Source organism: Ranitomeya imitator, chromosome 5 (genome assembly GCF_032444005.1).
Source record: "Ranitomeya imitator isolate aRanImi1 chromosome 5, aRanImi1.pri, whole genome shotgun sequence".
In the NCBI taxonomy this organism is placed as follows: domain Eukaryota; kingdom Metazoa; phylum Chordata; class Amphibia; order Anura; family Dendrobatidae; genus Ranitomeya; species Ranitomeya imitator.
Window position 1 is genome coordinate 573233012 of NC_091286.1, and position 144179 is coordinate 573377190.

General features: G+C 44.7%; 1 protein-coding gene across 1 annotated transcript; it reads left to right on the top strand.

The window, feature by feature from the left end:
- Positions 1-25049: 25049 nt before the first annotated feature.
- On the top strand, positions 25050-88198 carry LOC138638477 (G-protein coupled receptor 35-like). The gene is made up of 4 exons (XM_069727808.1): positions 25050-25132; positions 25240-25316; positions 25402-25469; positions 85614-88198. Exons 2-4 carry the CDS (start codon positions 25306-25308, stop codon positions 86561-86563), a joined length of 1029 nt encoding a protein of 342 aa, XP_069583909.1. The 5' UTR covers positions 25050-25132; positions 25240-25305; the 3' UTR covers positions 86564-88198.
- Positions 88199-144179: the final 55981 nt, after the last annotated feature.

The window sequence follows — 144179 nt, forward strand, 5'->3', positions numbered from 1 at the left end:
AATGTGCCTTCTTTTCTAGAAAATTCTCGCCTGCTGAGCGCAATTATGATGTTGGCAATCGAGAGTTGTTGTCCATGAAGTGGGCATTCGAGGAGTGGCGACATTGGCTTGAAGGAGCCAAGCATCGCGTGGTGTTCTTGACGGATCACAAGAATTTGACTTATCTCGAGTCTGCTAAACGGTTGAATCCTAGACAGGCTCGATGGTCGCTGTTTTTCTCCCGTTTTGATTTTGTGGTTTCGTACCTTCCGGGCTCTAAGAATGTGAAGGCTGATGCCCTGTCAAGGAGTTTTGTGCCTGACTCTCCGGGTGTTCCTGAGCCGGCGTGTATTCTCAAAGAGGAGGAGTTGGAGTATGTGGTGGAGAAGATATTGGATTCTCGTATTTCGAGACGGAAACTCCAGTACCTGGTCAAGTGGAAGGGTTATGGTCAGGAAGATAATTCCTGGGTTTTTGCCTCTGATGTTCATGCTGCCGATCTGGTTCGTGCCTTTCATTTGGCTCGTCCTGATCGGCCTGGGGGCTCTGGTGAGGGTTCGGTGACCCCTCCTCAAGGGGGGGTACTGTTGTGAATTCTGTTATCGAACTCCCTCCTGTGGTCGTGATTGGTACTTCGGCGAGTTCTGTCCATGGACTCCCTCTGGTGGCTGTGAGTGGAGCTGCTGCTTCTGAGGTTCCTTCCACAGGTGACATAGTTTATTCTTTGGCTGGCTGTTCTATTTAACTCCACTCAGATCGTTACTCCATGCCAGCTGTCAATGTTCTTGTACTGGTTCGGTTCGCTCTTGGATCTTTCTGGTGACCTGTCTACTCCAGCAGAAGCTAAGTTCCTGCTAGTTAATTATTTGTTCATTGTTTCCTTGTCCAGCTGGCTATCATGACCTTGCCCTGCTAGCTGGAAGCTCTGGGATGCAGAGTGGCACCTCCGCACCGTGAGTCGGTGCGGAGGTCTTTTTGCACACTCTGCGTTGTCTTTTTGTAGGGTTTTGTGCTGACCGCAAAGATTCCTTTCCTATCCTCAGTCTGTTTAGTAAGTCTGGCCTTCCTTTGCTAAAACCTGTTTCATTTCTGTGTTTGTGACTTTCATCTTAACTCACAGTCAATATATGTGGGGGGCTGCCTTTTTCTTTGGGGAATTTCTCTGAGGCAAGGTAGGCTTTATTTTCTATCTCTAGGGCTAGTTAGCTCTTAGGCTGTGAAGAGGCGTTTGGTCGTGTTAGGTACGCTCCACGGCTATTTCTAGTTGTGTGATAGGATTAGGGGTTGGAGTCAACAGAGCTCCCACTTCCCAGAGCTTGTCCTGTGTGAGGTTAACCATCAAGTCGTTCCGGGTGCTCCTAACCACCAGGTCCATAACAGAAGACTGCCCCGGCGACATTCCAGAGGCTGGCTGACCGGCTTCTGGATGGTCTTCAGGACTATGCGTGTGCCTACCTGGATGACATCGCCATCTACAGCGCGACATGGGAAGAGCATCTAAATCACCTAGAGACAGTATTAGACAGGATCCACAAGGCCGGAATCACTCATTAACCCAAACAAGTGTCTCGTGGGCAAAGCAGAGGTTCAGTATTTAGGGCATTGGGTGGGAAGTGGGAAACAGAGACCAGAGCCAGCCAAGATTGAGGCCATAGCCAAATGGCCTACCCCACACACTAAAACCCAGGTCATGGCGTTTCTAGGGACAGCGGGGTATTATAGGAAATTCATTCCCAATTACAGCAGCGTGGCCATGCCCCTCACTGATCTGACCCGTAAGAACCAACCCCGCCAGGTAACCTGGACCCCAGAGTGTGAGGAAGCCTTCACCAATACCCCTGTATTGGCCGCACCCGATCCAACTAAACGTTTCCTTGTTCACACAGACGCTTCTATGTTTGGATTGAGGGCAGTACTAAGCCAAGTCAGGCCGGACGGCCAAGAACACCTGGTAGCTTACCTGAGTCGGAAACTACTGCCCCGTGAAGTGAGCTATGCGGCCATCGAGAAGGAGTGCCTGGCAATAGTATGGGCACTCAAAAAGTTACAACCATATTTGTATGGACGACAGTTTTCCCTCCTAACGGACCATAATCCCCTAGTCTGGCTTAATCGGGTCTCCGGAGACAACGCCAGATTACTGCGGTGGAGTTTAGCCCTACACCCTCTGGAATTCACCATCCACTACAGACCCGGCAAACAAAACGGTAATGCCGATGGACTAAGTCGATAAACGGAACTTGTGCCAACCCTATAAACTTCGGTCATCCCCTAATCGATCCGTTAAGGATCAGACTGTGTATGCCAATCGCGTCGCTGAAAAGGGGAGCCGTGTTACAGAACCCCCAGCACCAAGAATATGTTATGCAGTATATATTATGTATAATAGGTTCCATGTGAAATGCATCAGTCCACAGGCTGAGCCCCTGGTCAGAGGGGACAAGATATTCTCCTTCTGACCTCCCCCACCTTTGTAATTCCCACAGTAAATATCAGCAGGCTCCGGCCCCCTGCGGCTATTGTAATGTATGTCTGGCCTGCTTTTTCTATTTGCCTGACCTGTGTACCTGTGTTATTTATTCTGTGTGCTGTGAATAAAGTGTGTTCTTTTAGACTGGAAATACATGGAGTAGCAGTCAGCTTTTATATGCTCTCACGTAATCTAGGAATTCCAGCCAGCGTCCTTCATTCAGAATCCATCAAAAGCAGAGTGGACCTCCTGAAACACGGGGGGTGCTGAAAGAAGTACTACAGCTAAGTAGACCCCGTTACAACATCTATGGGACCATAATGAACGGTGCAGAGCACTATATGACAGAGCTTTCTATGGCACATCTATGGGGTAATAATAAACGGTGCAGAGCACTATATGGCAGAGCTTTCTATGGCACATCTATGGGGCAATAATGAACGGTGCAGAGCACTATATGGCAGAGCATTCTATGGCACATCTATGGGACCATAATGAACGGTGCAGAGCACTATATGGCAGAGCTTTCTATGGCACATCTATGGGACCATAATGAACGGTGCAGAGCACTATATGGCAGAGCTTTCTATGGCACATCTATGGGGCAATAATGAACGGTGCAGAGCACTATATGGCAGAGCTTTCTATGGCACATCTATGGGGCAATAATGAACGGTGCAAAGCACTATATGGCAGAGCTTTCTATAGCACATCTATGGGGCAATAATGAACGGTGCAGAGCACTATATGGCAGAGCTTTCTATGGCACATCTATAGGGCAATAATGAACGGTGCAGAGCACTATATGGTAGAGCTTTCTATGGCACATCTATGGGACCATAATGAACAGTGCAGAGCACTATATGGCAGAGCTTTCTATGGCACATCTATGGGGCAATAATGAACAGTATGGAGCATTATATATGGCACAACTTTATATGGAGCATCTATGGGGCAATAATGAACAATATGGAGCATTATATGTGGCACAGCTTTATATGGAGCATCTATGGGGCAATAATGAACAGTATGGAGCATTATATGTGGCACAGCTTTATACAGAGCATCTATGGGGCAATAATGAATGGTATGCAGCATTATATGTGGCACAGCTTTATATGGAGCATCTTATGGGGCAATAATGAATGGTATGGAGCATCTATTTTTATTTTTGAAATTCACCGGTAGCTGCTGCATTTCCTACCCTAGGCTTATGCATGTAAAGAAGCTGCGGAGACACCATCACGTGTTTCTCGACACAAGCAGTGAATAGCCAGGCCTTTCCCCGGGAAGGAACAACCAGGGGAAGGGCAACATCCTATGAAGGAAAGCCACCTATGCCAAGCATGGTATCCATCCACAGACAGCTATTTCAGGGTTTTTGCCCCTCATCAGTGTGGAGTAGGAATCTGGCTATTAGGAGCAGTGCCTAGTAAAAAGGCTATAAAGGCACAGATGATTGGCCTCGGGGAGACCAAAACATCCAACACTGCGGAGACACCATCACGTGTTTCTCAACGCAGTGATTCCAGAACACTGCCCCCATCCCTTATGGGAAATATGCAGATGCATGTAAAGAAGCTGCGAAGACACCATCACGTGTTTCTCGACGCAAGCAGTGAATAGCCAGGCCTTTCCCCGGGAAGGAACAACCACGGGAAGGGCAGCATCCTATGAAGGAAAGCCACCTATGCCAAGCATGGTATCCATCCACAGACAGCTGTTTCAGGGTTTTTGCCCCTCATCAGTGTGGAGTAGAAATCTGGCTATTAGGAGCAGTGCCTAGTAAAAAGGCTATAAAGGCACAGATGATTGGCCTCGGGGAGACCAAAACATCCAACACTGCGGAGACACCATCACGTGTTTCTCAACGCAGTGATTCCAGAACACTGCCCCCATCCCTTATGCATCTGCATATTTCCCATAAGGGATGGGGGCTCGCCAGAGGTAGCCTGACTGCCATTAGGTACCGAGATGATATCCCCATACCCATTGTGAGACCATATGCTGGTGCAGTTGGCCCTGGGTTCCTCCTAATGCAGGACAATGCCAGACCTCGTGTGGCTGGAGTATGTCAGCAGTTCATGCAAGATGAAGACATTGAAGTTATGGACTAGCCCGACCGTTCCCCAGACCTGAATCTGATTGAATACATCTGGGACATTATGTCTCGCACCATCCACCAACGTCACGTTGTACCACAGACTGTCCAAAAGTTGGCGGATGCTTCAGGCCAAGTCTTGGGGGGGATACCTCAGGAAACCATCTGCCGCCTCATCAGGAGCATGCCGAGGCGTTTTAGGGAAATCATACAGTCATGAGGAGGCCACACACACTACTTGTCTTGAGTCATTTTCACTGAAGTTGGATCAGCCTGTAACTTAATTTTCCACTTTGATTTTGAGCAGCATTCCAACTCCAGACCTCCGTAGGAAATTAGTTGTGATTTGCATTGATCATTTTTAGGTCTATTGTTCTCAAAACATTCTACTATGTAATGAATAAAGATTTACAACTAGAATATTTCATTCAGTGATATCTAGGATGTGGGATTTTAGTGTTCCCTCTATTTTTTGAGCAATATATATATATATATATATATATATATATATATATATATATAGCTCCACACACATGCATGTATATATATATATATATATATATATATAAAACATAGTCTACTTTATTATGTATATTGCTGTCCCTTATACAGTGCCCTCTCTTGCTTTGTACAGTACCGTCCCTTACATATTGGATTTTATAGAGCCCTGTTTTTTATTACATACCGTCCTCTCTTGTTAGATATATAATGCAATGATGGCCGATGGAGCATGGGAAAGCTTCTTTTCTAATGGAGGAGATGATGGACTGGTAGTCTGGTCACCGGCTCCTCCATCAGCAGTCGTTTTATATCTAACAAGAGAGTGGACTATGTAACAAAAGAGGGCATTGTGAATAATAAGAATATACTATGTAAGAGACAACACCGTACATAACAGCGGAGGAAGTTATACAATAAGAGACAGCACCACATATAACTAGAGAGGATGGTATGTAATAAGGAACAGTGTCATACATGATAAAAGAGGAAACTATGTAACTAAGGATGGTGTTATACATAATAAGTGAGTACACTATATACTAAGGGACTGTGTGTTAGGTGTCGAGTTCCCGCCGCTGCACAGGGGGAATATCGAACCATGTCTTCTGTGGTCTCCCATTCCCCTCCAGCTGCAGTGGAGCCTGCTCAGCGGAGACGTCAGTCTCAGCTGTTATGGCCGGCAATCAGGCAACACAGTGTGCAGTAATCAGCGCACATACAGAGATCTGGCAATAACCAAAAACAATAGGACGAGCTCTGAGACGTGGAATCTCTGTAGACTGCAGTACCTGATCTATCCTCACACAACTATAAGCAGCAGTGGATTGCGCCTATCACTACCTATGCAACTCGGCACTGCCTGAGGAGCTGACTAGCCTGAAGATAGAAATACAAGCCTGACTTACCTCAGAGAAATACCCCAAAGGAATAGGCAGCCCCCCACATATAATGACTGTTAGCAAGATGAAAAGACAAACGTAGGAATGAAATAGATTCAGCAAAGTGAGGCCCGATATTCTAGACAGAGCGAGGATAGCAAAGAGAACTATGCAGTCTACAAAAAACCCTAAAACGAAAACCACGCAAAGGGGCAAAATGACCCACCGTGCCGAACTAACAGCACGGCGGTGCACCCCTTTGCTTCTCAGAGCTTCCAGCAAAAGTTAATAGCAAGCTGGACAGAAAGAACAGAAAACAAACTAGAAGCACTTATCTAGCAGAGCAGCAGGCCCAAGGAAAGATGCAGTAGCTCAGATCCAACACTGGAACATTGACAAGGAGCAAGGAAGACAGACTCAGGTGGAGCTAAATAGCAAGGCAGCCAACGAGCTCACCAAAACACCTGAGGGAGGAAGCCCAGAGACTGCAATACCACTTGTGACCACAGAAGTGAACTCAGCCACAGAATTCACAACAGTACCCCCCCCTTGAGGAGGGGTCACCGAACCCTCACCAGAACCCCCAGGCCGACCAGGATGAGCCACATGAAAGGCACGAACAAGATCTGGGGCATGGACATCAGAGGCAAAAACCCAGGAATTATCTTCCTGAGCATAACCCTTCCATTTGACCAGATACTGGAGTTTCCGTCTAGAGACACGAGAATCCAAAATCTTCTCCACAATATACTCCAATTCCCCCTCCACCAAAACAGGGGCAGGAGGCTCCACAGATGGAACCATAGGTGCCACGTATCTCCTCAACAACGACCTATGGAATACATTATGTATGGAAAAGGAGTCTGGGAGGGTCAGACGAAAAGACACCGGATTGAGAATCTCAGAAATCCTATACGGACCAATAAAACGAGGTTTAAATTTAGGAGAGGAAACCTTCATAGGAATATGACGAGAAGATAACCAAACCAGATCCCCAACACGAAGTCGGGGTCCCACACGGCGTCTGCGATTAGCGAAAAGCTGAGCCTTCTCCTGGGACAAGGTCAAATTGTCCACTACCTGAGTCCAGATCTGCTGCAACCTGTCCACCACAGAATCCACACCAGGACAGTCCGAAGACTCAACCTGTCCTGAAGAGAAACGAGGATGGAACCCAGAATTGCAGAAAAATGGAGAGACCAAGGTAGCCGAGCTGGCCCGATTATTAAGGGCGAACTCAGCCAACGGCAAAAATGACACCCAATCATCCTGGTCAGCGGAAACAAAACATCTCAGATATGTTTCCAAGGTCTGATTGGTTCGTTCGGTCTGGCCATTAGTCTGAGGATGGAAGGCCGAGGAGAAAGATAGGTCAATGCCCATCCTACCACAAAAGGCTCGCCAGAACCTCGAGACAAACTGGGAACCTCTGTCAGAAACAATATTCTCAGGAATGCCATGTAAACGAACCACATGCTGGAAGAACAAAGGCACCAAATCAGAGGAGGAAGGCAATTTAACCAAGGGCACCAGATGGACCATTTTAGAAAAGCGATCACAGACCACCCAAATGACCGACATTTTTTGAGAAACGGGAAGGTCAGAAATGAAATCCATCGAAATATGTGTCCAAGGCCTCTTCGGGACCGGCAAGGGCAAAAGCAACCCACTGGCACGTGAACAGCAGGGCTTAGCCCTAGCACAAATTCCACAGGACTGCACAAAAGCACGCACATCCCGTGACAGAGATGGCCACCAGAAGGATCTAGCAACCAACTCCCTGGTACCAAAGATTCCTGGATGACCGGCCAGCACCGAACAATGAAGTTCAGAGATAACTTTACTAGTCCACCTATCAGGGACGAACAGTTTCTCGGCCGGACAACGATCAGGTTTATTAGCCTGAAATTTCTGCAACACTCTCCGCAAATCAGGGGAGATGGCAGACACAATGACTCCTTCCTTGAGGATACTCGCCGGGTCAGATAACCCCGGAGAGTCGGGCACAAAACTCCTAGACAGAGCATCCGCCTTCACATTTTTAGAGCCCGGAAGGTATGAAATCACAAAATCAAAACGAGCAAAAAATAACGACCAACGGGCCTGTCTAGGATTCAAGCGCTTGGCAGACTCAAGATAAGTAAGGTTCTTATGATCAGTCAATACCACCACGCGATGCTTAGCACCCTCAAGCCAATGACGCCACTCCTCGAATGCCCACTTCATGGCCAGCAACTCTCGGTTGCCCACATCATAATTACGCTCAGCAGCAGAAAATTTCCTGGAAAAGAAAGCACATGGTTTGAACACTGAGCAACCAGAACCTCTCTGTGACAAAACCGCCCCTGCACCAATCTCAGAAGCATCAACCTCGACCTGGAACGGAAGAGAACCATCAGGTTGACACAACACAGGGGCACAGCAAAAACGACGCTTCAACTCCTGAAAAGCTTCCACGGCAGCAGAAGACCAATTAACCAAATCAGCACCCTTCTTGGTCAAATCGGTCAATGGTCTGGCAATGCTAGAAAAATTACAGATGAAGCGACGATAAAAATTAGCAAAGCCCAGGAATTTCTGCAGACTTTTTAGAGATGTCGGCTGAGTCCAATCCTGGATGGCCTGAACCTTAACCGGATCCATCTCGATAGTAGAAGGGGAAAAGATGAACCCCAAAAATGAAACTTTCTGCACACCGAAGAGACACTTTGATCCCTTCACGAACAAGGAATTAGCACGCAGTACCTGGAAAACCATTCAGACTTGCTTCACATGAGGCTCCCAATCATCTGAGAAGATCAAAATGTCATCCAAGTAAACAATCAAGAATTTATCCAGATACTCACGGAAAATGTCATGCATAAAAGACTGAAAAACAGATGGAGCATTGGCAAGTCCGAACGGCATCACCAGATACTCAAAATGACCCTCGGGCGTATTAAATGCCGTTTTCCATTCATCTCCCTGCCTGATTCTCACCAGATTATACGCACCACGAAGATCAATCTTAGTAAACCAACTAGCCCCCTTAATCCGAGCAAACAAGTCAGAAATCAATGGCAAGGGATACTGAAACTTAACAGTGATCTTATTAAGAAGGCGGTAATCAATACACGGTCTTAGCGAACTATCCTTCTTGGCTACAAAAAAGAACCCTGCTCCAAATGGTGACGACGATGGGCGAATATGTCCCTTCTCCAGGGACTCCTTCACATAACTGCGCATAGCGGTGTGTTCAGGTACGGACAAATTAAATAAACGACCCTTAGGGAATTTACTACCAGGAATCAAATCGATAGCACAATCACAATTCCTATGCGGAGGTAGGGCATCAGACTTGGACTCTTCAAATACATCCTGAAAGTCCGACAAGAACTCTGGGATGTCAGAAGGAATGGATGACGAAATAGACAAAAATGGAACATCACCATGTACTCCCTGACAACCCCAGCTGGTTACCGACATAGAGTTCCAATCCAATACTGGATTATGGATTTGTAGCCATGGCAACCCCAACACGACCACATCATGCAAATTATGCAGTACCAGAAAGCGAATAACTTCCTGATGTGCAGGAGCCATGCACATGGTCAGCTGGGCCCAGTACTGAGGCTTATTCTTGGCCAAAGGTGTAGCATCAATTCCTCTCAACGGAATAGGACACCGCAAAGGCTCCAAGAAAAATCCACAACGTTTAGCATAATCCAAATCCATCAGATTCAGGGCAGCGCCTGAATCCACAAACGCCATGACAGAATACGATGACAAAGAGCACATTAAGGTAATGGACAAAAGGAATTTGGACTGTACAGTACCAATAACGGCAGAGCTATCGAACCGCCTAGTGCGTTTAGGACAATTAGAAATAGCATGAGTAGAATCACCACAATAGAAACACAGTCTGTTCAGACATCTGTGTTCTTGCCGTTCTACTTTAGTCATAGTCCTGTCGCACTGCATAGGCTCAGGTTTACTCTCAGACAATACCGCCAGATGGTGCACAGATTTACGCTCGCGCAAGCGACGACCGATCTGAATGGCCAAGGACATAGACTCATTCAAACCAGCAGGCATAGGAAATCCCACCATTACATCCTTAAGAGCTTCAGAGAGACCCTTTCTGAACAAAGCCGCTAGTGCAGATTCATTCCACAGAGTGAGTACTGACCACTTCCTAAATTTCTGACAATATACTTCTACATCATCCTGACCCTGGCATAAAGCCAGCAGATTTTTCTCAGCCTGATCCACTGAATTAGGCTCATCGTAAAGCAATCCCAGCGCCTGGAAAAATGCATCAACATTACTCAATGCAGAATCTCCTGGTGCAAGAGAAAACGCCCAGTCCTGTGGGTCGCCGCGCAAAAAAGAAATAATAATCAAAACCTGTTGAATAGGATTACCAGAAGAATGAGGTTTCAAGGCCAAAAATAGCTTACAATTATTTCTGAAGCTCAGGAACTTAGTTCTGTCACCAAAAAACAAATCAGGAATCGGAATTCTTGGTTCTAGCATCGATTTCTGATCAATAGTATCTTGAATCTTTTGTACATTTACAACGAGATTATCCATTGAGGAGCACAGAGCCTGAATATCCATGTCCACAGCTGTGTCCTGAAGCACTCTAATGTCTAGGGGAAAAAAAAGACTGAAGACAGAGCTAAGAAAAAAAAATGATGTCAGGATTTCTTTTTTCCCTCTATTGGGAATCATTGGTGTGGCTCCTTGTACTGTTATGGCCGGCAATCAGGCAACACAGTGTGCAGTAATCAGCGCACATACAGAGATCTGGCAATAACCAAAAACAATAGGACGAGCTCTGAGACGTGGAATCTCTGTAGACTGCAGTACCTGATCTATCCTCACACAACTATAAGCAGCAGTGGATTGCGCCTATCACTACCTATGCAACTCGGCACTGCCTGAGGAGCTGACTAGCCTGAAGATAGAAATACAAGCCTGACTTACCTCAGAGAAATACCCCAAAGGAATAGGCAGCCCCCCACATATAATGACTGTTAGCAAGATGAAAAGACAAACGTAGGAATGAAATAGATTCAGCAAAGTGAGGCCCGATATTCTAGACAGAGCGAGGATAGCAAAGAGAACTATGCAGTCTACAAAAAACCCTAAAACGAAAACCACGCAAAGGGGCAAAAAGACCCACCGTGCCGAACTAACAGCACGGCGGTGCACCCCTTTGCTTCTCAGAGCTTCCAGCAAAAGTTAATAGCAAGCTGGACAGAAAGAACAGAAAACAAACTAGAAGCACTTATCTAGCAGAGCAGCAGGCCCAAGGAAAGATGCAGTAGCTCAGATCCAACACTGGAACATTGACAAGGAGCAAGGAAGACAGACTCAGGTGGAGCTAAATAGCAAGGCAGCCAACGAGCTCACCAAAACACCTGAGGGAGGAAGCCCAGAGACTGCAATACCACTTGTGACCACAGAAGTGAACTCAGCCACAGAATTCACAACACTCAGCATCTGGTTTAGGATTATACTGGATGACTGGTTACTACTGCCCTTCCAGGCTCTACCTTTATAGCCAGCAATGTTCAGCAGCAAGCAGGTCTTTCTGGGACTAAGTCCTGCTTTTCCCATACTGAGCATGCCCATGGGACAACCTCCCATTGGAGGTCGGGGATCACATGCTTAGGTCCTGTTGCGGTTCCTATTGGACCACTAGGAAGGTACTTGTCTGCTGCAGCTATAAAAGGTTTACATGGCCGCACGGCCATGCACTAGTATCAACCTATGTCATGAGCTTTGCTGCTTTAGTGGTCATGTCTGCATGAGGTCAGGATTGGCTGAAATAAGCCCCTAGAATACCGGCACTTCCGATGAGGAGTTTTGTGTGCTTTGCTGACTGCGTGACCACTGGTTGCTCTCTGCTCAGTTAGGTAGCTGTGATCCTTTGTGAGGTTAACAGGGCACAGCGCTTTCCTATCTATGTGATTCTGTGAAGTAACAGGGTTCGCTTATACCGCCATACAGTGCCGCTAATTCTAGCAGCAGGTTACTCTCCTGCACGGTGGACCCTGGGTTGCGAACTCACCTATTATTACTTATATATATATATATATACTATGTGTCCCGCATATCATCAGGTTTTCTATACCGAACTTGGCAGTTCCTTTATTTTCTCAATCTTTTAGCTCCTTTCTCCCTTTTTTTTTCCAGACCTATTTTCACCCTTTAGACCAGGGGTCCCCAACTCCAGGCCTCGAGGGCCGCCAACAGTGCAGGTTTTCAGGATTTCTTTAGTATTGCATCGGTGGTAATGTGATCATCTGCATAGGTGATGATTCCAACCCCTGTGCAATACTAAGGAAATCCTGAAAACCTGCACTGTTGGCGGCCCTCAAGGCCAGGAGTTGGGGACCACTGCTTTAGAGCCTAGTCTACTGACTTTCGTCTCATTGTTTCAAATCACTTTTTTCCTATAGTCTACTGTTCACTTTTTGTACTATTTGCAAACTCGAGCCTATGCTTCTAATGACGATATTGAAGTTGAGACGTCTTCTCCTTTTCTATGGCCACCATTCCAGACTTGTGTAACGTGCACATGCTTGTACAGACGTCTGTGATCTCATTATTGTGAAGCAAATGCACCACCTCCACTACTGTGTTTGTCCCGCCAGAACTGATAGACCTTGGGATGAGCCAACTTGTTGACTCAGATATTTTGACTGGACTTCCGCCTCTTGGCATTTGAATGGATGGATATACTTCATTTCGTATTCTTCTGTCATGCCATTCACATGATGCAGTGTGGCAATATTCTTTGCCGAAAGACTGCTACTGATGAGTTGGATGCTGTGTCTCTTTTCTTGTGAAATTTACATGACTGCTCCTCGATTCGAACCAGTGACCTTTCGCTTGGGAATCAACCTGATAATACATGAGCTAATAGGGAATGTGAGAACAGATACTATCTTGTAGTACAGGAAGAAAAAGATTTTTCCACCACCATGAGCAAAAGAGTAACAATGCAGTGACATGACCAGATTCTGCATAACCTGCATAATCATATGCTAAATAGTGGCAAGTCAAATTTATGTATGAGATAGCCAAGATGATTGTCTATAAAATGACAGCAGTCTCATGTTAGAAGCTTTAATGGATCATGAGATAGGGAGCCTGAAATTCAAAAGTTAAAAACATTGCTACCCCTTATTCTCATCACAGTATAGTTATAAAAACATTTATAAAGCAAAACAGCTATGATAACCCACCGGGTGTGTCCATGTTAGGACTCCTAGCATCCAATGTCCACAAGATAAACCACTGAAAAATGTTGATTATAACCACAGTTTAAAGATATTATTGACCAAAAAATATATCTATAGTAAACCTGACAGTGCAAAATATTCTTCCATAATATTAGCAAAAATTAAACTATAGAAGTAAAAAAGGATTTAAGCAATGTATAAATGACGAAAGAAGCCTGCACAAGAAAAATCCCTTATATGCAGTGAAATCAATTGCTAGAAATAATAAAAAAATACAGCCAAAATGAAAGTTTAAAGGGCTATAGCCTGTTAACAAAATATCTGATAAACAAAAGACAGACATGCTATGTAAAGCTGAAAGCCAAAATAACTGCGGAAGTAAATAAAGATGATATAACAATAAATCTGTGGAACCTGTAAGCAGGGACAAAAAATGTCAGGGAAGCGGAGACCCCACACATATCACCACCCAAAGTGTGGCTTCCTCTGGTGTAATGGTGGATGAGAGAGCCAAAGTTTGTTCTGATGCTGGACTTTGGAGGAGAGGTGTAAGTTCTAACATGGACAGAGTTGTTGGATTATCATAGCTGTTTTGCTTTTTAAATGTTTTTATAACTATATGTCATTGTTTGTTCATGTTTTTCAAGGGGATGCTTCAGCAAGGCTGGAATTGGGCAGGTTAATCTTTGCAAAGGACGTATGAATCAAGCCGCATACAAGGTTATCCTGGAAAATCAGTTGATTCCTTCTGCTTAGGGCTTGTTTTCACTTGCGAGGAACACATCCGTGTCTCGCATGTGGAAACGAAGGTCTGGTGCCGGCACCCCGGAGCGGAGCGTGCGGCTGCATGTGTTGCTACGCGGCCGCACGCTCCGCTCCACAGTGCCGGCGCCAGAGCTTCGTTTCCACATGCGAGACACGGACGTGTTCCTTGCAAGTGAAAACAAGCCCTTAGGCAATGTTCCCCAACTCTGAGGACTGTTTTTTTTCCAGTAGGACAATGCACCATGCCCCACAGCTAGGTCAATCAAGGTGTGGATGAAGGACCACCACATCAAAACCCTGTCATGGCCAGCCCGATCTTCAGACCTGAATCCAAGTGAAAACCTCTGGAATGTAATCAAGAGGAAGATGGATAGTCACATGCCATCAAACAAAGAAGAACTGTTTACATTTTTGTACCAGGAGTGGCATAAGGTCACCCAAAAGCAGCGTGAAAGACTGGCATGAAAGCTGTGATTAAAAATCATGGTTATTCCACAAAATATTGATTTCTGAACTCTTCCTGAGTTAAAACATTAGTATTGTTGTTTCTAAATGATTATGAGCTTGTTTTTTTTGCAGTATTTGAGGTCTGCAAGCAATGCATTTTTTCGTTATTTTGACCTTTTCTCATTTTCAGAAGATAAATAGAAAAATGTATTGCTTGAAACTTCAGAGACATGTTGTCAGTAGTTTATATCATAGAATAAAAGAACAATTTTCATTTTACTCAAAAATATACCTATACAGAGAAAAATCAGACAAACTGAAAATTTTGCAGTGGTCTCTTAATTTTTGACAGAGCTGTATGTGTATGTATCAAGCAAGGCCCACTCCTGGGGGGCGTGGCCTAGCACGCGATGTGAACGGACATGCAGCAGAGCTCTCCCGCTACATTCTCCTCCAATTAATCCTTCGGAGGCGCCGCCAAACGCTGAATTCACTCCCAGGAGTGCACGGAGACTCGGAGAGCGGTGTGAGAGGGGGGTGGCCCAGTGGAATGGAGTCTCACCTGAGGATGATGTGCAGGAGGCAGAAGGAGCCGGCAGCGGTGGGAAGCTCACAGGCCCAAGATGGCGCCGAGGCTGCAGAGGAGGCGGCAAAGGCGAGCGCTGCTTACCAGAGGAAGATGGAAGTGATCGCTAAGCTGGAGCAGTTTGCCTGTTCAGAGGAGGCTGTAAATGTGTGGTCAGAGGCTGAAGGTGTGGGGTCTGGAGCATTATGTGTCCCTAGGGATCAGCAGGAAGGAGGGGCCCAGCTGCAGTGCAGTGGGGTCGATCAGGGATCCCATAACAAGGCAGCAGGAGCTGACCTGTCTGGGCAGCCCGACATTTCAGAAATGGAGGAGCCGACGCTAAAGGACATATTTTCAGTGGTGGTGTACTGTAAGTCTGCCCTGGCGACTCTAAACCTGCGAGTGGATGATTTAAAGGGAGAGATGGTTGCTCTAAACTCTGCTATGCGTAAAGTTGAAAAAAGAGGTGGTGGAAGAACGCGTTGGGAGCTCTGAAGACCAGATTAATAAACTGTTAATAAGGGGGGGAGAAGTATATTCAACGCATTGCTGAACTGGAGTTTAAGACTGATGATCTTGAAAACCGTTCCCGCGGGAACAATTTAAGGGTTGTTGGGGTGCCAGAAAAGGTGGAAGGGAGTAACCCCACGGCCTACATTGAGTCATGGCTGAAAAACATTGTGGGAGGTGATGGTCTCACCAAAATATTTGCCGTTGAAAGGGCACATTGTGTTCCCACTAGACCACATCCCCCGGGTGCTGCTGCAAGAGTTATTTTAGCTAAAATCCTGAACTATCAGGACCGAGATATTTTGCTGAGGAAAGCCAGGAATTGTGATGTGCTAACCATTGATGGTAACCGGATCTCCATTTATCCAGACTATTCTGCAGCAGTCCAAAAACTTTGGATGAAGTTTGGAAAATTCAAGAGGAGACTGCGGGAACTGGACGTGCGTTACTCAATGATTTACCCAGCTAAATTGAGAGTGGTGGCTATGGATCGGGTGCACTTTTTTCAAAATCCAGACGAGGCGACACACTGGCTTGATCTCAACACTAAACATATCAGAGCGGAACAGACCCATTGAAGCTGATCTGAGTGCTACTGGGACAACTGTTAAACCTTAACTGTTAAGTTTGTCTGAATTTGATAGTCAATTGGCACTTTTACTGTGACTTGATGTTATCTTGATATAATCAGGTTGTGTTCGGCAGCGCAATGGATATTGCATTTTGATAAAGGTGGGCGGGAAAGTTGTAGGAGCATAGAGTTTGTACTGTTAGGCTGTAAAACAGCACTCCCAGATCTCAAATAGAGAGGGTGAGTTGATTCTGATACTCCAAGAGTTGACAGGGGTTAAACCAAACTCTTTTGTTAGGGGGGTGGGGAGTTAGAGAGTTATTTCAGTTGGGAATTAGAGATGGGGGGAAAAGGGTGAAGGGGGGAGGGAAGGGCTAAAAGACCTTAGGGAGCCTGAACTTATTTATTGTTTCTATAAGTCACAATGGGTGGTGATATCAGAGGCGTAGCTAGAGCTTTTGCCGCCCGGGGCTGTTCCCGAGTTTGGCGCCCCCCCCCCCCCCCCGCTCAATACGCACAAAGGTTACCAAAAATGGTTTCCCTGTTTTGTAGAACTTAAACTGGGCCTAATTGTGTCACCCCCACATGCCACACCTGTGACTTAATACCACCACACCATGACCAGGCCACATAGTGACCGAATAATACTACATACAAGGGACAAATACCACCGCACCATTTCTAGACCACATATTACCACCACATAGTCACTGAATACTACAATACTGATCAGTAATAAAAAAAAAAACCACAATACTATCACCATAAGTGCCAGTATTCACAGGAGATCTGTACTTAGTATGCAGTGTCTGTGTAGAGGTAATACAGAGATCACTGGTGACATTATACACAGGACCTCTATATAGTATACAGTGTATAGTGTCAGTGTATAGGTAACACTGACTAACCAGTGACGTTTCTAGATGAAGTCCTTCATCTTTCATCCAGCACAGACCGCCATCATTCCTTCCAGCCAGGACTCGTTTCTGCAGGAAATAACACAGTTATCTCGAGCTCCGCTTGCAGAACACATTACTTAATTTTTCACAACTTCTACATTACATCACTTGAAGAAAAAAAAGGCGATATAGTGTCACTCTGCACAGTAACAGGCCTGCCCCCCATTTAATACAGTATACTCAAAAAATAAAATAAATACATCACTGCAGTAATAATATCCCTTAATTATCCCCTATGGTAACACTATTCCCCACCCTGGCCCCGTTTATCTCATTCCTGGCTCCAGCCATATGTTCTCGCATCCTGCCCTCATGAGTATCCATTCTACCCCATATGATCTCCCCATCCTGCCCCACCAGCCTCCATCGTATCCGTCCTGCCCCATGATCCAATCCTGCCCCGTGTCTCCAATCATGCCCCGTATCTACATTCTGCCCATGCCTCAAGTCCTGCCCCCAGTGTGTCCAGCATATTACCCCCATGTTGTCCAGCAATCTGCCCCAGTGTGTCCAGCATATTACCCCCATGTTGTCCAGCAATCTGCCCCAGTGTGTCCAGCATATTACCCCCAGTGTGTCCAGCAATCTGCCCCAGTATGTCCAGCACTGCCCCCAGTGTGTCCAGCAATCTGCCCCAGTGTCCAGCCTTTCCCCAGTGTGTCCAGCAGTCTGCCCCAGTGTGTCCAGCATATTACCCCCAGTGTGTCCAGCAATCTGCCCCAGTGTGTCCAGCCTTTCCCCAGTGTGTCCAGCTTTGCCCCAGTGTGTCCAGCATATTACCCCCAGCGTGTCCAGCAATCTGCCCCAGTGTCCTGCATTGCCCCAGTGTGTCCAGAAGTCTGCCTCAGGGTCTCCAGCATTGCCTCAATGTGTCCAGAAATCTGCCCCAGGGTCTCCAGTATTGCCCCAGTGTGTCCAGCAATATGCCCCATGGTCTCCTGTATTGCCCCAGTGTGTCCAGCATTCTGCCCCATGGTCTCCAGTATTGCCCCGGTGTGTCCAGCAATCTGCCCCATGGTCTCCAGTATTGCCCCAGTATGTCCAGAAGTCTGCCCCAGGGTCTCCAGCATTGCCTCAATGTGTCCTGAAATCTGCCCCATGGTCTCCAGTATTCAGTGTGTCCAGCAATCTGCCCCATAGTCTCCTGTACTGCCCCAGTGTGTCCAGCATTCTGCCCCATGGTCTCCAGTATTGCCCAGCAATCTGCCCCATAGTCTCAAGTATTGCCCCAGTGTGTCCAGCAATCTGCCCCATGGTCTCCTGTATTGCCCCAGTGTGTCCAGCAATCTGCCCCATGGTCTCCTGTATTGCCCCAGTGTGTCCAGCATTCTGCCACATGGTCTCCTGTATTGCTCCAGTGTGTCCAGCATTCTGCCCCATGGTCTCCAGTATTGCCCCAGTGTGTCCAGCAATCTGCCCCATAGTCTCCTGTATTGCCCCAGTGTGTCCAGCAATCTGCCCCATGGTCTCCTGTATTGCCCCAGTGTGTCCAGCAATCTGCCCCATAGTCTCCTGTACTGCCCCAGTGTGTCCAGCATTCTGCCCCATGGTCTCCAGTACTGCCCCAGTGTGTCCAGCAATCTGCCCCATGGTCTCCAGTATTGCCCCAGTGTGTCCAGCATTGCCCCAGCCCCAGACAGTCAGACATAAAGAAAAAAAAAAAAAAGTAAAATCCTCACCTCTCCCGTTCCTAGCGCAGGTCCGTTGCAGTCAGCGTCTCTCCGGCTCTGCGACGCTCAGGACAGAGAGGCAGAGCGGCGCGCACAGTAGTGACGTCATCGCGCCCTCTGCCCTGAGGCGTCGCAGAGTCAGAGGACGCTGAAGCCGCAGGAACCAGGAGAGGTGAGTATTAGAGCGGGGGGCGGGGGCGGGGCCCGGTGGTGGGGGGAGCTGGCCCTGGTCGTGGCGGCGGACAGCGCCGCCCGAAGATTTAAAGGGGCGTCTTTTTTTTTTTTTTTTCTTCTTCTCCTGCAGCGCCGGCCGCCCCCCGCATTGTGCCACCCGGGGCGGACCGCCCCCCCCCCGCTCCCCCCTTTCCTACGCCACTGGGTGATATTAAAATTTTAAGTTGGAATGTTAGGGGCCTTGCAAATGCTACTAAGCGTACAGCTATTTTCCAATATGTACTGAAACAGAGACCCTCAGTGATATGCCTACAGGAAAGCCACCTGGTGGAGGAAAAAGTAGCTATACAGCAAAAGAGATGGGTGAGAAAGGCGTATCACTCGACATTCTCAACTTGTGCCAGAGGAGTGTCCATACTGATACACATTAGTGTCCCGTTCGAAGAGATTGAGGTTATTATTGATAAAGATGGCCAATATGTGTTTCTAGTATGTTAGATATTTAATAGACTAATTTGTATTGTGTCGATTTATATTCCACCACCTTACTCCAAGAAAAAGCTACAGGAGATTCTGGAAATTACGGGTAGGTGGGATGGGGTACCTCTCCTTATAGTGGGCGATGTAAACAATATAGCCAATGATCATTGGGACAAGAGAAGGCATGCTGTGTTGAGAGGGGAGGGGAATGCTACTCCTTTTGGAAATTATTTAAGGGAAATAGGATGGATACATCTATGGCGGGTACGTAATGTTGATAAATATACCTACTTTTGCTATTCGATAACATATAGCTCTTTGTCTCGTATTGACGTTGCTTTGGGAAACGAAGGAATGAATAACTTAATACACGAGTTGGAGTATAGGCCTAGAGGACTATCGGATCATAGCCCAGTATTGGTATCGCTACAATCGGCAGATCAGGGTAAATTAGGGGGGGATGGGATGGAAGATTCACCCCTCCTGGTTACAGCTTTTTGATATGGAACAGGTGGGTGCAGAACTTGTGGAGTTTTTTAGGATTAATGAAGGGAGCGCAGGGGTTCACGTAGTGTGGGACACTATGAAGGCGTACCTAAGAGGAATTTTATTCCGGGACATCTCAAGACACAAAACCTGGTCTAAAATCCAGGACAAGGCAGTGATGGATGAACTGAAGGCAGCAGAGGAGGCATTGGGCAATCAGTGTACTAGGGACACGCAAATTCGTATGAGGGCGGCTCAGGCAGCGGTCGATCAACCGCATAAGCGCAAGGCAGACAGGTTGAGAGTATTTCAAAAGGAAACATTTTGTTCGGAGTGAGAAAAGGTGGGTCATTTGCTTTCAGTGGTGGCCTCTGCGCAGCGGGACTCTTCTCACGTATACTCCATAAGAACAGAGGAGGGAAAAGTGGTTACTCAGGGGGAGCAAATTTTAGAAGTCCTTTGGAAATTTTACAGTAAATTATATTCCTCAAGGGTGGAAAAAGGAACTGAGGAGTTGAACAGATATTCGAAAGAGGTTGACTTGCCCAGACTAAGTAGAGAAGACCATGAGTGGATGGATAAACTGCTTGGGGAGGAAGAACTGATGGCGGCTCTGGTGGGTGTGGAGGGGGGCAAAGCTCCAGGGACGGACGGCATCCCAGCCGAGGTCTATAGATTTCTTAATGCCGAGTTAATGACCAAATTGGAACAGATGTTCACTGAGCCTCCATCAATGAGAGAAGCCATTGTTGTGGTCATCCCTAAAGCTGACAAAGACCCTCAGCAGCCGGAGTCTTACAGACCAATTTCACTCCTAACGGCAGATATAAAGATTTTGGCAAAGGCCCTAGCGAACAGGCTGTCCCAAGTGATTGATAAATTGATTCATCCGGACCAGTCTGGCTTTATGCCCAATAAATCCACGGCAATTAATCTAAGGAGGCTATTTTTAAATCTGCAAATTCCTGCTGATATTGCCGGAAAGAGAGTAGTGGTGTCTTTGGATGCCCATAAGGCCTTTGACTGTGTGGAGTGGAGTTACTTGTGGTTGGTTCTGGATTGCCTGGGATTTGGCCCCAAATTCATCTCTTGGGTGAAGTTGCTGTACTCTGCCCTGACGGCAAAAATTAGAGTTAATAATAAACTGTCAGAGACTTTCCCATTGTTTAGAAATACCAGACAGGGATGTCTGCTGTCCCCGTTGCTCTTCGCTTTGGCTGTGGAGCCGTTAGTTGCTAAACTAAGAGGTGCACAGGGGGTGAGAAGCTTTATTTACGGTATAAAGGAGGATAAAATCCCCTTATATGCCGACGATATTTTGCTGTTCCTTGAGGACTCGGAGAGGTCCCTGTGCAATGCGGTGGCTATAATTGAAGAATTTGTTCGGTTTTCTGGACTCACAATAAATTGGGACAAATCTTGCAGGTTGTTGATTAAGGAGGACGATATGGGCAATGGAGAGAGGATGATAACTACAAAACTGAATATAGTCCAAAAATTCAAATACTTGGGGATTCAGATTGCCCTCCTTTTGACTAATTTTGAGGAATTGAATTTAAGCCCGCTACTGCAGAAAATACGTACACAAATTTCGGCGTGGAATAAATTACATTTGTCGGTAGTTGGTAGGGTGAATCTTTTAAAGATTATTGTATTGCCACAATTACTCTACATGCTACACTACTCTCCCATATGGATTACACCGTGTAGATTCCATAGGATTAAATCCCTGTTCGGTGAACTAATATGGGGGGAAAGAGTCCTAGGCTTAAACAGGAAATACTCCAAAGGCCCAAAACAGAGGGGGGTTTGGCACTCCCTAATCCCTGGCTATATTTCTTAGCGGCACAGTGTCAACATCTCAAAGGGTGGGGGAAGGAGTCAGGGAGGGTACAAATACCTAATAGCCTGAGGTTCTTACTAAAGGCGGAGGTATTGAGCGATAGTCAGGAAGGCGGACAGTTCAAGAAGATGGGTTCAAAGGGTTGTACTATTAGATTAATTCACAGAGTGTGGGAAAAAGTAAAGCTCATCAGGGGGGTGAACGGTTTCACTAGATTCTCGCCTATATGGGACTACATTTATCTACAAGAATTCAGGCAAAGGGAGGGATTTCGTACTTGGACAGCAGCAGGTATTGAACGGCTGGGGCAGCTGATCAGTCAGGGTAGACTTCAAATATTTGAGGAGCTGCAGGAAGAATTTCAGTTATCACAGCCTGAACTGTACCAATATAGTCGTATCTCCCATGCTTATCAAGCACAAAATAAAAGGAGACCCATAAAGGTGCAAGTAGATCTCGTGTTAGATTTTGTCCTTAAGAACAGTTGCACGAAGGGGGTGATATCGGAAGTATATGGGTTTCTTCTTTTCTCTTTTCTTGATAAACACCCTATCAGGGCTAGAGGGAAATGGGAAGCGGAATTGGGTACGATTGATAAGGATAGATGGGACTCTATCCTAGAATATGTGCCCAAGATTTCAATGAGTGAACCTGGGAGGTTATCGCAGTTATTCATAATTCACAGGGCCTATAGAACCCCTAATAGGTTATTCAAAGCTGGATTGAGGCCTAATTCGGAGTGCCCTAGGTGCTCATAATCTCAAGCGGGTATACTGCATATGTTGTGGCATTACCCCAGATTGTCCTCCTTTTGGATAGCAGTAATAAACCGTATGGAATTGGTGTATAGTTGTATTATCCCTGGGAACCCATTGGTTTGCATATTGTGATACGTGGAAGAAATTGTAAAGGATAACATGACCAAAATAGTCATTGCAAGACTGTTATTTATTGCAAGAAAGTTGATCGCTAAATTGTGGATCAGAGAGGAACCTCCGACAAGGAGAGATTTCCTTATGCAAACGGACCATATACTTTCATTGGTAAGAAGTATCTACACCAAAAGAAATAAGCTGGACCTCTTCCACAAGTTATGGCAACCGTGGTTTGATTCGAGCTAATGTGTTGAATGAGACTATGTGGAGTTCGGAGTCTTTTAGGAAATACAAAGGACTGTTACCTAACTATTTGCATGATGTTAGGAACTATGGAGGTTTTTGCTAGGGTCTCTAAGGGTTGGGCGGGGAGGGAGGGTATGTTAGGGGGGGAGTATGTTATATTTAAAAGTTTTATGCAACAATGTAACGAGAATTATTTGTAATATCTTGTCATGGTTAATAAAAATCTATCTGAATAAAAAAAGGCAAGGCCCACTCCGAATAGCAGGCACAGGCCACATCTAGCTCCGTCATGTCTAGAATGGAGTTGCTCCTGTGAGGCATGATGTCAAGGGAAAGGGAGGAGCCTCATGGATAGAGATGTAAGGGGAATATAGGAGATGTCAGGGGGGAAATTAGAGAAGTGAGGTGCTGCTGCAGTATGAGGCTGCGTATAGAGAAGAGTGAGGCACTGCAGGTGGAGGCTGTGTGTAAGGCCACATTCACGCGTTCAGTATTTGGTCAGTTTTTTAACTCTCTATTTATAAGCCAAAGACACGAGTGGGAGAAAAATACCGAAGTGGTGGCGTGTCTAATATACTTTTCCTCTGATTTTTTTACTCCAAGTTTTAGCTTACAAATACTGAGGTACAAATACTGACCAAATACCGTGTGAACGAGGTCTAAAGGAGAAAAGTGTGGTGCTGCAGAAGAAGTAGGCTGTGTATACAATATGCTTTATTGCAATTAGTGCAATTTTTCTCGGGATCAAGTGTTTCCAATTGTATACGGAAGAGGAGTCTGAGGTGCTGCCGGGAGGAGGCGACTATAAAAGAGAAAAGCTGTGCTGCAGAGAAATGTTGTGTATACAGGAGGAGCGTGAGGTGCAGGAGCAATAAGGCCCCTTAACTGCCGCCATTAAAAGTCATATCAGCAGTTGTTAAGGGGTTAATATAGTGTTAAAATAACAACCTTTTTTTCAACAAAATGGCAAAGGTTTTGTTCTGTGTACCAGAGCGGGAGCGTTGCTATGTTCAACAGCGACAATTTCTTTTCCTTCATTATAATTTGTTATTAGTAACCACAGTAGGTTACTATGCCCGGTCAATGACTGGCTCATCAGCTAGTATAATATATAGTCTTAGGCTGCCGTCACACTAACAGTATTTGGTCAATATTTTACATCAGTATTTGTAAGCCAAAAACACGAGTGGAACAATTAGGTCGGGATTACACATGCGAGCTCTGGCGCCAGCACTTCGGAGCGGAGCGTGCGGCAGCAAAACAACACATGGAGCCGCACGCTCCGCTCTGGAGTGCCGGCGCCAGAGCTTGGATTTCACATGCGAGACACAGACGTGTTTCTCGCATGTGTGATCCTGGCCTTAGAGGAAAAGTATAATAGAAATACGTCACCCCTTCTGCATTTATCACCCACTCCTGGTTTTGGCTTATAAATACTGATACAAAATACTGACCAAATACTGCCAGTGTGACGGCAGCCTTACCCTTCCCTCAGACACTACCATGTCTAATGGCTGGACCATTTTTTGATGTTGTTTTTCATATTTTAAGAAATGTTAACGTTTTCTTTAGACTTCTTGTTTCACTTTAAGTAAGTTTACCCATCTCTGCATTAAAGTTAAGAAACAATTAACACAAGTAGTTTTATTTTGCTTATTAATGGATTTATAAAGATATTTCTGGGTTTCTTGTCTGCAAAAAATCTGACCATTTTTCTCCCATGTGACATCTGCTGTGTTTCTGTTTTGCATCTGTCTTTTACTTTGAAAAAAAAAATTGAAAAAGGAATACGGTGAAAAAGCACAAAAAAGCAAATGGAAAATGGATGGAATGTAGTTTTCAGCTATTTTAACAGATCACTATCTGGTTTGTATGCTGTAGGTTTAAAAAAAAATAAGCAGATGCATAACAAAGGATGATTTTGGAATATGCAGTAAAATAGATGTAATTAACAGTACCTCAATGGAAATATTTTGTGCCATCTTCCCAAAAACAAATAACTTTTATGTCATCCATCAGATACTAAGAAAAATGGGTCCATAAATATGACATGATTTTGCCAAATAAGCAAGGTTATGACCACTGAAAAGCAATAGTACTGCACCAGTACTTCGATGTTGGGTCATTAAGTATTATATACTGTAAAATTAATTTTTGCACTTCCACAGCCTCTTCGTATTCTCGTAAGCATATAAAATAAAGTCACTGATATGTTTCCAGCTTCCAATCCCGCCTCTATCCCTTGCGTATGTGATTCATGGGCGAGTCACAAGTCAGTTGTGCAATAACATTGGTAGAGCTTACAGCCCACAAGTCTTTTCATGAATTCAGTTTAGAAGGAAAGAAAAAAATACGTGCCGAGCTGTTTGCACAGGGGGTAGGTTTAAGAAATGCTTCAGACAGGAAAAAATGTGATCACTGAACTTTGTGCACTTCTGCAGATTTCAGTGTCATACAACTGTTCAGAATTTTCCTTCCACACAGACTCAAGTTGGTTGCTCACGCACACGGCTGAGATCTTCCTGGCCATTGCTGGATGTCGGAACCGACATGGACCAAAGGTGTGTAGACCGTACATAAAGCTCAAGTTCTCTGCTTCTGATATGTTTCCGAATGCTGTGGATAACTTTTTGCAAATCTTTACAGAAACATCCAAGTCAGTAATTCTATGGCCGTGACCTCACAAATGCTGTCTCATGTCTCAACTAGCCCTGGTAAGAGAAATTGTGGTATATTACATGAAAAGAAAATACCCGAATGTCACTAATTTCTTCACAAATGTCTTACAAATTAATAGATTGCAAAATAATGCAGTAGAGCACATGTTAAAAATACTGACAAATCCTAAGGAGCAGCTATGTAAACTTTATTCCCAATGGTCCTTCTATCTTTTGCGACTGAGCCTAACAATTACTTTTCGAAATTATTGATTCTGAAAGTTGATTTTTTTTTTCCAATGCCAAAAATAATACAATTGATTCTCCATCGTATGACTAAGTTCAGATGAGCACTGAACTTTTTGGACCAGTTACCGCATAGTACACAGATGTAAGAACTGCCTACTATTTACATGCATTAGTACGGCTCGTAACGAAGAATTATTGCACATAGTCTGTTATGCACACAGAGAAGACATGGATGGAAATGTCGGTAGTGTGAACTTAGCCTAAAGCTCATATGGCTCTGGCTTACGTGTGATATATACAGGGAGAGCAGACACTAAGAAAGCGCACTAACGCTCCATTTTTCCGGAGATACAAATTCCACATTCTGCTGATCTGCGTGTTTCTCACCTTTGTATAGGAGAATGACAACTCCTTTGAATTGAAGAATGATGTGCAGGCCTGAATATTTTATAGACAACTTTTCGTACATACTGAATATTACTGACATTTCTGGGAATATCCATAATATCACTTTGAGGAATAAAAAAATCATGAAAGATGGCTGGTAAAGGATAATATAAGATATGATACTTTCACTTTGCTATTATGTCAGCATTCTTTGATTTACAGTATTTGTTAAGTATTCTTCTTTCGATTTCATTAGCTTTCAAATTATCTTGCAGTTGTGAGTCAGAGCTATAAAACACTGTACTGATTAAGGCTAAGTTCACACTAGGTGGTTTTTCAGCATTTTTTTTCTGCAGCAAAACTTGATCTATTAGCAGGGAAGAAGATACGTTTTTTGTTTTGTTTTTTTTTCTGCGGTTTTAGCACGCTAGATTTGTCTTAATAAGTTAGGCCACAAATTAACCCCTTCACGCTATGGCCATTTTCACTTTTTTTTTTCGTTTTTGTATTTTCTTCCCCGACTTCCCAGAGCCATAACTCAATAAAGCTGTTTCAGGTCTTGTTTTTTACGGGACCAGTTATACTTTTGAATGGCATCATTGATTTTACCTTATAGTGTACTGGAAAAACAGGAAAAAAAAATCCAAGTGCGATGAAATCGCAAAAAAAAGAGCAATTCTACAATTGTTTTTTTTTCTCTACCATGTTCACTATATGGTAAAAGTGAACAGACAATATGATTCCCCAGGCCAATACAAGTACGCATATACCAAAAATGTACAGTTTATTTTCTATTTAACTGCTGAAAACAAAATTCTGAAATTTGGATAGAAAAGGTTCTGCGTTTGTCGCCATTTTCTGAGACTGGTAACGTTTCCATTTTTGGGGATCTGGAGATGGGTTATTTTTTGTGCCCTAATCTTACGCTTTTATTGATACCATTTTGGGGTAGATATGCAATGTGACTCTTGGCAGTAGCAGTGGGTGAGGCACTCATCTTCAGCGCCCCGCTTACATGAATGTGTGGGTCCTGGATGGGTGTGTGGACTTTGGTAGTGGGGGCTGTATTTTCGCGCAGACCATATTCTGCCTCTGGCCAGGACTGTAAGACTGTAAGACAAATCGAGAGACTGATCAAGGAGTTTGTATGTTCTCCCCGTGTTTGCGTGGGTTTCCTCCCATATTCCAAAGACATACTGATAAAGAATTTAGATTGTGAGCCCCATCGGGGACAGCAATGATAATGTGTGCAAAAACTGTAAAGCGCTGCAGAATATGTTGGCGCTATATAAATAGATTATTATTATTATTATTATTATTATTATCTTAAACATTAGTGCTTAACAGTTCCAACAATTTCTCAGTTACAGCTTCACACACAAAATAACAGGCACATAATTTCAAATATGTTCCAGTTTCACAGCACATAATCAGACATAGGTTCTGTTCCCGCTGGGTTGTTCGCAATGTTACTGGTCCTATGAGTTCCTGCATAACCCAGCCTAACACAATAGAGCAGTTTGTGATGGTCACCTTCCCTTCGAGCGCTTCCATGTCTAGTCTCCTTAACAGTCCCATCATAACCAAATTAAAACCTTGTACTCTCAGATGCTTGGGGACAACCCACTAGGGAAGTTGACGACACTTGCATGCCAGTGAAGATAGCTGGGTACTTTGATGGTTAAGAAGCCTGGCCACTAGAATCCTGCACCAGTAGAAGTCACTCAGTACCTTGACCTTGACCTGCTAGGGTTCCATCCTCCGGCTGCTTTAGTCTAGGGCCATTCCATTCGAGGATTGATCTCTAGTTACAACGCTGTTCACACTCTTTGTCTACATCCACACTCGAGGTTCATGCTATCTCCCATCAGGTCTCTTTCTCCTCATGCAACAAATCATTCAATGCACACAACCTCGACAATCTGCAGACTAATTGTCCATTTTTACTGCACACAAAGTCTTAACTGAAGTCTCTAGAAAGAACTGTGTATGTCCCTAGCAGATGATCCCTCCCACTGTGGGCTAGTCCAACATAAACTGTCTCTGACCCTACAGTCTGTTGCTGGGCAGACTTAACCTTTCACACAGTTCTATGCAAACAAACATTATGAGACCTATGTCCATCTTACATTATATTATCACATCCTACATTATACACTATAAACTTGTTTCTTCAAGGTGGAAATGAATGGGAGCAGCATGTCCATTCCCTTACAGATACAATGTTTTGATTGCCTCTTAATGCATTTTATTGCATTGTTGTGGCGGCCAAATGTAATTCTGGTATTTTTATGCTTTTTTTCTCAATAGACTATTTAATTATTGGAATAATTTATTTCATATTTTGATATTTAGGCCATTTGTGAATGCGACGATACCAAATATGTGTATTTTTTGTTTTATTTTCAATGGAGCAAAAGGGGGTAATTTTAACTTTTTTTTTCATTGTTTCACATCTTTTAAAAAACTTTTTCTCCCTTTTTACTGTATTTAATAATCTCTTTAGGAACTTAAAACTGCAATCATCTGATCACCTGTGCTATATATAGCAGTGCTTCAGCGCTTCTGCCCTACTATGTATAGCAGAATTCACAACCTCCTTTGAACGCCAGCCACGAGCCGACTTTCACAGAAGTATCATAAGGAAAGGTACGGAGGTCTTTTGCAGACCCCCAGGTGTCATGGCAACTAGTGATGAGCGAACGTGCTTGGATAACGTCTTACCCGAGCACGCTTGGGTAAGACATTATCCAAGCACGTTCAGTCATGACTAATGACAATCCATAGGTAACTCATTATTATGTGACAGGTTAGCTGATGGGAGGAGTTTATAACACCCTTTCGACCAGTGCATGCTAAATCCCACTGCCAGAGATTGACAGTGCGATTTAGTGTGACGCCCAGGAGACCAGGGTACCCAGCACCGAACCAATGGGGTCTGTCTCTTGAGGGGGATGTCACGGGTGGCTTGACCCGGTGCTGTGGTCTCAGGCAATGCACAGTGTAAGGGGTATCGTGAGGGAACAGGCACTTACTTGATCAGTAGCAGGTTCTCCCAGCGGTGATGATCCCGATCCTGGATAGATGGCTATTGTCCAAATGAAAGACTGAGGCACTGAAACGTTTAACCAGTTTACTTCAACATAAAGGGATTTACAACCAGTCCTGTCACCGGAGTCTGTATGGGAACTCTGAGTTACTTTGACCCTGCCGGGGTCTTCGCCTCTTATTGTACGCAGTTTCTGTGTGGCCCTACTGCTGTATGTGAACTGGCTGCCGGCCCAATCTGTCCCCTCCGGGTCCTGGTTCGACGGGCAACCCGAGTCCTTTTATCGGCTTACCCCCTCCAGGAGTACCGCTGAACTCTGTGTCTGTTGCTGCGTCCGGCCCTAGTGAAGCTGATATCACCTCACGTTTTTCCGGTTGCTGTATTATATATAATGAATACAGCCACGGATCCGGTATCCGTCTTTGCGCCTGTTCTGGGTAGTGATTAATGCTACCCGGTTCTCATAATGTCCTTTTTCTCTGTCCCTTTTCTCCTCAGGCCGGTGATTTGGGCCTGGAAACCATCATAGGGCTGTTAGAAATTCAGCTGTATGACCTCTCACTTTCAGCTCCTTAGCCCAACTGCCAGTTTTTCTCTCAGACCAGAATGGATCAAGGGGAGTCTCTGGAGCTCCCCCTTCTGGCCGGAGGTGGTAGTGCAGTTTTGCTATCTTAGTACTTGTATTTAGTGTCAGTAACTATTTTTGTGGCAAATACCCCTAGGGGTGCCACATTCCCCCTTAGTTAAGAACAGTACTCCGGGATTGTGGGACGATAACATTTTGAAATAACAATTAATATGTACAGAGTCTTAAAAATGAAAAGTTACAAAAACCACTCAAGGAAACAAAAATAGAGTTCTGTAAAAAGTCACTTCAAATAGCGTCCATTAATGCAGTTCTATCCTTGAAGGTACTAGGAAAGGCACTGCACTTTGTGTCCAGGAATTTAGTTCCATTTTTCCAACAGAGTTGTCAATATAAAGTCTAAAGAAAGTTCAAAAAGAGCAAAAAGCAAAGTTCAAAAAGCAGTCTTTCCGGAGCTTTGATTTAGTGCCTCCGGGTTGATAACAAGTTCAAGAATATGCAAGAAGTTCATACAGACAAGTCTCTGTAGGCACTGGGCTTAAACGTTGCAGACTGATAACAATGACTATACTACATTTTCTGTTTAATTATATACGGCATAACATATATACAATTCACATTATGAGCTTTATAGTTGGTAATCTGCATACCTGGCCGGTAATTGACCCTGGGTACTACGCTGTGATCTACGTAATAGCGGTGTCTCTTCATGTGGTGTACTACTGTCTACTGCGGATGTAGTATCTGCCCGCTCTGCTAAAGATAATTCCACGACTATGGAGTTGGCAAGTCCACCGTGAATGGGATTACTCTGAACAGGAATCTGTTCTTCCTGGCCTGGAACCTCCCGTAGTACGGGGTCAGCCTCTTCCTGTCTTGGGACTTCTGGTATTGGGTTCGGTGTTGGGTAAAAGGCCACCATGGGAACCACTACTGCACCATGGTATGTTAGTAGGGTTTTGGGAAAGTCTCCTATACAGGTGTGATACATTTCCTTTTCTTTTTCCTTTACTGGTTGGACCTGCATGGGTTGAATAACTTCTGGTTCTGGCTGGACAACTTCTGGCTCTTTCAATGCTTCCGGACATAATTTAAGATTGTCTCTTGACACTAGTACAGATGTTAAGCCTCCGTTTTTGCTAATGAGACACATTTTAGGATTATCCATTCTTGTTGGTAAAACTGTGTAGGGTACGGCTTCCCACTGATTGTCTAGTTTATTGGTTCGACGATTTCTCTTGAGCACTTGGTCACCCGGTCTTAATGGGGTCGCTAGGGCATTCTGGTTGAAAGTTCGCTCTTGTCTTTCTCTAGTTTGCTGAAGGCTTCTTTCCACACTCTCTTGCACTTGGCGATACTGCTTTTGCCGTATGATATCCCAATTGGAGTCTTGAACTTTTGCGTCTGGTTTCAGAATTCCCATTTCTAGATCGATTGGTAATTGGCCGGGTCTTGCACGCATAAGGTAAGCTGGGGTGCAGTTGGTGGAGCTCACCGGGACATGATTATACAGATCCACCAAGTCAGGCAATTTCTCTGGCCATTGATTCCTTTCTGTCTCAGGTAAAGTCTTTAGTAGGTCTATTACAATATGGTTCATCTTCTCGCATAAGCCGTTTGTTTGTGGATGATAGGCCGTCGTCCGGATCTTTTTGCAACCATACATATTACAGAATTCTCTGAAGATCTCTGATTCAAAGGCTGTACCTTGGTCGGTGAGAACCTGTTCCGGATATCCATGGGGTCTACAAAAGTACGCTTGGAACGCTTTGGCTGCTGTTTTTGCTGTCAGATCTTTTACGGGTACTACTACCAAGAAGCGTGAATAATGGTCCACGATGGTCAAGGCATAGACATAGCCGGACCGGCTTGGTGTCAACTTCACGTGGTCCATGGCTACAAGTTCAAGTGGTTGTTTGGTGATTATGGGCTGCAGTGGTGCTCTTTGGTTCTTTTGATCGTTTCTTCTGAGGTTGCACGGGCCACAATTTCTGCACCACTGTTCGATTGATTTTCTCATCCCGACCCAATAAAATCTTTCTCTTAGAAGTACTTCTAACTTTTTCCAACCGAAGTGACCAGCACCATTATGGTAAGCTTCGAGGACCATCTTGACATCTTGTTTAGGCACGATAATCTGCCAAACCAATTCATGTGTTTTCGGATTGGTGTACCTTCTACAGAGCTTCCCTTGATACAGGAACATTTTGCCTCTCTCTTTCCAGAGTTGATGCGTCTCTTCTGGGGCACCCTCATCGGGATATGCACTTTGCTCAGTCAGCAGTTCCTTCACCATCTTCACAGCCGGATTGCTGTCTTGGGTGTCAGCCCATCTATGGTGTGCTAACGGATTAAAATTCACCTCTTGTTGTTTCTGATAGGTACTTGACTGATGATGTTTTGCCTTGGGATGATGGAAGGCTGGTAGTTCAATTTCTTCAAGCTCCCCCGTTTCTTCCTCTACATCTCTCAAGTGTGGCATCCGGGATAGGGCATCGGCATTTCCATTCTTGCGACCTGCTCGATACTTGATTATGAAGTTGTAATTAGATAACCGGGCTATCCATCGCTGTTCTAACGCACCTAATTTGACTGTGTCCAGATGGGTCAACGGATTGTTGTCAGTATAGACAATAAATTCTACAGCGGCCAGATAGTGTTTGAAACGTTCAGTCACAGCCCAAACTACTGCCAGTAGTTCCAATTTGAAGGAGCTGTAATTTTCTGAATTTCTTTCAGTTGGCCGCAGCTTTCTACTTGCAAAGGCGATGACTTTCTCCCGACCTTCTTGCTTTTGTGACAGCACCGCTCCTAGTCCCACATTACTGGCATCGGTGTAGAGGATGAAAGGTTGATGGTAATCTGGGTATGCCAGAACCTCTTCTCCGGTTAGTGCCTTCTTTAGTTGTTCAAAGGAGTCTTCCCTTTCGTCGTTCCACTGAAAAGGAGGGTTTCGGTTTGAAGGTTTCTTCGTCTGCCCTACCAAGGCGTCTTGCAAGGGTGCTGCCAATTTGGTAAATCCTTTTATAAATCTGCGATAGTAACCCACCAATCCCAGGAATTGCCTCACTTCTTTTGCGTTGGTAGGTCTTGGCCGATCCCTTATGGCGCTTATTTTCCCGGGATCCGGTGCTACTCCCTCCGAACTCACGATGTGTCCCAGGTACTGTACCTTTGGCTTGAGAAGGTGACATTTGGATGGCTTGATTTTCATGCCATACCTGGATAAGGCTTCGAACACTTCTGCCAGGTCTATTAAGTGTTGTTCGTAAGTCTTTGAGTAGACGATCACATCATCTAGGTACAGGAGGACGGTCTCGAAGTTCTTGTGTCCGAGGCAGCATTCCATGAGCCGCTGGAAGGTACCGGATGCGTTGCAGAGTCCGAATGGCATGCGATTAAATTCACATAGACCCATTGGTGTGGTGAATGCCGTCTTTTCCTTATCTCTCTCAGCCACAGGGACTTGCCAATACCCGCTTGTTAAGTCTAAGGTGGAAAAATAATTAGCAGATTTCAAAGCAGTCAAGGACTCTTCTATCCTAGGCAAGGGGTAGGCGTCTTTATGGGTGATGTTAATAATCCGCCGGTAGTCTACGCACATTCTCATGGTTCCGTCCTTTTTTTTGACAAGCTCCAGAGGGGCCGCCCAGGGGCTACAGCTGTCTCTTATTACCCCGGCCTGTTTCATCTCCCTCAGCATATCTTTTGCACATTGATAGTGAGCGGGCGGTATGGGTCTATATCTTTCTTTTATTGGGGGATGGTCACTGGTGGGGATTGTGTGTTCTACCCCTTCTATCCGTCCGAAGTCCAATGGGTGTTTACTGAAGACTTGTTCATATTCCGTCACTAGCCTATACACCCCTTGTTTTTGATGGGTAGGTGTTGAATTTATGCCCACGTGTAGCTGTTGACACCAATCCTCCAATTCTCCGTCTGAGCCATTGCCTTCCACCTGACAGGTTGGTTCTAAGGGCTCAATGGTTGTGATGGCATTGTTGTCAACAGTATATAGCTTTGCCACTGTAGCATACCTTGCAAAGTGACCTCTTCCTCTCCACAGTTCAAAAGTCGTACCGGCACTCGTCCCCGGTGTACCTCGACTACCCCTCGTGCTGTGAGTATAGTGGGCCTGCTGTCGGTGTACACTGGTTCTGTTAAGGCTTGATAATCTCGTCCCTTAGTACCAATGGCTGCTCTACACCATACCAGCATTTCTGTTTTTGGTGGGATTACAATAGATGTTGGATCACTTACCCTCACACTGCCGATTTCTCCACCTGCAACTTCTACCTGTTGCCTTAACATCAATACTTTTATTTCCCTTTGGAGAACTCTCTGCTGGCAGGATTGGGCAGTTTCAGCAATTTGCTGTAAGACAGAAATAACTTCGGAAAAGCAGTTCTCTAATACATTCATTCCAATCAATACAGTTGGTTCACAGTTCCGCCGGTCAACATCAACAACAATTATACCCTGTTTCTTCAATTCTACTTTACCAATCTTTATGGTCATCTCCCTGAATCCTAGTTTCGGTACCAACTTACCATTACTGGCCCATATATCTAGTTCAACATCAGAGGGCCCTTTATCAATATCTGCATCAGCCCAGTACCTCTTATAAAGGATATACGGTATAGATGAAATCTGGGAACCTGTGTCCAGCAAAGCGTTGAGGGGAATTCCGTCCAGCATGATAGGGATAATGGGTCGTCCTCCGATGTACCTGTCGTGCCAGGGTGTTGGGCCTTGAAAGTTCATTCCTGCGAAGCGGCCCGCATTCACAGGGGATTCCCGTTTAAATCACAATCTCGTGCAAAGTGGCCTGGCTGCTGGCAACGGCGGCAAATGGGCTGTCCATCCGGTTGGTAGCGGTCGCGGGGTCGTCCTCTCCATGTCGGGTATCTCCGGGGTCTCATCCATGGAACATCCGCTCTACGGTTTGCGAACTCTATCTTGGGTCCTCTCATCTCCTGCATGGTTTTAGCCATTGAAGCAAAAACATCAGTTAAAGAGTCAAGCTTTTGTTGAAGAGCCTCATTAGTACTGGGCCCCAGGGGCTTAGCAATGGCCCCGGACATAGCTGATGTCACTGGCTCTCCCTGTTGTTCAGGTGCCTCTGCCATAGGTTGCGCAGGATCCTGATCCCGAGGTGCCTCTGCCAGCTGGAGACGTATAGCGCTCTCCTTTAATTGAGCAAATGTCAATTCAGGGTTCTTAAAAACAAGCATGCTCACATGCCCCCGGTGAGAAGGGGTGTAGAGTCCCTCCATAAATTGATCTCTTAGCAGTTTATCCGCTCCGGTGTTAAAAATGGGTTCAGCCAGTGTAAGTGATTTAAGGGCTTCCTGCAGGTTTAAAGCAAAGTCTCTCACGCCCTCATTAGCTTTTTGTTTGCAATTAAAGAATCGTACTTTAGCTTTGCTGCCGGCAGTGGTTTCAAATGTAGCTTTTAATCCAGCAAATATGCGTTCAACAGTGCCTTTTAGATCAGCTGCCCATGCTGTGACTTCTCGCTTAGCATGGCCACTTAACTGCATCATCAGGAGACTAACACGCTGAACTTCACCCACGGGGAACATGTCAAAATGGGCCAGCATCTTTTCTCTGAAATCGTCAATGGTATTAGGCTCACCTTCATACATTGGAAGCCACGGCCCACCTGGGGTATATGGCATCAGCACTGGCATGATGGGCGCCATTCCTTGCACCGCTGCACTACCGGACTCTCTATCGACACTCTGTCTTTCAGCTGCATTAGCGTCGCCGGGTGCTGCGGCGTCTCCGTGCTGCGACATACTGTGCCCCCTTAGTTAATCCGGACCCTTCTGGTCCTCCGCTTCCGTCGGGATAGTGTAGATTCGTTCCGCTGTGCAGCAGGATTGGTTTTCCCCTTGCTCTGACGTCAGAGCGCTCAGCTTGGTGCCGCCCACAATGACACGCCCCCTGCTGCTCCCGCCCGCCGCGTGCTCTGTAATGGCGGATTCTGAAGTTTTTCAGTCAGACTGGGGCTCAGGTAATGGCGTAGCTCAATTAACAGTCTCGTGCCTAACGGTTATGAGGTGATGGCGGCCATCTTTACTCCATTATAACCAATGGGGAAAAGTCACTTTCAATAGTTTTTAATGGGAAATGGAATTTTCTTTAATAAAGTCAATTTTCAAGATTTTTCATCCAAGTTTTCACAGTTTTGGGCTCCAATCACGGCACACAATACCCGGTATACGGGCTGGCTGGATCCTGTTCGTGACGCCAATTGTGACGCCCAGGAGACTGGGGTACCCAGCACCGAACCAATGGGGTTTTTCTCTTGACGGGGATGTCACGGGTGGCTTGACCCAGTGCTGTGGTCTCAGGCAATGCACAGTGTAAGGGGTATCGTGAGGGAACAGGCACTTACTTGATCAGCAGCAGGTTCTCCCAGCGGTGATGATCCCGATCCTGAATAGATGGCTATTGTCCAAATGAAAGACTGAGGCACTGAAACGTTTAACCAGTTTACTTCAACATAAAGGGATTTACAACCAGTCCTGTCACCGGAGTCTGTATGGGAACTCTGAGTTACTTTGACCCTGCCGGGGTCTTCGCCTCTTAATGTACGCAGTTTCTGTGTGGCCCTACTGCTGTATGTGAACTGGCTGCCGGCCCAATCTGTCCCCTCCGGCTCCTGGTTTGACGGGCAACCCGAGTCCTTTTATCGGCTTACCCCCTCCAGGAGTACCGCTGAACTCTGTGTCTGTTGCTGCGTCCGGCCCTAGTGAAGCTGATATCACCTCACGTTTTTCCGGTTGCTGTATTATATATAATGAATACAGCCAACGGATCCGGTATCCATCTTTGCGCCTGTTCTGGGTAGTGATTAATGCTACCCGGTTCTCATAATGTCCTTTTTCTCTGTCCCTTTTCTCCTCAGGCCGGTGATTTGGGCCTGGAAACCGTCATAGGGCTGTTAGAAATTCAGCTGTATGACCTCTCACTTTCAGCTCCTTAGCCCAACTGCCAGTTTTTCTCTCAGACCAGAATGGATCAAGGGGAGTCTCTGGAGCTCCCCCTTCTGGCCGGAGGTGGTAGTGCAGTTTTGCTATCTTAGTACTTGTATTTAGTGTCAGTAACTATTTTTGTGGCAAATACCCCTAGGGGTGCCACATTAGCTAGTTAACAACCGTGGGTGGAGCCTCGATCCTCACACAGAGGTTAAAAGTACATGACGGCTGATTAAATCAGCTGTCATGTGCGGGGAAAGAAGTGGGCTCAGCGTGTGAGCCTGAATTTATGCCAGAGACAAGTAAATAAATGTCAGATGTTGTGAAGGGGTTTACACTGCAGTGTGCATTTACCAGAAATTTTGCTCCAGGTAGGGGCTTTCGTACATTTCTGGCTTAATTTACAGAACCAAAGTGACAAAAATTTGGATAAATATGAAGGGTGGGCTTTGCCACATGCTGTCCTGTCCCAGTTTTGCCTACTTTGACGAAGCCAGCTCATCATGGACAATATTTGCAAGGAGTTTGTATTTTCTCCCTGTGTTTGCATAAGTTTCCTCTGGGTTATCTGGTTTCCTTCCACACTCCAAAGACATACTGATATGGAATCTAGATTGCGAACACTAGTAAAGGTACCTTCACACTAAACGATATCGCTAGCGATCCGTGACGTTGCAGCGTCCTGGCTAGCGATATCGTTCAGTGTGACATGCAGCAGCGATCAGAATCCTGCTGTAATGTCGTTGGTCGGGGCTAGAGGGCCAGCACTTTCTTTGGTCGCTGGCTCTCCCGCTGACATCGCTGAATCGGCGTCTGTGACACCGATTCAGTGATGTCTTCGCTGGTAACCAGGGTAAACATCGGGTTACTAAGCGCAGGGCCGCGCTTAGTAACCCGATGTTTACCCTGGATACCATCCTAAAAGTAAAAAAAACAAACGCTTCATACTTACCTTCGGCTGTCTGTCCCGGCGCTCTGCTTCTCTGTACTGGCTGTGAGCACAGCGGCCGGAAAGCAGAGCGGTGACGTCACCGCTCTGCTTTCCGGCCGCTGTGCTCACAGCCAGTACAGAGATGCAGAGCGCCGGGGACAGACAGCCGAAGGTAAGTATGAAGCGTTTGTTTTTTTTACTTTTAGGATGGTATCCAGGGTAAACATCGGGTTACTAAGCGCGGCCCTGCGCTTAGTAACCCGATGTTTACCCTGGTTACCGGCATCGTTGGTCGCTGGAGAGCTGTCTGTGTGACAGCTCTCCAGCGACCAAACAGCGACGCTGCAGCGATCCGGATCGTTGTCTGGATCGCTGCAGCGTCGTTTAGTGTGAAGGTACCTTTAGGACAGTGTCAATAATGTCTGTAAAAGCACTGTGATTTTCTATCATTTTTGTAAACACCTAAATAGTTTAGGCTCCGATACATGCTAACGTTTTTTGAACCTGCCAATATGAGCGAGATCTGGCAATAATTATGTATGGTGACCTCTTGACTCTCACACAGATGAAATGTGATTTCTAATGCCTAGTCGTTTGTTGCACAATCTTTTATCTGAGGTAAGCTGTCACAAATGGAGTCTAGCAGTATATTACCCTGCTCTCCCCATATAGAGAACACATGAATGCTCTGCTAAGCTGAGCTCTCATGTCCATGGGTTAGTTGAGAAAGAAATCTATATAAGGTGCATGGACACTATAGGTGATGCAAATTGATTCTCAGGACCCATTTGAAAGTCCACTTCAGTAATCTGATACTGCTTGATGGGAGCCCAGTGAGCCTCCTTCAGCCTGTCAGCATCTGTCGCTCTAGTTTTGATTAGCTGCATGATGTGACATCACATGTGCATCACAAAAATCCAGCTAATCAATAGAGGAGCCAGTAATGTTATCAGGTAAAAGGCGGATTGCTAGACTCCTGTCCAATAGCTGCAGATTAATGGCATGGCCGCTGAACCAGGTCCTGTGAATTAATTTGCACCACCTCTAATGGGCACCTTTTAAAAGTAAGGCCACGTGCACACATTCAGAATTTGGTCAATATGTTACCTTAGTATTTGTAAGCCAAAACCAGAAGTGGAACAATCAGAGGAAAATTATAATAGAAATACATCACCACTTCTGCATTTTCCACCCACTCCTGGTTTTGGATTACAAATGCTGAGGTAAAGCATTCATTAAATACTCAATGTGTGTGACCTAAGGGTTATTTTTTGTTCCCTGTGACACAAGTATTTCCAAACGTATTCAAAAGATAAAGAGGTTTGGATCCTGTTTGGTCTATTGGTCTCAAAGCATTAGAAATTTTTATTTTTTATCAAGTACAGTACAGACCAAAAGTTTGGACACACCTTCTCATTTAAAGATTTTTCTGTATTTTCATGACTATGAAAATTGTACATTCACACTGAAGGCATCAAAACTATGAATTAACACATGTGGAATTATATACTTAACAAAAAAAGTGACACAACTGAAATTATGTCTTATATTCTAGGTTCTTCAAAGTAGCCACCTGTTGCTATGATGACTGCTTTGCACAGTCTTGGCATTCTCTTGATGAGCTTCAAGAGGCAGTCACCGGGAATGGTTTTCACTTCACAGGTATGCCCTGTCAGGTTTAATAAGTGGGATTTCTTGCCTTTTAAATGGGGTTGGGACCATCAGTTGTGTTGTGCAGAAGTCTGGTGGATACACAGCTGATAGTCCTACTGAATAGACTGTTAGAATTTGTATTATGGCAAGAAAAAGCAGCTAAGTCAAGAAAAACAAGTTGCCATCATTACTTTAAGAAATGAAGGTCAGTCAGTCAGAAAATTTGGGAAAACTTTGAAAGTGTCCCCAAGTGCAGTTGCAAAAACAATGAAACGCTACAACGAAACTGGCTCACATGAGGACCGCCCCAGGAAAGGAAGACCAAGAGTCACCTCTGTGTCTGAGGATACATTTATCCGAGTCACCAGCCTCAGAAATCGCAGGTTAACAGCAGCTCAGATTAGAGACCAGGTCAATGCCACACAGAGTTCTAGCAGCAGACACATCTTTACAACAACTGTTCAGAGGAGACTTTGTGCAGCAGGCCTTCGTGGTAAAATAGCTGCTAGGAAACCACTGCTAAGGACAGGCAACAAGCAGAAGAGACTTGTTTGGGCTAAACAACACAAGGATTGTACATTAGACCAGTGGAAATCTGTGCTTTGGTCTGATGAGTCCAAATTTGAGATCTTTGGTTCCAACCACCGTGTATTTGTGCAACGCAGAAAAGGTGAACGGATGGACTCTACATGCCTGGTTCCCACCGTGAAGCATGGAGGTGGAGGTGTGATGGTGTGGGGGTGTTTTTCTGGTGACAGTGTTGGGGATTTATTCAAAATTGAAGGCATACTGAACCAGCATGGCTACCAGAGCAGCTTGCAGCGGCATGCTATTCCATCCGGTTTCTGTTTAGTTGGACCATCATTTATTTTTCAACAGACAATGACCCCAAAACACCTCCAGGCTGTGTAAGGGCTATTTGACCAAGAAGGAGAGTGATGGGGTGCTACGCCAGATGACCTGGCCTCCACAGTCACCAGACCTGAACCCAATCGAGATGATTTGGGGTGAGCTGGACCACAGAGTGAAGGCAAAAGGGCTAATAAGTGCTAAACATCTCTGGGAACTCCTTCAAGATTGTTGTAAGACCATTTCCGGTGACTACCTCTTGAATCTCATCAAGAGAATGCCAAGAGTGTGCAAAGCAGTCATCAAGTGGCTATTTTGAAGAACCTAGAATACAAGACATATTTTCAGTTGTTTCACACTTTTTTGTTAAGTATATAATTCCACATGTGTTAATTCATAGTTTTGATGCCTTCAGTGTGAATTTACAATTTTCATGGTCATGAAAATACAGAAAAATCTTTAAATGAGAAGGTGTGTCCAAACTTTAGGTCTGTACTGTATATATTGAGATTTTTTCTAAGTCTAATGATTTTCACATAGCATTTTATCATGTCTTGTACCAGCAATTGAAAAGACTTTATCAGGAACAATCCTCAACTCTGGATGTTATCTAACTCCAATCCCTTAACCATGACTGAGTGATGGATGTAGATATGTTTCCTAACTTCTAAAGTGTCTTCTGGTATTTACAAAGCTCATTAATTTAGGCTCATCAGTCCTAAAACCCTTGCTCCTCAGTGAAGTTGTGCAATTTCTGTGTTACATGGAGTAACATTTCTCCTTATGGAGAGTGACATACCAGCTGGCTTGTCAAGGTAAGGAGGCTTATTCGCCGTGCAATGCTCCTCTGGGAAATTAAATATGCAAATTGCCTCTTCTACAGTGGCGCTATAGAGTTTAAGTCCTATTTTTCTCAGAAGAGGCAATTTGCATATTTAATTTCCCAGAGGAGCATTGCACGGCGAATAAGCCTCCTTACCTTGACAAGCCAGCTGGTATATCACTCTCCATAAGGAGAAACGTTACCCCTTAGACCCCAGTCCAGAGCCTCCCACCTAACCAAATCAGTTCTCATGCTTTGCACTGACGAGGGCCAACAGCCTGAAACACCATGTCTGAGAATTGAGATACTGATTTGGCTTTTATCCTAAGTCATATTGCACGACTCGTTGGAGGGTTGATTGTGACTTGTAGGATCGCTGCTTCCAACAGGTGGCGCTATAGAGTTTAAGTCCTCTTTTTCTCAGAAGAGGCAATTTGCACATGTGTTACATGGAAACATTTATTTTTAAATAAGAGGCAAGGCAACCTAGGCTTTCAGATTTATAGCATTGACTTCTTGTGGGCTGCATATAAAACATGTTTAGGTCAGGTCTTCATGATGTTTTAAATGCAATTGAGTCCTAAACACGTAGAGGTCAGATGTTTGCTAACAGTCAATGGGAGAATATAAAGTTACATAGATTTATGACTGCATTGGTTTCCTTTATGAATCAGTTACAACATACATTACTACTTCAAACTTTTACATTGACTAAAATGACAACACTTTTTTGACACCACCATCCGTTTTGAGTAGATATATTACTTTTTCCTCATTGTGTAACATTTTAAGAAAATTGCATTTCACATTTCCACTTTTCACTCCTGAGGTGTATAAAGCAAATGGCCCTAAATTCTGGTGGAAATAGTTAATTTACAAATAGGAGGCTATTATAATGTAAAACTTGTCTAAATGATGCAAACACATTGATAAATGTGGGCATGGTATACACAATTTAATAATGCTCTGGCTGCGACTGTTTTCTGTTTGTAGACCTACATTTTTTTTCAGTTCAGTTCAATTTGTTTTTCTTTGGTGCGTTATTTTGAGCACACCAAAATATGTGTTGATCTGGCCTCATTAGTTTATGGAGAGGGGTGGAAAAAGAAGGCGAGAGAAACAGAAACAGAGGACTACACAAAATGAAACAGCTCAAGCTTCCAGTGCAGTTCAATAATTGCTAAAATGTAGTATACAAGTCAGAAATAGTGTTATTTCTCACACGTATCACAACTTATTCAGGAAAATTACTTGAAAGTACTGTTACACTTCAAATAAACATAAATAATGCCCCCAAGAGAGCATATAATTTAAGTGAAAAAATATACTGTATACATTGCCATGAACAAACTGCGCAAAATTGGATTTCATTCCAAAAGCATTCTTTCCTAGCTGTGTTTTTGGAAACTCTAAGTACCGTAAGTTAAAATTTATAACATTGAATTAACAAACCAGATGTTGGCAGTGAACCCACTTATGATCCAAATGTACAAGGTTTATAGTTCAAGCCAAAATGCACAAAGAAACATTTAGCAAGTACTAACACATGTCAACTGTTACCTTGGAAGCTGCAAGGGGAATAAACAAAAAAATACTCCAGAGGTTAAAGTTAGGAACAAGTGACATACAGAGGTGCCTGAAAGTTTGTAAACCTTTTAGAATGTTTCCATATTATGAATAAATTTGACGTAAAACCACATTAGATTTTCTAAAATTAGATATCTAGAACAATTCAAACAAATGATTCATAAATCATAAATGGTAGACTTCATCATTTTTTATTGAGGAAAATAATACAATATAATTTTGCCACTCATGTACATGCTGTATGTGAACTTTTAAGATTAGCAGATAATTTAATGGTAAAACTAGAGTCTATGATATATAAATTAGCGGCTTGTATGGCCACATGTATTCTGTGCTCAGAAGGAAAATTGTACGAGTCCTCAATAAGTATAAACATTCGGCACAATATTTAGACAAGAGTTTGTATTCTTTTCCAAATTAATTTATTTGAGAGACCAGTGAAGAAAGATATAGTGACTAACCTTTCGGCGTTTTAGGCCTTCATCAAAGTAATTTGCAAGTAATATGTAAGATGCAAGCAGGAATGCGAGATGCAGTGATGGACGAGAGGCAGAGGAAGGGTTAACAGGTTTATTAACAATAAATACACTCCACACAGGGAGTAGTGAGAAGCCAGGTGATGGGAAGAAATGGGGCAGAACTGGGAGAGTGGCAGGGTAGGACAGGGACAAACGATAGTTCAGAATTAACCCCTTTACCCCCAAGGGTGGTTTGCACGTTAATGACCAGGCCAATTTTTACAATTCTGACCACTGTCCCTTTATGAGGTTATAACTCCGAAACGCTTCAACGGATCCTGGTGATTCTGACATTGTTTTCTCGTGACATATTGTACTTCATGATAGTGGTAAAATTTCTTTGATAGTACCTGCGTTTATTTGTGAAAAAAATGGAAATTTGGCGAAAATTTTGAAAATTTCGCAATTTTCAAACTTTGAATTTTTATGCAATTAAATCACAGAGATATGTCACACAAAATACTTAATAAGTAACATTTCCCACATGTCTCCTTTACATCAGCATAATTTTGGAACCAATTTTTTTGTTTGTTAGGGAGTTATAAGGGTTAAAAGTTGACCAGCAATTTCTCATTTTTACAACACCATTTTTTTTTAGGGACCACGTCTCATTTGAAGTCATTTTGAGGGGTCTATATGATAGAAAATGCCCAAGTGTGACACCATTCTAAAAACTGCACCCCTCAAGGTGCTCAAAACCACATTCAAGAAGTTTATTAACCCTTCAGGTGTTTAATAGGAATTTTTGGAATGTTTAAATAAAAATGAACATTTAACTTTTTTACACAAAAAATTTACTTCAGCTCCAATTTGTTTTATTTTACCAAGGGTAACAGGAGAAATTGGACCCAAAAAGTTGTTGTCCAATTTGTCCTGAGTACGCTGATACCCCATATGTGGCAGTAAACCACTGTTTGGGCGCATGGGAGAGCTCGGAAGGGAAGGAGCGCTATTTGACTTTTCAATGCAAAATTGACAGGAATCGAGATGGGACGCCATGTTGCGTTTGGAGAGCCACTGATGTGCCTAAACATTGAAACCCCCCACAAGTGACACCATTTTGGAAAGTAGACCCCCTAAGGAACTTATCTGGATGTGTGGTGAGCACTTTGACCCACCAAGTGCTTCACAGAAGTTTATAATGCAGAACCGTAAAAATAAAAAATCATATTTTTTCACAAAAATTATATTTTTGCCCCCAATTTTTTATTTTTCCAAGGGTAAGAGAAGAAATTGGACCTCAAAAGTTGTTGTCCAATTTGGCCTGAGTACGCTGATACCCCATATGTGGCAGTAAACCACTGTTTGGGCGCATGGGAGAGCTCGGAAGGGAAGGAGCGCTATTTGACTTTTCAATGCAAAATTGACAGGAATTGAGATGGGACGCCATGTTGCGTTTGGAGAGCCACTGATGTGCCTAAACATTGAAACCCCCCACAAGTGACACCATTTTGGAAAGTAGACCCCCTAAGGAACTTATCTAGAGGTGTGGTGAGCACTTTGACCCACCAAGTGCTTCACAGAAGTTTATAATGCAGAACCGTAAAAATAAAAAATCATATTTTTTCACAAAAATTATATTTTTGCCCCCAATTTTTTATTTTTCCAAGGGTAAGAGAAGAAATTGGACCTCAAAAGTTGTTGTCCAATTTGTCCCGAGTACGCTGATACCCCATATGTGGCAGTAAACCACTGTTTGGGCGCATGGGAGAGCTCGGAAGGGAAGGAGCGCCGTTTGACTTTTCAATGCAAAATTGACAGGAATTGAGATGGGACGCCATGTTGCGTTTGGAGAGCCACTGATGTGCCTAAACATTGAAACCCCCCACAAGTGACACCATTTTGGAAAGTAGACCCCCTAAGGAACTTATCTAGATGTGTGGTGAGCACTTTGACCCACCAAGGGCTTCACAGAAGTTTATAATGCAGAGCCATAAAAATAAAACAAAATTTTTTTCCCACAAAAATTATTTTTTAGCCCCCAGTTTTGTATTTTCCCTAGGGTAACAGGAGAAATTGGACCCCAAAAGTTGTTGTCCAATTTGTCCTGAGTACGCTGATACCCCATATGTGGGGGGGAACCACCGTTTGGGCGCATGGGAGGGTTCGGAAGGGAAGGAGCGCCATTTGGAATGCAGACTTAGATGGAATGGTCTGCAGGCGTCACATTGCGTTTGCAGAGCCCCTAATGTACCTAAACAGTAGAAACCCCCCACAAGTGACACCATTTTGGAAAGTAGACCCCCTAAGGAACTCATCTTGATGTGTTGTGAGAGCTTTGAACCCCCAAGTATTTCACTACAGTTTATAACGCAGAGCCATGCAAATAAAAAATATTTTTTTTTCCACAAAAATTATATTTTAGCCCCCAGTTTTGTATTTTTCCAAGGTTAGCAGGAGAAATTGGACCCTAAATGTTGTTGTCCAATTTGTCCTGAGTACGCTGATACCCGATATGTGGGGGGGAACCACCGTTTGGGCGCATGGGAGGGCTCGGAAGGGAAGGAGCATCATTTGGAATGCAGACTTAGATGGATTGGTCTGCAGGCGTCACATTGCGTTTGCAGAGCCCCTAATGTACCTAAACAGTAGAAACCCCCCACAAGTGACCCCATATTGGAAACTAGACCCCTCAATGAACTTATCTAGATGTGTTGTGAGAACTTTGAACCCCCAAGTGTTTCACTACAGTTTATAACGCAGAGCCGTGAAAATAAAAAATCTTTTTGTTTTCCCACAAAAATTATTTTTTAGCCCCCAGTTTTGTATTTTCCCAAGGGTAACAGGAGAAATTGGTCCACAAAAGTTGTTGTCCAATTTGTCCTGAGTACGCTGATACCCCATATGTTGGGGTAAACCCCTGTTTGGGCACACAGGAGAGCTCGGAAGGGAAGGAGCATTGTTTTACTTTTTCAACGCAGAATTGGCTGGAATTGGGATCGGACGCCATGTCGTGTTTGGAGAGCCCCTGATGTGCCGAAACAGTGGAAACCCCCCAATTATAACTGAAACCCTAATCTAAACACACCCCTAACCCTAATTCCAACGGTAACCCTAACCACACCTCTAACCCTGACACACCCCTAACCCTAATCCCAACCCTATTCCCAACTGTAAATGTAATCTAAACCCTAACCCTAACTTTAGCCCCAACCCTAACTGTAGCCCCAACCCTAGCCCTAACCCTAGCCCTAACCCTAGCCCTAACCCTAACCCTAACCCTAGCCCTAACCCTAACCCTAGCCCTAGCCCTAACCCTAGCCCTAACCCTAGCCCTAACCCTAGCCCTAACCCTAGCCCTAGCCCTAACCCTAGCCCTAACCCTAACCTTAACCCTAGCCCTAACCCTAACCCTAGCCCTAACCCTAACCCTAGCCCTAGCCCTAACCCTAGCCCTAACCCTAGCCCTAGCCCTAGCCCTAACCCTAACCCTAATCCTAGCCCTAACCCTAGCCCTAATGGGAAAATGGAAATAAATACATTTTTTTTTATTTTTCCCTAACTAAGGGGGTGATGAAGGGGGGTTTGATTTACTTTTATAGCGAGTTTTTTAGCGGATTTTTATGATTGGCAGCCGTCACACACTGAAAGACCCTTTTTATTGCAAAAAATATTTTTTGCAATACCACATTTTGAGAGCTATAATTTTTCCATATTTTGGTCCACAGAGTCATGTGAGGTCTTGTTTTTTGCGGGACGAGTTGACGTTTTTATTGAAAACATTTTTGGGCACGTGACATTTTTTAACGCTTTTTATTCCGATTTTTGTGAGGAAGAATGACCAAAAGCCAGCTATTCATGAATTTCTATTGGGGGAGGCGTTTATAACGTTCCGCGTTTGGTAAAATTGATAAATCAGTTTTATTCTTCGGGTCAGTACGATTACAGCGATACCTCATTTATATCATTTTTTTATGGTTTGGTGCTTTTATACGATAAAAACTATTTTACAGAAAAAATAATTATTTTTGCATCGCTTTATTCTCAGGACTATAACTTTTTTATTTTTTTGCTGATGATGCTGTATGGTGGCTCTTTTTTGCGGGACAATATGACGCTTTCAGCGGTACCATGGTTATTTATATCTGTCCTTTTGATCGCGTGTTATTCCACTTTTTGTTCGGCGGTATGATAATAAAGCGTTGTTTTTTGCCTCGTTTTTTTTTTTTTTTTCTTACGGTGTTTACTGAAGGGGTTAACTAGTGGGACAGTTTTATAGGTCGGGTCGTTACGGACGCGGCGATACTAAATATGTGTACTTTTATTGGTTTTTTTTTTTTATTTAGATGAAGAAATGTATTTATGGGAATAATATTTTTTTTTTTTTTTCATTATTTTGGAATATTTTTTTTTATTTTTTTTACACATTTGGAAAAATTTTTTTTTACTTTTTTACTTTGTCCCAGGGGGGGACATCACAGATCAGTGATCTGACAGTTTGCACAGCACTCTGTCAGATCACTGATCTGACATGCAGCGCTGCAGTCTTCACAGTGCCTGCTCTAAGCAGGCTCTGTGAAGCCACCTCCCTCCCTGCAGGACCCGGATCCGTGGCCATCTTGGATCCGGGGCTCGAGCAGGGAGGGAGGTGAGGAGACCCTCGCAGCAACGCGATCACATCGCGTTGCTGCGGGGGGCTCAGGGAAGCCCGCAGGGAGCCCCCTCCCTGCGCGGTGCTTCCCTGCACCGCCGGCACATCGCGATCATCTTTGATCGCGGTGTGCCAGGGGTTAATGTGCCGGGGGCGGTCCGTGACCGCTCCTGGCACATAGTGCCGGATGTCAGCTGCGATAAGCAGCTGACACCCGGCCGCGATCGGCCGCGCTCCCCCCGTGAGCGCGGCCGATCGGCTATGACGTACTATCCCGTCCAGGGTCAGATAAGCCCAGGGCACCTCGACGGGATAGTACGTCTAAGGTCACAGAGGGGTTAAAGGGGTGAAACTTATCAGACTGTAGTCTTCTTGTGTACAGCTCTTCAGGGTTCCAACGGTGGCACTGACAACAGCAGCACGTGACATCTCAGCAAAGTCTGTAGCAGGTGGGAATCCAACGGTGGCACCGACCACAGAGGAGCATGACTTCTCAACACAGTCTCTGGGTGTGGGTAGATTTCCCATACTTAAAGGTGTCTAGAACAGTACTGAGTCCAATTAGGGGGGAATCGCCGGCACATAGCTCTGCTCTGTGGCGTGAGCAGGTATCTGGACCAGAAGCTCTAAAACTACAACCCCTGGTGAAGTCAGGTCACGCTTGTCTGGGCCTCTATTAACTAACACAGTGAGGGGTAGCTGAAGGTCACGCTCCTGGTCTCCTTTCAAGCAGCATGTGCACGGTACTCACTTTCCTGGAACATCTGGCACCTGACTTTATGGCGGTCACTGGGCATGCACTGTACGTCTCCTTTGCTCTTGTCCCCACTGATGGCGGTTGGCGACGGCGGTTACTGGTCTGTGTGGTGCAGGTGCTTCCCAGTTGGAGCACTCTTCTCTTTGTCTGCTGCAGCACCCGACTTGGCTCTGCTCTGGTGGCATGGCTCTGCATGGCTCTGCACTGCATGGCTCAGCTCTGCTCGGCTCAGCGCTGCATGGCTCTGCTCTGCTGGCAGGGGTCCTGCTCTCCATATTGCTGCTGAGCACACCAAGTCTCTCAACGCAGCAGCTCCTATGTTCCTGGTCCGCTGGAACATGGTCTGTTAATGGCGCTGTACTCTCTGTCTGGAAGGGGAGCGGAGCAAACCGTCTGCCTGACTGCACGCTGCTCAGCCCTGGCGCCAAACTGCCTTCCTTCGCATGCTTACTGCCTTTTCTCTTCCGCCCCTCTCACAGCAGGAAGCCCCTCCTCTCTAGAGCTTCCCTCAGGCCTCTGGGGGAGGTCTGTCTCAACCAGGCTTCCCCCCGGGAACAGTGTATGCAGCCTCTCTAGTTCCGGACCCAGCATGGAAGTACCCGCTGTCTCGTACACCCCCTACATAATACACTCAAAAGAGCAAATTAAAATGTAAAAAATCCCATCACTGGGTCAGTTAATCAAAGTTATTCCAACAAAGTAAAACACTGAAGATCATACATAGTAATAAATGATTATACAGTATCCAAGTAAATGAATAAAATATTCAAGTGGCTGTTGCTTCAATCCAGTAAGGTTCTGTAATGCAAAGGAAAAGAGCTGATCAAACAGCCTAATGCTATAATAATGACTAAACAGGGAAACCACTGGTATTTGAGAAAGGAAAACATAGACAGATGTATTCTAAGTGCCATTACGGAAAGTCTCTAAAGAATGAAGACCCACAAGGGCGTTCTAAGTGCTGTTAAGAAAAGCCTCTAAATAGTGTATTCCGACAGTGAATATTCACTGTGTCCCTCGGTGCTCATCAGTGATTCTAGGTGCCATGTGAGTCATGTGCATGGCACACTGGTGTATCTAATGCCTGGCAGAAGTGACAGCTTAAGAGTGAGAGATAGGCGAGGAAAGTACTGTAAACCTCCAGGGTCTGATCGGAGTATGTGACGTTGCGCTTCGGTAATTGCACCTGTGCCGTATAGTAGGTGGCCAGAGATCGTTGAAAAGACCAGAGCATAAAAAGAGGACATATGCAGTAACATATACATTAGTAAGTCGGGAAGTCAAGTAAGACGAACAGAATAAGGAGACATCCATAGAAAGAACACAAGATTAGATTATGCAAAGTGGATGAATGTAAAAATAAACAGGGATAATGTACCGTATTTTTCGGACTATAAGAGGCACCGGACTATAAGGCGCACCCAGGTTTTAGAGGTGGAAAATAGGGGAAAAAAAATTTGAAGCAAAAAAATGTGGTAAAATATTTAATAACATAAATAACATACTATTATATGTGATTTTATTATATATAATAGTATGTTATTATGTTGGAAGCTGCGGGACCAGTGTGGTGTCTGTACAGTACTATATGAAGATGTTGGAGGGTAAGTATAAGAATGGGGGCACAGGGCTTATATTGAAAGCACCACTCCAGCACTGCAAAATAACACTGGAGTGCTGCTTTAAAATCCCATGGGAGAACTATAACTCCCAGTATGTCCTGCAGATCCTATGACATGCTGGGAGTTATAGTTCACCAAAGGAGTGGCAGAGTGCTTTATTGTGTTTTGTAAAGACTAACCTCTTAAATGTGGCAGCCAGCCACACTGTGGTGAGGTAAAGGCATCCCATGACTGCACACAGAGCCTTCCCTCGTTTCCTTTCCACAGCACAGGTTATGAGGAAGCTGCAGATTCTAGTGGAGAGCCTGAAGGACCTGTGATGATGTCAAGAAGAGGGAGGGCTCTGAGCTGCCATGTGATGCTCCAGCCCGCCCACTTCTGACATCAAACAGGTCCTGTTTGTGCACAGCACTTGGCGTCCAGCCCAGGCATGGCAGGCAGGTATGCAGCGATCTCCTCTCTCCTCTGGCCCCTGCTGCTGCTGCCTCCTCTCCCCCGGACACACAGACCTCCCCAGCTGCTGCAGGAATCAGTGCTGGGGAAGCCATGTGTGTCCCTGCTTAAGTGCAGTATTCATTTGCTGCTCCTGGCTCACCGCTCAGCTGATAGGTGGGCGGGGAGCCGCTAATGAATATTCACTGCACTTAATCATCGGGATCACATGGTTTCCCCAGAGGTGATTCTGGGCAGCGGGGACATCCTGAAGTGGGATAACAGTGCGATCCCACTCACTGCTGCCCCCCTCCCCACATGCTACATCCGTACCATAAGATGCACCCACACTTTCCTCCCAAATTTGGAGGAAAAGAAGTGCGTCTTATGGTCAGAAAAATACGGTAAATAAGGGAAAAAAAGGTGGAGGAAAAGGAGATTAAACATTGAAGATATGGGAAAATGAACAAGTACCTGGTGGAACCCTATGAAACCTGAAATAAAACAGAAGATATTAAATATTTAGTGTTAAAAATGGTAAGAATATTAATAATAATAACACAAGCGCAGTGGAAACCCAAGCAAATGTCAATATTTTAAAATGTGACAGTCAGTAAAAAATCTCATATTCCCTATTGAGACCTCGGGGTTCTAATGTTTGTAATTTGTGAATGCAATAAGCTTCTCTTTCTTTTAATTTTTGGATTATATTTCCCACTTGTCTAGGCATTGGTACAGCTTCTAAAATCTAAAACTGGAGATGAGCCACATTGTGTCCAACAGAGATAAAGTGTGAAGGTATTGGTTGTCTTTTTGCACCCAATGGTGGACATATGCTGACATATGCAGTCTTGGATATGTCCACATGGACATTGAATAAGATAGACAAAGATGGTATAAGTATGGTTGAGCGAAACGGGTCGTTCATTTTCAAAAGTCGCCGACTTTTGGCAAAGTCGGGTTTCATGAAACCCGATCTGACCCCTGTGCGGGGTCGGCCATGCGGTACGCGACTTTCGCGCCAAAGTCGCGTTTCAATGACGCAAAAAGCGCCATTTCTCAGCCAATGAAGGTAAACGCAGAGTGTGGGCAGCGTGATGACATAGGTCCTGGTCCCCACCATCTTAGAGAAGGGCATTGCAATGATTGGCTTGCTGTCTGCGGCGTCACAGGGGCTATAAAGGGGAGTTCCCGCCGACCGCCATGTTACTGCTGCTGATCTGAGCTTAGGGAGAGGTTGCTGCCGCTTCGTCAGAAGCAGGGATAGCGTTAGGCAGGGTCCATTAACCACCAAACCGCTTGTGCTGTAGTGATTTCCACTGCCCAACACCACCTTCGGTGTGCAGGGACAGTGGAAGCTACATTTTTTTTTTTCCCCCTCAGCGCTGTAGCTCATTGGGCTGCCCTAGAAGGCTCCCTGATAGCTGCATTGCTGTGTGTACGCCGCTGTGCAAACCAACTGCTTTTTTCAAAGCACAAATCCTCTTGTTCCTTCCTTTCTGCACAGCTATCTTTTTGGTTTGTACACACTTTTTATTTAATTTGTGCATCAGCCCACTCCTTATTGCTGCCTGCCATACCTTGCTGAGATTACTGCAGGGAGATAGTAATTGAAGGACACTCCCTGTTTTTTTTTTTTTTTTTTGTGGGAGATTAAGATTGACATTTCTGCTAGAGTGCCATCCCTGTCTGTGTCATCTCTCACTCAGTGGGCCATAGAAAGCCTATTTATTTTTTTGCTTGATTTTGGTTCTAAAATCTACCTGAAAAAATCACTACATCAATCAGTGGGAGAAAAATATTGTCCTCAGGGCTTGTGTGCCACTCCTGACTCCTGTGTGCATCATCACTCACTCAGTGGGCCATAGAAAGCCCTTTTTTTTTTTTTTTGCTTTATTTGGGTTCTAAATTCTACCTGAAAAAATCAATAAATCAATCAGTGGGAGATTAATATTGGCCTTTGGGCTTGTGTGCCAGTCCTAAGCGTGCCATCTCTCTCTCTCAGATAGTGGGCCATAGAAAGCCTATTTATTTATTTTTTTTTATTGGGTTTATAAATTTTCCCTGGAAAAAAAAAAAAAAGTGGGAGATTAATATTGGCCTCTGGGCTTGTGTGCCAGTCATGAGTGTGCCATCTCTCTCACAAATAGTGGGCCATAGAAAGCCTATTTATTTTTTTTTTTTTGGTTTTATAAATTCTCCCTTAAAAAAAAAAGGGAGATTAATATTGGCCTTTGGGCTTGTGTGCCAGTCCTAAGCGTGCCATCTCTCTCTGTCTCTCAGATAGTGGGCCATAGAAAGCCTATTTATTATTTTTTTTATTGGGTTTCTAAATTTTCCCTGGAACAAAAAAAAAGAAGTGGGAGATAAATATTGGCCTCTGGGCTTGTGTGCCACTCCTGACTCCTGTGTGCGTCATCTCTCACTCAGTGGGCCATGTTTTATTTGTTTTCTAAATTCTCCCTGAAAAAATCATTTTATTTTCTTTGGTTTCTAAATTCTTCCTGAAAAAATCATTTTATTCTATTTTTTTTTCCTAAAGTCTCCCTGAAAAAACAAAAAAAAAAACAAATCAGTGGGAGATTAATATTGCCCTTTCTGCTTGTGTGCCAGTCTTGACTCCTGGGTGTGCCATCTCTCTCTCTCTCTCCAATTGTGGGCCATAGAAAGCCTATTATTTTTTTTAGCTTGATTTGGGTTCCAAAATCTACCTGAAAAAATCACTACATCAATCAGTGGGAGATAAATATTGGCCTCTGGGCTTGTGTGCCACTCCTGACTCCTGTGTGCGTCATCTCTCACTCAGTGGGCCATAGAAAGCCTTTTTTTGTTTTATTTGTTTTCTAAATTCTCCCTGAAAAAATCATTTTATTTTATTTGGTTTCTAAATTCTTCCTGAAAAAATCATTTTATTCTATTATTTTTTTTTCCTAAAGTCTCCCTTAAAAAAAAAAAAATCAAATCAGTGGGAGATTAATATTTACATTTGTGCTTCAGTGACAGTCCTGCATGTGTGGCATCTCTCTCATTTGTTGCCACCAACAACAGAGTGTGTAACATTGTGCCTGATTTTCGTTGTGGTCTCACTCACCTGTAAAGGGGTAGCTAAATCATACTGAAGTTATAGCTCACCGTGTAATTTGTGTGACAGCAACAAATACCGTTAGTTTGTTTACGTTTTTAAAACAATGAGGAAGTATGGTGGAAGAGGTCGTGGCCGGGGGCGTTCATTGTCAGCTGGTAATGAGGGTAGTGGTAGTGGTGGAGCATCAGCTGGTCGTGGGAAAAAAAATATTGCACCTAAGTCTGGAGCTGTGGAGCCAGGTTCGTCGTCTGGCTACACAAGGCCTCGAACGCTCCCTTTTCTGGGAGTAGGAAAACCGCTTTTAAAGCCGGAGCAGCAAGAGCAAGTTTTGGCTTATCTTGCTGACTCAGCCTCTAGCTCTTTTGCCTCCTCTCGTGAAACTGGTAAATGTCAAAGCAGCGCGTCGTTAGTGGATGTTCACGGTCAGGGACAAGTCGCTTCCTTGTCCTCTTCAGCAAAAACAACAACAGAGAAGAATGCAGCAGGCGACACAACGGGTTACTCCATGGAGCTCTTTACACATACCGTCCCTGGCTTAGAAAGTGAAGCAGTTAACAGTCCATGCCCATTACAAGTTGAATCTGACATGGAGTGCACTGATGCACAGCCACAGCCAGACTACTATGCTGGTCCTTTGACTCAGACCACAACATTGCCCTCGCAGGGTGCTGATCAAGAATCAGACCCTGATGAGACTATGTTGCCCCATCTCGAACGCTATACCACCGACCGACACGGTGACACAGACGAAGTTGCACACGAGCTACAAGAAGAGGTAATAGATGACCCAGTTATTGACCCCGATTGGCAGCCATTGGGGGAACAGGGTGCAGGCGGCAGCAGTTCTGAAGCGGAGGAGGAGGGGCCGCAGCAGGCATCAACATCGCAACAGGTTCCATCTGCCGGGCCCGTATCTTGCCCAAAACGCGTGGCAAAGCCAAAACCTGTTGGAGGACAGCGTGGCCATCCGGTTAAAGCTCAGTCTGCAATGCCTGAAAAGGTATCCGATGCTAGAAAGATTGCAGTCTGGCATTTTTTTAAACAACATCCAATTGATCAGCGCAAAGTCATCTGTCAAAAATGTTCAACTACCTTAAGCAGAGGACAGAATCTGAAAAGTCTCAATACAAGTTGCATGCATAGACATTTAACCACCATGCATTTGCAAGCCTGGACTAACTACCAAACGTCCCTTAAGGTTGTAGCACCCTCGGCCAATGAAGCTAGTCAGCAACGCAACATCCCTTCCGGCAGTGTAGGGCCACCATTTTCCGCACCACCTGCAGTATCTGTGCAGGTTTCTTTGCCAGGCCAAAGCAGTCAGGGTCAGGGAATCACCAGTTTCGTAGTAGGAAACACTGCATCTAGGGCACCGGTGGCAACAATACCATCTCCCACCGTCTCTCAGTCTGCCATGTCCACCGGCACCCCCGCTAGTTCCACGATCTCCAGCTCTCCAGTCCAGCTCACCCTACATGAGACTATGGTTAGAAAAAGGAAGTACTTAGCCTCGCATCCGCGTACACAGGGTTTGAACGCACACATAGCTAGACTAATCTCGTTAGAGATGATGCCCTACCGGTTAGTTGAAAGCGAAGCTTTCAAAGCCCTGATGGACTACGCTGTACCACGCTATGAGCTACCCAGTCGACACTTTTTTTCCAGAAAAGCCATCCCAGCCCTCCACCAGCATGTTAAAGAGCGCATCGTCAATGCACTCAGGCAATCTGTGAGCACATAGGTGCACCTGACAACAGATGCATGGACCAGTAGGCATGGCCAGGGACGTTACGTGTCCATCACGGCACACTGGGTAAATGTGGTGGATGCAGGGTCCACAGGGGACAGCAAGTTTGGGACAGTTCTGCCTAGCCCACGGTCTAGGAAACAATTGGCTGTAGCCGTTCGCACCCCCTCCTCCTCCTCTTCGTCCTCCTGCAGAAGCGAGAGCTCGTCCACAGACCGCAGTCGCACAACCACTCCATCCGCAGCTGCCACTGTTGCACACCAGGTCTCCCATTATGGGGCAGCTACTGGCAAACGTCAGCAGGCTGTATTGGCTATGAAGTGTTTGGGCGACAACAGACACACCGCGGAAGTTCTGTCCGAGTTCTTGCAGAAAGAAACGCAGTCGTGGCTGGGCACTGTAGATCTTGAGGCAGGCAAGGTAGTGAGTGATAACGGAAGGAATTTCATGGCTGCCATCTCCCTTTCCCAACTGAAACACATTCCTTGCCTGGCTCACACCTTAAACCTGGTGGTGCAGTGCTTCCTGAAAAGTTATCCGGGGTTATCCGACCTGCTCCTCAAAGTGCGTGGACTTTGCTCACATATCCGCCGTTCGCCCGTACACTCCAGCCGTATGCAGACCTATCAGCGTTCTTTGAACCTTCCCCAGCATCGCCTAATCATAGACGTTGCAACAAGGTGGAACTCAACACTGCACATGCTTCAGAGACTGTGTGAACAGAGGCGGGCTGTTATGTTTTTGTGGGAGGATACACATACATGGGCAGGCAGTAGGATGGCAGACATGGAGTTGTCAGGTGTGCAGTGGTCGAAGATTCAAGACATGTGTCAAGTCCTTCAGTGTTTTGAGGAATGCACACGGCTGGTTAGTGCAGACAACGCCATAATAAGCATGAGCATCCCCCTAATGCGTCTGCTGATGCAAAGTTTGACGCACAAAAGGATCAGGCGTCTGCAGCTGAGGAAGAGGAAAGCCTTGATGACAGTCAGCCATTGTCTGGCCAGGGCAGTGTACAGGACGAGGTAGCGGGCAAAGAGGAGGAGGAGGACGAGGAGGATGATGGGGATGATTATATTATTAATGAGGAAGCTTTTCCGGGGCCACTGGAAATTGGTGGCGCGGCAAGGCCGGGTTCTGGTTTTTTGAGGGACACAAGTGACGTGGATTTGCCTGAAACTGCCCCTCAACCAAGCACAACCGCAGATTTGAGAACTGGAACTTTGGCCCACATGGCGGATTATGCCTTACGCATCCTCAAAAGGGACACACGCATAACTAAAATGATGAATGATGACGATTACTGGTTGGCCTGCCTCCTTGATCCTCGCTATAAAGGCAAATTGCAAAATATAATGCCACATGAGAACTTGGAACTAATATTAGCAACCAAACAATCAACTCTTGTTGACCGTTTGCTTCTGGCATTCCCTGCACACAGCGCCCGTGATTGTTCTCACACGAGCTGCAGGGGCCAGCAGACCAGAGGAGTTAGAGGGGCAGAAATCAGAAGTGGCGTTGGCCAGAGGGGTTTTCTGACCAGGTTGTGGAGTGATTTTGCTATGACCGCAGACAGGACAGGTACTGCAGCATCAATTCAAAGTGACAGGAGACAACATTTGTCCAGTATGGTTACAAACTATTTTTCATCCCTTATCGATGTTCTCCCTCAACCGTCATTCCCATTTGATTACTGGGCATCCAAATTAGACACCTGGCCAGAATTGACAGAATATGCATTGCAGGAGCTTGCTTGCCCGGCAGCTAGTGTCCTATCAGAAAGAGTATTCAGTGCTGCAGGTTCAATACTAACAGAAAAAAGGACTCGTCTGGCTACCCAAAATGTGGATGATCTAACCTTCATTAAAATGAACCACAACTGGATTTCGAAATCTTTTGCCCCACCTTGCCCGGCTGACACCTAGCTTTCCTATGAAAAGGTCTTGCCTGTGGACTATTCTGAATGCCTTTTCCAATCTCGTAATTTTCTGCACCTGATTGTCCAGCATACGACATGTTTACACCTCACTAAATGGCCAAACTCCCCACACGGGGCCGTGGTATCGACACTTGGCGACAGCACCCGTGAGAGTGCAGTTTGTCTGAAGAGGTGGGTGAGCCCGCTTTTGGTCGACGGCACTGCCACTGGGTCCCTCCTAGTACAATAAAGTGTCTCTGGCGGTGGTGGTGCGCACCCAACGTCAGACACACCGTTGTAATATGAGGGGCCCTGGGCCTGTACCGCCGGCCACAAGACAGTTTCCCCCCACGCCAGCTCAAACAGTGCTCTACCACTTGCAAAATTATCTCACAGCTCCACCAATGTTTAGTCTATGCGCTGACATCCTTCAATGCCTGCCACTGACAATACCATTGTATTGACATTTTTGTTATGTTAGGCCTTCGATGCCTGTCTGTGGTCACTCCTTCCACTAGGCCTCCACTGACCACACCACTGCTGCCTGTGTACCCCTGTAACCAATTTAAAATTGCCTACAGCCATGTGTTATTATTTTAGGCCTTCGATGCCTGTCTGTGGTCACTCCTTCTACTAGGCCTCCACTGACCACACCACTGCTGCCCGTGTACCCCTGGAACCAATTTAAAATTGCCTACAGCCAGCCCAATTTTTTTATTTTAGGCCTTCGATGCCTGTCTGCGGTCCATTCTTTCTACTACTACTACACTGACCAGGGCACTGCTGCCCGTGTACCCCTGGAACCAATTTAAAATTGCCTACAGCCATGTGTTATTATTTTAGGCCTTCGATGCCTGTCTGTGGTCACTCCTTCCACTAGGCCTCCACTGACCACACCACTGCTGCCCGTGTACCCCTGGAACCAATTTAAAATTGCCTACAGCCATGTGTTATTATTTTAGGCCTTCGATGCCTGTCTGCGGTCACTCCTTCCACTAGGCCTCCACTGACCACACCACTGCTGCCCGTGTACCCCTGGAACCAATTTAAAATTGCCTACAGCCATGTGTTATTATTTTAGGCCTTCGATGCTTGTCTGCGGTCACTCCTTCCACTAGGCCTCCACTGACCACACCACTGCTGCCCGTGTACCCCTGGAACCAATTTAAAATTGCCTACAGCCATTTGTTATTATTTTAGGCCTTCGATGCCTGTCTGCGGTCACTCCTTCCACTAGGCCTCCACTGACCACACCACTGCTGCCCGTGTACCCCTGGAACCAATTTAAAATTGCCTACAGCCATGTGTTATTATTTTAGGCCTTCGATGCCTGTCTGCGGTCACTCCTTCCACTAGGCCTCCACTGACCACACCACTGCTGCCCGTGTACCCCTGGAACCAATTTAAAATTGCCTACAGCCATGTGTTATTATTTTAGGCCTTCGATGCCTGTCTGCGGTCACTCCTTCCACTAGGCCTCCACTGACCACACCACTGCTGCCCGTGTACCCCTGGAACCAACATCAAAAAATATAAAAATAAGTATTTTGCTTATAAAAAAGAAAATACTGGAGAGATATCAAATGCAGACATTTTAACATTAAAAACAAACACATACAACAAAAATCTGGTACAGTACTAAAAATGACCACCAGCTACAATAACTTTCTCCTGCAAGTAGTTAACTGAAAGGTTTTTTCAATTTTAAACACAGATATGGCATCCACCGAGTGTTGTCCTGTCGCGTCTTCTTTATATTATTGCCAAGAAGATGCAAAACAATGAAAATAATAAAATCATTATTTACCAAAAAAATAGAGTAAGTCAAAACCACATTGCAAATAAACATTCATTACAAATAAAGAAGCAGGGCGCGTCCGAGGGTGAGTATATACCTAATAAGAATATAATCACCCTCGGACGCGCCCTGCTTCTTTCCGACAGCCTTCCTTCCTAAGAATCAGCCCTTCCGTGGTGTAGAGAGAGGGTTTGTTACACTCCAAGGTGTTCCCCAGGTTGCCTTTCCTGAGCTTCGATCTTCCGGCTCTCGTTTAGTAGTTGTTGGAAACTACGCTGCATTGGGCCTACAAATTGGGTATGGGGTGTAGAGAGATGGTGTGTTCCACTCCAAGGTGTTCCCCAGGTTGCCTTTCCTGAGCTTCGATCTTCCGGCTCTTGTTTAGTAGTTGTTGGAAACTATGCTGCATTAGGCCTACAAATTGGGTATGGGGTGTAGAGAGATGGTGTGTTCCACTGTAGAGAGATGGTGTGTTCCACTCCAAGGTGTTCCCCAGGTTTCCTCGCCAATGCTTCGATCATCATGCTCTCGTTTAGTAGTTGTTGGAAACTACGCTGCATTAGGCCTACAAATTGGGTATGGGGTGTAGAGAGATGGTGTGTTCCACTCCAAGGTGTTCCCCAGGTTTCCTCTCCATTGCTTCGATCTTCATGCTCTCGTTTAGTAGTTGTTGGAAACTACGCTGCATTAGGCCTACAAATTGGGTATGGGGTGTAGAGAGATGGTGTGTTACACTCCAAGGTGTTCCCCAGGTTTCCTCTCCATTGCTTCGATCTTCCGGCTCTCGTTTAGTAGTTCTTGGAAACTACGCTGCATTAGGCCTACAAATTGGGTATGGGGTGTAGAGAGATGGTGTGTTACACTCCAAGGTGTTCCCCAGGTTTCCTCTCCATTGCTTCGATCTTCCGGCTCTCGTTTAGTAGTTGTTGGAAACTACGCTGCATTAGGCCTACAAATTGGGTATGGGGTGTAGAGAGATGGTGTGTTCCACTCCAAGGTGTTCCCCAGGTTGCCTTTCCTGAGCTTCGATCTTCCGGCTCTCGTTTAGTAGTTGTTGGAAACTACGCTGCATTAGGCCTACAAATTGGGTATGTGTTGTGAATTCTGTGGCTGAATTCACTCCTGTGGTCACAAGTGGTACTGCAGCTTCTGAGCTTCCTCCCTCAGGTGTTCTGGTGAGCTCGTTAACTGCTTCATTACTTAACTCCGCCTGATGCTGCTATCCTTGCTCCTTGTCAATGTTTCAGTGTTGGATCTGAGCTTCTCCTGATTGTTCCTGTGACCTGCTGCTCTGTATAGCTAAGTGCTTTTTGCTTTTTTGTTGCTTTTTTTCTGTCCAGCTTGTCTTTTGTTTTGCTGGAAGCTCTGAGACGCAAAGGGTGTACCGCCGTGCCGTTAGTTCGGCACAGTGGGTTTTTTTTGCCCCCTTTGCGTGGTTTTGTTTTAGGGTTTTTTGTAGACTGCAAAGTTCGCTTTACTGTCCTCGCTCTGTCCTAGAATATCGGGCCCCACTTTGCTGAATCTATTTCATCCCTACGTTTTGTCTTTTCATCTTACTCACAGTCATTATATGTGGGGGGCTGCCTTTTCCTTTGGGGAATTTCTCTGGGGCAAGTCAGGCCTATTTTTCTATCTTCAGGCTAGCTAGTTTCTTAGGCTGTGCCGAGTTGCCTAGGTAGTTGTTAGGCGCAATCCACAGCCGCTTTTAGTTGTGTTTAGGATAGGATCAGGTGTGCCGTCTACAGAGTTTCCACGTCTCAGAGCTCGTTCTTGTATTTTTGGGTATTTGTCAGATCACTGTGTGCGCTCTGATCGCTAAGCACACTGTGTTTCTGGATTGCCTTCATAACACCTGTTATTAGCAAACATAACAGTACAAGGAGCCTAACTAATGATTCTCAATAGAGGGAAAGAAAAAGTTCTGACATCATTTTTTTTTTTTCTGCTCTGTGTTCACTTTTTTTTTTTTCCCCTAGACATTTGGGTGATTCTGGACACAGGTGTGGACATGGATATTCAGGGTCTGTGCTCTTCAATGGATAATCTCGTTATAAATGTGCAAAAAATTCAAGATACTATTGATCAGAAATCTATGTTAGAACCAAGAATTCCTATTCCTGATTTGTTTTTTGGAGATAGAACTAAGTTTCTAAGTTTCAAAAATAATTGTAAGCTATTTCTGGCCTTGAAACCTCATTCTTCTGGTAATCCTTTTCAACAGGTTTTGATTATTATTTCTTTTTTGCGCGGCGACCCTCAAGACTGGGCATTTTCTCTTGCGCCAGGAGACCCTGCATTGAGTAGTGTCGATGCGTTTTTCCTGGCGCTCGGATTACTGTACGATGAGCCTAATTCAGTGGATCAGGCTGAGAAAAATTTGCTGGCTTTGTGCCAGGGTCAGGATGATATAGAAGTATATTGTCAGAAATTTAGGAAATGGTCAGTACTCACTCAGTGGAATGAATCTGCGCTGGCAGCTTTGTTCAGAAAGGGTCTCTCTGAGGCTCTTAAGGATGTCATGGTGGGATTTCCTATGCCTGCTGGTTTGAATGAGTCTTTGTCTTTGGCCATTCAGATCGGTCGACGCTTGCGTGAGCGTAAATCTGTGCACCATTTGGCGGTACTGCCTGAGGTTAAACCTGAGCCTATGCAGTGCGATAGGACTATGACTAGAGTTGAACGGCAGGAATACAGACGTCTGAATGGTCTGTGTTTCTACTGTGGTGATTCCACTCATGCTATTTCTGATTGTCCTAAGCGCACTAAGCGGTCCGCTAGGTCTGCCGTCATTGGTACTGTACAGTCCAAATTCCTTCTGTCCATTACCTTGATATGCTCTTTGTCGTCGTTTTCTGTCATGGCGTTTGTGGATTCGGGCGCTGCCCTGAATCTGATGGATTTGGATTATGCTAAACGTTGTGGGTTTTTCTTGGAGCCTTTGCGGTGTCCTATTCCATTGAGAGGAATTGATGCTACACCTTTGGCCAAGAATAAACCTCAATACTGGGCCCAGCTGACCATGTGCATGGCTCCTGCACATCAGGAAGTTATTCGCTTTCTGGTGTTGCATAATCTGCATGATGTGGTCGTGTTGGGGTTGCCATGGCTACAAACCCATAATCCAGTATTGGATTGGAATTCCATGTCGGTATCCAGCTGGGGTTGTCAGGGGGTACATGGTGATGTTCCATTTTTGTCGATTTCGTCATCCACCCCTTCTGAGGTCCCAGAGTTCTTGTCTGATTATCAGGATGTATTTGAAGAGCCCAAGTCCGATGCTCTACCTCCGCATAGGGATTGTGATTGTGCTATCAATTTGATTCCTGGTAGTAAATTCCCTAAAGGTCGATTATTTAATTTATCCGTGCCCGAACACGCCGCTATGCGCAGTTATGTGAAGGAATCCCTGGAGAAGGGACATATTCGCCCATCGTCATCACCACTGGGAGCAGGGTTCTTCTTTGTAGCCAAGAAGGATGGTTCGCTGAGACCGTGTATTGATTACCGCCTTCTTAATAAGATCACTGTTAAATTTCAGTATCCCTTGCCATTGTTATCTGACTTGTTTGCTCGGATTAAGGGGGCTAGTTGGTTCTCTAAGATAGATCTTCGTGGTGCGTATAATCTGGTGAGAATCAGGCAAGGAGATGAATGGAAAACTGCATTCAATACGCCCGAGGGTCATTTTGAGTATCTAGTGATGCCGTTCGGACTTGCCAATGCTCCATCTGTGTTTCAGTCTTTTATGCATGACATCTTCCGTGAGTATCTGGATAAATTCCTGATTGTTTACTTGGATGACATTTTGATCTTCTCAGATGATTGGGAGTCTCATGTGAAGCAAGTCAGAATGGTTTTTCAGGTCCTGCGTGCTAACTCTTTGTTTGTGAAGGGATCAAAGTGTCTCTTCGGTGTGCAGAAAGTTTCATTTTTGGGGTTCATCTTTACCCCTTCTACTATCGAGATGGATCCAGTTAAGGTCCAAGCCATCCAGGATTGGATTCAGCTGACATCTCTGAAAAGTCTGCAAAAGTTCCTGGGCTTTGCTAATTTTTATCGTCGCTTCATCTGTAATTTTTCTAGCATTGCCAAACCATTGACCGATTTGACCAAGAAGGGTGCTGATTTGGTTAATTGGTCTTCTGCTGCTGTGGAAGCTTTTCAGGAGTTGAAGCGTCGTTTTTGTTCTGCCCCTGTGTTGTGTCAGCCAGATGTTTCTCTTCCGTTCCAGGTCGAGGTTGATGCTTCTGAGATTGGAGCAGGGGCGGTTTTGTCACAGAGAGGTTCTGATTGCTCAGTGATGAAACCATGTGCTTTCTTTTCCAGGAAGTTTTCGCCCGCTGAGCGTAATTATGATGTGGGCAATCGAGAGTTGCTGGCCATGAAGTGGGCATTCGAGGAGTGGCGTCATTGGCTTGAAGGAGCTAAGCATCGCGTGGTGGTATTGACTGATCATAAGAACTTGACTTATCTCGAGTCTGCCAAGCGCTTGAATCCTAGACAGGCCCGTTGGTCGTTATTTTTTGCCCGCTTCGACTTTGTGATTTCGTACCTTCCGGGCTCTAAAAATGTGAAGGCGGATGCTCTGTCTAGGAGTTTTGTGCCCGACTCTCCGGGTTTATCTGAGCCAGCGGGTATCCTCAAGGAAGGAGTCATTGTGTCTGCCATCTCCCCTGATTTGCGGCGGGTGCTGCAAAAATTTCAGGCGAATAAACCTGATCGTTGTCCAGCAGAGAAACTGTTCGTCCCTGATAGGTGGACTAATAAACTTATCTCTGAACTTCATTGTTCGGTGTTGGCTGGTCATCCTGGAATCTTTGGTACCAGAGAGTTAGTGGCTAGATACTTCTGGTGGCCATCTCTGTCACGGGATGTACGTACTTTTGTGCAGTCCTGTGGGATTTGTGCTAGGGCTAAGCCCTGCTGTTCTCGTGCCAGTGGGTTGCTTTTGCCCTTGCCGGTCCCAAAGAGGCCTTGGACACATATTTCGATGGATTTCATTTCTGACCTTCCCGTTTCTCAAAAGATGTCAGTCATTTGGGTGGTCTGTGATCGCTTTTCTAAAATGGTCCATCTGGTGCCCTTGGCTAAATTGCCTTCCTCCTCTGATTTGGTACCTTTGTTCTTTCAGCATGTGGTTCGGTTGCATGGCATTCCTGAGAATATTGTTTCTGACAGAGGTTCCCAGTTTGTTTCAAGGTTTTGGCGAGCCTTTTGTGGTAGGATGGGCATTGACCTATCCTTTTCCTCGGCTTTCCATCCTCAGACTAATGGCCAGACCGAACGAACCAATCAGACCTTGGAAACATATCTGAGATGTTTTGTTTCTGCAGACCAGGATGATTGGGTGTCCTTTTTGCCGTTGGCTGAGTTCGCCCTTAATAATCGGGCCAGCTCGGCTACCTTGGTTTCTCCATTTTTTTGCAATTCTGGGTTCCATCCTCGTTTCTCTTCAGGACAGGTTGAGTCTTCGGACTGTCCTGGTGTGGATTCTGTGGTGGATAGGTTGCAGCAGATCTGGACTCAGGTAGTGGACAATTTGATCTTGTCCCAGGAGAAAGCTCAACTTTTCGCTAATCGCTGACGCCGTGTGGGTCCCCGACTTCGTGTTGGGGATCTGGTTTGGTTATCTTCTCGTCATATTCCTATGAAGGTTTCCTCTCCTAAATTTAAACCTCATTTTATTGGTCCGTATAGGATTTCTGAGGTTCTCAATCCTGTGTCTTTTCGTTTGACCCTCCCAGACTCCTTTTCCATACATAATGTATTCCATAGGTCGTTGTTGCGGAGATACGTGGCACCTATGGTTCCATCTGTTGAGCCTCCTGCCCCGGTTTTGGTGGAGGGGGAATTGGAGTATATTGTGGAGAAGATTTTGGATTCTCGTGTTTCTAGACGGAAACTCCAGTATCTGGTTAAATGGAAGGGTTATGCTCAGGAAGATAATTCCTGGGTTTTTGCCTCTGATGTTCATGCTTCCGATCTTGTTCGTGCCTTTCATGCGGCTCATCCTGGTCGGCCTGGGGGCTCTGGTGAGGGTTCGGTGACCCCTCCTCAAGGGGGGGTACTGTTGTGAATTCTGTGGCTGAATTCACTCCTGTGGTCACAAGTGGTACTGCAGCTTCTGAGCTTCCTCCCTCAGGTGTTCTGGTGAGCTCGTTAACTGCTTCATTACTTAACTCCGCCTGATGCTGCTATCCTTGCTCCTTGTCAATGTTTCAGTGTTGGATCTGAGCTTCTCCTGATTGTTCCTGTGACCTGCTGCTCTGTATAGCTAAGTGCTTTTTGCTTTTTTGTTGCTTTTTTTCTGTCCAGCTTGTCTTTTGTTTTGCTGGAAGCTCTGAGACGCAAAGGGTGTACCGCCGTGCCGTTAGTTCGGCACGGTGGGTTTTTTTTGCCCCCTTTGCGTGGTTTTGTTTTAGGGTTTTTTGTAGACTGCAAAGTTCGCTTTACTGTCCTCGCTCTGTCCTAGAATATCGGGCCCCACTTTGCTGAATCTATTTCATCCCTACGTTTTGTCTTTTCATCTTACTCACAGTCATTATATGTGGGGGGCTGCCTTTTCCTTTGGGGAATTTCTCTGGGGCAAGTCAGGCCTATTTTTCTATCTTCAGGCTAGCTAGTTTCTTAGGCTGTGCCGAGTTGCCTAGGTAGTTGTTAGGCGCAATCCACAGCCGCTTTTAGTTGTGTTTAGGATAGGATCAGGTGTGCAGTCTACAGAGTTTCCACGTCTCAGAGCTCGTTCTTGTATTTTTGGGTATTTGTCAGATCACTGTGTGCGCTCTGATCGCTAAGCACACTGTGTTTCTGGATTGCCTTCATAACACCTGTCATTAGCAAACATAACAGGTATGGGGTGTAGAGAGATGGTGTGTTCCACTGTAGAGAGATGGTGTGTTCCACTCCAAGGTGTTCCCCAGGTTTCCTCACCAATGCTTCGATCATCATGCTCTCGTTTAGTAGTTGTTGGAAACTACGCTGCATTAGGCCTACAAATTGGGTATGGGGTGTAGAGAGATGGTGTGTTCCACTCCAAGGTGTTCCCCAGGTTTCCTCCCCATTGCTTCGATCTTCATGCTCTCGTTTAGTAGTTGTTGGAAACTACGCTGCATTAGGCCTACAAATTGGGTATGGGGTGTAGAGAGATGGTGTGTTACACTCCAAGGTGTTCCCCAGGTTTCCTCTCCATTGCTTCGATCTTCCGGCTCTCGTTTAGTAGTTGTTGGAAACTACGCTGCATTAGGCCTACAAATTGGGTATGGGGTGTAGAGAGATGGTGTGTTACACTCCAAGGTGTTCCCCAGGTTTCCTCTCCATTGCTTCGATCTTCCGGCTCTCGTTTAGTAGTTGTTGGAAACTACGCTGCATTAGGCCTACAAATTGGGTATGGGGTGTAGAGAGATGGTGTGTTACACTCCAAGGTGTTCCCCAGGTTTCCTCTCCATTGCTTCGATCTTCCGGCTCTCGTTTAGTAGTTGTTGGAAACTACGCTGCATTGGGCCTACAAATTGGGTGTGGGGTGTAGAGAGATGGTGTGTTCCACTCCAAGGTGTTCTCCAGGTTGCCTTTCCTGAGCTTCGATCTTCCGGCTCTCATTTAGTAGTTGTTGGAAACTACGCTGCATTAGGCCTACAAATTGGGTATGGGGTGTAGAGAGATGGTGTGTTCCACTGTAGAGAGATGGTGTGTTCCACTCCAAGGTGTTCCCCAGGTTTCCTCGCCAATGCTTCGATCATCATGCTCTCGTTTAGTAGTTGTTGGAAACTACGCTGCATTAGACCTACAAATTGGGTATGGGGTGTAGAGAGATGGTGTGTTCCACTCCAAGGTGTTCTCCAGGTTGCCTTTCCTGAACTTCTATCTTCAGGCTCTCATTAAATTGTGGTTAAACGGAACAACTGCATTTGGCGTACTAGTTGGTTTGGGGCCTACTATCGGTGTCTGCCGCTCCTTGCTGTTCTCCTGGTTTCCTGTCCTGAAATTCCGTTTTCAGGCGCTCGTTAAGTAGTTGTTAATGTTAGACTGCATTTGGCCTACTAGTTGGGTTGGGGCCTACTATCGGTGTCTGCCACTCCTTGCTGTTCTCCTCCACTGAACAAAGCTGTGCCGCCTGTTTACTACTGTTGCCAATTTTGAACTGCATTTCGACTACTTACTGATTTGGGCCTACTCTCTGTGTCAGCCTCTCATTCCAGTTGTCCTCCACTGCAATGCCCCCTGATTAGTCCTGTGTTACCAATTTTGAACTGCATTTAGCCCACTTTATTCTTTGGGCCTATATCTGTGTTTCCTCCTCATCCTGCCCATTGCCCAGCCAGTGATAGATGAGTCTGCTGGTACATTGACCCATAACGCAACATTTCCCGTGCACGCTACACTGCAAGATTGTGACCCTGCTGAAAGTCAGGTCCCCCTTCCCGCATACCATACCACCTTACACGGGGACAAACAGGAAGGTGCAGATGAAAGTGCAGGTTCCTTCATCAGGTGGGGGGAGGAATACTAGTTGGCGACGTCACTGGCACAGGGCCTCTCATGGTACGCAAAAGTGTTGCTGCCGGTGGGAGGCGCCCCCGCCGTGCAAACACACCGCTGTACTTTGAGGGGCCCTGTGCCAGTGCCAATGCCAACGAGTGGGCCCCCCCTGCTTGCTCAGGTTCACAGCACTTGCAAAGTTGAAATACTTACCTCTCCCTGCTCCACTGCCGTGACGTGGTCCAGATTTCCTGGGCCCACTAATTACTTGAACCAGCCCTACCCACCACAACTTTAGCCAAATGACCCCCAATTTCAAATGCCTTCCAATTATTATAAGGTAAATTACGCTTGACAAGCTTCATTAAGAAGAATGGATGGTTTTGACATTAAAATGGGCACTCTAGGTGTTTTCCTGGCCCCCACTCACTGCCGACTATGCTGCCCCATTGACTTGCATTGGGTTTCGTGTTTCGGTCGATCCCGACTTTACGTCATAATCGGCCGATTTCACTCGACCCGACTTTTGAGATAGTCGGGTTTCGCGAAACCCGGCTCGACTCTAAAAAGGTCAAGGTCGCTCAACTCTAGGTATGAGGAGTTACAGGTGAAAATTTTTTATAGGAAACCTCTTACCAGACCTGGAGTGGGTAAAAGTGTCCCCTCTGATCATATTAGAACATTGCATAAATGCCTTTCTGTGGAGTTAACAAAAAGGTTTGTGAAGTAAAGGAGCCTAAATCCTCCCTGATCAGTAAATTCCTCACATTTGGTGTTGTTTGTGACATATAAGAGGAAGGTGTGAAAATTCTGGAATGTCAGGATATGATTTACGCAGCAAAGACCAATGCTTTTTGATTGATTGATGGAAGAGATGCATAAAAGGATGATGTATTCATAAACTTGACTCTAGGGAATTTAGTGTTTTGGAAGGATCCTGAGGATGGATGGTATGATAATAAATCATTGGGATAACCTACATCAAAATTTGTTCTGGACTTCTTCCAATCTGAGATTCCAAATGATACCTCTTATACAATCTGATAATTCTACAGAATTGTAAACTAGATAATGCTTTTTTATATATGTTTGGGGTGACAACTTGAATAGTGAAGTAAACTATTTCTATCAGTTGGCTTGGTAAACAAATCAGATGATAGAGAGCCATCATTATTCAAAATGACATTGGTATCCAGGAAGCTGATTTTGCATGTAGCATGATGCAGAGTAAACATTAGATTGAGGATACTGTCATTAATGACATTAAAGAAAGTATGACATGTAATCTTGTCCTCTTGCCATAAAAGAAAAATGTAATTGATGTATCTTTCCCAGAACACCGAACATTTCCGGAAAAGTATCTTATTGTAAACATAGGTGGCCTCAAATTGGGCCATAAAAATGTTTGCGTACGGAGGCTCCACATTAGAGCCTATTGCAGTGCCAATTCTATATAAAATTGATCTTGAAATAGAAAATAGTTTTCAGTCAGAATCAGAGTCAGAAGTGATAAGCAAAAATTCTTATAAGGTTTAGAAAACATTGTGTTATCAAGGAACATATGAACTGCTGAGATCTCTCTATCATAGCCTATACTAGTGTACCAAGTATTAACATCTAATATTATTAATGTGCATTGAGATGGTGTGGCACCCAAGGCCTGTAAACTGGACAGAAAGTAGGATGTATCCTTCAGATATGAAGGAATATCTCGTATTAAAGGGTTAAAATTTTCTTGAGGACAATGGCTAAAAGGATTAACAGTGAGTTGGTGGAGGACCCAGAGGGTTTAGTGTTTAAAATTAGTGGGATGGTAATCAAGTATTACTGGATGACATGTTTTGTTTAACCCCTTAAGGACAGAGTCACTTTGAATGTCAATGACCGATATTCATTTTTGAAATCTGACCGGTGCCACTTTACGAGTTAAAAAACTTTGGAACATTTAAAAGGATCCCAGTGATTCTAAGAAAGCTTTTTCCTTATATATTGTACTTAATGATAGTGGAAAAATTTGTTTGATATGACTTGCAGTTATTTGTGAAAATGTAAGAAATTTGGCAAAAATTTAGAAAGTTTCACACTTTTCAAATTTTCATTCTTATTATTATGTTACACAAAATATTTTAAAAATAACATTTACCACATGTCTATTTTACATCAGCACAATTTTTGAGACATACTTTTACAACAAAATTTACAAAACTATTTTTTTTAGGGACCACGTCACATTTGAAGTGACTTTGGGAAGCCTATCTAATTACTGCACCCCTCAAAATCCTCAAAACCATATTCAATAAGTTTATTTACTGTTCAGGTGCTTCACAGAAATTAATGGAATGCAGAAGGAAAAAAAAGAAACCTCCAAAAATTTACCCCAAATTTTTTGCATTTTCACAAAAGCAACAATAGAAAATGAAAGACAAAATTTGTTATTCCATTTCTCCTGAGTATGCCGATACCCCATGTATGGGTGAAATCTACTGTTTGGGTGCAGAGCAGGGCTCGTGGGGAAGAAGCACTGCTTGACTTTTCAATGCAAAAATTACTGGAATTGAGAGCTGACATCATTTCAAGTTTGTTGAGCCACTGATATGCTTAAACAGTGGAAACACCCCAACTCAGTTTTGGAAACAAGACCCCTCAAGGAATGGATCTAGATGTGTGATGAGCACCTTGAACCACTAGGTGCTTCACAGAAGTTTATAACGTAGTGCCATTAAAAAAAAAATCACATTTTTCCCACACAAATTTTCCTTTAGCCCCAAATATTTTAAGGGTAACAGGATAAAATGGACCCCAAAATTTTTTATGCAATTTCTCTTGCGGTCGAAAACTATTTTTGAGATACAGTATAAAGATCAAAGGAGAAGAAGAACTATATTGGAGTTCAGATTTTGCTGGAATAGTTTGAGAGTGCCATGTCACATTGGCAGAGAACCTGAGAACAGCAGAAACTCCCTATAAGTGACATCATTTTACAAACAACACCTCTCCTCAATTAATTAATCTTTTGGTGCTGTGAGCATGTTGACACCACATGTGCCTCACAGAAGTTTATACCATTGGGCGGTGAAGAAAGAATAATTACATTTTTACAACTAAAATTATGTTTTAGCCCCAAATTTTTCATTTATATAAGGGCTAATAAGAAAATGTGGACCTCAGTTTGTTGTGCAATTTCTCCTGATTGTGATAATACCCTGCATGTAATTATGTAATTGGGAACTACTTTTGCAAAGCTCAGAAAGGAAGGCATGTCATATTAAAGTACAGATTTTTCTGTTATGGTTTGCAGGTGCCATGGCACACTGGCAGAGCCCCTGAGGTGCCAGAACAGCAAAACCCCCATAATTAACCCCATTTTACAAACTATACCTCTCAATTAATTCATATAAGGGTTCAGTTATCATATTGACGCCACAGGTGTGTCACAGAATTTTATACTATTGGGAAGTGAAGCAAAAATAATCTTTACCACAAAAAAAGTTAAGATTTTACATTTCAGATGGAAAATGGGTAAAATGGCACAAAAAATTGCCAGACAATTTCTGCCGAATGTGTAAATAGCCCATATGTGGCTGTACATACTGTTTAGGCCACACGGAGATACGCGAGAGGGTTGGACCACTATTTGCCTCCTGGAGCACAAATGTACCTATAGTATTTTGTGGACTCCATATACAGAGCCCCTAAGTACTAGAAGAGCAGAATCCCCCCTCAAGTGACCCCATTTTGGAAACTATACCCCAGCCAAACATGTGGATGGTAAATTTGGTTTAGGCACACTGTGGGGCTCAAAAGGGGGAGAGGCATTTGGATTTGGAAGCACAGTATTCTCTGGATTTCATTGAAGGTGAGGATCAAAAGTGTTTGTCCCAAGCCTTTGTACTACCACTAACATGGAAGCCCCCTATATTTCCATTGACAGATGACGGAACTGAGTTTGGACTTGATTTTTTTGTTGATTGAATTGAAGCTTTTATTGGTAACATTTTACATAACTTTTAGATCACATTTATCCAGTGCTCTACAGTGAACACTTACATCGAGGTTTCCATCTCTTTCGCCAAATGACATGATTCAGATGAAACCCTTGAGGGATCCTGTCACTATAATGTGGCAGCAGAGTTACACTGCACTCCGTCTGGCTTCTATTCAGCTGTGTCATTCCTTTCAGAAGTGCACAAAACTGAGGCTGACCAGGCTTTTATGCACACCTAAAAAGACAGACACCGCCAGATGACATCTACAGCGCCTCCATCTGCTTCATTATAATCTTCTGTAGGGGTTCTGTCTGAATAATTAATTTTGGAGATCTACATGGAAACCCTGTTGTAAGCGCTCAGCGAAGAGCGCAGGATAAATGTGAGCCGAGTCTTACTGCGATCTTTGGGAGACAGTGAAAAAAGAGAGCTATCATATACCATCGGGATACATGTTATGGAATCGGGATACATGTTATGGAATCGGGCCTCCTGATGAGCCAGAGGGGCAAAACGCGTTGAGGCGGTACTTATGAGAGGCGGACGGCATGCTATATTTGAGATGAGTACTTTATTTTGATCAGAACCTTGATCTGAACTTATCAGTGTACTCACCATAGCACCTGTATAGCATGGCATAAAACGATACTAACTGCATGATGTAGTACACCAATATTTATCTGATTATCCGTGCAAATTGGAATGCTAAGATATGCGAGATATAGGTGTCTATGACAGCATACTGTGTACAACATTGATAGCTATTGTGCTGCATTTATCTAATTGCCGTCCTATGCCTTTTCATATGTTCTCTATTGTTTTTATAGCACGGTGGGGGGATTAGGATTCCTTATACAGTATATAGGAGTGATCTGTGTATAGTTGTTAGGGGTACCTTTAGCTAAATATCTGGGTAGAGGAACCCAATTGGATTTTTAGGGCTTATCTAGGAACCCCAGGGCCAGCCATCGTGGAGTGCGGGTGCTGCAACTTTTCCCCTAGGGCGCCAACCCCGGCAGATAGGCAGGCACCTGTTTAGGAATCATTGCAGGAACACTCAACCCTATACCAAATTTTCACATTGTGTTTTGTGTGTATGGTATGACCACAGGTTGGTGGTATTTTAACTTTCTAACAATAAAATTTATTTTATGAGGTATATTATGATTTAGTAGACAGTGAAAAAATCAACAGCAGGTGAAGAATTGGTGCTGTATGAGTGATTAGGCGACTTTATTCTTGGGGGTCCGTGCGATTACAGTAATACCAGATTTATATTGTTTTTTTATGTTTGGCTGCTATATACAGAAAAAGGTTGCACTCTATCATGCTAAAGCATGTCAATTTGGAATATATGAAACTTGAATAGCAATACGGCTTTGGAATTTTAGGAAAAAATATGAGACGCTTAGCATAACATTTGCCCAAATATTATGTGCCCATTAACCATCGTCAAGGTGATCTCAGCCTGATGGGTCCATGACCTGTGTGATACCTCTCTAAGGGCTCATATTCACTTGCGAGAAACTCGGATGAGTCTGCACCCGGCGCTCAGGAGCGGAGCGTGCGGCTGCATGTATTCCTATGTGCGGCCGCATGTTCCGATCTGAGTGCCGGTAGCAGCGCCGGGTATTAACATGCGAGACTCATCTAAGTTTCTCGCAAGTGGGTATGAGACCTAAGGCTGATGACTGAATTCCTGGATGAATGTGGATACAGGGACCTGCTGTAATTAAAATCACCACCTGGTGGAGGGCGGAGTGCTCGGTCAGTAAACTAACATTAAAAAAGACAAAAAACTGACTGGCACATCCAGACTAATGTTAGCTTACTGACCGAGCACTCCGCCCTCCACCAGGTGGTGATTTTAATTGCAGCAGGTCCCTACTTACCCATAAATATAGGCATTGCTGACAGAGGTGTCCACATTCACCCAATAATTCAGTCATCAGCCTTAGAGAGGTAATCACACAGGTCAGGGACCCATCAAGCTGAGACCACCTTGACGATGGTTGATGGGCACATAATATTTGGCCAAATTTTATGCTAAGCGTCTCATATTTTTTCCTAAACCTCCAAAGCCGTATTGCTATTCAAATTTCACATATTCCAAATTGACATGCTTTAGCATGATAGAGTGCAACCTTTTTTTGTATATTGTATATGGAGGCAACTCCTCCTGGTATGCACATATTTACACTAGTCTGGATGTACCAGTCAGTTTTATGTTTGGCTGCTGTCACACACTAAAAGACGTTTTGTTTTTGCAAAAAATAGTTTTGCATCGCCATATATTGAGAATTATTTTTTTTTCAGATTTCTGCTAACATAGTCATATTAGAGCTTGTTTTTTGCGAGACGAGTATACATTTTTATCGGTACAATTTTGAGGCACAATAAATTTTTTGATCGCATTCTATTCTGATTTTTGGGAGGCAAAATGAACAAAAACAGCAGTTCAGAAATTGTTTTTATGGGGGGGGGGGTTTATGCTGATTTGCATGTGGTAAAATTGATAAGGCAACTTTATTCTTTGGGTCAGTACGATTACAGAGATATTTCATGGATATCTTCTTTTATGTTTTGGCGCTTTTACACAATAAACACTGTTAGAGAAAAAATAACTATTTTTGTATCACCTTATTCTGAGAGCTATAAGTTTTACATTTTTCCGCTGTATGGCAGCATGTGTTTTGCAGGACAAGATGGAATTTTCAGTGAGACCATTTTTATTTACATTTGTCTTGTTGATCGCGTTTTGTTCCACTTTTTTTCCAGTGGTATGATGAAAAAGTATAGCTTGACACATTTTTGGAGTTTTTTTTTACAGCAATCACGGAAGAGGTTAACTATTGTGTTAGTTTTCTAGATTGGGTCATTCCACATGTGTCAATACCAAATATGTGTACTTTTTTTTATTTATGCTTATTTATTTAACATAAAAATGTGTATTTATTAGTGTCATATTTTTTATATTTTTATTTGTTTTTTAATAATTTTTATAATTTTTTAAAAAACTTTTTTACTTAATCCCTCTAAGGGACTTTCACTTTTTTCACTCTGATTGCAGGTATAATGCATTGCAATGCACCAGCATTGGGGTAGGAGGTGTTGATATTTCAGCACATTCTGTGCGATCAAACTGTGATCGGCATTCATATTGACTGAACAAACACAGCGTTCTGAGTTTGAGGACCAATGGCATGGGTCCTCACACCTCTTCCCATGCCACTCAGCATGAAGATAAACAAGTACTATACAGGAAAATCACAGGAAAACATATAGATGATGGGGATAATCAATAGACGGCATTAAACTTCCACAATGTGGCCATGTAGCCAGAGTAAAAATGATCAAAAAGTCCATAAAACCATATTAAGCTTTACATAGTAATTTCCAGTGGATGCAAATATAAAAGATCATGAATAAATATCATAGAAAATTGAAATAATGTAGGAAAGTTTAGTCACCAATTACAATTACCCACAAAAAAATATTTATATCTTAGCAATTTCAAGAATGTTGCATCCCTCTGTTAAATTGTAACAATTTTTGACTTTTCAGAGTCAGTTAAAGCGGTTGTCCACTCTAGAATGGTAAGTCTGCAGTCACAGACTTACACTCTGTGTGATTGCAGACTTCTGAATTCTCCCAGCGCACACACTGAGCTCTGCTAGGATTCGCTCGTATCTGTTCCAGTCAAGTATGCAATATTCATACTCCCGGCCAGAACCCGTCTAGAGGTCGTGGCCTCACTCAATGCAAGTGTATACATTTGTATACACAGGTCTTTCCTCTTCACCCTCACAGACACTATTGAGGAATCTGAACTGCTTTAAATAGGCGATACCAAGGCCTGGAACTGGAGGTATGGGAGCTGCCAACCCCTCCCAGCTCTAGTGGCTTTCCCTAAAACCTGGACCCAGAATCAGTGCCCATTGAGCTAGGCACATTGGTGACATATTCTATCCAGGCTGCAGTCTTACAATGCATTAGTGTATATACTGTAAATATACATACACACATCAGGAAGCGACCCTAATCAAAAGTTCACATACCCCATTTCTTAATGTTTTGGGTTGTCATTATGATTTTAAAAGATAAAGCACAGTAGTTTGACAATAAATGGCTTCACCCATCCACTGTTATCAGTCATATTCTCTGAATAAAGGCCAAGAAAGCAAAAATTCTGCTGGGGTATGTAAACTATTGAGCACAACTGTAGATAGATAGATAGATAGATAGATAGATAGATAGATAGATAGATAGATAGAGCCAAACAAATAGTGGAATAAAAAGCGATGTAAATGTAAATAAAATTGATATAACTGAAACCGTCATATTGTACAGCAAACATCAAGTTGCTATACAGCTCCATCAGCAGAAAAAAAAAGTTATAGCTCTCAGAATAAAGCGATGCAAAATACATTTTTCTATAAGATAGTTTTTATTGTGCAAAAGAGCCAAAACATTTTAATAAAACTATATAAATGTGGTATCCCTGTAATTGTACTGACCTGAAGAATAAAGCTGCTCTATCAATTTTGCTACATGAGGAATAACATAAAAAATATTTTCCTGAATTTCTTGTTTTTGTTGCTTCTGCCTCCCAAAAATCGGAATAGTAAGTGATCAAAAAAATATCGTCTGTCCAAAAATTGTACCAATCAAAATGACAACTCGACCCGCAGAAAGTACAAGACGTCAAATGTCACTAATCACATGTCATCAAGTTCTTACTTATACAAATGAAACTTTGAAGATATATACAATGCATGGTATAAATTAATTATAGCTAAATTAATCCATTGAAATTCATAGCAAAATTTAGATGATCCATGTATTTTTCACGTAACAGTTCATTCCTTTTCTCTATTTTCAATCCAATATTCTGAAATCTAACTCATGCTGTAGGGCTCAATAGAAATAAATTAATCAAGCATCATACGAAGTAGAAAGAAGAGAAAAAAAGAGAATTTGCTTCAGCATGTGTTAGGAGTCGAATTCCCGTCGCTGCACAGGGGGAATCTCGAGCCGTGTCTGCTGCGGTCTCCCATTCGGCATCGGCCGCAGTGGAGCATGCTCAGTGGAGACGTCGGTCCCAGCCTCTCATTGAATCTAATACTGTGCAAAGGGTTGCTGCTGCCTCTCCAGGCTCTGCTATTGTACCCTGCACTGGTCTGCGATGAGCAGGCTTTTCTGGGACTAAGTCCTGCTTTGCACACACTGAGCATGCCCAGGGTAAGATCTCTCAGTGGAGGTCTAGGGTCACATGCTCAGGTACTGCAACAACTTCCATTGGTCCTCTAGGAAGGCCCTGAACCTGATCAAGTTCTGTGGCAGCCTTCCATTGGTCCTTCTAGGAAGGTCCTGAAGTTGCTGCAGCTATAAAAGGTTCTCATGACCGCACGACCATGCGCTAGTATCAAATATGTACGAGCTCAGCGCCAGTGCGGTTGTGTGTGTGGTCAGGGACCCAGCTGAAATAAACCCCTAGAATGCTGGCACCTCTGGCGAGGAGTTTTTGTGTGTATGCAGTCAGGGACCCGGCTGAAATAAGCCCCTAGAATGCTGGCACCTTCGGTGAGGAGTTTCTCATGAGTGAAGCCATTAGAATTCCGGCTCACCCGGAGAGGAGCAGCATGTTTGGTTGGGACTGCATGACCACTGTCGGCTTTACTCAGTAGCTGTGTTCCCTGTGAGCTAAAGAGGGCACAGCGTTCTCTTTACTTCGGGCTCTGTGAAATAACAGAGTTAGTTTATACTAATTTACTTCACCGCCTTACTTAGCAGCAGGTTCTTTCCTGCACGGTGGATACCGGGTTGCGAACACACCTATCTCATCTAATAAATATATTCGGTGCGTTCCGCCAACCCTAACAGTATGAAAATTTACAAAAAATGTAAAAATGCATATATTTCAATTTTGTCCTTAGAAGAAACATGATAAATAAGTATATAAATGGCTCATACTTTTAAGACAAAATAGACTTTAGAGAAAGGGTTTCCACAGAGAAAAGTCTCAATTTTCCACTTTTTATAGACAGCCAATAGTGAACGTCAATTAATTATCGCTCTCTACTCCTCCTTGGTCATACCTCATCTGGAGTACCATGCCAAGTTGTGGGCACCACATTTTAAAAAAGATATCGAAAAAGTGGAGCAAGTTCACAGAAGAGCTACCAGGATGTTGAAGAGACTGCAAAGAATGTCCTACGAGGAACTGTTAAAGCATTTGTGAATGTTTAGCTTGCTGAAAAGAAGGCTAAGAGGAGACTTTTTAGCGGTCTACAAATATCTGAAGGGCTGTCACAGTGTAGAGGGATCATCCTTATTCTCATTTGCACATGGAAACACAAGAAGTAATGGAATGAAACTGAAAAGGAGAAGATACAGATTAGATATTATAAAAAAACTTTTTAACAGTGAAGGTGATCAATGAGTGGAGAAGGCCGCCACGAGGTGGTGAGTTCTCCTTTAATTGAAGTCTTCAAACAGAGGCTGGACAGACATCTGCCTGAGATGGTTTAGTGAATCCTGCATTGAACAGGGGGCTGAACATATTGACCCTCAAGGTCCCATTCAACTCTAACATGGTAGATTCCATGATTCTATGTTTATCACAACAGTTTTAAATGCATGAAATAATGAAACCAGGAGGGGCGTGGCCTAGGCAGCAATGGTGTAAGGTGTGCGGTGCCTAAGCTCCTGAGTGACATCGTCTGAAATCAACTCAAACCGTGGAAAAACAGCATCCTTTGGTAAAAATAATCGAGGATATGTTCCCAGTATCTCTCTAGGATAACAGAGAGCCTAAATTTGTGACTTAATTGTCTCTTCTGAGAGAAATTCCTGTCAGCATTTTGAGGCCTGTCAATCTTTGTGACAGGAATCCTCAGCTGTTTTTCCTGCCGGTTTTCTCCCTGTTAAATTGACTGTGATTCCTCAACTTGTCCACCCAGTACTGTGACAACCCACCTGACAACAGAAGAACCCTCAAAATTAACGGGTCACAGAGTTTATTACCTTCACCCCGACACCGGCCCGGCTAATTAGAGAAGTACCAGCTCTCCGGGTGCCATCTTAGAAAATCTGACACAATAGGAGTATTTACCTGCCCATCTCTATACAGCACCAAGCCTCCCCGGTCTGAAAGCGGAGGCAGAAAAGAACAATTAAGGATTCAGGGAGGATCTGGTGAAGTGACAGACAGCGCTTCTGCCACCTCCAACACTCCCCTGGACTTCGCATCATAGGAGAAAACAGAAGACGCCGCCATTTTATTGGTGGCCAGTGGCGGACCAGGCGACACACACGACCGACTCCTGTTAAAGCTGCGCTGGACAACCCAAGCTGGACCCGATCAGCTGCAAATCTAATCGGCGGTAAGTTCCAGCTCCTGGCTGGGAAAGTCCCTGCACCGGAAGATGACAACGCGGCAACACAAGCTGAGGACTTAGACAGCCGGCCGGACTGCTTCAGCGCCATTTCTGGAGGTGGTGAGTTCCAGCCGTTGGTTTTGAAGACCCTGCCAGATCCACTAGCAAGAAGAGGAGACTACAACACAACTAATCCTGCTGACGACTAGTTAGGAGCCTGAAGGGCTTTTAATGCAAAAGAGCTATAACCTAATTTCTCTGGTAGGATCAAACCCAGGTGAATAGTATTAGTTTACACACTCCTCTGCATCTCTGCATAGTCATAACTACTGCCTGCCTATATAGTACCTTCTCTCTCCTAAATTATATTCTTAGGGTTATTCTAATAAGCAACCCTTTGTCTCTTACTTCAGAGTTACCAGTAGAGAATTCTGATTAATCCTCCCTAAAATTCTTCCACGACAACATATAAATCATTCTATATAACTCCAACTTTGCTGGGAGATTTAGAGTGTGGGCAACCCTCCTACCCTATTCTGTGACTGTCTTAGTTACTACTATCTGAATTCTAGAGCACGGATCGGGGATAATTATGAGTAAATCCTCGGCCAAACCCCAATTCTCAAACATGGCCTTATCTAATTCTCAAAAAGCCCAAAAATTTAAAGGGGTAGGGTGAAATACATCAAAAGACTTGATAACTAAAACAAGTCCCAATAGGTCCAGGTCCCCACTAAAAGATTAGGAAGATTCCCACCACGAAAAACTCTCTAACCAAAATGAAGTAAAACAATCCTCCCCCACTACTATTATAGAGATGGATTGATCTACCTCTTTAAAGAGGAAAATTCCAGAGGTTATAGCCGAAAAATACACTACTCCACATGACTCATCTGACGAGGTCTCAGAAACCTCTCCTAACTTGAGTCCAGCTAAATCCAAGCAAAAAATAAGCAACCCAAACATAGACGATACCCAGGGATTTGATCTGAATTCTGTGGGGATTCTTATATCTAAATTGACAGAGAAAATGGACAAATTCGAAAATGGTATGAATGAAAAATTTGATAAACCAAATAAATTACTAGAAGACTCATTGTCCCTCCTCAGCAAAAGGATGGACGGGTTTGAGGACAGAAAAATAGAAGAGAGGCCAGATCTAACCTCTAAAATAAATAAAGACATCACAAAAGAGTTGCACAAGCTGAAGCTCAAAGTAGCGGATTTAGAAGATCGAAATCGCAGAAACAATATTAAAATTAGGGGCATCCCCGAGACCATAGGCCCAAACAAACTGGAGGAATTTACCCAAAAATTATTCAGGAAAATTATTCCCTCCCTAACAGAGCAAGAGCTAGAAATTGACAGAATACATAGGCTGCGAAAACCGCCCACCATCCCTAAAGACCTACCCAGAGACACACTCATGAGAGTGCACTTCTTCAAAACAAAAGAAAGAATCCAAAATTACTTTAGAGAAAATAAACATTTCCCTGAGCCATTTGAAAAACTAAAAATATATGCTGACCTCTCCAAAGAAACGATTGAAGGGAGGAAAACTTTTCAAAGCATTACCATACCTCTCAGGGACAATGAAATCTCCTATAAGTGGGGATTCCCACTCAAGTTAATAGTCAACTACAAAGGCAACTTTATCGTTCTTAATTCTCCAGAAGAAGGCAGAGACTTCTTGCACTCCATCAGTATTCCTCTTCAACCACGACATAAGGATCGCCTTGACTCTGATGGTAAAACATGAAGAGTTTTTGTTCAAGTTTATTGTTTACTTAAATGGGAAACTATCCCGATAAGAAGCTAATACCTATTTTTGGTCGTTCTTGTTAATGTTACATGGGTATAAGTTCAACAACCAAGAAGGTGTTGCTTGGGAGCTAGTAACACGAACTTTTCCCCCAACAGGTGAAGTCAGGTTCACCGTAGTGGACCACTTCAAGTGGATATTACAGTTTATTGTTTATTGTTCTTACTCTTACTTAACGTATATTGATTTCTTAATCCTCACAGGTTTGCTGCTACACAATGAGTTTAAAGATATTATCTTACAATGTTAGAGGCTTAAATAGTCCACACAAAAGACACACCCTTTGGAGAGAACTATCCAAAAGCCATGCCGATATAAATTGTTTACAGGAATCCAAATTTAAACACTCAAACAACCCAAAATTTTCGCATAAAAATTTCCCACATATTTACAAGTCGGACAACACAAAAAAGAAAGCCGGTGTGGTCACAATCGTTAAAGGAACTATCTCATTTGAATTTCTAGAGGAGAGCAAAGATGCTAAAGGGAGGTTTCATATTCTTGTTTGTTCCTTGAATAACCAGATTTGCACAATCATCAATATTTACGCCCTCAACACAGGTCAAATAGGTTTTCTGAACAAAGTAAATAAAAAAGTAATGTCAATCAAGAGAGGTGCCATGATTTGGTTGGGAGACTTTAATTTGGTACCAAATGCAAATATGGATTCCTCCACCCCAAATAGATACCGACCACATACTTTAGACAATTGGATACACCAAAATGAATTATTTGACATCTTTCGGTGTCTAAACACCACTTCAATTGAATACACCCATTTCTCTGACCCTCATCAATCAGCGTCACAAATTGATTTAATCTTATCGGACATTTTTACGCTCCCTAAAATCTATAGAATCACAATAGAAAGGAAAACATTCTCGGACCACTCCCCAGTTTCAGCAGAAATCCAAATTGGCCACTCGGTTAATAAAAATTCACTATGGAAATGTGACGCTAACCTACTACACCACCCTGACCATAGATCAATATTAGAAAAATCACTAACAAATTATTTCACAGAGAATTCACCTACTGAAACATCCCCTTTCACCCATTGGTGTGCCCATAAGGCAGTCATGAGGGGTATCATGATCCAAATCTCTGCAAAAAGGAAAAGGTTGCTTAGAATTCAGATTGAAGACATTCAAAATAAAATAAAAGACAAAGAAAACGAACAACTAAGTTTAAACCCCCCGTCTACTCAAATTAAAATAGAGCTACTGAACCTCAGGCAGGAGCTTAAGAAGATCATATTTTCATCATTCCACACCATGGTCAAAATTTCCAAAATGAAGCAATATTCCTCAATTAATAAGCCAACGCGTTACATGATTAATAGAATGAAAAAAATAAGACAAGCAAACAGGATCACCAAAATACAAACAAAAAATGGTACAACGGTATCTCATCCCCAAGATATAGCCAACTCCTTCGCAGATTATTACAGCAAATTATATAATTTACATTCCCAGCCCTCCACCCCACTTCCAAATGTTTCTGACATTGAAAAATTCTTGACCTCAATTAGCCTTCCAAAATTGACCCTTGATGATTTAGAAAACCTAACCTCCCCTTTTTCCCTAGAAGAAATAGAAAGAACCATTCTTCAACTCAAGGACTTTAAATCGCCAGGCCCTGATGGTTTTGGAAACGAATATTATAAAACCTTCACCAAATTACTCTCCCCACATCTACAAAACCTTTTTAATATAGCTAGTTCCTCAGGTAAATTCCCAGCAGAAATGTTAGAATCGACAATTATTTTAATTCCCAAACACAATTCGGACTTAACCCTTGTTAATAATTACAGGCCAATTTCCTTAATCAATACAGATCTGAAAATTTACTGCAAGCTAATTCCAAATAGGCTCAAATCCTATCTGCCGTTATTGGTTCATGGGGACCAAATGGGTTTTATAACAGGTCGTCAAGCGTCAGATGGTACTAGAAGACTTATCAACTCAATTAAATTGATTCATTCCTCTAAAGTGCCATCTGTAATTATTACTCTAGACGCCGAAAAGGCTTTTGACCGATTAAACTGGCTTTATTTAACATCAGTACTTCAAAAATTTGGGTTTAATGAAAAATATATCAACAGCGTAATGGCACTCTATTCAAAACCAACAGCCAAAATTTATGCAAACAACTACTCCTCTACACCATTTAACATTTCAAATGGTACAAGACAAGGGTGCCCTTTATCTCCGCTGCTTTTTATTTTATCAATGGAACCACTAGCGCAATCAATTAGGCAAAATAATTCCATAAAAGGTCTACAAACGCGAACACGCCATTATAAGATAGGGCTCTTTGCCGACGACATGATGTTTACCCTGACGGACCCCTATGAATCAGTTTCGGAGCTACAAAAAACCCTTCAATTTTTTTCAACTATTACCCTTTTTAAGATAAACGAAAATAAATCAAAAATATTGCCATTTTACTTGACGGAATTAGAAACAAAGAAAATAAAAGATATAGTTTCATTCAGTTGGTCGGAAGGAGACCTAGACTATCTAGGTATAATCATTTCAAAAAACTTAGACACATTAATGAAGAAAAACTTGAACAAACTCTTGGAAAATATGAACAAAGACCTGGGTTTCCTCGGTACAAAAGACCTCTCATGGTGGGGCAGAGTATTGGCAACTAAAATTTTTATTGTCCCAAAAATCTCTAATATACTGAGAACACTTCCCCTAAAAATCAACACTTCCTACCTGACTAGCTTCCAATCAACAATAAATACGTTTATTTGGAATAAAAAAAGGGCCCGCATTTCCACAAACATTCTATATAAATACAAGGAATTTGGGGGCATAGGCTTACCAAACATTACAGCTTTATATCTATCGAATTTAATAAAACAAAGCCAGTATTGGTTCATGAAAGAAGATCCTCCGAATTGGCTTGACCTTGAAATTGAACTTAACCATAGGAAATCTCCCAAAGAATTGGTTTTTGACCATATTCTCAACAGACCTTATAAGGCCTACGCCCATCACCCTATCTTTTCTCCCATTATATATGCCTGGAATAAATTGTCCAAACGAAAGAGAGGCTCCAACAGGAAAATCCTCCTCCAAAATACCCCTATAGATTTTATCATGCTTACCCAAAATATTAACCCCTCCCCCATATGGAGAGACAATGGGATTCAAAAATTAAATGATATTCATGATGGGGTTAAATTTCTCACCTTCAGCTCTATTAAACAAAAATTTAAAATACCCTCCTCAGCCTTTTTCCCTTACATGGTACTAAAGGACCAAGTTCAAAAATTCATTACAAACAAACCAAAAATATCTGAAGCAACTATTAATTTACTAAAAAATCCCACACACAATTTATTTTGGAATAACAAGCAAATATATCGGTGGTTTAACAATGACATACAATTCAATAAGTTAGCTCATATGATAAAATGGGAAGGGGATCTGAATGTAACGTTCACTCCAGAACAGTGGGAAAATGCAATCCACTTTACTTATGCATCAAACATCTGCATGACACTGAAAGAGGCCTATTATAAAATAATAACAAGATGGTACTATACTCCGGCTCGCCTTTCTCATCTGCCGTCAGGAGGATCTCCATTATGCTGGAGAGAATGTGGAGAGCGTGGAAGTTTGCTACATGTGTTTTGGTCATGCCCCCGGGTAAAACCCTTATGGAGGCAAGTCATAAAATTAATTAACAAATTATTAACAGGTAATATTATAGTTACCCCTGCAATGGCCTTGTTGTCCCTGAACTGGGAAAAAATAGACACAAATGTGAGATCTCTTATCATCCATATCTGCCTTGTGGTCAAACAAATCATAGCTTTCCATTGGAAGAATCCGACTTTACCGGCTTTTACTGAAATTATAGACCAAATTAACTTACACAAGACATACGAAGAAAACTTCGCAATAGTAAATAATTACTATACGAAACATGATAGGAAATGGAAGAAATGGGTTGAGGTAAACTCCAATCTATCGCATTAAAAGAAAGATGATGGCTTCTACATACCTGTGAGGTTATTACGACTTATTATATGCTCTTTGCTATTATTATATGCTATTATATGTTACTATATGTTAATCTGTTAAAAATTGTTAATCATTATCAAATTTTGTTTAAAATGGACAGTGTGTCCACAATGTTGTTCTTACCTTTCCCCAAACCCCCCCCCCCCACCTCCTTCCCTCTCCTTCCCCTATTCCCTTGTGAGCTGACTCCACATGCTAATATTAAATTTCAAAGATATAATAAAATTATTTGAATAAGTATGATCACAGGTTACCATTCCCCAAACCCATCTCCCCTACCTCCCTCCCTCTCCTTACCCTTATTCCCTTGCGAGCTGACTATATGATTATTTCCACATGCTAATATTAAATTTCAAAGTTATAATAAAAAATTATTTGAACAGAAATAATGAAACCAGGAAGTGGTTTTTAGCACAAACAGTTAGTGGCTTCAAGTAAGGCCACACTTATATAAATGTTTAGGTTTCTTGAATAAATGTTGATCCAGTCTAATAAACACTTCAGAAATATACGGATGACTGTTATGTGCATTTTTGAGTTTTTTGTTTTCTTCTCAATCAATAGGAAAAATAGTTCTAAGATTTTCTTCTTATCTTTCTTTTATCCCTATTCTACTCCTTCCCTGGATGAACTTGTTGGACAAATGTTTTAACTCATTACTTGCCAAATTAATACAATTTTTACAAGTACGGATTTTTCTGAAAAGGGCATCCAAATATTCAATTAAAAATGACAATAACATGATTTCCTATTTTGAAAACATTCATTTTACAAACACAACACAAAAAATTGGACCTAATTATAAAAATTATAAAATCTTAGTTGCTAGAAGCTAAAGATTAGGCGCCCCCAAAAAAGGACATTGGTAGATAATGGGTTAATTGCACTAATTGTTACTATACACTAATGTATTTTTGTTATATTGCAGGCAATCTAAATAGCACAAACTGCTTAGACATCATGAAGACAAGGAATCCGAAAGTAGAAATCTTCTTGATGACTCTGCTTACATGTGTATTTATTTTTGGAACCATATTCAATTCGCTTGCAGTCTGGGTTTTCTGCTTTAAGATGAAGAAGTGGACCGAGACAAGAGTATTCATGATGAACCTTCTTTTTAGTGATTGCTGCCTTCTCTTTACTCTCCCTTTTCGCATCTATACCACTCAGCATCTGTTCCCTTTTGATAAAACATTTTGTGATGTTCTTCGTTTTTTTTATTTTTTAAACACATACTTGGGCATTGCTGTTATCACTTTGATATCTATAGATAGGTATGTGGCTATAAAGTTTCCAATGAGAGCAAGAACCTTGCGTTCTCCAGAAAAGGCAGCATTATCTTGTGGGATTTTCTGGCTACTCTTTATTGCAACACGTCTCTACCTTGAGCTTGGCACAGATGTACAGTTCAGAGATTCATCAATGTGCTTCCGAAAAGTGTCACCAAAACCTTTGAGGAGAGCTTTGTATTTTACTATTTTTGGGTCATGTATCCCAATGGTCATATTAATCTTTTGCTCAACACAAATCATACAGACTCTAAAGAAGAAGGAGAAAATGTGCATGAATGAAGAAAAGAACATTGAGAAAACCATCAGCATAGTAAAAACAAATCTGGCGATATTTTTGCTTTGCTTCCTGCCCCTTAGTATTGGAAATATTGCAAGGTTTATCATTGAATCCATAAGTGCAAACTGTGTACTTTTGAAGGCGATTAATGATTTTGTCCATGTCGCACAAGGCCTTAGTGACCTAAATTGCTGTCTTGATAGCATTTGCTATTACTTTGTGGCAAAGGAATTCTGGGAAAAGGCCTCATTGTTTCCAAGGTTTAAAAAGCAACTAATTCAGGACCAAACAAACGAGTCTAGCATATAGATGTGAAAGATTGTGTCTGGAATGCTGAGAAAGGTCTATGAAGTTAAAGGGAACCTATCAGGTCCCTTAACCCTCCCAAAACCTCAAACCTCCACCATTCTATTACATAGCCTTATTCCTTAAAGGTCTCAATAGGTACTATCTAATATTACTTTTGAGTAATTGGTGGAGGTCTCAAGACCCAGACTCCCACCAATCTGCAAGAAATTAAAGTACATGCAACATGTAAGAAAATCTACTGAAGGATAAGTTACTCTATAAGTAACTACAATATGTAAATGGTTTGCTTATTTATTAGTGTTTGTTGCTTATTTATTTCCAAACAGTGTTTTTGATTCCAATTTGTGACATGTAGATTATGTATAAATACATATAAATACAGTAACATCTTTTATATGCACATAATGTGATATATTGTAATTTTATATTCTGAGACCAAATGTGCTTGTACACAATAAGAGAAAGCTCAACATTACCCAACATGACCAGTTGTATAATATATATGTATGGGTTCCTCCCAGGGTCAGACTGGCCATCTGGCAATTCTGGCAAATGCCAGAAGGGCCTGTCTGGTCATGGGCCACCTTGTCTGCTATGTTGTTAACAGAATCGTTGTTCTTAAGATACCAATACTGTTAAGAGTTGTGATGGAGCAGGCCACGGGTATCATTAGAAATATTGGTCTCATAAAAAATCTTCCTCTCCTCCATCCAGGGTAATATTAGTAATATATCTCATCTGGTTCATGGGGACAGGGACAACATGGGCCTGTGTGATTTCAAATGCCAGGACTGAATTTCATCCCCAGTCCGTACCTGGTTCCTCCCAAATCTCCTCCACTCATGTCGTGGGAAAGAAGAATCTGCCATTTTCATCTCTCATATCTTTTGTTTGAACGGCAAATGTAACATTTTCTCCTCCGCTCATGTCGTGGGAAAGAAGAATCTGCCATTTTCATCTCTCATATATTTTGTTTGAATGGCAAATGTAAAATTTAACCAGGTAGTAGATTAGTTATTATACTGTGCCAAGAAGCATAAGCCCAATATTATCCACGATCTGTGAACTGGTGATTCAGGTTTACAGATTTTGTACATTTTAGATGGGGTAAAGAAATGCAAGATTTCTTTTTCCATGTAGGACCATGTACATTCTGTAAAAAAATAGATTGAGTAGAGTACTAGTATTCAGTTTTTTGAGACAGAGTTTATGAACTAAAATGGTACATTTATTAAGGCAGATCTATTGATGATATATTGATGAGACTTCTGATAACTTAAAGGGTTATTACCAAATTTCCATCTTAATGTAAAACACTATTGAACCTCATTGTATTGTAAATGCACTGTAGCTGTGCATTCTCTCACCTCTTGAGTCTCCTCTACTAGTAGTTCTGCTACTCTGCTTTTCCAGTAACAATGTCCTTTAAAAAATTATATATGGAGGATACTGCAGAAAGTAACACATGTTATAATGAAGATAACATTTCTCATAAGTACACTGTAACCCTGTGTGTGCTGAGCTGCTCTCACCAGCCTGGATGTCTGCACAGTCAGTACAGTCTGGATTCTATTGTGCCTGCTGCTGAACCTGTGCTCAGAGCGAACAATAAAATAGCGTATTGTGCCTGTGTCTATCTATGTCTCTCACTCTGTCTATATTAATCTACATATGCAACAAGAACAATGGAGCATTATTGCAAAAATGTTAACATATTGTATTAGTTAACAACAGTAAAACAACATATAAAAACATACAAGAATGCAATAGTATGACAAAGAACCTAATACCCTTGTGACGAGTAATAAATATGTACAAATCCACATCCTAACATGAAAAGGCAGGGATACTCAAAAAATCACTGCACTGGTCAATGGAGCGTTAGGGCTAATAGTGTTTTGCAGATTGTTTTCAGCTTTTCCTACTCAAAATCATTTGGGCTTATATTGTGTTGCAGTCACAACTCAGGAGGCCCGATTTGCTAATCAAAATCGATAGGCCTAATATTGGGACTAAGCGAGGAGGCCTCATTTGCTAATAAAAATCGCTAGGGCTAAAAGTGTTGTGCAGGCCGAAAGTCCACATTTCCTACTCAAAATCATTTAGGCTAACACTGTGTTGCAGTTACGACTCGGGAGGTTGCATTTGCTACTCAAAATCGCTAGTGCTAATAGTGTTGTGCAGGCCATAGTCCACATTTTCTACTCAAAATCGTTTGGGCTTATACTATGTTACAGTCATAACTAAGGAGACCCCATTTGCTAATCAAAATCATTAGGCCTAATATTGGGGTTCAGCCAGGATTCTCCTTTTGCTACTCAAAATCGTTAGGGCTAACAGTCTTGTTTAGGCACGATATCTCAGAATATAAATACTGATTGTTCATTTAGTAACACATGACAGACAGGTCTGGGCCTAGGGTTGTGAAACAGCTGGTTAAAAGAGGGGAAGGGTACATACAGTATATCATGAGTGGGAAAAAGCGAGGTCATGGTGGAAGGGAGAATAGGCTTGGCATACGACGTGCATGTGGGATCGGTGTTAATGTTACTGAAAGCTCTACTGAAAAAAATGCCATCTTGTCCTACCCAAAGACAAATGACAACATCTGTTACAGGATGGGCTTCTTGATTCCCTGTCTTTGGCAGCCACATAGCAGTATGCCTTGTAGATGAGCATCAGAAAGAGCATGTGCTCCAGCGGACAGCAAGCGCTGCATGAAGTGGCCTCTTCTTCTCATCTTAATCTTCCTCCACCTTAACATCACACACATCCTCCACCTTAACATCAACCACACTGTAATCCTCAACGATGGCACCCCAATCACCCTTGTTTCCCCCTGAGTTACAAACTTCCAACTGCCCAACTGACTGTGGGGAACCACAGATGGGCAACTCGACATAGCTGTTCACACATTCTATTCCATGGGCATCAGAAGCCTGCTTCAAAAATTCACAGAATCCATAGGAGGAAAGCATCTGCACCGATGCCCAAAATTTTCTTATGTTGGATCCATAGCTGGATGACTTTTGTGCTACTTGAACGTGGCTGAGAAAAAAAACTGCTTCATGTGTTGCATGAGGTATCAGGGCTCCCAGCAAAGAAGACTTACACCGCTTTCTTACTCTCCTTGTCTTAATTGAAGCTTCAATTCAAAGCTCTAAATGCTGACCCACACCCTGATACCCCAAGCACGACCCATGGCTGACTGCTATTGTGTCATTGTAAAATGTTCTACTGTAGGTCAATGGATCAATCAACTACCTGTGTTACTATCCCTACATTTTTCTAACATTAGTTCTCTACAAAGGTGATATTTGGGCTACCTGAGTGTGGCTGAGCAAAAAAGCAGTTTGGCTTTGGCTAATTAACTATTTCAAGGTACTAATTTTTCGGCACTATGCTTCTTTACCTCTGCTAAAGACTGGCACCGCCACTTATCCAAATTTAGACGTGTCCTTTTGTTGTGGTCTGTTTCAGCTCCTTTGTGAGCTGTTAGTATATATTAGTATGCAGGTGCTTTCCTTCCCTGGTTCCGTGTGCCTGTGGTGGTTAATACACCGGTGAGGCATTTGTGCACACCATGTGGTACACTGTCCCATTTGTTCTGTATTGTCCATTAATACTGTTTTTAAGTCTAATAAAGATTCTTTGTTTGTACCTATGTATATGGACTTAGTGGTCGTCTTTTCGGTTCTTGTGGACCTTGTTCTGTTCTACTTTTAGGGGACAGCTGAATGCGCTTATCTATCAGGACACCTGTTGTGAATTCTGTGGTCAAGCTCCCTCTTGTGGTCATGAGTGGTACTTCGGCTGGTTCTGTCCATGAGCTTCCTCTGGTGGATGTGAGTGGGGCTGCGGCTTCTGAGTTTCCTTCCTCAGGTGACGAGGTTAAGTCGTTAGGTGCTGCTCTATTTAACTCCACCTAGTTCTTTGTTCCTAGCCTCCAGTCAATGTTCCAGTATTGGTCTTGCTCTCTCCTGGATCATTCTTGTGGCCTGTCTGCCTGCATAAGCTAAGTTCTGCTTGTGTTACTTTTGTTTGCTATTTTTCTATCCAGCTTGCTTTATTGGTTTGTTTTGCTTGCTGGAAGCTCTGGGACGCAGAGGGAGCACCTCCGTACCGTTAGTCGGTGCGGAGGGTCTTTTTGCGCCCTCTGCGTGGTTGTTTGTAGGTTTTTGTGCTGACCGCAAAGCTATCTTTCCTGTCCTCGGTCTATTCAGTAAGTCGGGCCTCACTTTGCTAAAATCTATTTCATCTCTGTGTTTGTATTTTTATCTTTACTCACAGTCATTATATGTGGGGGCTGCCTTTTCCTTTGGGGAATTTCTCTGAGGCAAGGTAGGCTTATTTTTCTATCTTCAGGGCTAGCTAGTTTCTCAGGCTGTGCCCGAGGCGCCTAGGTCTGGTCAGGAGCGCTCCACGGCTACCTCTAGTGTGGTGTGATAGGATTAGGGATTGCGGTCAGCAGAGTTCCCACGTCTCAGAGCTCATCCTATGTTATTAGTAACTATCAGGTCATTTTCAGTGCTCTTAACCACCAGGTCCATTGTGGTTCTAAATCACCAGTTCATAACAGTACTGGAGGCCCAAAGTACTAATGCTTCTCAATAGAGGGAAAGGAGAAGTTCTGAGACCATTTTTTTTTCTCTGCACTGTGTTTTGTCTTTCCTTTCCCCTAGACATTTGGGTGGTTCAGGACACAGGTGTAGTGATGGACATTAAAGGTCTGTCTTCTTGTGTGGATCATCTCACTGCAAGAGTACAAAAAATTCAAGACTTTGTGGTTCAGAATTTTATGTTACAACCTAGAATTCCTATTCCTGATTTGTTTTCTGGAGATAGAGCTAAGTTTCTGAGTTTTGAAAATAATTGTAAACTATTTCTGGCTTTGAAACCCCGCTCCTCTGGTGACCCAGTTCAACAAGTTAAGATCATTATTTCTTTATTACGTGGCGACCCTCAAGACTGGGCATTTTCCCTTGTGCCAGGAGATCCTGCATTATGTGATATTGATGCGTTTTTTCTGGCGCTCAGATTGCTGTATGATGAACCTAATTCAGTCGATCAGGCAGAGAAAAATTTGCTGGCTCTGTGTCAGGGTCAGGATGAGGTAGAGAATATATTGTCAGAAGTTTAGGAAGTGGTCTGTGCTCACTAAATGGAATGAATGTGCGCTGGCAGCAATTTTCAGAAAGGGTCTCTCTGAAGCCCTTAAGGATGTCATGGTGGGATTTCCTATGCCTGCTGGTCTGAATGAGTCTATGTCTTTGGCCATTCAGATTGATCGACGCTTACGTGAGCGTAAAACTGTGCACCATTTGGCGGTATTATCTGATCATAAACCTGAACCTATGCAATGTGATAGGACTTTGACCAGAGCTGAACGGCAAGAACACAGACGTCGGAATGGGCTGTTTTTACTGTGGTGATTCCACTCATGCTATCTCCGATTGTCCTAAGCGCACTAAGCGGTTCGCTAGGTCTGCCACCATTGGTACGGTACAGTTGAAATTTCTTTTGTCCGTTACTTTGATCTGCTCTTTGTCATCCTATTCTGTCATGGCATTTGTGGATTCAGGCGCTGCCCTGAATTTGATGGACTTGGAGTATGCTAGGCGCTGTGGGTTTTTCTTGGAGCCTTTGCAGTATTCTATTCCATTGAGAGGAATTGATGCTACGCCTTTGGCCAAGAATAAGACTCAGTACTGGACCCAACTGACCATGTGCATGGCTCCTGCGCATCAGGAGGATATTCGCTTTTTGGTGTTGCATAATCTGCATGATGTGGTCGTGTTGGGGTTGCCATGGCTACAAGTCCATAACCCAGTATTGGATTGGAAATCTATGTCTATGTCCAGCTGGGGTTGTCAGGGGGTACATGGTGATGTTCCATTTCTGTCTATTTCATCATCCACCCCTTCTGAGATCCCAGAGTTCTTGTCAGATTACCGGGATGTATTTGATGAGCCCAAGTCCAGTGCCCTACCTCCGCATAGGGATTGCGATTGTGCTATCGATTTGATTCCTGGTAGTAAATTTCCTAAAGGTCGACTGTTTAATTTGTCTGTGCCTGAGCACGCCGCTATGCGGAGTTACGTAAAGGAATCCTTGGAGAAGGGTCATATTCGGCCGTCGTCGTCGCCATTGGGAGCAGGGTTCATTTTTGTGGCCAAGAAGGATGGTTCGTTGAGACCTTTTATTGATTACCGCCTTCTAAATAAAATCACAGTCAAATTTCAGTACCCCTTGCCGTTGCTGTCTGATTTGTTTGCTCGGATTAAGGGGGCTAGTTGGTTCACCAAGATAGATCTTCGTGGTGCGTATAATCTTGTGCGTATTAAACGGGGCGATGAATGGAAAACAGCATTTAATACGCCCGAGGGCCATTTTGAGTACCTGGTTATGCCATTCGGGCTTTCCAATGCTCCATCAGTATTTCAGTCCTTTATGCATGACATCTTCTGAGAGTACCTGGATAAATTCCTGACTGTATACTTGGATGATATTTTGGTCTTCTCGGATGATTGGGAATCTAACGTGAAGCAGGTTAGAATGGTGTTCCAGGTCCTGCGTGCGAATTCTTTGTTTGTGAAGGGGTCAAAGTGTCTCTTTGGTGTTCAGAAGGTTTCATTTTTGGGGTTCATTTTTTCCCCTTCTACTATCGAGATGGATCCTGTTAAAGTTCAGGCCATTTATGATTGGACTCAGCCGACATCTCTGAAGAGTCTACAAAAGTTCCTGGGCTTTGCTAATTTTTATCGTCGCTTCATCAATAACTTTTCTAGTATTGCTAAACCGTTGACTGATTTAACCAAAAAGGGTGCTGATGTGGTCAATTGGTCTTCTGCTGCTGTGGAAGCTTTTCAGGAGTTGAAGCGTCGTTTTTCTTCTGCCCCTGTATTGTGCCAGCCAGATGTTTCGCTCCCATTCCAGGTCGAGGTTGATGCTTCTGAGATTGGAGCAGGGGCTGTTTTGTCGCAAAGAAGTTCTGATGGCTCAGTGATGAAACCGTGTGCCTTCTTTTCCAGGAAGTTTTCGCCTGCTGAGCATAATTATGATGTTGACAATCGAGAGTTGCTGGCCATGAAGTGGGCATTCGAGGAGTGGCGTCATTGGCTTGAAGGAGCTAAGCATCGCATGGTGGTCTTGACTGATCACAAAAACTTGACTTATCTCGAGTCTGCCAAACGGTTGAATCCTAGACAGGCTCGTTGGTCGCTGTTTTTCTCCCGTTTTGACTTTGTGGTTTCGTACCTTCCGGGCTCTAAGAATGTGAAGGCGGATGCCCTGTCTAGGAGTTTTGTGCCCGACTCTCCGGGTTTGCCTGAGCTGGCGGGTATTCTCAAAGAGGGGGTAATTTTGTCTGCCATCTCCCCTGATTTGCGGCGGGTGCTGCAAAAATTTCAGGCTAATAGACCTGACCGTTGCCCAGCGGAGAAACTGTTTGTCCCTGATAAATGGACGAGTAGAGTTATCTCTGAGGTTCATTGTTCGGTGTTGGCTGGTCATCCTGGAATCTTTGGTACCAGAGATTTGGTGGCTAGATCCTTTTGGTGGCCATCTCTGTCGCGGGATGTGCGTTCGTTTGTGCAGTCCTGTGGGACTTGTGCTCGGGCTAAGCCCTGCTGTTCTCGTGCCAGTGGATTGCTTTTGCCCTTGCCGGTCCCGAAGAGGCCCTGGACACATATCTCTATGGATTTTATTTCGGATCTCCCCGTCTCTCAAAATATGTCGGTCATCTGGGTGGTTTGTGATCGCTTCACTAAGATGGTCCATTTGGTACCCTTGTCCAAATTGCCTTCATCCTCTGATTTGGTGTCATTGTTTTTCCAGCATGTGGTTCGTTTACATGGCATTCCGGAGAACATCGTTTCTGACAGAGGTTCCCAGTTTGTTTCGAGGTTTTGGCGAGCCTTTTGTGTTAGGATGGGCATTGATTTGTCTTTTTCCTCGGCTTTCCATCCTCAGACAAATGGCCAAACTGAACGAACCAATCAGACCTTGGAAACATATCTGAGATGTTTTGTTTCTGCTGATCAGGATGATTGGGTGTCCTTTTTGCCTTTGGCTGAGTTCGCCCTTAATAATCGGGCCAGCTCGGCTACTTTGGTTTCTCCGTTTTTCTGCAATTCTGGTTTCCATCCTCGTTTCTCTTCAGGGCAGGTTGAGTCTTCGGACTGTCCTGGTGTGGATACTGTGGTGGATAGGTTGCAGCAGATTTGGACTCATGTAGTGGACAATTTGACATTGTCCCAGGAGAAGGCTCAACGTTTCGCTAACCGCAGGCGCTGTGTGGGTCCCCGACTTCGTGTTGGGGATTTGGTTTGGTTGTCGTCTCGTTATATTCCTATGAAAGTTTCCTCTCCTAAGTTTAAGCCTCGTTTTATTGGTCCGTATAGGATTTCTGAGGTTGTTAATCCTGTGTCTTTTCGTTTGACCCTTCCAGCTTCTTTTTCCATCCATAATGTATTCCATAGGTCATTGTTGCGGAGATACGGGGAACCTGTGGTTCCATCCGTTGATCCTCCTGCCCCGGTTTTGGTTGAGGGGGAGTTGGAGTATATAGTGGAGAAGATTTTAGATTCTCGTATTTCGAGACGGAAACTCCAGTACCTGGTTAAGTGGAAGGGTTATGGTCAGGAAGATAATTCCTGGGTCTTTGCCTCTGATGTTCATGCTGCCGATCTGGTTCGTGTCTTTAATTTGGCTCATCCTGGTCGGCCTGGGGGCTCTGGTGAGGGTTCGTGACCCCTCCTCAAGGGGGGGTACTGTTGTGAATTCTGTGGTCAAGCTCCCTCTTGTGGTCATGAGTGGTACTTCGGCTGGTTCTGTCCATGAGCTTCCTCTGGTGGATGTGAGTGGGGCTGCGGCTTCTGAGTTTCCTTCCTCAGGTGACGAGGTTAAGTCGTTAGGTGCTGCTCTATTTAACTCCACCTAGTTCTTTGTTCCTAGCCTCCAGTCAATGTTCCAGTATTGGTCTTGCTCTCTCCTGGATCGTTCTTGTGGCCTGTCTGCCCTGCATAAGCTAAGTTCTGCTTGTGTTACTTTTGTTTGCTATTTTTTCTATCCAGCTTGCTTTATTGGTTTGTTTTGCTTGCTGGAAGCTCTGGGACGCAGAGGGAGCACCTCCGTACCGTTAGTCGGTGCGGAGGGTCTTTTTGCGCCCTCTGCGTGGTTGTTTGTAGGTTTTTGTGCTGACCGCAAAGCTATCTTTCCTGTCCTCGGTCTATTCAGTAAGTCGGGCCTCACTTTGCTAAAATCTATTTCATCTCTGTGTTTGTATTTTCATCTTTACTCACAGTCATTATATGTGGGGGCTGCCTTTTCCTTTGGGGAATTTCTCTGAGGCAAGGTAGGCTTATTTTTCTATCTTCAGGGCTAGCTAGTTTCTCAGGCTGTGCCCGAGGCGCCTAGGTCTGGTCAGGAGTGCTCCACGGCTACCTCTAGTGTGGTGTGATAGGATTAGGGATTGCGGTCAGCAGAGTTCCCACGTCTCAGAGCTCGTCCTATGTTATTTGTAACTATCAGGTCATTTTCAGTGCTCTTAACCACCAGGTCCAATGTGGTTCTAAATCACCAGTTCATAACAGACACCATCAGCAGCACTGAAGACACATTCTGAGAGAACGCAGGCTGCCGGGCATGACGAAACCTCCAGGCAGGCTCAGACCACTCTTTCCTTTTTCAAGTCCAAAATGCAAAAGAGTACAACCCCCCCGTTGGCATTGATATTGAGCAAGAGAAACTCCTGCACCATCCTCCCCAGTTGTTCACATCGTGTCAGACCTGTACTCTGTTCTGCTGGTGTACGGGCTGGTATCAGGGCTGCCACTAGGAATTTCGGGGTCGCATACTGGCAAAATTTTCGGGGCCCCCCTTGAGACTCCGCCCAGGCTCCACCCCTCGTACCATCCACAATCCCACTGCCCTCTTTTACAAAAACTCAACTTCTGCACCACTACCTCACCAATCACACATTTACAGTTCCCATCACCACATACATGGCCAGCAGCTTTTGTTTTGGCCAAAAGATTTTTTAATCCACCACCAAGACAAGTTAGACTCTTCTGGCCAGACTCCACCCTACTGTAACTTACTAAACATTTGTTAAAATATCCAATACAATTTAGGTATATTTCTATTTATTTTTCAATTTTTAAATGACCAATAATATCACAAACAAGGAAAAATACCGCCCCACCATGATCAGATACCATATTACTACCACATAGTGACCTATATTACCACATACAAGAAACAAATACCGCCACACCATGTCGAGATCACATATTACCACCACATGGTGACCAATAATACCCCATACAAGGGACAACTACCACCACTTCATGACCAGACCACATATTACTTCCACAGTGACCAAATAATAGCACATACAAGGGACAAATACTGCCACACCTTGGCCGGACAACATATTACCACCGCATAGTGACTGAATACTGCAATACTGATCATTTTTAAAAAACAACAACACAATACTATCACCATAAGTGCCATTATACACAGGAGATCTGTACTTAGTATGCAGTGTCTGTGTACAGGTAACACACTAACTCACCAGTGACGTCTCTTGGTGAAGTCCTTCAGCCTCACTTTCCATCTTCATCCAGCACAGACCGCCATCACTTCTCCCAGCCAGGGCTCCTCTCTGCAGGAAATAACATAGTTATCTAGAGCTCCGCTTGCATAACACATTGCTTAATTTTTTCCCGACTTCTATACTACACCAGATGAAAAAAAAAAGGTGACCTAGTGTCGCTCTGCACAGTAACAGGACTGCCCCCCCATTTAAAACAGTATCCTCAAAAAATAAAATAAATACATCACTGCAGTAATAATATACCTTAATTAGCCCCTATGGTAATAATATCCGCATCCTGGCCCCGTGTGTCTCATTCCTGGCTTCAGCCATATGTTCTCACATCCTGCCCTCATGAGTATCCATTCTGCCCCATATGATCTCCCCATCCTACCCCATCTGTCCCATTATCCTGCCGCCCCATCTGTCTCCATCGTATCCATCCTGCCCCGTGATCCTGCACCATCTGTCTCCATACTGTCTCACATGATGCCCCCTGTGTCTTACATTCTGCCCCGTGTCTCACATTCTGCCCCCCTGTCTCACATCCTGCCCCCCTGTCTCACATCCTGCCCGTGTCTCACATTCTGCCCTGTGTCTCACAGCCTGCCCCCTGTCTCACATTCTGCCCCTGTGTCACAAATTCTGCCCCCTATGTCTCACATCCTGCCCCCTCTCACAAATTCTGGCCGTGTCTCACAGCCTGCCCCTGTCACAAATTCTGCCCGTGTCTCACATCCTGCCACCTGTCACTCATTCTGCCCCTTGTGTAGTTTCCATACCTGCCCCCCTGTGTCTCACATTCTGCCCCGTGTCACACATTCTGTCCCCCTGTGTTGTTTTAATTCCTGCCCCCTGTTGTTTTAATTCCTGCCCCCTGTGGTGTTGTTTCCATTCCTGCCCCCTGTGGTGTTTCCATTCCAGCCCCCAGTGTTTTCATTCCTGCCCCCAGTGTTTTCATTCCTGCCCCCAGTGTTTCCATTCCTGCGCCCTGTGGTGTTTCCATTCCTGCCCCCAGTGTTTCCATTCCTGCCCCCAGTGTTTTCATTCCTGCCCCCAGTGTTTTCATTCCTGCCCCCTGATTTCATTCCTTCCCCCTGTGGTGTTTCCATTCCTGCCCCCAATGTTTCCAATCCTGCCCCCAGTGTTTCCATTCCTGCCCCCTGTGGTGTTTTCATTCTTGCCCCCTGTGGTGTTTTCATTCCTGTCCCCAGTGTTTAAATTCCTGCCCCCAGTGTTTTCATTCCTGCTCCCCGATTTCATTCCTGCCCCCTGTTTTTCATTCCTGCCCCCTGAGTTCTTTTCTTTCCTGCCCCTGTGTCCCCCATTCTGACCTCTTATCTTTATCATGCCCCGGGCTTGCCGCATTCAGTAAAAAAAAAACACATCTTACCTGGCCACTATCCAGCGACGACATCCATCCTGGGCATTTCAGCGCGGACTCGCCGGCAAATGACTATGATGACATACGCCGGCGACGTGCGCGCTGATGTCAGCTACCAGCCTCCGATTGGCGTCTTTATCTGTTGCCTTGCGGGCCCAGACCGGCCAGCAAGGCAACAGAGGACACTGAACCTGCATCTCAGATGCAGGTTCAGTGTATTGTCAGAAGCCTGCTGCCGGGGCCTGGGCCCAATGGGCAAAAGAGACAGGGCCCAATGCAGGCCCCCTCTGCCCACCAGGCCCCATATGCCAGTCAGGGCAGTAATGCCCTGATTGCGGCCATGGCTGGTATTAATAATGTGTGAAACATCTCACAGAAATTTCTTCTGCCACTTTCAGTGCTGCTAATGTTTTTGTGTTGACGACTCAACGTTCCCAGGGTTGAAATCTGTAACTGCGATGCACGCATTGTGCCTGACTGCAGTCTTGGGGAAAACCAGTTTTGAGATAATCTGCAAGCATGTTTCGATACTCTAGCATGACCGCATCCCTTTCCAAGGGGGAAGCATCTGGCAAAATTTACTCTTGTACCATCGATTTAAGTGTGGCAACCCAATGGTCAGCAATATTTCCTTTCACAGACTCTTCAAAGTGGTCTTCAGCATGTAGATGGCTGGAATAGTGATGCTGAAGACAGCATTATCAGCACTAACCATCTTAGTGGCCATTTCAAAACTGTGCAGAAGAGTGCAGAGGTCCTTCATCTGTGCCCAATCTGCAAGCATGATTTGCAACACGTCTATACTACATTAGCCAAAGCTATGCAAAAGGACATACTGCACCAGGTCTCGCTGCTGTTGTCACAGTTTCTGCAACATGTGCAGAGTGGATTTCCAACATGTCGGCACATTGCATATCACCTGATTAATCAGTAGTCCTAAAGACCTCTGTAGTGATGAAAGTCGATGATCTGCAGTGTGCGATCATCTGAAGTGATGACACATTGACTGTGCTTTCTGCAGTAGTGCATCCAGTCCAGGATATGGTGGAGAAATTGCTGTACCACCAAGTTGAGGACGTGATCCATGCAAGGCACAGGTGTGAGGTTGCACCAGAGTAAGACTGTCAGCAGGTTTGCACTGTTATCGTAAACGTCTCTCCCTACCTCTGGGTTCAGTGGAGACAGCCATTGCTCTAACTTGGCCTGGATGACTGTCCACAACTGTTGAGCTGTGTGATTGCGACCTCCATGGCATATTAATTTAAACACTACCTTATTGCGGTGATCCCTGGCTGCACAGTATGGAGTATTCTCTCTGCACTGTTGAAAGGTATGTCTTATTAAGGGAGAGGTTGAGAGTGCAGGTGAAGGAGCCAGAATCAGTGGAGGAAGTGTTAGATACAGAGGTTTGTCCCTCAAGCCTTGGGAAGTCCAATACTTGGTGTCTTGTGGGTTAGTTCACCATCCCTTGGTGTGTAGTGGTTTAGTTCTCCATACTCTGGTGTATAGCGGTTTATTTATCCAACACTAGGTGTTTAGCAGTTTAGTTCTTCAGATCCTGTTGTCTGTTAGTTTAGTTCTCAATCTTCTGTTGTGTAGTGTTTTAGTTATCCAACCCCAGGTGTTTAGTAGTTTAGTTCTCCAACCTCTTGTCTAGTAGTTTAGTTCTCCATCCTCTGGTGTGTAGTAGTTTAGTTTTCTATCCCCAAGCAACCTGCAAACCTTGGGGATTCCAACACTTGTTGAGCAGACATTCCCCGCCTGTCCCCACAGCCACCAGAGTCACCCAGTGCTCAGTTTCCTAGATGTAACACCCCTGGCTATGCTTGCTCTTCCAGCTCCCAGTGGTAAAATGCACCCTGACAGACATAGATTTTTTCAAGGAACAGGTGATGTTGTCTGCGACATGTTGGTGTGGCACAGGTGCAACTTTATTAGAGAAGTAATGGTGACTGGGCCACTGGTACTGGGGGACTATTATCGCCATCAGCTTTTGGAAAGCATTTGTATACATCAGATGGAAAATGCAGCATTTCCATGGCCAACAGATTGGAGATCCTAAAGTTCAAGATCTTAGCTTTGCCATGTGTAGAAAGGAAACATTCTTTTACTTGACCACAACTGAGGGACCAAGGGCTGGCTACTGTGCTGGGAGAGGGTGGAGTAGGGTGAAAATGACAAACTGCTGGACTGTGAATGAGGTGCAGGCAGAGATGTTATGGTGGATTGAGAGAGATGTGATGTGTTTGGTGTCTGAGATCTGTCAAAAGCAGCAGGCATGTCCACTTCCGCAACAACTGATGGTCTCTCACTCACCCTGACTGTAAAGAGAAAACAAATGGAAGTTTTGCGGCCAGAGACCTGTGTCAGAACATTTGCCACAGTGACAGAGGAGAAAGAAGCAGCAGATGGGGTTGATGGGTCAGCCCGTGGTTGGCGAGGAATGTTAGGCCGCATTTTAGAGCAGTGAGATTCCCAGACTAATGCATGCTGAGTGTGCATGTGCCGGTTCTTGCATGTAGTATTCTCCTGCTTCATTTGCCTGCATAACCTGCACTTGTTTTACCCATAATACCTTGTCCATGATCTTTATTATGCAATAAAGGACTAAGGTTGTTTTTTCACCAAGAAGTGGAGTGTTGCTGCTTTTTTTCTTGTTTTATTGGACCCTGTAGTATTCAAATTATTGCAAATTTTGCATTTACTGAGTCTTTTTTATTTTTTACAAACGTCTCACAGATAACGTGAGTTAGGTCATCCTTTTTGGTCTCATAAAAGGCCCAGGCTAGGCAACAGCAACCACTGCTGGCCACAGCCAGAGTTATGGCTGAGGGTGCAGTTCTTGTCAAGGTTGTATCCCTCTGTGTCTGTACAGCAAGCTGCAATATGAAAATCACACCTGGAACCAGAAAAAAGGTGAAAGGTTGACTCAATCTTTGCATTGTATGCCTGTGTATGCCACACTAAGCATGGAGAACAGAAAAAGGAGAGAACTGTCTGGGAACCAAAATTGTTGCCAGGAGAAATACCGGTACTTCATGTTCTGGGCCAATTGCAAGGGTGTCAACACTTTTGGCCATGACTTACAGTGCCTTGCGAAAGTATTCGGCCCCCTGGAACTTTTCAACCTTTTCACAGATATCATGTTTCAAACATAAAGATACCAAATGTAAATGTTTGGAAAAGAATCAACAACAAGTGGAACACAATTGTGAAGTTGAATGAAAATTATTGGTTATTTTAAATTGTTGTGGAAATTCAAAAACTGAAAAGTGGGGCGTGCAATATTATTTGGCCCATTTACTTTCAGTGCAGCAAACTCACTCCAGAAGTTCATTGCAGATCTCTGAATGATCTAATCTTGTCCTAAATGCCTAATGATGATAAATATAATCCACCTGTGTGTAACCAAGTCTCCGTATAAATGCACCTGCTCTGTGATAGTCTCAGGGTTCTGTTTGAAGCACAGAGAGCATCATGAAGACCAAGGAACACAACAGGCAGGTCCGTGATACTGTTGTGGAGAAGTTTAAAGCCGGATTTGGATACAAAATGATTTCCAAAACATTAAATATCCCAAGGAGCACTGTGCAAGCAATCATATTGAAATGGAAGGAGTATCATACCACTGCAAATCTACCATGACCCGGCCGTCCCTCTAAACTTTCATCTCAAACAAGGAGAAGACTGATCAGAGATGCAGCCAAGAGGCCCATGATCACTCTGGATGAACTGCGGAGATCTACAGCTGAGGTGGGACAGTCTGTCCATGGGACAACAATCAGTCGTACACTGCACAAATCAGGCCTTTATGGAAGAATGGCAAGAAGAAAGCCATTTCTCAAAGATATCCATAAAAATTATCGTTTAAAGTTTGCAACAAGCCACCTGGGAGACACACCAAACATGTGGAAGAAGATGCTCTGGTCAGATGAAACCAAAATCGAACTTTTTGGCAACAATGCCAAGCGATATGTTTGGCGTAAAGGCAACACAGCTCATCATCTTGAACACACCATCCCCACTGTCAAACAAGGTGGTGGCAGCATCATGGTTTGGGCCTACTTTTCTTCAGCAGGGACAGGGAACATGGTTAAAATTGATGGGAAGATGGATGGAGCCAAATACAGGACCATTCTTGAAGAAAACCTGTTGGAGTCTGCAAAGACCTGAGACTGGGATGGAGATTTGTCTTCCAACAAGACAATGGTCCAAAAGATAAAGCAAAATCTACAATGGAATGGTTCACAAATAAACATATCCAATCGAGAATCTGTGGAAAAAGCTGAAAACTGCTCTTCACAAACGATCTCCATCAAACCTCACTGAGCTCGAGCTGTTTGCCAAGGAAGAATGGGCAAGAATTTCAGTCTCTCCATGTACAAAACTGATAGAGACATACCCCGAGTGACTTACAGCTGTAATCGCAGCAAAAGGTGACGCAACAAAGTATTAAGTTAAAGGGGCCAAATAATATTGCACGCCCCACTTTTCAGTTTTTGAATTTCCACAAAAATTTAAAATAACCAATAAATTTCATTCAACTTCACAATTGTGTTCCACTTGTTGTTGACTCTTCACTAAAAATTTACATTTGGTATCCTTATGTTTGAAGCATGATATGTGGGAAAAGGTTGAAAAGTTCCAGGGGGCCAAATACATTTTCACAAGGCACTGTATATATATATATATTTATTTATTATGGACAGATTGATCTATCAGTGATCTTTTTTTCTGTCCTCATCATCCTTTCTTATCCGGTGTAAAGAAGACAGGAAACAAGCACCAAAGGACTTCAATATTGTCGATCGCCGTCCTTTAACTGCCCGAACTCAGTCCATGTGAATGTAACGTAAATGTTTCTGTGTGATGGTATAATATTTTAGCATTTGCGGCCCCCACTATAAACTTTTGCCCAGAACTTCACTTTGTCTAAAACTGGCCCTGTATTTAGGAACAGGAAACCTTTGCAGAAAAGTAGCTGAGCAACCAGAAAATCATGTATAACAACCCACCCAATTTACAACCTCAACTTGTCAGTTACTTGTAAACATCTGTGAGAGATAATTTGAAAAGTTTGAGATTTTCACACTTTATAGTTTCAAGCTTCCCATGTCTGTTATTTTCTGCTCTGTAGATGTTAGAACTGTCTACAAGGGCGTGAAACCAAATGTTATTGTTTTGTAAAATGGAAAACCAGAACTTTAAATAGAAATAAAAATACAGTAATGTGTAAAGGTTTAAGGCAGGTGTTGAAAAAATGTCACAAAGTGACAATGTGTTCACAAATAGATGTGTTAGGCTAAGTGCACACGTTCAGGAATGGAAGCAGAATTTTCCTGAACAAAACCGGACACTCTTGGCAGGAAATCCGCACGTGTTTTTTATGCGGTTTTTATGCGTATAATTTGTGGATTTTTTAGCGTTTTTGATTACAAAAAAAGCCTCCCATGAGGTCATTTCCTGGTCCAACCCCTCTTCTCCATTTTGCTTTCTTGTTGGATTGATGATGCCGCACGTACAGCCCCAGTGGCGTCTTAGCACAGAACACATGCAGCTTTTGTTGCTTACGCTACTGCTTCTGCTGCACCACCACAGCGAGCAGGTAACATAATGTCATTAGATGTGCGCACTTTGCGGATTTGGCTGCGGATACACAGCTTTTTGGATGCTGGAGATTTGCAGCAGTTTTCCACGTGTTGTACAGTACAAAGTAAACCATGTACTAAAGGCTATATTCTCCCATAGGAGCACTCTTGGCGGAGGAGGAGGACACCAAAGTGAATGTGGGTGCATCCGATTATTCAGGAGAGAGCCGACAAGGGCAACTTCCATCTACTTTACCAGGATTTAAGGAGGTAAGATATGGGAAGAAAAGTATATTGTCATCTTTTAACTTTGTTTTTTTTTTTTTACAATTATCCAGAGAAATTCGTGCAGTTTTGCAGGCTAAGCACTGAAGCTTTTGATCGTCTTCTCGTTCTCCTTGATCCTGATCTCAATTATGTAGACACGGTAATGCGAAGAGCCACCTCTGCAGAGGAAAGGCTGCTCATCACCTTGTGGTAAGGAATTTTTTTTTTATTTGCATAACACATACTGCCAGACACATTGCCCCATAATTCTGCCAGTCACAGTGCCCCCATAATGCTGCCACAGTGCCCCCATAATGCTGCCACAGTGCCCCCATAATGCTGCCACAGTGCCCCCATAATGCTGCCACAGTGCCCCATAATATGGCCAGACAGTGCCCCCATAATACTGCCAGACAGTGCCCCCATAATGCTACCAGACAGGGCCCCCATAATGCTACCAGACAGTGCCCCCATAATGCTGCCACAGTGGCCCATAATGCTGCCGGACAGTGCCCCCATAATGCTGCCACAGTGCCCCATAATACTGCCAGACAGTGCCCCATAACGCTGCCAGACCGTGCCCCCATAATGCTGCCACAGTGCCCCATAATACTGCCAGACAGTGCCCTTATAATGCTGCCACAGTGCCCCATAATACTTCCATTTCAAAAACCTGACCTGCACATCCAAACATAGACACAGTGTGAACAGGTGCTGAACCTAGAGTCGCCAACTCGCATATGCGAGGTTCACACTGTGTCTATGTTTGGATGTGCAGGTCAGGTTTTTGAAATGTATTCTCTAGCCTTCTGATCGTGCACTCCGCCTCCTAGCTTTCAGGTGTTTTAATTACAGCAGGTCCAATACCCCTCCACAGAGAGAGAGAATTTTAGTCTAAGAAGAGGTTTCACATGTACCCATTCAGATGGAGATGTTTATTCTCAGCGAGGAAGGCAAGTGTAGGACCTGGTATAAGAGAGATGCCGTAAAGGGGCTACCAGGTACACATAAAATTGGCCATTTTTATGCCGTAAAAGCTCTCATTTTTCATATTTCTAGTGCAGTAATGCAGTTCAAATTTCGTGTTTTCAAGTTTGCATGTTTTAGCACTGCAGTGTGCTGCCATAATACTTCCAGACAGTGCCGCCATAATGCTGCCACAGTGCCCCCATAATGCTGCCAGACAGTGTCCCCATAATGCTGCCACATTGCCCCATAATACTGCCAGACAGTGCCCCCATAATGCTGCCACAGTGCCCCATAATACTGCCAGACAGTGCCCCCATAATGCTGCCACAGTGCCCCCATAATGTTGCCAGACAGTGACCCCATAATGCTGCCAGTGGCCCATAATGCTGCCAGACAGTGCCCCCTTAATGCTGCCACAGTGCCCCATAATACTGCCAGACAGTGCCCCCATAATGTTGCCAGTGCCCCCTTAATGCTGCCAGACAGTGCCCCCACAATGCTGCCAGATGGTGCCCCCATAATGCTGCCAGATGGTGCCCCCATAATGCTGCCATTCTTACCTTGGCTTACATATCTTTTATTTTATTCACTTTTCTAAATTTTTTTTTGTTTCTTTGCAGATTTTTGGCTACAGGAGAGAGCTACACATTACTGCACCTCCAATTTAGGGTTGGTAAATACATCATCTCTCAAATTGTGAGGTGCACATGTACTGTCATCTGGCAGAAATTGCAGCCCATCATGATGCCTTGCTTGGCAGGTCGCAGCAGGCTTTCAAACTGTGGCCAATTTCCCCAACTGCATAGGTGCTGTTGATGGCAAACACGTGAGAGTGCTGAAGCCACCACGATCAGGATCACACTTCTTTAATTATAAGAAGTATTTTTCTGTGGTCCTCATGGCGGTGGCTGATCCACATTACAAATTTGTTGCCATCGACGTTGGTGCTTATGGCAGTTCTGGGGACTCTCGGGTGTTGCAATCATCACAGATTGGACTTCAAATTCTTCGAGCTGGCGGAACGCTCCCAGCCTCAAGACCTTTGCTGAGTTCCACACATCCAGTACCCTTTGTGATGGTATCGGATGAGGCATTTCCCTTAAAGACCAACCTGCTGCACCCATACCCACGAAGGGGACTGGATGACCGGCGGAGGATTTTTAATTATAGAGAAATAGCAAATTTGGATCCTAATAAAAAACTTAACCTTTAATATATAATAGGTATCTAAAATCTAAAGTCATGCAGACGTGCACAAAATGCAGCACTAAAAACGAAAAAGGGAGGGGAAAACCTAGTGAGGTGTGCCCTATGAACCATACACAGAAGGAGAAGACATACAAAACAAACGAATATAGACAATAAAAAATGACAGTACTACTGGCCCTGCTGAAAAAATCTCTCTACACAGGAGGATGATATTGATTTATACTGTACAAGTGTATCCATTAAAGGTGCACCAGGTATAGCCCACAATGTTATATAAGGAGGCTTAATACCAATAAAACCTGTACTAGTATGGAAACCAAAGTATATACCGTATACAAAATGTACAAACTAAGGCTTTATAGTAAAAGACAAACAAAATGCCAAACCATGCCTATGAAATGCTGATATCTGTCTGAGAACAGGGTTGCAGCCTTCTACTGTGACTAGGAATGCCCCCTATATTTCACATTAGTGTCCCCTTGACATAGATACCACTTGAACAGTGCATGGTCCGCAGTATACAGCAATTGCACATGTACATATGAATAGACAAAGGTATTCTATCATTCCCTTATAGTAACTGTCAAATATAGCAGCTTAAAAGCAAGGGACTTCCAATGCCGTAAATGAACATTACCCCAATGCAAACACAACACACACACATTAATCCGGAACCATGCTGTCTCATTAATTATTTATAGGTTCATTTATATGCCGGCCAATTTTGAAATGGCTTATGTAAAGAGAAAAGAAACCCACAAGTGTGGGTGGATCTCACCGCAGATAGGAGAGGTGTAGCTTTGCGTGTAATCTCTCATGAGTGGTGAGACTGGAACATGGAAGCCCCGGCTTGGCGTCTCCTCTCAAATTGTGAGGTGCACATGTACTGTCATCTGGCAGAAATTGCAGCCCATCATGATGCCTTGCTTGGCAGGTCGCAGCAGGCTTTCAAACTGTGGCCAATTTCCCCAACTGCATAGGTGCTGTTGATGGCAAACACGTGAGAGTGCTGAAGCCACCACGATCAGGATCACACTTCTTTAATTATAAGAAGTATTTTTCTGTGGTCCTCATGGCGGTGGCTGATCCACGTTACAAATTTGTTGCCATCGACGTTGGTGCTTATGGCAGTTCTGGGGACTCTCGGGTGTTGCAATCATCACAGATTGGGCTTCAAATTCTTTGAGCTGGTGGAACGCTCCCAGCCTCAAGACCTTTGCTGAGTTCCACACATCCAGTACCCTTTGTGATGGTATCGGATGAGTAATTTCCCTTAAAGACCAACCTGCGGCACCCATACCCACGAAGGGGACTGAATGACTGGCGGAGGATTTTTAATTATAGGCTGAGCCGTGCACGAAGATATGTGGAATGCACCTTTGGTATCATGTGTAGTCAGTGGAGGATCTTTCACACTGCCATCCAGTTAGATCCGGAGATCGTTGACACTGTAATAAAGGCATGCTGTGCACTCCACAACTATGCTCGTGAATTCAGCACAGAGGTAGTTGAGAAGTCACAGCTGTCTGAATTAATTGCAGTTGACAACTTGGGTCAAGGAAGGCTATCCAACTCGGGTGTGCGAGTGCGAGAACTCTTCACTGACTACTTCACGAGTCCTGAAGGTGCCGTGCACTGGCAATACTCCTGTGCCGGTGTTGAGCAGCCTGAACAGCAGAGAAGATCTGATGCCTAACCCCAATCAATCAAGTCCCCAGCATGTACAGCAGAGAAGATAACAGTAAAGAAGATCTGATGCCTAACCCCAAGCAATCAAGGCCCAGTGTTCTTCAACATTTGAAATGAAAAAATAAATTAATAAAAAAATAACTTTGATTCACATTTCAAATCTTGTCTCCATGACTTATTTGACTCTTTGTGACTGACACTTTTTCTGATCCCTTTACCCACAGTTGACATACTGTAAATAAGCATATACTTTTTTTTAATAAAAAATGACCACACAGTTTTCCAAAACAAATGTTTTTTAATAAAAATTAGATATGTGCGAAACACGGGTATTACATACCTGGTAATGTGTTTTTTCATGAGACATGACGGCACCACGAGAGAGGGGATCCGCCCATCAAGGACAGGAAACCTTCAAGATAAAAGGGACGGCTTCTCTCTCCACATCAGTTGTTTTACAGAGTACGAGAGGAACTCCGCTGGTTAGTGTACACATAAATAATACATCCTATACGGTTCTATTTGTAATACAAATAATGCTAATAATGCACCCAACTAATGACGTGATCAAAAGGGTGGGAATATAAGGGTGCCGTCATGTCTCATGGAAAAACACATTACCAGGTATGTAATACCCGTGTTTTTCCATCATACATGACGGCACCACGAGAGAGTTACAGAGATTTGTATTCTCTTTAGGGAGGGATCACTGCTTGTAACACTCTTCTCCCAAAAGTGAGATCAGAGGTAGCAGATAGGTCTAGCCTATAATGTTTAAAAAATGTAGACGGAGAGGACCAAGTGGCCGCCTTACAGATTTGGTCGATGGTAGCATCTGCTCTCTCCGCCCACGACGTCGCCATGGCCCTCGTGGAGTGGGCTTTCAGACCCTGTGGAACAACCCTGCCTGCACTACTATATGCTAGAATAATGGCCTCTCTCACCCATCTAGCTATAGTCTGTTTTGAGGCTTTAAGGCCCTTCCTTGACCCCTGGAACGAAACAAATAAAGCCCTCTGCTTCCTCCAGGATTTTGTACTCTCTAGATACTGTAGGATATATCTCCTAACGTCTAGGCAATGGAGTCTCTCCTCTTTTTTGTTACTAGGGTTGGGACAAAAAGAGGGTAGGGTTATATCCTGAGCTCTATGGAATCTCGATACCACTTTGGGGAGATATGCCGGATCTAATTTTAATACAACCCTATCGTCCATAATTTGTGTGTAAGGAGGGTCAGCTGACAACGCGTGTAAATCCCCCACCCTACGGGCCGATGTAAGTGCCACTAACAAAGCTGTTTTTAATGTTAGTATTTTATCTGAAGCTGCATTTAACGGCTCAAAGGGGCTTTCCATCAGGGCTGTTAACACTAGATTTAGATCCCATGGTGGAGGAGTAGGAGATGGAACAGAGTCAGCTCTACTACAGGCTCGGATAAACCTCACCACCCACCTATTACTTGCCAGGTCAAAGTTGAATAGGGCTGCTAAGGCTGAAATGTGTACTTTGAGGGTACTAACAGCTAACCCCAGATCTAAGCCCTTCTGCAGGAACTCCAGTATTGCCACTATCGGGACCTCCCCTTCCCGTATTGGCCCCGAACTGGACAGGAATTTCTTCCATATCCTCCCATAGATCTTGGTCGTTACTGGTTTTCTGCTGCTGAGCAAGGTGGATATTAACCCAGCTGAGAACCCTTCTTTCTCTAGTAACGACCGCTCAAATGCCAGGCTGTCAAATGAAGCCCGGAGTTCTGCGGGTGGTTGAAGGGACCCTGAGTTAAAAGGTCCTGGTCTTCCGGGAGAACCCACGGGTCCGACACTGACATCACTCTCAGCCAGTAGAACCACGGTCTTTTCGGCCAGAAGGGCGCTATCACGATCACTCTGGCCTTGTCTTCCCTGATCTTCCTCAGAACCACTGGGATTAGACATATCGGTGGGAAGGCATACAGGAGTCCAGACGTCCATTTTATGCTGAAGGCGTCTACTGCCAACGGCCTGTCTGTAGGGTTCAGGGAGCAGAATTTTTGGACTTTCTTGTTGACTTTTGAGGCAAAGAGGTCCACCCTGGGATTTCCCCACATGTGCACTATCCGTTGAAAAACGGACTTTTTTAGGGACCATTCCCCTTGCCTCAAGTGGTTCCTGCTTAGAAAGTCTGCCTTTATGTTGTCCACACCTCGGATATGCAGGGCCGATAATGACAGGAAGTGCCTTTCGGCTAGAGACATGAGTCTTGTGGTTATGTGCATCAGTGCCCGAGAGCGGGTGCCTCCCTGGTGGTTCACGTATGCGACCGCTGTTCGATTGTCCGATAGGACTCTCACATGATGCCCTGCCAAGTGTGGAAGTAATCTCTCTAGCGCCCTTTCTATTGCTAGGAGCTCCCACTCGTTTGAGGATAGATCTTTCTCCTCTTGAGCCCAGGGGTCTTGGACCCATAGTGTGTCTGAGTGAGCTCCCCATCCCCATGAACTGGCGTCCATTGTGATTACCATGGAGGCTGTGAATGTCCAGGGAACTCCTCTGGGGGATGACTCTATCTGTAACCACCATCTGAGAGATTGGAGCACAGAGAGTGGGAGAGTGAGCTTCTGCTCTAACTGTCCCTGAAGTTCTCGGTCGTTCTGCAGCACACACCATTGCAGTTCTCTTGCATGGAACTGGGCCCATTTTACTGCCGGTATGCAGGAGGTTAGGGACCCTAACACCGACATGGCCCTTCTTAAAGTCATCTCCGGTTTTTTTAATGTGGCCATAATCATCTGTTTGATTTTTTCTTCTTTTTCTACTGGGAGGCGACACTCCTGTGCCACGGAGTCTACCGTTATCCCCAGGAAATTCTGGATCATTGCCGGCTCTAGCTTGGACTTCTTGAGATTTAGTTGCCATCCCAGTGTCTGAAGAGTGTCCATCACTATCCTGACCTGCTCCTGACAGTGAGAAAAGTTCTTTCCCACTATCAGGAAGTCGTCCAAATAGGGAATTATTAGAGTGTCTTTTTCCCTGAGATGTGCTGTGACCTCTGCAATCAGCTTTGTAAATACGCGTGGGGCAGTTGCTATCCCAAAGGGCAGAGCCCTGTACTGGAAGTGACGCAGCTGGGACCCCATCTGAACTGCCACTCTGAGGAACTGACGATCTTGTTGTCTGATTGGGACGTGATAATAAGCGTCCTTGAGGTCGAGGACGGACATGTAGCACTGGGGATAGAGAAGTTTCACTGCCGATTTTATGGTTTCCATCTTGAATGATGGTACTACAAGAAATTTGTTGAGGCCTTTTAGATTTATAATTGTCCTCCAAGAGTTGTCCGGTTTATTTATGAGAAAGAGAGGGGAATAAAATCCTTCCCTCCTTTCGTCTATAGGAACTTCTTCCAAGACGTGCTTGTCTAGGAGTGATGTTACTTCCCCCTCCAGACTGTCTTGCTTCTCTTGGGAGGACTGTACCGGGGTCTGCATATACCTTCTTGGAGGCCAGTGGTGAAATTTTAGCTTTAGGCCTGATCCTACGATCTGCCGGATCCATATGCTGGAGGAGATCCTCTCCCAGGCTGGAAGGAAGTGAGAGAGCCTCCCTCCCACCTGAGAAGGACCGTCACTGGGAGGGTTTTTTGGTGTCTCTGGGGGACTTGCCGAAATAGAAGCCCTTTCCTCCCCTGGGTCGCTTGTCCAGGTTGCTCCTGTCCCGGTCTCTGTATTGCTGCCTTCGGAACTTTTGGCCTCTCCGAAAGGTGCGACGAAAGGGCTGAAACGGCTGTCTTGGGAAGTTCTTCTTTTTATCACCGGCCTTCTCCAGTACCTCATCTAATGCCGGTCCGAACAGGAAGTTTCCCTCACAAGGCAAAGAACAAAGCTTCATTTTGGCCTGAGTGTCCCCTGGCCAGCATTTGAGCCATACGGCACGGCGTCCAGTGTTAGCTAATGCTTCTGATTTTGCTGCCAGCCTAGCAGAGTCTGCTGATGCTTCAGCCAGAAACATAGCCGCTGCCCTCATAGTTGGAAGTGACTCTAGAATAGCTTCCCTGGGAGCTTTTTGCTCCACCTGTTCCTCCAGGTTGTCTATCCAGATCTTAAGGGATCTGGCGACACAAGTGGCCGCGATAGCTGGCCTTAGTGCTCCCGCTGAGGCTTCCCAATCTGTCTTCAGGGAACTGTCCACCTTCCTGTCCAGAGGTTCTTTTAAAGAACCTAGGTCCTCGAACGGCAGGGAGGACTTCCTGGCCACTTTTGAGACCGCCACATCGATTTTTGGGGCTCTGTCCCAAGATGAGGATGCTTCCTCTTCAAAGGGATACCTTCTTTTAAGGGAGGTAGTTATTTGGGACCTCTTTTCCGGCCTTTGCCATTCCCTTTTGATTAGTTCTTGAATTTGATTGTTAACAGGGAATGATCTCCGTTTCTTCTTTTGTAGGCCACTGAACATGAGTTCTTGGGCTGTCTTTTTGGCCTTCTCCTCTACCAGCCCCATGGTAGAGCGAACAGCTTTAATAAGTTTATCTGTATCCTCTGCCGGAAAGGTGTCTTCCTCCTCAGAGCTACTATCAGAACAGCGGGCCATATCAGAATCCTGCTCTGACCCCGAGGAATCCCTTTGGGATGCTATAGAGGGGCTGGATCTGTCCCTAGATCTGGCATCTGTGTCAGGTGTCTGTAATGCTCTTACGGATTTGGAGACTTCGGACTGGATCAGAGATCTTAAGCTGTCCGTAAAGGAGGGTGTTTCCTCCGCCACAGTCTGGTTAATACAGTCCTGACACAGTCTTTTACCCCAAGATGATATTAAGGGCTTTTTACATAAGGGACATTCTCTATTTTTAGTCTTCGTCTTATACTTTTTGGTGACCTCCTATACTCCACCCCGCAATGTATGTAAGAAAAGAGGGGAGAGACGGAGATAAGAGAAGAGAAAAGAACAGGCATTAGCGTACTGGACTTTCTCGTAGTTCACTCACCACTCGGACGTTTTCAAAGTACGGGTACCGGATCCGGAGGTTGGCTGGTTTTCTCCGTGTCTCCCAATGAGACTAGGGACCCCTCCTTGTTACGCCGATCCGTCCGTATACTGTCAGAGCGGCTTTTGCTGCTGACATGGCGGGTCTGGCTTTTTTCGCTTGAGCGAGACCGCCTCTCCTGCACCTCTTGCTGTGGTATCAAATGCTCTGGCGAGAAACTCTCCATTATACGCACCCGTACGCAACAAGAGTAGTCACCTTCAACCTGGCCTGGTTTAGTGACACAGGGCAGCGCAGCTGGCTTGCTTAAATAGATTCACTGTTTTTTTTTTTTTTTTTTTTTTTAGTGAATCACCTGGTTGATCCTGCTACCATTGGTCGCTTCATTACTCATGAATGATTACCTGGCTGATCGTGCCTGCACCACTTCCGGTGCACGTGAAGCAATCAACTACCTGGTTGATCCTGCGCCTGTCAGCGCGACCCCGCGCTATATACATATGTCCAAGCGTGCACCTGGCAACCACATCCGGTGCGCGCTTTACCATTTACCTGGTTGATCCTGCCTCTGTCTGAGCAGTGCGCGCGCACCCGGACCTACCGGTGCGCGCTTTCATATCCCCATTTACCTGGTTGATCCTGCCTTATCAGAGCAGCGTGCGCGCACCCGGACCTCACTACCAGCGCGTGCCGCTGTACCGTGCTCCAGGCGCGCATCCGGTCACCACTTCCGGTGCGCGCCGCCTTTTTGGGTCCCCCCGGCGCCATGCTCCTGCACGAGGGTTCCCGCTGCCGCCGGCTTCAGCGCCTGTGCGCGCTTTACCTCCAGGTGCGCACCCGGCTCTGCTTGCGGTGCGCGCCGAAGAGTCTGTGTCCCCGCCCCGCTGCATTAAACGTTCCGTGCGCGCCTACCTCTCAACCCGGATACCTGGTGCCGGCTGGAGGGAGGCTTCCGGGACCACAGCTCTTCACTCACCAGCCACTGCTTCATCAGGTACCGACAGGGAGGAGGGGGAAGGGGAGAGACCTGCACTCAACAGGGAGGCCCAAAGAACCTCCGAGGAGCTTACCTAGCCCGGGCACCGATGTGCTATACGGGCTGCATGGCCACCTCTGGTCAACAGGGGGGGCACCATAGAAAGTGACCCCCGTGGACAGGCAGGATTTCCACTCTACAGGGGGGGAGCGCGCCTGCGGCCCCCGTGGAGTATCTTCACCCGGGCATTCGCCTCGCGGGCTGTGGCCATGCTTCGCTCAGGGGGGGCATGGTATACATTGACCCCCGAGGCGACTACGGGTACCTGGTGACGGGTGCAGCAGACAGCGTCCGCCCAAATCCACCCGACCCAGGCCCCGGCATCCTCTTCTGTCTTCAGACGACTTCCATCTTGAGGGTTCCCCGTCAAGGACAAGAAACCAACTGATGTGGAGAGAGGAGCCGCCCCTTTTATCTTGAAGGTTTCCTGTCCTTGATGGGCGGATCCCCTCTCTCGTGGTACCGTCATGTATGATGGAAAAACATATTTACCGTATATACCCAAGTATAAGCCAAGATTTTCAGCCCAAATTTTTGGGCTGAAAGGGCCCCTCTCGGCTTATACTCGAGTCATGGTTGGTGGCAGGGTCGGCGGTTGAGGGGGAGTGAGGACTGTCGCATACTCACCTGCTCCTGGCGCTCCTGGCGCTGTCCCTGGCTGTTCCATGGTCTTCGGGTACCGCAGCTCTTTCTCTGTTCAGCGGTCACGTAATACCGCTCATTAAAGTAATGAATATGGACTCCACTCCCATAGGGGTGGAGCCGCCTGTTCATTCCTGTAATGAGCGGTACCAGTGACCGCTGACAGAGGAAGAAGCTGCAGTGCCCGGAGACCATCTGTCCAGTAGAAGGAGCAAGGGACCGCGCCGGAGCAGGTGAGTATTTCATATTTGCCTGTCCACGTTCTACCCGCCGGGCGCCTCTCCGTCTTCTCGTCCTCTTGCTGTGACTGTTCGGGTCAGAGGGCATGATAACGTATTAGTGTGCGCGCCGCCCACTGCCTGAACAGTCACTGCGGAGAGAAGGGATGCTGAGGAGCAGCGGGCAGCGACGAGAGGTGGGTATGTCTTTTTTTTTTTACTGCAGCAGCAGCATTATATGTGGCACAGCTTTATATGGAGCATCTATGGGGCCATAATGAACTGTATGGGACATTATATGTGGCACAGTTTTATATGGAGCATCTATGGGGCCATAATGAACTGTATGGAGCGTTATATGTGACGCAGTTTTATATGGAGCATCTATGTGGCCATAATAAACGGTATGGAGCATTATATGTGGCACAGTTTTATATGGAGCATCTATGGGGCCATAATGAACTGTATGGAGCATTATATGTGGCAGTTTTATATGGAGCATCTATGGGGCAATAATAAACGGTATGGAACATTATATGTGGCACAGTTTTATATGGAGCATCTATGGGGCCTATTATGAACTGGTGATTCAGAAGCACAATGGACCTAGTGGTTAAGAGCACACAAAGTGACCTGATAGTTACAAATAACATAGGACGAGCTCTGAGACGTGGGAACTCTGCTGACCGCAATCCCTAATCCTATCATACCACACTAGAGGTAGCCGTGGAGCGCTCCTGACCAGACCTAGGCGCCTAGGGCACAGCCTGAGAAACTAGCTAGCCCTGAAGATAGAAAAATAAGCCTACCTTGCCTCAGAGAAATTCCCCAAAGGAAAAGGCAGCCCCCCACATATAATGACTGTGAGTAAAGATGAAAACACAAACACAGAGATTAAATAGATTTTAGCAAAGTGAGGCCCGACTTACTGAATAGACCGAGGATAGGAAAGATAGCTTTGCGGTCAGCACAAAAACCTACAAACAACCACGCAGAGGGCGCAAAAAGACCCTCCGCACCGACTAACGGTACGGAGGTGCTCCCTCTGCGTCTCAGAGCTTCCAGCAAGCAAGAAAAACCAATATAGCAAGCTGGACAGAAAATATAGCAAACAAAAGTAACACAAGCAAAACTTAGCTTATGCAGGGCAGACAGGCCACAAGAACGATCCAGGAGAGAGCAAGACCAATACTGGAACATTGACTGGAGGCAAGGAACAAAGAATTAGGTGGAGTTAAATAGAGCAGCACCTAACGACTTAACCTCGTCACCTGAGGAAGGAAACTCAGAAGCCGCAGCCCCACTCACATCCACCAGAGGAAGCTCATGGACAGAACCAGCCGAAGTACCACTCATGACCACAGGAGGGAGCTTGACCACAGAATTCACAACAGGGGCCATAATGAACTGTATGGAGCATTATATGGGGCATCTATTGGGCCATAATGAACTGCATGGAGCATTATATGGGGCCATAAAGAACTGCATGGAGCATTATATGGGGCATCTATGGGGCCATAATGAACTGCATGGATCATTATATGGGGCATCTATGGGGCCATAAAGCACTGCATGAAGCATGGGGCATCTAGGGCAGCACGGTGGCGCAGTGGTTAGCACTGCAGCCTTGCAGCGCTGGAGTCCTGGGTTCTAATCCCACCCAAGACATCTGCAAAGAGTTTGTATGTTCTCTCTGTTTGCGTGTTTCCTCCCACATTCCAAAGACATACTGATAGGGAATTTAGATTGTGAGCCCCATCGGGGACAGTGATGATAATGTGTGCAAACTGTTTACAGCGCTGCGGAATATGTTAGCGCTATATAAAAATAAAGATTATTTATTTATTTATCTATGGGGCCATAAAGAACTGTATGGAGCATTATATGGGGCATCTATGGGGCCATAAAGAACTGCATGGAACATTATATGGGGCACCTATGGGGCCATAAAGAACTGCAGGGAGCATTATATGGGGCATCTATGGGGCCATAAAGAACTGCATGGAACATTATATGGGGCATCTATGGGGCCATAAAGAACTGCATTGAACATTATATGGGGCATATATGGGGCCATAAAGAACTGCATGGAGGATGTTATGGGGCATATTTGTATATGGAGCATTTTATGGAGCCATAAAGAACTGTATGGAGCATTATATGGTGCATATTTTAATATGGGGCATCTTATGGGGCCATAATGAACTGTATGGAGCATTATATGGGGCTCCTGATTCAATATGGATATTCAAAAACACTTAACCTACTGATGTCTCAATTAATTTTACTCTTATTGGTATCTATTTTTATTTTGGCATTTACTGGTAGCTGCTGCATTTTCCACCTTAGGCTTCTACTCGGGTCAATAAGTTTTCCCAGTTTTTTATTGCAAAATTAAGGGGGTCGGCTTATACTCGAGTATATACGGTACCAAATGTCTAAACCAGTCTTAGATATTAAAACATAAGGACAAACATTGTCCAGCAAAGGACGTTTTGACAACCTGTCACCAGGACAGGGCGGGGGAGGGGAAACATTAGGACAAACATTATCAAACGTGTCCATCAACAATGAACGTTATGACAACCTGTCAACAGGACAGAGGGGGGGTTGGGACGGCTGGGCTGGTTACAGAAAACCTCTAAAGTGCTGGTACTCCGGCTTGTACCCATACCCCGGAAACAGGTCTTGTGAGGACATAGTAAATCAACCTAATGATCCATTAGTAATATGTGCTACCAGCAATATGAAAATCCGTCTGTACAACTTATAGCTCCCATGAGCAGTGAACAGAAAAAAAGCACAAAAATCCTCTTAATCCAATAAAATCATTTTTTATTAAATAATTTCAAAATATAAACTCCCATACAAAAATCAATGTAAAGCCAAATACCTCAGATGTGAGGGACTGACTAGCTACTAATCTCATAAATCACAAAGTATGCCTAGTGTCTTTAACTTACTAATCTCTTGGCTAAATAGTAGAATGTTTCCTCTAATAGCGTTGTGTTAAACCACAGTCAATGCATATTTAGGGTGATATACGTAATACTCTAGCCTATACAGGATAGATTCCTAATATCGCAACATGTTATTGCCTAGAACTGCCATATTGGCCTCCTATCAATCGGAGGTAGGCTATCTGCTGTTGCCAGAAGGAGAAATAAATAACCACTATACTTACAATATGAGAAGAGTGCCCAGTCCCTCTACCCCAGACCCCCTCTTTGTGAGGACATAGTTTTATTTGGAGAGAAAACATTATGCCCAGTAGTTGTACGAGTTGCTGGTGAGTGGCCAGAAGAGTAGTCTTCTGCAGCGTCGGGCCTGTATGCTGCTGCCTGACCAAAATGCTGCGAAGCACCTGCTGGTGGTGGTTGAGACACACTTTGGGGATTAAATGCATTCATAATCTCCATTATTGTGGCATGTGAAGTGGGTATAGGGGATGGGACATCAGCAGCCATTAGAAAAACATTGACTGCTGTCATACAGAGGTTCTGCCTGTCCCGTGGCATGGACCTTAGGCGGCTGGCTAACACAGAACCGAATTTGTCCAGCTCATCTTGTGCCGAAGAATTGTCGATGAGATTGAGGGTTCGACTAGTGAGAGTTTCAATGACACTAGTCAAAGTCTCTTTTTTTGGCCCTCTTGGGTGCCACCCTTATCAATGGCACGGGACAGGCAGAACCAGCCCCCATCCCAGTGGGCCTTGACACGCCACCACCAGAGCTTGACGTAGCGCCAGAGGCAGGAGGAGGAGCACCATCAGTCGACACCGAATCCACCGCAGAGGATGAACTGGCCACTGTACAGGAGGATGCCATAACAGCAACAGACATAGTGGATGAAGGCCTAGCCAAGGGAGGATTTGGTGAGGAGCACATTGGAAAGTCCTCCACCTCCTCTCCAACACCATGCTCCGGCTGTTGCCTTCATGGGCCGGTGGTGTTTGGGCCCTTACATTGCCTTTCAGTTCTGTAGAAGGAATAAAAAAGACAAGTTTAATAAAAGAGTATTTTGAAACATTGGAGATATATATATATACTACTATATAATTGTCTAAGGGTCACTTCCATCTGTTTGTGTGTCTGTCCTTCTGTCACGGTTATTCATTCGCTGATTGGTCTCGCCAGCTGCCTGTCATGGCTGCTGCGACCAATCAGCGATGGGCACAGTACGGAAGAAAATGGCTGCTCCTTACTCGTGTCCCCGGCGATCCGCTCCATACTCCCTATGCCTATGCGGCATCAATAGTAAAAAAAGTAATGTTAAAAATAGTAAAAAAAAAAAAACCTGCTATACTCACCCTCCGTTGTCCGCTCGTGCCTGCCGCCATCTTCCTTTCCCGGCGATGCATTGTGAAATTATTCAGAAGACCTAGCGGTCTCGCGAGACCGCTAAGTCATCTGGGTAATTTTGCAAAGCATCCTGGGAACGGAAGATGGCGGCAGCCGCGCGCCCATCGGCACAGCGCCGTTGGATCCCAGGAGGCGGAGAGACGGGACGCTGAGGAGCAGCGACGAGAATGGTGAGTGTTAAACTACAAGGGGCACTCGGATCGTTCGGTGAGTATGTTTATTTTTTATTTTTTAACCTGTGACACGTGGCTGGGTAATATACTACGTCACTGGGCAATATACTACGTGGCTCTGTGCTGTATACTATGTTGCTGTGCAATATACTATGTGGCTCTGTGCTGTATACTACATCGCTGTGCAATATACTACGTGGCTGGAAAATATACTAAGTGACTGGGCAATATACTACGTCGCTGAGCAATATACTACGTGGCTAGACAATATACTACGTCGCTGTGCAATATACTACGTGGCTCTGTGCTGTATACTACATCGCTGTGCAATATACTATGTGGCTCTGTTCTGTATACTATGTCGCTGTGCAATATACTACGTGGCTCTGTGCTGTATACTACGTCACTGTGCAATATACTACGTGGCTGGACAATATACTACGTGACTGGGCAATATACTACGTGACTCTGTGCTGTATACTACATCACTGGGCAATATACTACGTGGCTAGACAATATACTATGTGGCTGGGCAATATACTACGTGGCTGGACAATATATTACGTCACTGTGCAATATACTACGTGGCTCTGTGCTGTATACTATGGTGCTGCGCAATATACTACGTGGCTCTGTGCTGTATACTACGTGACTGGGCAATATACTACGTGGACATGCATCTAGAATACCCGATGCGTTAGAATCGGGCCACCATCTAGTATATATATATATATATACATACATACATATACATATACACACACACACACACTAGATTATATATATAATTTAAACACCAAAAAATGTCCAATGTAACTTGCTATGGCACTTCAAAAGCAATATATAATCAAATGCGGACTTTCATGGATTTAGCCGCAAGAAGAGACCCATATAATAAAAATATATTTATAAATCTTTATTACTCATAAAAAAATGTTTAGAACGGAACAAGCAATATCAAAAGACCAGAATGTCCAAGAGAACAAAAAAGGTAACACCTCTGCCATATATTTTCACAACTTGTTAGGTGGTATAATATAGTATTTCAATGGAATTCCATTGTTAACGTTATGATGCTATTTGCTGTTAACCTCCATTGCAGATAAATAAGGGCACTGGAAATCCATGTTCATATCTCCTTATCCACATAAACAGGATACCGCCATCATAAACCAATATACATAATCGCTATATACAAAATACAATATGTACCTCAGGAAACGAATTCCCCAGCAGACCGAATGGTGCAGCGTGTAAACCCAAAACGTCCTCCCTCGTGCGCCCCGACGCGCGTTTTACCCAGAGCTTTTTCCGGGGGCGTTTACCTCTGCAAATTCCTGCTAGTTAAAATGATCTGCAGCTGGTCTGCTGCATATGGCACCCTCCTCTTTGGTGGCGAGCTGCCGCTTTCTGTCCTTTGTGCCTTCATCAGCCTGTCGGTCACAGATCTCCACTTTTTTTACATAGTCGACTGAAATGAAACAAAAAAAAAAAATTACAAAATCAATATTTCAAAAAAGTACACAAATTAAAATTAATAAATACTTACAAATCATTTTTTTTCCCGATATAGGTAGCTGAGGCCACTGAGGGTAAATTTCAGTGACAATGGCCAGCCAGGCTTCATGTTTTGAAGAGGAGGCTTTATACTCTTCACTAGTGTGGTCCCAGACTTCCGGGTGTTTTTCAATCTACAATGTTAAGATAACCAGTCAATACATTTTTTAAAATTATTATTAAAAAATCTAAATATTATATCCATATATACATTTGCACAAATATATACTGTACATATATATCCATACTGAAACATACACGCAAAGCCGAAGTAGATATGTATGAATCCATGTAAACATGTGCGCACGCCCACACAAGCCTCCACATGGCTCTTTCAACAGAATCTCCTGTACGAATCTTGATATTTTCGGCACATACCGTTAAAAAACATAAGCAACACATAACGGCTGGACACAATGCACAAAGCAATGTGTTTTTGGACGTTGAGAAATTATATTTTTGTCCACAATTTTCCCATTTCCCATGGGTAAAAATTGGACCCCAAAAGTTTTTGTGCAATTATCCTGAGTACACCAATACCCTGTATGTGGGAGTAAACCTAGGTTTGGTCGCATGAGAGAGCTTGGAAGGGAAAGAGTGCCGTTTCACTTTTTCTACCCAGAATTGGCTGGAATTGAGATCAGACGGCAGCTCGCGTTTGCAGAGCCCCTGATGTGCCTGAACAGTGGAAGCCCCCAATTCTAACTTCAAGCCTAACCCCAACACACCCCTAACCCTAATCCCAACACTAGCCCAAGTCAAACCCTAGCCCAAACCATAGCAGCAACCTTAGACCTAACCATAGCTCAAACACTAGCCCTAACCACAACCCTAACACCAACCCTAGCCATAACCCTATCCCTAGCCCAAACCCTAGCTCTAACCCCAACCCCAACCCCAACCCTAGCCCCAACTCTATCCCTAGACCCAACCCTAGCCCTAACCTCAACCCTAGCCCTAACCCCAACCCTATCCCTAGCCCCAACCCTAGCCCTAACCCTAACCCCAACCCTAATGACACCACGTTTTTGACCAAATTTGTTGAACAGCTAATCCCCCCCAAAAAAAACATGGGTACAAAAAAAAAATTATCCATACCTCTCCGCTGTTCAATCAGGACCCACGCAGTAATCCATCAGAAAGGGTTAACAAGATAACAATGAGACCGGAGCTAATGCGACCAGCCCCGCTGTAAACCACTGCAGATCGATTGCTTTCATCTCTGCGTAGCCTCCCCGGATGACCGGACATGAACTGATAAGCGTGGGAAATTTTCCCACGCTCCCGAGTTCATCTCCGGTCATCCAGGGAGTCTGCCCAGCCGCAGTGAGTACCAAATGAGTTCACCCGAGCAGCGCAAGCTGCACTTGGGTGAACTCGTTATACAGTGAACGGGATCGCTTTACAGTCCCATTCATTGTATCGGCGGCCGCGGGTTAGAGCAGCCACATGTTATGTGGCTGCTCTAAACAGTAGATCATCGTGGGACACTCTTTAATTTGGTTTCTGCGGAGGGTAGGTATATATTGTGGTTTGTTATTTTACTTTTTTTTGGACAAGAGATCCTGGAATTGGGTGTGTAGGTGAGTATGGGTTTGGTTTTTTTCTTTTATTTTAGGTGGCGATCGTCAGGGAGAGGTATATATAATTTATTTTCACAGGTAACCACTTTACTCCAATGAAATAAGAGGAAATAAATACAATTTGGGCCCACGTAAAACATGTAAAAATATATATAAAAGTGGCAGAAAAAAATAATAGGGAAATTAAGGAGGGGGGGCAAAAAATATATCGGGTCGGGGACTAATGTAAAATTTAAAAAAAAAGTGTTTTTTCTTTTTTTTTTTTTAAGCAGGAACAGTTCGATGGGAAATACTGCTCCCATCGAGCTGAGCCTGCTGCGACTACTGATAGAGAACAGACATAGGCCGATGGGAGTAGTAGTTTCATCGGCCTATGTCTGACAACACATATACACCACACACGGACACACACACACATGGACACACACACACAGACACACACATAGACACTTACCACACTACCAATGAAAGGCACATCCAGCTCTATGCAGTCATACCAGTCCATGTTGGCAGCCATCATCCAGGAAGACGGAAATGATCTCGTCTTCCTGGATTATGGTATGCTAGTGGCATGGCATGATGGGATAGCCACATGTCACTTCCTGTTTGCTGTGTTTTTTACCACAGCAAATGCGCTTGAAATCCGCAAACATTTTTAATATTTGCGGATTTCAAGCACTGCAATACAAGTCTATGGGAGCGGAATCGCTATATAGGGGCTGTGAGTTCTACTATCATAATATATAAGGAACTGGGGTGGACCATCATATTATATGAGGGTGTTGGGGGAACCATCATACAATATAGGGGGCTGTTGGAGGGACCATCATACTATATGAGGGCTTTGTGGTGGACCATCATACTATCTTGGGGGCTGTGATGTGTACCATCATACTATATAGGGTACTGTGGGAGGACCAACATACAGTATTGAGATTATTGGGGATCTTCATAGTCTATGGGGAATCTATCATACTGTGTGGGGTGGCTGTGGGGGGACCGCCTTACTGTGTAGGGTGGCTATGGTGCAGTATAAATGGACACCGGGACCTTTTGTGAAGTGACCCCTGGGAAGAATGCCCCCCTAAATGGGTGTAGGTAAAGAAGAAGCTCCCGTCCTTCCAGCCTGATCAGCAGAAACAGGTGGAGCAGCAGGAAGTGACTCTGCCCACGAACGGGTGGAGCCCAGGAGAGCAAGACAGCGTGATGAGATCGGAGACACCCTCGCCGGACAGCATGCAGAGGCAGAGTATGTCCTTTTACAGTGGTATCTGCCACCAGGACTGGCAATGATCTAGGGCTCGGGTGGGGACGGGCCTGTGATCGGAAGCCTGGTGGACGGAGGAGAGGTGCCCTTGCCAATGATAGAGAAGCAGGCTGTGGAGGATGAGGAGTTCACGAGACTGGGAGAGCCCAAACCAGAGCTGGAAACAGACCAGAAAAGCCTGAAGGCTGCCCTGAGGGGAATTGTAGTAGCCACAATCACCGGCTCCCATGGCTGCTCAAGGGGATCGTCACCAGGTGCAGCGGTGGTGAGTAGGAGGCTGGCACCTAACCAGACGGCCACACCAGTTCCTGTCTCCTCACCCCCTCTGGCCCCATCAACATTGCTGAGTCCCGCTACCCCACTGATGCATGGCTGGAGGTGGTCCAGGAGTGCTCTCCCAAAGAGATCCGGTGGATCCAGGGGGTAATAAGGGAGAAAAAGCGGCATGAAAGCCACATGGGGGAGAGCTGCAGTGCCCTGGCGGGGGAGCTATGATCAACCGGTTGACCAGCAGTGCCATTCAATACTTTAACCCCATAAGTAGTTATGGCTTCATCCAGGAGGTCGGCACTGGGGAGAAGATCTACATAAATGTCGCCTTTATCACCCCAAAAGGCTCCCTTCGGTTGGTGGACCGTGTCACCTTCATAAAGGAGCATGGACCCCGAGGGCTATATGTGGTGGCCATGAAAGTGGCCTCCAGTCTGTAGGAAGGATGACCACAGGAGGTCCAAAGTCATGAGCAGCCGACTGCAGCGGTCACAGCTCCTGTAGCAAGACGGGAAGCAGTGGCGCCTGGATCGAGTGTGGCAGCCGCAGCTGCACTGCCAGAGCAGGTAACACTGGGAGCTATGGGAACACCGCTGGAGGTGACATGGAGCAGGAGAAATAGTAGAGACTCCTCCTCCAGTGGATCCTCAGCCCATACGTATATCGTTTTGCAGGGCCCACATGCGGCCCACTATACCAATCAGCGGCCGTGTGCAGACTGATGTGGCCCTGTCCTGAAACAAAAAGTTGTGCTGATTGCACTAGAAAAATTAAGGGATTGTTCCAACATCCCTGAGAAGGCAGTGAGCCCTGTATTGCACTAGGACTGAGGTGTCAGGAGTGGCTATCACGGTCACGGATAAGGAACTGTCTTGTTTTCCCCTCCTCCAAGAGTATTTGCGCACGGTTGCGCATCCTCTGCTGGATCACAGGGCTGAAACCCTACAAGGGTTGGTTGTCATAAACTGTGTGTGCAGCTGCTGCAAAGACTGAACTGTTTTACCCGGAACTTTGCCCAATTTTAACTCTGGAATAGTCCCCGTTAAGCGCAGTGCACAAATATATTGGTGGGCCCATCATCTAGTCAAAGGAGGGGGAAACCGATCAGGAGAACCTGAGGTGCGAGTCGGGTCAGGACTGTGTTAAGTGGCCATCAGGCCAGGATATCTGCTTTATAGGTTCCCGGAGCAAAGGGATCAGTGTCAAACGAACCCCATTAAAAGACTGAGTGTGTTTTTATGGACTATGTCACCTGTTGTTTCAGGAGCCGTTATGGTCGGGGATGTACATATTTTAGAAGGAAGGGGTGTAAGGAGGTAGCGGGGACCCTCAGTTCTCCCTCTCTCCTTGATGCCAGGCATGAGTACCCCGTGCGATGCCCTGAAGGTTTGCCTATGTTTTACTGTTTTATTAATACTATGTGTAATGTGTGATGCTCTTTTATCCTATACCTTGTATTATATATACACTGTCTTGTAATGAACATGTTAACATTAGGAAGAGCAAGAGTTAATTTGGTGGGCTTGGTCAGCAGCCTCAATGGAACAGGAAGCTCCTTTCTCCCAGTCAGTGCCCGGGCAGGCTTGCCCGTGGCAGAACGTTCCACACAGCCAGGAGAAAAAGGTGTCTTGGATGACGGGACAAAGCTGCCACAGACCTCTGCTTTAGTCTGCCGGGCAGTGTAAATGGACTGCGGGACCATCATCAGAAAGACTTTTGTGGCTCTCAAGTTTGGGAGGGAGCCACTGATGCTGACTGTCCTCAAATAGCTTCAAGGACAGAGTAAGAAGCATTATTTCATGTAAGTTTTCCCTGTTGGAGCAGAACTATGCCTGTCATGTTCTTCCTGGATCTTCACCCTCAGTGGCTGCAGTGAGCGTAGAAAGAAGGTAACTGACTGTGCTGTAGGATTGGGATAGCACCTGTCTTTTTCATGTGCAAGGGGCTGGGGTGCTTCTGGACTGTTGCTTTAAGAGACTTGGTCATGACTACCACCCCGTGCCACCTTGTTACATAACGACATATTGGCTGCAATAGCACAAAAAAACACAACAAGAGGACATTAAAATATCATATTAATTCCAATATACTATCAAAAAAATTCAATCCAGGATGCAAAAAACAAGCCCTCACACAGCTCCATAATGAAAACTGAAAATGTTACAGGTCTTGGAAAATGATGACACGCACAATATATTTTTTTAAAGTTTCCAATTTTTTTTCACAGCATCAATAAACAAATTACTGTATATGTTTGCTGTCACTGTAATTGCAGCTACCAGATGATTCTCATTACATATTTTTAACCCTCGTCTTTAATCCCACCTATTTTTGTATTATGGAGTGGGAAGAGGAGGGGGAGTGAACAGGCGAATTCCTGATATGTGCACCCAAGAGAGTCACTATGGTACTTATAATGTCCATCAACCATTTATATATATATATATGCTTATCATCTTTTTTGTTTATTATTTTACTCAACAGTATTTTGATATAACTCTGGTATACACGATGGATGTAGGTGCAACCGTATATCATATATAAGAACTATGAATAATCTATAAGGTGTTTCATCTCCATGCTAGTATGCTGGTATTTAGATCTTTTATCCACCACTTGGGTATGTGTCTCCAGCGCCTCCTGCCATCCATAATAACAACTTTGGTTACAAGTTTCGTGATAGTTTCATATTACAATGGGGACTTAAATGCATTATTGGTTATAGTTATTAGTAAAGTACTGTGACATTTTGGTGCCTGTGCGTTATGTGGCCAAAACTACTCCATGGGGTGATCTCCATACTCTTGTTAATGTTATTGTTATTTCTATTTTTATATTTATTACTTTTCCAAAACGATTGGTGGTAAATATATACTCTGTTTGGGGAGATACCTCTCACGTATTCGTGTGCCTTTCTCCACCTCTGGTGGCTGCTGTGGTGCCTCTTTCATGCTTTGCACCAATTGGTTTGCTATGTGGTGCCTGGGCATGCGCATCTTGTGCGTTCATGGCCATTCTGATGCTCCTTGAGCTTCTTATGGGCATGTACGCATTAGCGCGTTTTTGTGGTCCTTTCAGGACCACTACATCTCCCAGTGTCTATATTATTTGTCCGGACATGCGCATTTGCGCATTAGTGGCTATCTCTACACTCCCCGAAGCATTGGGACGCTACAGGTCCGGGCATGCGCATTTGCGCGCTAGCGGCCATCTTTGCACTCCTGACATGCGCATTTGTGCGCTGGCGGCCATCTTTATACTCCCGGAAATATCGATATGCGGCACCGCTTCCGGTGCTGCGAACATTATGTTTCCACGCCAAGCACCATGCCGTTGCCCCGCAGCTGATAGGGATAGTTTCATTAGGGTAAGTGTGTGTATATATATGGAGCTGCCGGCCGCACACATCACACCTGCTCCTGACGAAGCCACTCCTAGTGGCGATACGCGTGGGGCTTCAGCCCCCTGGACCTCTGTTTTCATTTGGTATCTGGTCATGCTCTACCGGCATTCTCTGCACTGGGATGGTAGTATAGCGCCCCCCTTTTTGTGGGCTCTATACAGGTAGTTCCGGTCCTATTAGGTTTTGGGACAGTTTTGGCAGTGTGTGTCTGTGCTTGTTGGGGTTATGCACACCTCAGGAGGTCCAGATAAGCTCTGACCTCTAGATTTACATGTGGGGGTATGTGTATGCATAATGTTCCTCCCACTATAGACACTGTGCACTTGCTCTTTACTTTTGCCTAATCTGTTCTTATCCGCTCGCAAGGGATACATGTGTTATCATCATTATTATTGGTATACTCTTACATCTATATATTGGTAACTTATTGTCAGGCCATTTCATACTGGCTAGTCTTGAATTTGTACCCGAATATGTACCTGTTTAGAACAGAACATTTGGTTCATATATTACATCTATTTCCATATTGAATATTTATGTATATCATAATACCTGACACTGTTTGACTTATACCTACTATTGTGTGCTGCGAGCTGGACCAGGAGTAAATATATATATAATTCCTGCCATTATTCCCATTTTTCATGCATACGCTTTGAATTATGTTACCATCTGTATATATGTGCATGTAGAGCAGCTGTGTCTGCCACTGACCTTGTCATCTGTAAGTGCATATTGTTATACATGTCCAGGGGGGGGTTCCTTATAGGAATCCTTGATGACCTATTCTCTGTTTTAAATGTTTTTAATTGTAGTGGTTTGTTTTGTGTGTTGGTCGATACAATAAAATATTCAAGTTTATTTTTATATATCTTTATTATTGTTTGATGGTTCCCCTTTATGTATAGCATGACATCTTTTTCTCGGCCTTTGTAATGTGTACTACAGGTCATGCTTTGGGTTGAACCTCTTTCCTCCGATATTAGGTTGGATGGTGCCCTCCATTTTCTTGTTTATACCAGATGATTCTGCCAATAGCTTACTCCACTTCCCACATAGAGAACAAAGGAATGCTCACTTGAGTCAAGCATACCTGTGTATGAATGAGTCTGGTCTGTGTACGGCCATCGTAAAGAGAACTTTCACCAAAATAATTATAGATTTATATTTCATGTCTCCATCGCAGAGATATTAACAATCATAGTATTTTGCTCCATTCTATCCTGAATGCTGCAGCCAGGATCATATTCCTCACCAACCGTTACACCGAAGCCTCTACCTTGTGCCAGTCATTACACTGGTTACCCATCCACTCCAGAATCCAGTACAAAACTATTGCCCTCATCCACAAAGCACATCTTCTCCCTGGTCTCAGTCTACCACCCTACCCGTTCTCTCCGCTCCACTAATGACCTCAGGTTAACATCCTCAATAATCAGAACCTCCCACTCCCATCTCCAAGACTTTTCACGTGCTTCACTAATTCTTTGGAATGCATTACCCAGGTTAATACGACTAATCCCCAATCCCCACAGTTTTAAGGGTGCCCTAAAAATGCATTTGTTCTGACTGGCTTACCGCCTCAACGCATTAACCTATCTATCCCTGTGTTGCCCATTCTAAATACTGTACTTAAACCATAATCAGGTTCCTCGCATCATGTTCTCATACACTTTATGCAGCTAATAGCCCTTGTGTCTTTACTGTTACATATTTAGGATGTTTAACTGGTTCATTCAGCTTTACATGAACACCCGATCCTTACATTATGGCTGAAAATTAACTAATTTGGGACCAACTTGGACTGTTGATATCAACGCAGAGGCAAAATTTAAAAAAAATGACATGTTTTAGTACACTCTGCAGCCGTTATTACATTTGTTGGCTAGTTCAACATGAAAAATTGGTGAAAGGTCCTCTTTAAGCCATTCCTTAAAGGAAAGCATGGTTGAACAGAATGTGTGTTTTTTTGCTATGTTAAACATTTTTCATTTTTAAAATCAATTAAAAAAATCTAAAAAAAAGAATGTGTGTCCTATACTATGTGGAAATGAGCAGCTGAGACACAGGTCTTATTCAGACATTTGTGTTTCACAAATATATTCTTTAACATTGCCATTAATTTCCATAGCACATTCACATAACCATTATTTTTTTGTAAAAATGTCCAATTTTGATCCAATTTGAGGATTAAACCCAGCAATTTAAAGGACCACTCCAGAGTTTTGTTGTTTTTCCAGCACTGGAGTGGCACTTTAAATGTAATCCCCTGCCCCCGTTCTTATACTAACCTTTTACTGATGCTGCTCCAGTCCCATCTTGTGCCCATAACTTCTGACTGGCCGGAAGTTAGAAGATTTGTTACTAGAACTCAATGTAACTCTATGAGAGACATAACGAGGCTCTTATAGAGGCGTATTAAAAAGTGACCTATGGCACGCTCCATAAATCCATGAAACAGCCGGCAGGAGACCTATCACTAGAGACCAACAGAAGTGACGCTGGAAAAGGATGAAGGCAGCAGTCGATTATGAAACAGGGGAAAGTGAATGACATGTAAAATGCCACTTCAGAGGTGCAAGAAAAAAGCAATGAAGTCGTGTCACACAAAATAGTTAATAAATAACATTTCCAACATGTCTATTTTACATCAGCACAATTTTGGAAACAAGGGTTAAAAGTTGACCAGCGATTTTTTAGTTTTCCAACAAAATTTACGAAAAAAATTTTTTTTTTGGGACCGCATCACATTTGAAGTGACTTTGAGGAGCTTATATTACAGAAAGAACCCATAAGTGACACCATTCTAAAACTGCACCCATCCAAAGTGCTCAACACCACAATCAAGAAGTCTAGTACCAACCAAATGTGAGAAAAAGTAAAAATATATACAAAGACGCACCATACAGAGAACCAAATACCAACAAAAGAGATAAAGTGCCAACTAAGTCTCAAAAAAATATATACTGTATTTTCTGGCATATAAGGCCATGTTCACACAGTGCGTTTTTTACTGCGGAACCGCAGCGGTATTGCCGCTGCGGTTCCGCAGCTGTTTTCCATGCAGGGTACATAACAATGTAACCCTATGGAAAACAGTCACTGCTGTGCACATGATCCGGAATTTCGTGTAAAAAGCCGCGCAGAATAGCTGCGGCAAAAAAGAAGGAGCATGTCAATTCTTTTTCCTGAACCGCAGCGGTTCTGCACCCATAGACCTCCATTGTGAGGTCAAAATCGCAGTAAAACCCGCAGATCAAAAATATATCTGCGGGTTTTACTGCGATTTGATGTGCAGAACCGCTGCAGCAGGAAGTGCGGGGGAGCGGGCGGAAGTGCGTGGGCGGAGTGTGGCTGCCCCCCCGTGCTCCGATCCCGCCCCCCCGTGCTCCGATGCCCCCCCCCGTGCTCCGATGCCCCCCCCCAGTGCTCCGATGCCCCCCCCCCCGTGCCCTAATCTCCCCCCCTTATACTTACCCGGCGTCCCGGTGTCCGTCCTGCCGTCTTCTCCCTGGGCGCCGCCATCTTGCAAAATGGCGGGCGCATGCGCAGTGCGCCCGCCGAATCTGCCGGCCGGCAGATTCGCTCCAAAGTGCATTTTGATCACTGAGATATAACCTATCTCAGTGATCAAAATAAAAAAAATAGTAAATGACACCCCCCCCCACTTTGTCACCCCCATTGGTAGGGACAATAAAAAAATTAAGAATTTTTTTTTTTTTTTCACTAAGGTTAGAATAGGGGTAGGGGTAGGGTTAGGGTTAGGGGTAGGGGTAGGGTTAGGGGTAGGGTTAGGGGTAGGGTTAGGGGTAGGGTTAGGGGTAGGGTTAGGGGTAGGGTTAGGGGTAGGGTTAGGGTTAGGGGTAGGGTTAGGGTTAGGGTTAGGGGTAGGGTTAGGGGTAGGGTTAGGGTTAGGGTTAGGGGTAGGGTTAGGGTATTTTCAGCCATTTTAGCCCTAAAAGCTTCCCAGGAAACACACAGTCTCTGCATAGAAAACTGCATAAAAAAAGGATCAAAAAACGCCTCAAAAAACGCATCAAAAACGCATCAAAAACGCATCAAAAAAGGACCAAAAAAAGGACCTGCGTTTTCTGCCAAGAGCTGCAGTTTTTAAAAAAACTGTCCTGAAAAAAAAAGGATGGAAATCCTGAACGTGTGAACATACCCTAAGACTACTTTTTAACCCTTGAAAATCTTCTCAAAAGTCGGGTATCGTCTTATACGCCAGGTGTCATCTTATAGGGCAGGTGCGGAGTAATCTGCGGTCGCCGCATATTGTGGGGGGGAGCGACCACAATGACAAGGAGAGGGGGCACCTCACCGGGAAGGTGTAAGTGAAGCAGAGGCAGAGAAGGAGATAATGGGATACAAGGGTGAGCCAGATGAGTGAAAGAGGAGTGTTTTTCTAGGCACAGCACCGCTCTCTCTCTTTTTTGCATACCCCTGGCATCCCAGACGCTGACAGTTTGCTTCACTTACACCTTCCTGGCGAGGCGCTCGCTCACCTCGTCATGGGGACCACTCCCCCCCACTATATACGTCGACCGCAGATTGCTTCGCACCCACCCTATAAGACAACACACAGCATATAAGACAACCCCTGACTTTTGAGAAGATTTTATATTTTAACTGGAAAAGTTGGGGGTCGTCTTATACGCCCAGTCGTCTTATACGCCGGAAAATACGGTAGTTTATTGAAGAATATTAAAACAATAATCAAAAAAAATATATGAAATAAAGCAGAGTGCCAAGAATGAGGGGAAAAACCTCAAGTACGTATGGAGCATAGATCTCATGATGAAGCCATGGGTGAAACGTGCGTTGGAGATGGGGGTCCAGCACTATACAGCCACTGCACTTAGGTGCATCATTGAATGTAAGTACTATGCTTTTTTTTATAACCTTAAGTTGATATAAGGTTATCATTATCACACTTGTGAAAATACAAGTTCAAAGTCAATGCAGAAACAATTTGCTGCCTTTATCTATTGACTAATAAAGGCTGTAATGAACAGTGTTTGCTACATCTGCAGAAAAATCCTCTATTGCTCAACAGACAACTCTGAACTATGACATTCTATATCTTTTTGTATCCTGCGATAGATATCTAATATCCTGTTAAAGAACATTGTTGCTTAACTTCTGTAGAACACACATCGAAAGTTTGATTTAAAACAAATAAAACTAAAAATATAGTTTTTGAAAAAATAAACATGCACTCCAATGGTGAGTTCCAGATCCAGCATATCTGATGTATGTCATTTACATAAAGGCATGTTTGCAAAATTATTATTTTCTTAAACGGCTTCAACATATTCTACAACAACTCACAATTCAGAAGGGCATCATGTAGAAACAATGTAATTGTACAATTAAACAAGTGTGGCCTGCTCACAAGCTTACAATCAATGAGGAAATAGGGAGATTGAAAATGCAAGAAGTACTTCCCGTGAATGGTCCAGCCATCTTTATAATTAATAAGGATATGTCCAGATACAAAATACTTAATACATAAAGGGTGTGAGATGATACAAAGAAGGAGCAGTTAAATTAGTGAGGTGGGTTGATAGGCCTGTCTAAAGAGATTTTATGGCTCGTTAAAAACCATGTACAGTATACTAGCAAGTAATCAAATAAACTGGAGTAATGCATTCCAGAGAACTGGTTTGGCATAAAAAAAAGTCTTGGAGACAGGAGTGGGATGTTTATGTTGTGGAAGAAGCTAATCTAAAGGTACCGTCACACTAGACGATATCGCTAGCGATCCGTGACGTTGCAGCGTCCTCGCTAGCGATATCGTCCAGTGTGACAGGCAGCAGCGATCAGGCCCCTGCTGTGCTGTCGCTGGTCGGGGAAGAAAGTCCAGAACTTTATTTGGTCGCTGGACTCCCCGCAGACATCGCTGAATCGGCGTGTGTGACACCGATTCAGCGATGTCTTCACTGGCAACCAGGGTAAACATCGGGTAACTAAGCGCAGGGCCGCGCTTAGTAACCCGATGTTTACCCTGGTTACCATCCTAAAAGTAAAAAAAACAAACAGTACATACTTACCTACAGCCGTCTGTCCTCCAGCGCTGTGCTCTGCACTCCTCCTGTACTGGCTGTGAGCGTCGGTCAGCCGGAAAGCAGAGCGGTGACGTCACCGCTCTGCTTTCCGGCTGCTGTGCTCACACAGACAGTACAGGAGGAGTGCAGAGCACAGCGCTGGAGGACAGACGGCTGTAGGTAAGTATGTAGTGTTTGTTTTTTTTACTTTTAGGATGGTAACCAGCGTAAACATCGGGTTACTAAGCGCGGCCCTGCGCTTAGTTACCCGATGTTTACCCTGGTTACCGGCATCGTGGGTCGCTGGAGAGCGGTCTGTGTGACAGCTCTCCAGCGACCAAACAGCGACGCTGCAGCGATCCGGATCGTTGTCGGTATCGCTGCAGCGTCGCTAAGTGTGACGATACCTTTAGTTTATTGGCAGAGCAAAGAGCTCAGGTAGGGTGGTAGATAGTGATGAGGGAGGAAATTAGCATAATGCAGCACTATGGAGAGCTTAATGGATGAGTGTGATAAGCTAAATTTTATGGTGGATGGGTAACCTGTGCAATGGCTGGAACATGGTGGAAGCATCAATGTAGCAGCTGGACAGAAACATGACCCTGGATTCAGGATAGATTGAAAAAAAGGAGGGTTTAGTAAGTTGGAGACTGATTAGTAGTGAGTTACAGTACTTCAGATGAGAATGAATACGAGTGACAAGAGTTGTTGAATTTTGAAATATGAGAAAAGAACGGATTCTGGAGATGTTTTTGAAGTGCAGGTGACAAGAACAAATGAGTGTTTAGATATAGGGAGTAAAGGAAATAACACTTCTTGGGAGTAGAGTTGAGTGAAACGGATGGGTCATTTTCATAAATCGGCGACTTTTAGGCAAAGTCGGGTTTCATGAAACCCGAACTGATCCTACAGTGGGATCGGCCATGCGGTACACGATCAGAGCGCCAAAGTCGCTTTTCATATGACGCTGTCACCGCCGTTTTTCATCCAATGAAGGAGGACGCAGAGTGTGGGCAGCGTGATGACATAGGTCTCGGTCCCCACCATCTTTGAGAAGGGCATGGCAGTGATTGGCTTGCTGTCTTCGGCGTCACAGGGGGTATAAAGGGGCGTGCACGCCGACCGCCATCTTACTTCTGCCGATCTGAGCATAGGGAGAGGTGTTGCTGCAGTTAGTCAGAAGCAGGGACAGAGTTAGGGAGGAAATATAAACCCCCAAACCGCTTGTGCTGGAGCGATTTTCACTGTCCCACACCACCTTTTTGTGCAGGGACAGTGGAGGTCGTATTTTAGTGCAGCAGCTGCATAGCTGTGTGCACGGTGCTGTGCAAACCAACTGCTTTTTTTAAAGCAAAATTCCTGTTGCTCCTTTCTGCACAGTTACCTATCTTGTTTATTTGTCCACATTTTTTGTGTTAAGCAGTCCTTTTTATTGCTGCCATACTTGTCCTGAGCTCATTGTAGGGAGCTTGTTATTTTTTTTATTTTATTTTATTTTTTTGAAATAATAATTCCAGCCACTTTCTGGCATGTTCATAGTGTTGTGTTATACCACTGGGCCAGAGTTGTGATTCTGTGTCTCCCCCCCAAAAAAAGGGGAGATTAAAATTCGCACACAGTGTATATTCTGCTGTACTGCTAGTGTGCCATATATATCAGGCAGCCACTTTCTGGCACGTTCATAGTTTACTGTTATACCACTGGGCCAGAGTTGTGCTTCTGTGTCTCCCCCCCAAAAAAAGGGAGATTAAAATTTGCACACAGTGTATATTCTGCTGTACTGCTAGTGTGTCGTATATATCAGGCAGCCACTTTCTGCCACGTTCATAGTTTACTGTTATAGCACTGGGCCAGAGTTGTGGTTCTGTGTCTCCCCCCCAAAAATGAGGAAGTCTGGTGGAAGAGGCCGTGGGCGGGGGTTGTCAGCTGGTACTGATGGTGGTGTTGCATCTGGTGGTAGTGGCAAAAGCACAGTAGCACCTATGGCTGGAGGTGTTGAGCCTGCTTCATCGTGTGGCTACACAAGGCCTCGAAGGCTCCCTTACCTGGGAGTAGGAAAACAGCTTTTAAAGCCGGAGCAGCAGGAAAAAGTTTTGGCTTTCCTTGCTGACTCAGCCTCTAGCTCTTTGGCCTCCTCTTCCCAAAGTTCAAAATGTCACAGCAGCCAGTCGTCAGTGGAAGCTCCTGGTCAGGAACAAGACGTTTCCTTGTGTCCTTCTCCCAAACCAAAAGTGAAGGATGCGTCAGGCGACACAACAGGTTACTCCATGGAGCTCTTTACACATACCGTGCCTGGGTTAGAAAGGGAAATTGTACCCTGCCCATTACAAGAAGAATCGGACATGGAGTGCACTGATGCACAGCCACAGCTAGATTATGATGCTGTTCCATCGAGTCAGATCACTACATTGCCCTCGCAGTTTGCTGAGCCAGAATCTGACCCTGATGAGACTATGGTGCCCTGTCCCGAACGCTATAGCACCTTACACGGTGACACTGAGGAAGGTGCACATGACATTGAGGAGGAGGTGATAGATGACCCAGTTGTTGACCCAGATTGACAGCCATTGGGAGAAGAGGGTGGCGCTGCCACTAGCTCAGAAGCGGAGGAGGGTTATCCACAGCAGCACCAATCTACATCGCAACAGCTGTCATCTGGCAGGCGCGTATCAGGCAAAAAACGTTTGACAAAACCAGTTTTAGGACAGCGTGGCCATCCTGTGAAAGTTGCACAGCGTGCAATGCCTGAAAAGGAATTCCATAGTAGGAAGAGTGCAGTGTGGCATTTTTTGACCAAGATCCCAATGATCAGTCAAAAGTGATCTGTAAAAAATGCTCAAAGAGCTTTAGCAGAGGGAAGATTCTTAACAATTTAAATACAACGTGCATGCGTAGACATTTAACCATCATGCACTTGCAAGCCTGGACTAACTACCTAACGTCCCGTACCGTTGGTGCACCAGGTCTGAATGAAGGTAGTCAGCACTGCAACATTGCTTCCCTCACTGTAAGCCCACCGGTTAGGACACCAGCAGCAAATGTGGAGGGATCGTCGCTAGGCCAAAGCAGTCAGGGAGTCAGAAGGTTATTGGTAGGAAGCACTGTATGTAGGCCAACATCACCAACTCACTCTCAATCTGCCATGTCCACAACCACCACCACCGCTAGTTCCACCATAGGCAGCTCTCCAGTCCAGCTCACCCTAGAAGAGACTCTTGTTAGGAAACGAAAGTACTCATCCTGTCATCCGCGTACAAAGGGTTTGAACGCCCACATTGCCAGACTTATCTCGTTAGAGATGATGCCCTACCGGTTGGTTGAAAGCGAAGCTTTCAAAGCCCTGATGGCCTACGCAGTACCACGCTATGACCTACCCAGTCGCCACTTCTTTGTGAGAAAAGCCATCCCAGCCCTCCACCAGCATGTCAAAGACCGCATTGTCCATGCACTGAGGCAGTCTGTCAGTGGGAAGGTGCACCTCACAACAGATGCATGGACCAGTAGGCATGGCCAGGGACGTTACGTGTCAATCACGGCGCACTGGGTTAATGTCGTGGATGCAGGGTCCACAGGGGACAGCAATAGTGGGACATTTCTGCCTAGCCCACGATCTAGGAAACAGTTGGCTGTAGACGTTCGCCACCCCACCTCCTCCTCCAGAAGCGAAAGCTCATCCACAGAGCGCTGTCGCACGACCACTCCATCCGCAGCTGCCAGTGTTGCACACGAGGTGTCCCATTACGGAACAGCTAGTGGGAAGCGTCAGCAGGCCGTGTGTTATGAACTGGTGGTCAGGACAATAATGGACCTGGTGGTTAAGAGCACACGGTATGACCTGATAGTTACTGATAATAAGGACGAGCTCTGGGACGTGGGAACTCTGCTGACCGCAATCCCTAAACCTATCAAACACACTAGAAATAGCCGTGGATTGCGCCTAACGCTCCCTATGCAACTCAGCACAGCCTAAGAAACTAGCTAGCCCTGAAGATAGAAAAATAAAGCCTACCTTGCCTCAGAGAAATTCCCCAAAGGAAAAGGCAGCCCCCACATATAATGACTGTGAGTAAGATGAAAATACAAACACAGAGATTAAATAGATTTAGCAAAGTGAGGCCCGACTTACTGAACAGACCGAGGATAGGAAAGGTTACTTTGCGGTCAGCACAAAAACCTACAAAAAGACCACGCAGAGGGCGTAAAAAGACCCTCCGCACCGACTCACGGTGCGGAGGCGCTCCCTCTGCGTCCCAGAGCTTCCAGCAAGCAAGACAACAAATTAAATAGCAAGCTGGACAGAAAAATAGAAAACCAAAGAAATACAAGCTGGAACTTAGCTTCTGATGGGAAGACAGGTCACAAGAATGATCCAGGAGTGACAGAGGCGTAGCTAGGGTTTTAGCTTAGGGGGGGCGAAAATTCTGAGTGGGCGCCTAACCAAGTACCCCTGACTACAGTTACGTAGTGCACCCTAATTGTGAGCATAGAGGAACATCAGCAGATGACCGCACTCTAACTGAAAATACATCTATAGACAAAAACGAACACTGATATTACTATATGGAGACCATATAGTGGTAGATATCAGTCCTGCAGACCATATAAGAGATCACTGGACAGTTTTAGATGGTGACTTACAGCTGATGGTCTTTCTTATATGGAGTTGTTCACTTTTCCCATCTTTTCCATCTGAAGTTCTCCAGCCAGGACTTGTCTGCAGAGATTACAACAAAGGCACATCATATGTCTCACATTTCCAGTACCGTCCATATCTATTCCTAACCTGCACAAGCTAATCATTCTGCTGATACTCCAATACTGAGCCGCTGCTGCCGTATGTGTCCCTATTACTGCAGCGGCTGTGTAGTACAATAATGGTGCCGCCCCACATAGTAATGCCATCACTGAGCCCCATACATAGTAATAATGACTCATTTGTGCTCTCTAGATAATAAAATTCACCCCTAGAAAACATTAATGCCCTGTGCTAGTGCCCTCCACATTTTGTCCCTAAAAAGTAATAATACCACATATGAAATTTTGATGGTCTCAGTGCTCATAGTGCCCCAATAACAATAATGTTTAAAGGGTCACTGTCACCCCCTCCAGCCGTTATAAACTAAAAGAGCCTCCTTGTGCAGCAGTAATGCTGCATTCTAACAAGGTGGCTCTTTTAGTTTTTGGTGCATTTATTCCCAAAATAAAGTGTTTTATAACTTCTCCAAAATACCTTTCTTTAGACCTGGAGGCAGGTCTTAACCCCCCTGCTTGAAACGCCACAATGCCGTCACTCAAATCTTCAGGGGCTCCGTGCGCCGCCCCCTCCACGCTGTTTTCACATGAAATCCGGCGCCTGCGCTGTGTAGTACTGTCTGGTGCAGGCGCAGTGAGCTCTGGTCGTCTGATGTCACAGCCAGGCTTGCAGACTGCGCCTGTGTGGCCGCCCTGCCTATGAATCCCAGCCCCGCACTGTGCATAATGCATAACACACTGCGGGGCTGGGACTCCCAAGGTGGGTGGCCGCACAGGCGCAGTCTGCAAGCCTGGCTGTGACATCAGACAGCCAGAGCTCACTGCGCCTGCACCAGACAGTACTACATAGCGCAGGCGCCGAATTTCATGTGAAAACAGCGCGGAGGGGGCGGTGCCTGGAGCCCCTGCAGATTTGAGTGACGGCAGTGTGGCGTTTCAAGCAGGGGGGTTAAGACCTGCCTCCAGGTCTAAAGAAAGGTATTTTGGAGAAGTTATAAAACGCTTTATTTTGGGAATAAATGCACCAAAAACTAAAAGAGCCACCTTGTTAGAATGCAGCATTACTGCTGCACAAGGAGGCTCTTTTAGTTTATAACGGTTGGAGGGGGTGACAGTGACCCTTTAAGTGCCCACTTAACATTTAATAATGTCCCCTAAGTAGCGTCCCTGTATAGCTTGACTATACACAGTATGGCGGGCCCACAGCTTTCCTACACTTAGTATAATGCCCCTACAGCTCCAATATACACAGTATGATTATTCCACAGCTCCCCTATACACAGTATGATGTCACCACTGCTCCCCTCTACACAGTATGATGTCACCACTGCTCCCCTCTACACAGTATGATGAGCCCACAGCTTCCCTATACACAGAATAATGCCCCACAGCTTCTCTATAGACAATATTATGATCCCACAGCTTCCCTATACACAGTATAATGCCCCACAGCTCCCCTATACAAAACACAGTATTTAATAGTGTTCTGACACCGTGTGTCGCCTGCACTGAGAGTCACGATGCCAGGAGGAAATTAACTTCATTCCTCACTGCAGCCTAGTGGGCGGTGCCGGTACAGTTTCAGTCACAGCAGCTGTAACTGCGCCTCTAAGGGTATGTGTCCACGATCAGGATGGACGGCGGTTTCGTCGGAGCGGCAAACCCGCTCTGCGCTAAGCTCCGCCCCCTTCTGGGACGCGATGATGCCGGATGTGTTCATGGCACACATCCGGGATCATCGCACCCCACACATAGGGCCCTGTGCTATACCTTGCGGCGGCGCAACATCGCCGCAAGGTATACGGACATGTTGCGATCTTAAAAGACGCGCCGCATGTCCGGAGTCGCAGGGCCGCATAGTGGAGACGGGATTTCATTCAATCCCCTCCACTATGCTATAACATCTGGACGCTGCGTGTTTGACGCTGCGTCTCTATGCAGCGTCAAACACGCAGAGTTTACTGCACGTGAACACATACCCTTAGGGTATGTGCACGCGTTGCGGATAACATTGCGGACTTTTCCGTTCGGATTCTGCAACATCCGCAGGTAAAAACACTCTGTGTTTTACCTGCGGATTCCCACCGGATTTAGTGCAGATTTTGCCTGCGTTTTTACACCTGTGGAATTGATATGCTGCAAAAAATACAATGCAGCATTTCCGCGCTGTATTTTCCGCAGCATTTGCACTGCGGATTTAGTTTTTCATAGCTTTACATGGTACTGTACACCGCATGGAAATCCGCTGCGGATCCGCAACGTGTGCACATAGCCTTAAAGCGCCACTCCAGCGGTGAAATAACAAAAAATGCTGCAGTGATGCTTTAAATGTGATGCAGCTCATGGCTTTACCCAGCTGGTAAGTATAAGGGTATGTGTCCACGTTCAGGATTGCTTCAGGCATGGGTCAGGATTTTATGCAGGTAAAATCCTCACCAAAACTGCACCTGAGGTCACTGGCAGGTCACCTGCGGTGTTCTTGCGTGTTTTGCTCATTGTAGCAACATGCTGCGTTCTGAAAAGACATGCCACATGTGCGTTTTTGCGGCTATGCCGCATTTGTTTTTTCCTGCATAGTGGAGACGGGATTTCATTAAATCCCCTCCACTATGCTGTAACATCTGGATGCTGCGTTTTTGAAGCTGCGTCTCTATGCAGCATAAAAAACGCAGCGTTTCCTGAACGTGGAAACATACCCTTATATGCCTCCTACCTCCCCTTCCCAGAGAACAACTATTACATGTGATGGAGTGCGTATAGTCTCTTATCAAAACTGTATAATAATCAGCCCCCCAGTGTTGTTGCCCCTCACCCACCTCAGACCTCACAATACCCTTATCATCTCACATTCCCCCTCAGTGCCCTGTCCCCCTCCCCCACCTAAGCCCTCACAATACCCCCATCCTCTCACATTTACCCCCCAGGGACTATGACATGCCTATCAATTTAATGCATTTCATCCCCCACTTACCAATGACGTTTGCAGCAGTACCAGGAAGTATCTGAGTGAGTGAAATTAAGGTGGGCACTAGGACCCAGCGTGCTGCCCTGAGCCAGTCCCAGCATGCACAGGGAGGGAAGAAACTTGCAGCCTGGGAGAAGGTTGGTCAGCACAATACAGTGCAGGAGGGAGATTCTGCAACTGGCCACTGTGCTGCCACCGTGCAGAATCTCCATCAGGCACGAGAGTAGGCATTTTACTGCTCTCCTCCTGTGCTGTATTGTGCCTCATGACGGAAGTGGCAGTGCTGGCTCCCAGTGGGCCCCTTCATGTGACCGGGCCCGGGGCGAAGGCCCCCTCTGCCCCCCCAGTAGCTACGCTACTGAGGAGTGAACTAGACCAATACTGGAACATTGACAGGTGGCATAGAGCAAAGATCTAAGTGGAGTTAAATAGAGCAGCAGCTAAAGAATTAACCTAGTCACCTGTGAAACTCAGAAACACCCACCAGAGGAAGTCCATGGACAGAACCAGCCGAAGTACCATTCATGACCACAGGAGGGAGCCCGACAACAGAATTCACAACAGCCGTGTTTGAAATGAAGTGTTTGGGTGACAACAGACACACCGTGGAAGTTCTGGCCGAGTTCTTGCAGCAAGAAGCTCAGTCATGGCTGGGCAGTGTTCATCTTGAGGCAGGCAAGGTAGTCAGTGATAATGGAAGGAATTTTATGGCTGCCATAGCCCTTTCACAACTCAAACACATACCTTGCCTGGCTCACACTTTGAACCTGGTGATGCAGTGCTTTCTTAAAAATTAACCAGAGTTACCAGCCCTGCTCCTGAAGGTGCGGAGACTTTGCTCGCACATCCGCCGGTCGTCCGTACACTCCAGCCATATGCTGAACCATCAGCGATCGCTCAATCTTCCACAGCACCGCCTAATTAACGACGGTGCAACAAGGTGGAACTCCACATTGCACATGGTTCAGAGGCTGTGTGAACAGAGGCGTGCTGTCATGTATTTGTGGGAGGATACGCATACACGGGCAGCCAGTTGGATGGCAGACATGGAGTTGTCTGGTGTGCAGTGGTCCAAGCTACAAGACCTCAGTCAAGTCCTTCAGTGTTTCGAGGAATGCACACGGCTGGCAAGTGCAGACGACGCCATCATAAGCATGAGCATCCCACTTATGCGTCTGCTGATGCAAAGTTTGACGCACATCAAGGAGCTGGCATCTGCAGTCAAGGAGGAGGGAATCCTTGATGACAGTCAGCCATTGTCTGGTCAGGGAACTGTCCAGGACGAGGTGGCGGTCGAAGAGGATGAGGAGGATGATGGGGATGACAATGTATGGGACGAGGATGCTTCTCAGGGGCCACTTGAAACTGGTGGCGTTGCAAGGTCAGGTACAGGTTTCTTGCGGGACACTTGTGATGTGAGTATGCTTTGCGTATTCTAAAAAGGGACCCCCGCATTGTCAAAATGATGACCAATTACTGGTTGGCCTGCCTCCTGGATCCACGCTATAAAGGGAAAATGCAAAACATCATGCCACATGAGAACCTTGAGCAAATATTGGCTACCAAACAAGCAACTCTTGTAGACTGTTTGGTTCAGGCATTCCCAGCACACAGAGGTTGTGATGGTCCTCACACTTGCCGTAGGGGGCAACATGGCAGAGGTGCTAGAGGTGCAGAAATCCTAAGTGGCGTTGGACAGAGGGGTTTTCTGACAAGGTTGTGGAGTGATTTTTCAATAACCGCTGACACAACAGGGACTGCTGCATCTATTCAAAGTGACAGGAGACAGCATTTGTCCAGTATGGTTACAAACTATTTTTCATCCCTTATCGATGTTCTCCCTCACAGGTCATTCCCCTTTTATTACTGGGCATCTAAACTAGACACATGGCCCGAATTGGCAGAATATGCAGGACAGGAGCTCGCTTGCCCTGCTGCCAGTGTGCTTTCAGAAAGAGTCTTCAGTGCTGCTGGTTCAATACTGACCGAACAAAGGACACGTCTGGCTACCAAAAATGTAGATGATCTAACCTTCATTAAAATGAACCAATCATGGATTGCCAATTCTTTTGCCCCACCTTCCCCTGCTGACACGTAGCTTGGGTGATAAATGACTCGCTTTTGCCCTCCTCTTACTGACTTTGCCAATTCCTCCATTTGCAGCTGCTGAATGTCCATCATAGGCCATTTTTATACCTCCCTAAATGGGCTGACTCCCCCCACATGACCGTGGTCACCACTTGGCGCAAGCACCCGTGCAAGTGCCGTTTGCCTGGACAGGTGGGTGCGCCCACTCTACCTCTACTAAACAAAGCTGAGTTTCAATCTACAGGCTTTCGGCCTCTATCAACAATATGAAACTGCATTTGGCCTGGTTCTTGGTTTGGGCCTAGTGACGTCTGCTGCTGCCTCTTGGTTTCCTCAAAGAAACAAAGCTGAGTTTCAATCTACAGGCTTTTGGCCTGTATTTAGAATTTGAAACTGTATTTGCCCTACTAGTTTGGTTGGGCCCTACTAACAGTGTCTGCTGCTGCTTGTTGTTGTCCTCCACTGAACAAAGCAATGCTGCCTGTTTACTCCTGTTACCAATATTTTTCTGCTTATAGCCTCCTTTTTTATTTTGGGCCTATATCTGTGTTTCCTCACCATCCTGCCTATTACCCAGCCACTGCTTGA

What these genes read in the sequence shown, in the direction of transcription:
- LOC138638477 (XM_069727808.1), top strand. An exon ending in TCATGTCTCAACTAGCCCTG is followed by an intron (nt 25,470 to 85,613) that starts GTAAGAGAAATT and finishes GTTATATTGCAG; the next exon opens with GCAATCTAAATAGCACAAAC.